Raw genomic sequence first — 101,105 nt, 5'->3', positions numbered from 1 at the left:
TTTTGTTTGCACTGGAACAAAATAAAGAAGCTGAGAAAAAAAGTCAAACTTGATAAAAATTCACACAGAACTCAAAAATGAACTTGACAAAATTATTGGCATCTTGTCGATTGTAGAATTACAATGAAGGATTATTTGAATGGTGGCTAAAGAACCCTGATTAACTGCCAAACAAATTCGAGCTGATCTGCAGACACAGGGTACAAAAGCATCAGCTGGCGCTATCCGTCACCATCTGAATGAAAAGGATGAAAGACCCAGGAGGACACCACTGCTGACACAAAGGCATAAAAAGCAAGACTGGAGTTTGCCAAAGCTTATGTGACAAAAGCACAAACCTTCTGGGAGAACGTACTGTGGACAGATGAGACAAAAGTAGAGCTTTTCGGTAAAGGACATCATGGTACTGTTTACAGAAAAAGAAATGAGGCCTTCAAAGAAAAGAACACAGTCCCTCCAGTCAGCTTTGCTGCTTCTGGCACTGGATTCCATGACTGTGTGAACGGTATCATGAAATCATATAATTACCAAAGAATTTTGGGACACAACATAGTGGCCAGCATCAGAAAGCTGCGTCTCCACCAGAGGCCATGGGTCTTCCAGCAGGACAAAGACCCAAAACGCACTTCAAAAAGCACTAAGAAATTATTCCAAACAAAGCGCTGGACAGTTCTGAAATGGCCAGCAATGAGTCCAGATCTGAATCCCATAGAACCCCTGTGGAGAGATCTCAAAACAGCAGTTGGGAGATAGCATTTGGCTTGCCATGTACCTCACTTATAAGTCGCTTTGGATAACACTTCTGCTAAATGACTAAATGTAAAATTAAATCCTTCAAACCTGAATGACCTGGAGCAGTTTGCAAAAGAAGAGTGGTCCACAATTCCAGTAGAAAGGTGGAAGAAACTCATTCATGGTTAAAGGAGACGATCGATTTCAGTTATTTATGCCAAAGGGGTGCCACCAAGTATTAAGTCAAGGGTGCCAATAATTTTGTCTAATCCATTTTTTGGGTTCTGTGTGGAATTGTATCAGATTTGACTTTTCTTCTCTGTTTTTATTGTGTTGTTCCAATGCAAATAAAAATAAACTAATAAACGTGAATACCAATACATTTGTAACTGCAACAATTTCCCTGAAAGCCAGAAACAAAGTTTAACTTTACCTGCCTTCAGTTCAATGTTCAGGCACATTAAGTTTTTAGTCAAAGTCAGAAATATCCAGAGGAAGTTTCTGTATGTTTTCATGAGACATCATATAACTGAGGTTCAGTTTGGAAATGCTTGTTATCTAAGGAAACAATATAATATGCCTTTGTTAGTCATTAATTACAAATCACATGATAACGACTTGCAAGAAAAGTACAATACAAAAGAACAGAATTAACAATCACTTACATGAACTGGGTGCTGATGGTACACTTTGGGATGAAGGTCCAGGTTGTTCTTCTTCAGATGTTCTTCCCATAGAAGCTGATGGGGTAGGCACAGGGCTCCTCATTCCGGCAGCACGTTCTGCTTTCAGATATTTTACTGCGTTGTTTGGCTGTAAATGAACATAAAAAGCAAAGATTTTTGTATCTTGGGTCCAGCAGTGTTGCTAAGGTGCCAAAGAACAGTGCTTCAAGTTTTGGAGGTTTATACAAGTCATGTTTTAGACTAAAACAAATCCTTTACAGTGAAGGTTGTTTCCACAGTCATGGTCTGACTGAGTTTCTCCCTCCAGGATGGAACACTGTGCACAACAGAGACTAAGTATGCATTTAGTTTGATTCTGTCGCTTCCAGTTGCAAAAGAAAATTTGAAAATGCATGTTTGAATTGTTCCACTTCATAAAAATATCTGTATATCAGTAAGCAAAGAAAAAACATCACATGTCCAATGATAACCTGTGTTTTTCTCTCCATCAGATGTCTGTGAGCTGGAGCTGGATCCAAACAGAATAAACACAGAACTAAAACTGTCTAAGGACAACAGGAAGATGACCCGGGTGGAGGAGGATCAGCCATATCCTGATCATCCAGACAGATTTGACTGGCATCAGCTTCTGTGTAGTAATGGTCTGACTGGTAACTGTTACAGAAAGGGTTTTGTAGAAGTGAATTACAGAGGAATCAACAGGAAAGGAGATGGTGCTGACTGCAGGTTTGGAGGGAATGGTTGCTCCTGGAGTCTGAGATGCTCTGATGATGATTTTTGTGTCTTTCACAATAACAGTGGGACAGTCATTGATTTCAACTCCTCTTCTTTCTGGGAGAGTAGCAGTGTATGTGGACTGTCCTGAAGGAACTCTGTCCTTCTACAGAGTCTCCCCTGAGAAACTGATCCACCTCCACACCTTCAAAACCACATTCCCCAAACCTCTGTTTGCTGGCTTCGGGTTAAGGGAGTATGACTCCTCTGTGACCCTGTGTTCTCTGTACGAGAGAGAATCTCCTCCTGTGCATACAAACACTGACACTGCATTCTCTGTATATTTAGTCTTTTTATATTAAACAATATATCGTCTGCTGATGTCAGAACAATTGCACTGACTTTGCATCTGTAGAAAGAAGTTTTCCAAGTTTTCATTGAGACTTTAACTACAGCAGCTCTGTGTAATAAAGTCATCTGAAGAGGCTGCTGATTAGTGTGAAGGAAGACTCATCTCAATGTAGCAAACAGTAACATAATGCACATGTTCAATAATTAAATTAATTAAATTCATATTTCATTTTGTCTGGATATTCAATAAATATAAACTTTGACAAACAACAAAAATACTCTTATTGCATTTGTTTTGCATTTGAACTATCGATTCATTAACAGAGACAAGCTGAAATAAAAACTGTTGATATGTGATGAAAATATGAACCCTTTGAAAAACTGGGGGAATTTAAAAACACATCTGACTAGTTTGCAGCTAACCATAACTTTTGATATCAATAGTTTTCAGTCAACTGATTTTGTATTATATTCAATTAATGATCTTCCTTTCCTTCCTGCCATTTTCACATATTTCAAACAATTCTGTCTCTTATAAACATGACATGAAATCATCAGCTGTCAGAAAGCAGCTTTTAGAAAGACCTGTGTTCATGACTCAAAATATATTGGAAATACTGTATAGTAATGTAATTTGACTGTGTAGGTCATTTTATGAAAACTATCAATATTCAAAAACTACACGGTAGAATGAAAATTTTCATGTGGTTACGCCTATTACAATTTTTATTAAAGAGGGAACCATTGTAACTCTCAGCTAGTATCTTAGAATGAGACTTTGCTACCATTACCAACTGCCACAAGCAGTAATGACAGTTTAATTTGATTCTGTTCATATTTACATGTTGAAAGTGCTGCACTATTCTAAAAGGACATAAATATAATTCAAAGGGGAACAAAGGTAAAAATAAAAGCTTATAAAAGCACGGGGTGCACAGAGGTGAAGTACTACGCACCCAGGTCTAATCATCAGCTGGCTGCAAGCCTTTCTGTGTGGAGTTTGCATGTTTCCTCATGCATGTTGGGTTGACTCTAAATTGCTCGTGGGTGTGAATGTGAATGGTTGTGTTGTGTGTGTCTCAGTATGTGAAGACTGGCAACATGTCCAGAGCGTATCCCAGCTCTTGCACAGTGTCAGCTTGGTTCGGCCTCACATCCAACATCAAGCATGTTGCTATAGTGCAATTAAGAAGATTGTGTAGTGTAACACATGGAAACAACTTATTTACAATTGCGAAAGTAACAGGTGTACTGATGAGTGTTCTAATGAAAGGAAGGTGCTAAAAGTTCAAAGTCCAATGTTTTAAGTGCAGCAGGAGGTGGAGGATAAAAAAGAGAGTTCAGCTTTCTGACAGCCTGGTCAATGGCAGGCACACAGAACTAGGCACCTTCTCCTGGCTATGTGAGGGGTGGCTGGAGTTGCCCACAAGGCTAAAAGCTTGTTGGTTGAAGTGGGTGTTGTATATGTCCAGGAGTGAAGGTAGTAATACACCAATGAGGTTTCCAGCTGTGAACTGCAGGGTCTGTTGGCGGTAACACAGAGTGCTGCAGCTGGTCTGAATGCTGTCAATGGTGCCACAGTAGAAAAAGCACATGGTGGATGGCTGGGTGGATTAACCATTCCTTACTCACCTGAAGGAGGACATTGATGTATCTGCACCACCTGGTCAGGTGGCTCCTGTGGTTTGTCTCATCTCCACTACAGTTGCGTTGTCCACATAGTCAGTACGTGATTGGAGCTGAAGGTTGGTGTGCATTCATGGGTCAACAAGGTGAAAAACGGGACTGATCACACATCCGTAGAGGACTCCTGTGGTCGGTGTGATGGTGATGGAAATGTTGTTTCCAACTTGAACTCGTTGTTGCCTCTCACTGAGAAAATCCAGCAACTGCTTATACATTGACATATTTAGCCCCAGCTGGTCCAGTCCACTTATATCTAAAGTTAACCTGACGTGTGTCCTGAACAAAGTCTGATAATAATATGTATAATAATATATTATAATCTACAATATATCATATCACAAACAATGTCAAGTCTGCAGTTTGTACTACACATTTGTACATGTGAGTCTTAATTAAATCCATTACTAAAATCTAATTGTGGCTTGACAGACACGATCCTAACACAGTGTCGTCACAAACAATGTGCTTCCAAACATTTCTTAGTAAAAAATTGTCAAAATGGTAGTTTGATATTGTTCCAGAGTTTGTCCTCATAAACACTGCCCACACACATGCTAAGCTGTAACTCTATACTGAAGTTTAACTAGAGAAATTAATAAAAAGATGTTTAAAGAAAATTGTGACAATTTAAAATCAGGCACCATTCTGGTCTAAGTTTGGTTAGGAAGCACAGATGAGGAACAGAAAAAAAGGGTCTTACCTTATCTCAGGCCCCTCCCTTACTCAAATCAACCCACATGTGCAGATGTATTACTGTACACACGATCCAAACATGGCCAGGCGGCACCATCTAGTGGACAGAGTGTGGACCTGACTGGGTTTTTGCGATAAATGTTTTTTGAGGAAATGTGAGACAGTGTCAAGGTTCTGTAACATAGTGATTAAAATCCTCAAATACTCAGGAGGGCAAAGGACATGGAGATAGAATTTGTTGGACCAGCCGAAAATCGCTCCATCACTTATCTTAATGTGGAGAGGTGTCTCCTGTGACACAGGACTGCTGACCCCCCCAAAATCTAATCAGATCATCTTTAAGTCCTAACCCTAACCCAGAGAAACGTCCTTGAATATTATCGCAACAATGTCTGCAAAGGTTTTTCTGTAATTCACAACAATGAAAGGGAAAAAAATGTCATCTAAGTATTTTATTCTTGACGCTTGTTACATATTTGAAGAAATTCCCCCAAGAAGTACCTTTTATATAGCCTCAAGAATAAAATGGACATGGGGCCAAAGTGACCCAGTCCAAGTCCAAGTGGTCATTTGTTGCAAATTTTCAAAAAAATCCAATCCGAGTTTTTCCTGAGATATCATGTGTACAAAAATAGTTACGTCAGGTAACAGTGACCTTCACTATTGACTACCAAAATCTAATTAGTTTATCAGTGTATTTACATTTCTACCATATTGTACATAAATATATGTCTAGGTATTACTGTGATATTGTGTTCACAAATATGGGATGGATAAAAAGGACATATGCAAAGTCACAGTAATAATACCCTTTTCACAGCTGACCCCCCCCAAGATCTAATCAGATCATGTTTAAGTCATGTTGGATGTTTGTGCTAGATTAGAAGAAGTTTCTTCAAGCCATTCCTGATATATCACATTCACTGGGATGGACGAACAAATTGACAAACTGAAAGCAAAATGCCTTCAGCTACAGCTGTTGCACAGCGCAGAGCCATAGAAACACTGTTCTTGAGTACCACAAACAATACACCACCAGACACATTGGCATTGTGTGACTAGTGAGCACACAGTGTCCTTTTCATTTTCACACACTGTGTTTTAATTTAAAAATATCCCCCTAAAAGCACATAGCTACTGTAGCAGAGAGTAGAAGGAGATCAGGTGTAATGAGAGAGGAACAAGGAAGTTAAAATCAGAAACCTATTACTTGTTGGACAGGTTGTGAAGTTGTTCTGTTTTTTTTTGGATTTTTTTGGACTGTGAAGTTGTAAAGCTGTAACTTTGTCGCCACATCAAAAGCTCACAGACTTCAGGACTGATGAGGGACAATGAGCAGCTTCTTTTCTTCAAATGACCCCAAAGTGTCTGTGAGTCGACCTGAAGTGAGTTTAGCAGGTGAGAAAACTAGCAGAGAAATGTGAACATGATTGTGATGGACTGGGATTCCACTGTGTTGTACCATTGTTTGACTGGACTAGAGAAATTGTTCTTGATGGTGATTAACTGTCTGGGATAGAGTGCAGGGGTTTTGGAATGATTACATACATGCAGTATTATTGTTAGTAATTACCAGGAAAAGCTGAGCTCTCATCATTACAGAATCTTGTCGTTTCACAACTTGTTGGACAGCTTTAATCACTTTGAGTTATGTACTTTTTTTAAACTGTAAATGCTCTGAGTCTTCACCATTGTCCTATTATGTGGAAGACATTTGGTTTTATCAACGTCCCTTTTGCACAGTCCATATCTCAACTGTGCAACACCTTTTTTAGAAGGATCAGAATCAATGGGATCAAAGGGAACTTTGTGACTTTTGGAACCCCTCAGCTACTGTGTCAGGGCTCAAACAGAAGAGAAATTTATCCTGCGACTCTATGTTCACAATCTTTTATATTTCAGACATTTTAAAATACTCATAAGGGTGCAAATATACCGACCGTGTGCAATGCAGTTTGTTGTTTAGAATGGAATTTTAAACAAACGTCTGATTTGGTGTAGTTGTGCCACATGTAGAAAAGTAAAAAAACTACAGATACTAGATCACAATTATTGATTCTGACAATTGTTTTTTAACAAATGGGACAAAAATCATTTTGAGATGTGGCATGTTATGAATCTTTGTGTACAACTTGGATGTTGGAGACTTTTTTTATTAAGAGGAATGACTCTACTGACTGAGTTCAGCTCTCCCAGCAGATGTGGACCCTACTATGTATCAGTGTGAGGACAGACGAGAGGGAGTCCCTCCCACTAAAACCACTCTGTGTTGGGATCCTAGAAGCCGGATCAAAGCTCAGAGGTGAGATGAGGATCTCTAGCTGTCCATCACTCTTCTCCATGCCTCATACCATTAAACTATCATTTTCCTGAGTCCTGATACTAAACATAAATATGGACCTGAGCCCAAAATGTTCTCACAGTATATTTATTTATTTATCAATATAAAAACAACTTTCAGCAGCAATTTACTGCAAGAAGTTTAGTGTACCTGTGCATTTACCTGTGCAATTTTCTCAGTGATGGCTGTGGGAAACCAGACTCTCCTGGACCTGAACCCAGCTGTGTTTCCCTTAGCAGTGATTGGTCCACGCGTAAACCTATTGCGTTTAATGAAAATCAAAGGTAAGAATTTAACTGGGAGTTATTAACGTTACCTTTTCTTATCTTAATAATTTTCTCTGTCTCCCTGTGTCTGCTTCAGTTTTTCCTCTGCCTCCTTTAGCGTTAATGGGATCTATAACAAGTTTAAAGTTTTTGCTGCTTTGGAGGCTTCGCACCATGGAAAGTGGTCCAGCTAGTCAGGCCCTGGTAGCTGGTGCGGGCCGACCTAGCTTAGCGGGAAGCCAGTCCGGCTGGGTGATGGTTCGTAAGAGATCTAATGCTAAAAAGACGCCCAAGGTTCACCACCAGTCGGTTCACATTTCTAATCAATTTCACTCAGTAACACACCCGCTGAGAAACCAGTTCTAGTCATTGGCAGCTCTATAGTCAGAAACGTGAAGTTAGAGACTCCGGCGGCCACAGTCAAATGTCTTGCTGACACCCTCTCTACTTTTAAGGCTAGGCTTAAAACCTTTGTCTTTGATAAAGCAGTTAGCAGAGGTCACAGATAATATAAATAAAGCTGGTTTCAATTGAAAAACGTTGACTGTACCTGTGCATTTACCAGTGTGATTTTTCTCAGTTACCATTCTGGGAAACCACACTCTCCTGGACCTGAACCCAACTGTGTTTCCCTCAGCAGTGATTGGTCCATGCGTAAATCCATTGGGTTTAATGATAGTCAAAGGTAAAACTTTAAACTGTGAGTTACTAATATCACATTTGGTTACTATCAGTATTAAAACATTTTAAAGTAAATGTAGTTTTTTTTAAGCAGCACGTTACCAAAAGAAGTTTAGTGTACTTTTGCATTTACCAAATTTGCGGATTTTCTCAGCCACCAAAGTGGGAGATCAGACTCTCCTGGACCTGAACCCAGTTGCGTTTCCCTCAGCAGTGATTGGTCCATGCGTAAACCCATTGGGTTTAATGATAGTCAAAGGTAAACATTAAACTGGGAGTTATTAATGTTACATTTTGTTCCTATCCGTATTAAAACATTTACTTAAAATATAAAATCATCATCAACAGTGTTTATATCTGCACCTGAGCATTTATCTCTGTTCTGTTTCTATTAGGATCCAACAGCAGGAACCAGGCTACTGGGCACCCAGCTGTGTGTCCATGACAAGTCAACACTTCAAAACATTTTATATGAAGATTCAGAGAAAACATTTTGCTAAGTAAATTATTTTAAATTGTTAATATTCCTGGGTCAGTGCTTTTTAAACACTATATCCAGGAATTACCATACAGGTCAATGTAAAGATATGTTTCTACCAGAGTCCACTGACACTGAGGGACCACATAATACTACTCATCATCTACCAATCTGACAGGCTAATGCCACTTCTAAGGCTAATGTTAAAGCTACGTACCTGCTGTGTAAATCTTAATTCATACTTTCTGCATCATTGCATTTGTATCCATGGTGAAAAGGCCATCATCTCCCCAGTCTGCTAGGGTCCAGATGGACTCTATGGTTTACCCTGTCTCATTTTGATTGAATATACAGAAATATACAGAAATTAAGATGATGTCGAGGATAAAATGTCGGGATAAAGAAATGTTGGGGATTGTTTGGTTATATCGCTAGCGAGGATGTTTTCTATCTTGGAGGAGAAAGGGTGATGAGAAAGAAGTTAAAGCTGGGTAAGAAGAAGAATGGAGTGGATACTGGCCTGATACAGTGTCATTTCATTGTCATTGGTAGGCGAATCCATGGTACATATCTCAAACCGCCAAAGTTTTGCAAACTGCTAAAAAGGCTCATAAATCTGGAAAAAAGTTTAATTTGACACCATCGTGACAGGAACCTGTTTTCTTGCAGCTTGCAAGTTTCTGTGAAAAGACTATTGAAAAGTCAGTCAGACGACCTCACCTATTATATACTAACACTTTCTACCAAAATGACATCATTAACACATAACATAATAAACAATCCACAACAACAACTTAACTGTATACCTGTTACTGGTTAGCAAATTGCCACTCGTGTTTTTACAACAATCACATCAATAAAAAATTTACACTAAGTCATATGTTGATCATTGTATTTTCTCTACAGATTTTATCGGCAGAACTCAGAGGTTGTTGGTGGTCAGTCTGTCCAAAGGCATCAAACAGACCTGGATTCCATATTCACGGTGTGTACAAGTATGGCTATGATTGCTGACTACAACACTGTAGACCAGCAGACTTTGAGTCTATCAGATGATCTGGTTATAGGTCCATGAATTAGAGTTTACTCATTGTTTTAGTTTTTTTCAGCTGGTTGAGGAGAACATCATCTGTCTTGTTAAGAAGGAGCTGAAAATGTTCCAGAAAGTTCTGAGTTCAGGTTACCCAGAATGCTTGGAGAATCAAAGGGAGGATGAGGAGATGATGGACAAAGAGGTTGAAGAGCAGAGTAGAAGAAGCAGAGAGGCACTTCTAAAGATCACACTGAACGTCCTGAGGAGAATGAAGCAGGAGGACCTGGCTGACTGTCTGCAGAGCAGTAAGAGGATTATATGCATTATGTTACCCCCCATGATTCCGAGCTTGCATCCACCTTTAGCAGAAGTAGCTTAAAGTAATAGTTTCCTGTATGACTTTATCACTCTCTCACGTCGTTGTGGAGGAATTCTAGCCCATTTGTCTTTATAACACTGCTTCAGTTCATTGGGGTTTTTGAGCGTGCACTTATGCACAGATCAGTCATTTCAATTGGGTTGAGTTCTTGAGTTTGACTAGGCCATTCTGAAATCTTTTTATTTTTCAGTCATTCTTATGTAAATTGGCTGGTCTGCTTCAGATCATTGTCCTGTTGCATGATATAGTTTGGACTAAGCCTCAAGAATATGGTTGACTCAATAAAAGCAAGGTGTCTAGGTCCTGTGGCTCAAATCATCACCCCTCCATGGTTGTGCTTGACAGTGGGTCAGAGGTGTTTCTGCTTAAATGCTTTGTTTGTTTTTCACCAAACATGCCTCTGGACATTAAGTCCAAACAAGTCCACTTTGGTCTCATCTGTCCATAGAATATTGTTCCACGAGTCTTGTGGTTATTCAGATGCAGTTTTGTGAACATCTGTTGTGCTTTCTTGTTCTTTTTAGACAGAAGAAAATGTCCTCGTAGAAACTTTCTCCCATATGTCTTTCAATTTTGGCTGGACAACCACAGAGGCCCTCTTTAAGGAAGGACATCTTGATGTGATGCATGAGCCATCATAAGTGGCTATATTCAATGCACATTAAACTCCTTTCAGATCCAAAGCTCCAGAGCATACTGTACATAAGGGTTGAAAAACTAAGAGCTTTGGCTTGCAGCTCAGCTCCCTTTTCATGATATTGGTTTGGAACATCAGGATTACTGCTGATGCTACACCAATGCTACACCAATGCACTTTTTGATCTCCCACATTATTTTAAAATCACTGTGAACAAGACCCTAAGATACTTGAACTTTACTTGGGGGAATAACTGCTATAAGTTATAGTATAACCATCAGAGTCCCAGTTAAATCTAAAATTCTTTAGACTTACTGCAACATCTGCACACTTGCATTTGTATTTTTTTCATCCAGGGACTCATGCTGCAGTGTGTCAACATAAACTCAAATCTAACCTGAAGAAGAAGGTCCAGTGTGTTTTTGAAGGGTTTTCTAAAGCTGGAACCCCAACCCCTCTGAATCAGATATACACAGAGCTCTACATCACAGAAATGTTGACTGGAGAGGTCAATAAAGAACATGAGGTGAGACAGATCGAAACCACGTGCAGGAAACCAGAGAAACAAGAATCAATCAGATGTGAAGACATTTTTAAAACCTCACCTGAAATATACGAACCAATCCGTACAGTGATGACAAAGGGAGTGGCTGGTATTGGGAAAACAGTCTTAACACAGAAATTCACTCTGGACTGGGCTGAAGACAAAGCCAACCAGGACATAGAGTTCACATTTCCATTGACTTTCAAAGAACTGAATGTGCTGAAAGAGAAAAAGTTCAGCTTGGTGGAACTTGTTCATTGCTTCTTTCCTGAAACCAAAGAAGCAGGAATCTGCAGGTTTGAAGAGTTCCAGGTTGTGTTCATCTTTGATGGTCTGGATGAGTGTCGACTTCCTCTGGACTTTAAGAACAACATGATCCTGACTGATGTTACAGAGTCCACCTCAGTGGATGTGCTGCTGACAAACCTCATCAGGGGGAACCTGCTTCCCTCTGCTCGCCTCTGGATAACCACACGACCTGCAGCATCCAATCAGATCCCTCCTGAGTGTGTTGACATGGTGACAGAGGTCAGAGGGTTCACTGACCCACAGAAGGAGGTGTACTTCAGGAAGAGATTCAGAGATGAGGAGCAGGCCAGCAGAATCATCTCGCACATCAAGACATCACGAAGCCTCCACATCATGTGCCACATTCCAGTCTTCTGCTGGATCACTGCTACAGTTCTGGAGGATGTTTTGAAAACCAAAGAGGGAGAAGAGCTGCCCACGACCTTGACTGAGATGTACATTCACTTCCTGGTGGTTCAGTCCAAACTGAAGACCATCAAGTATGATGGGGGAGCTGAGACAGATCCACACTGGAGTCCAGAGAGCAGGGAAATGATTGAGTCTCTGGGAAAACTGGCTTTTGAGCAGCTGCAGAAAGGAAACCTGATCTTCTATGAATCAGACCTGACGGATTGTGGCATTGATATCAGAGCAGCCTCAGTGTACTCAGGAGTGTTCACACAGATCTTTAAAGAGGAGAGAGGACTGTACCAGGAGAAGGTGTTCTGCTTCGTCCATCTGAGTGTTCAGGAGTTCCTGGCTGCTCTTCATGTCCATCTGACATTCATCAACTCTGGAGTCAATTTAATGGCAGAAGAACAATCAATGTCCCCATTGTCTAAAGTTCTCAAGCACAAACCAAAGCTCAAACATCTGTACCAGATTGCCGTTGACAAAGCCTTGCAGAGTCCAAATGGACATCTAGATCTGTTTCTTCGTTTCCTCCTGGGACTTTCAATACAGTCCAATCAGGGTCTCCTTCAAGGCCTATTGACAGGAACAGGAAGCAATCAAATGACTGTTGAGTACATCAAGGACAAGATCAGTGAAAATCTGCCTATAGAGAAAAGAATAAACTTGTTCCACTGTCTGAATGAACTAAATGATCATTATTTAGTGGAGGATATTCAATGGTACCTAAGATCAGAAGGTTTATTCACAGATAAACTGTCTCCTGCTCAGTGGTCAGCTCTGGTCTTCATCTTACTGTCATCAGAAAAAGATCTGGATGTGTTTGACCTGAAGAAATATTCTGCTTCAGATGAGGCTCTTCTGCAGCTGCTGCCAGTAGTCAAAGCCAGCAACAAAGCTCTGTAGGTGGACTAATTTATCATCAAATTATTTATGACCATTTTATTGTACTTTATAGAAAAAAAAGAGAAAAAACATCAACATATCAATAATTCCTATCTAGGCTGAGTCACTGTAACCTCTCAAAGAGAAGCTGTGAAGCTCTGTCTTCAGTACTCAACTCGCAGTCCTGTAGTCTGAGAGAGCTGGACCTGAGCAATAACAATCTGCAAGATTCAGGAGTAAAGTTGCTCTCTACTGGACTGGAAAGTCCACACTGTACTGTAGAGTTCCTCAGGTCAGTAATCATTGGATTTTAAAGTGCTAGTGCTGCTCCCTAACCCTATTTTATTGAAAAGGAAGTATTAGCTCTAGTCTAACTTAACCTAGGTATTAGAGGTGGGGCATTTAACATGACACTGAACATGATGTTTAACACACATCAGATATACCTCACTTTCAAAACAATAATGGCACGTGATAAGTAATTTTGCACAATAATGACATGATTCATACTCACAGTTGCTCTGTGTTAAGTATACTTTAATATGACCATAAATGATAAAGGCCACAGATTCTGTTTTTGTAGCACACTGTGTGTGTTGAGAAGCAGAAAGAAGAAGGAGACTAGTTCTAAGGACTAGTAAGACCTGCAGGAAGGGGAGCTAACTGATTAGTGTTGCAGTAAGACTTGGGTTAGGTTTTGCATTTTACTTTATAGCAGCAGTTTGGGAGTCTCTCCCTGTTTCTCCTCCAGCGTAAAATTATGTCTGATTCAGATCTGAAACAAATGACCTAATTTATGTTTCTTTTTAGTTTGACTGACTGTAATCTGTCAGAGAGAAGTTGTGAAGCTCTGTCCTCAGTTCTCACCTCCAAGTCCTCTAGTATCAAAGAGCTTGACATAAGTAACAACGATCTGCAGGATGCAGGAGTAAAGCTGCTGTCTGCTGGTCTGGAGAATTCACACTGTAAACTGGAAACTCTAAGGTCAGAAATCAGATATTTCAGTTGTGTTTTTTTTTCCAGTTGCATCTCATGCCACAGATACACTCCTATTTATATCAGTCCAGCTGTCTACAGCATGTCGCCTCACATGTGACTCATGCTGCAACCATGTTAATACAACATGCAGCACCTTTTTATGGCTCAAGTCTAGTTTCTTGTGTATCAACAAATTCTGAAATTTGAGTGACCTAAACCTGTGCTTCCTGTGTAGACACACAGCACCAAAGCTGCTGCCATTGCTCTACTAACATGCTGCTCCTAAAATTATCCATAAACTTGGTTTCAATTTCAATTCAAATCTGTAGCATTTTTCTTTTCTTATGTTTGTATAAGACTATATTTGCAGTGTTTCCAGACTCTCAGGCTGTCAAGTAACGGAGGAAGGCTGTGCTTCTCTGGCCTCAGCTCTGAGCTCCACCAACTCCCACCTGAAAGAGCTGGACCTGAGCTACAACAATCCAGGAGAATCTGGAATAAAGCTGCTGTCTGTTGGACTGGAGGGTCTTCACCGGAAACTGGACACTCTCAGGTAGGAACAGGCTATGCACTATAGGTGAATGTTGTTTCTCTTTTTCATCTCTCTTTTTGTCACCATGAAGCACTTCTTCATGTGTGAGGATACTGGATGGAATTACCAAGAGAGAGATCTCTTTCTCAGAGATTAGGTCTTAGCAAGAAATCATATTTCTTCATACCTTCTGCTCAAGCTTCATCTTTTCTTAAAAACATCATAGTGGCATATTATCCCAATAAATCAATTTGCTGTCAGAGTGCAGGCTTACCTGTGGCTGTAGAAATAGAGAACAAATCTAAAGGCTTTGTAAACTTAATGGCAAACATTAATACACAGTGGTATTAATGTTTACAATGTACCCGAAAAATATAACTCAGTGTCAGGGAATCGATGGGGGTGAATTGTGGGAGAAATTAAAAATTTTCATTTTACTTTGGATAAATTGATAAAAGCAGAAATTAAAACTATGTAGAATAAGGTCTCTGGATAGGATACACTGGTGCTGCCACAGAGATGCAGTGTTCCAGTGGTAAACAAAATGGGAAATACTAATTCCAGAAGCAAAGTCCAACATTATCAGGCAGAAAGTTCCACATGGGTAGGTAAAAGAGGCAATCATCAGTAAAGAAGTTTGGGTTGAAGGCCATGTGTGCAGAAGACAGTGCAAGAGAAAAAGAGTAAGATACTGAAAACATTTAGTGGCTGAGAGGGTAAATGATAGGAAACAGAGATTATAAGTAATGCAGGAAGATGGAAAATAGACAATGCTATTATGCTGTTGTAAGAAATAGCATAATCCTCTCACTGGTGTCACCTCTGATGTTCATCAAGGACAGACGTACACTTCCCCCCACTGATGCTGAACCAAGCTAATGTGTACTCAGCCTGTCTGTCCGATGAACTCATACCAAAGTGATATTAAGAATACATCTCCATTTTGACTGTTTGTTCCTTCAGGTTGGATCATGGTGGAGAGCAGAAGTTAAAACCTGGTCTGAAGAAGTGTAAGTGGAGATCTAATCTGACTGATGATCAACACACTGATTTACAATGACAAGCAAAATGTGTCATTAATTACACAGAAATAAAAAATACTGGTACCAAAAAATATGAGATGTGTTTAATAATATGAAACTGTATTTTCTGTCTTTGTATCAGATTTCTGTGAACTGGAACTGGACAATAGCTCAGCACACAGAAAGCTCAAACTGTGTGATGACAACAGGACCGTGACACGGCTAGAGGAGCATCACCCATACCCTGATCATCCAGACAGATTCGAGCGCTGGGTTCAGCTACTCTGTAGAAATGGTCTGACTGGTCGCTGTTACTGGGAGGTCAAGTGGAGTGGAAAAGTTCGTATAGCACTGAGTTACAGAGGAATCAGCAGGAAAGGAGGAGGTGATGAATGCAGGTTTGGAAGGAACGATCAGTCCTGGAGTCTGAGCTGCTCTGAACGTGGTTATGATGTCTGGCACAATAACAGTAAAATATCCATCCACTCGTCCTCATCCTCACCCTTGTCCTCTGTCTCTAACAGAGTAGCAGTGTATGTGGACTGTCCTGCTGGTACTTTGTCCTTCTACAACATCTCTTCTGACACAATGATCCACCTCCACACCTTCAACAGCACATTCACTGAACCTCTGTATCCTGGCTTTAGGTTCTGTGTTGGTTCTTCAGTGTCTCTGTGTTCTCTGTAGGAGGGAGAGTTCCCTGTACTTCACCCTGTGCACCAGAGGACGATAAAATCTTGAAGGGACTACAGCTTTAAATGCTGATCTCATTTTCATTTAATGTCAGAATTTGAGTTTTGCCAACAACAGTGAAACAATCTCAAGATTAAAATGTCTCAAAATTGTTTCTTCTACTCTGGTCAATAACAGTTTATTCCCCTGTACATTAAGTGGTGGCAGTTTCTGAACCCTGTTCAATTTTCAATGTATCTGTGACTATAAACTGAGTTCTTAAGGTAGCTTCAATCCAACCTCTTCTTAAAAAACCTTGTTTTGACCCAAGTAATTTTGCCAATTACAACCTGATATCCAATCTCCCCTTTAATTCTGAGATCCACAAAAAAGTAGTTATAAAGCAATTATGAGAACATCTGTGCAGGAAAACTTGTTTCAATCAATCAGCCACAACTCTTTATTACAGAGACTGAAACATGTCATTGAAGTTAAGAAGAACAACAACCTTTACTAGGGACACTCCTTCCCTCCTTCGGGGGAAGTGGATATGAGGCACATCAAACCTGTTGAAAAAGGTGTTAAAATCATTAGCTCTACCCACACTCCCCTTGGTCCTCTGGCTGCTGGTTTTATATCCAGTGATGCTTTTCATGTCACTCCAGACTGCTCTGATGTCCTTCTGTTGAAGCCTCTGTTCAAGTTCCTCCTGTAAGCCTCCTTCCCCTCTTTGATATTTACCACCAACCATATCTGGACCTCCCTCACTGCTTTCCTGTCACCTAACCTGAACGCATCCTTCTATACTATGTGAAGGTGGGAAGGATCTTGGAGGGAGTTGCATGATTAAAGTCGAGTGTATGATGCCAGTTGAAAACGTACAGGGAAGAAGATAGACAACGATCCATATGGCATTTGAGAACTCTCTGGGCATATAGTAAGGACGAAGGCCCACCGCCAACAGTTCGATGTCCGGGCAACAGACTCTTTCTTTCACAGTAACGTGACCAGTAAGACCCCACCTCTTGTTGATGTACATAACCAGGCCTCCTTTCATGTATGCATGTGTCGGACATACTGTCCTGCAGCCATTTCTCCGTGAAACACATTAGTTTACACTCTGCCCTTTTTTTCTTTTCCACCCCTCCGCTTTTTTCCAGCTCTGCGACCTCTCGCTGTTTTACTCATTATTTCGTCCGGGATGTTTAAAGTCCGAACAAAACTTAAATCCACGGTACTAGTCTGCTGCGGCCGATCAGCTGTTCCCAACTGTAAACAAATGAGTCCAGCTTCATACAGCTGTTGCGCGCCGGTTACAGCTTGAAGCAGAAAAAGTTCCACAATGATAAAAACAAAGATAAAAACTCCTCCAACCACATGATTGGAGAGGGTTTTACCCAAGAGCAAAACAAAGACTCATCAATGAGGTAAAGAAACAAACCTGAGTGACAGCAAGATTTGAAGACATCATTACAAGTGGCTAACATTTGCGTTTATGAATCTACAGTACGTAAAACAATGCAACAACAAGGAGCCACAGGCCGGTGTCTTTTTACGCCAGTCCCAAGTCTCAAGGATAAATGCAGAGGGTTGTGTCAGGAAGGGCATACAATGTAACACACATGCCGAATCAAATATGTGAATCATGACTTCCACACCGAATCTGACTTCCATACCAGATCAGTCGGCGCCCGAGTTAACAACAACCGCCGCTGGTGGAAGTTGGGCTACTGTTGGTTGAAGGAGAGGAGGATGGTGTGTTCATAGGCACAGAGAGGGAAACCAAGAGTATAGGACTGACAGTAGGGACACTGAATGTTGGGACTATGACAGGGAAGGCTAGAGAGTTGGTTGGCATGATGCAGAGAAGAAAAGGTAATATATTGTGTGTCCAGGAGACCAGGTGGAAAGGTATCAAGGCTCGAAGCTTAAGTTGTTTTACCATGGGTCAGATAGGAAGACAAATGGAGTAGGAGTTATCCTGAAAGAGGAGTTTGTGAGGCATGAAAAAGGCAGGAACATTGGATGACTTATAAGAGGTGGACTACATCTCAGGTGGACTACATCTTGTTTCGACGTTGTAATCTGAAAGAGATCAGTAACTGGTGGTGAGAAAGATGAAGAGGACTAAGGCAGAGGACCAAGTGGTGGAAGTTGAAAAAGGAAGAATGTTGTGTAGTTTTTAGGGAGGAGCTAAGACAGGCTCTGGGTAGTCAGGAGGGGCTTCCAGATGACTTGACCACTACAGCTAATGTGATCAGGGAGACAGATAGGAGGGTACTTGGTGTGTCATCGTAAGAAAGAGGAAAATGGACAGAAGAAGTTGAACACTGAGAAGACCAAAGAGAGTAGACAGGAGTACAGGGAGATGCAGCATAAGATGAAGGTAGAGGTGTTTTGAAGTTTTTGAAGTAAAACAGAATTGAAGAGGAACTTTTTTAACAACAAAAATCCATTTTATCCTACATGTTTTCAGAAATGATTTACTTCTTATACTGGATCTTTGTATTTGTAGTATAAACCCAATCCACCTGCAGACGGCTGCTTTATCTTGGACCTTTGTTTGTTTTTGTACATTTTGTGCGTATTTGCTACAAGAAACTAATGAAATATACCAGAGATGACCTGCTTAATTTCAGACTATCCACTCCACAGTCTTTTACTAGTCTTAATACATCCAAATATATTTTGAAATCTTAGTTGAGGGAGTAGCAGTCGTCAATGAATCTTGGAGGTGACACAGCCAAGGGAAGTGTGCTGGTAAGTTTGTGAAAATACATCAGTGCAGATTTTGCACAGGGTTCCTATCAGTTCCCTTGCCCAATCTCTGGTCCTTGCCCGAAAATGGATGAGCTGCTACTTCTGAACAGAACAAATATGGACTTTGCACTTTCTCCTGTCCCTTGCTTCAGTGAAACATAGCTCAGCGGATCCATCCTGGATAATGCACTGCAGCTGCCAGGTTGCCTGGATATTAGTTCATCAGCCCATGCTGACTGGCCTCAGTCCTCACCTGAATTTTCAACAGATCACTGGAGCCGTCTAAAATCCCCTCTACCTTTAACATTCAATAATTCCAGCCCCTAAGAAAGCTTGTATTGAATGACTTCAGCCCAGTTGCTCTGACCACCTGGGGTTATAAAATCTATTGAACAACTAGTGTTAAAAAGGACACAGGGGATAACCAAGGGTTAAAGTTTACATCCTGCACACACAAAACCAGTACGGGTTCAGGGATGTGTCCTCTACCCTCTGGTCTTCTCTCTCTGCACAAACAACTGCATCTTATGTGACAAAATGGTCAAGCTCCTAAAGTTTGAGGACAACAAAGCTATTATTGGCCTCATCTGAGATGACAATGAGACTGCATACTCGATGCAGTCTCTAGGTTGATCAGATAGTGCTGTGGTGTAGTCAAAACAACCTGGATTTGAACATATTTAAGACTGTGGAGATGATAGTGGATTTGGGGCAGCTGTAGTTCAGTTGGTATGGCAGGCATCCATGGACCACAGGTTCAGTGGTTCAACTCCCAGTCCCTCCTAGCTACATGTACGAAGGCCACATAGCCAAGAGACTCATTATATCCACCAGCTCTGTGTCAACTTTGGAATCCTTTAAATTCTTGGATTCCACCATCTCCCAAGACTTGAGGTGGGATAATAACATCGAAACTATCCTCAGAAAGGCTCAGCAACGAATGTATTTCCTACTGAGGAAGTTCAACCTGCCACAGGAGCTCTGCTGTCATTGCATCTGTCCTGTGCTCTTCCATCACAGTCTGATTCGGAGCAGCCACCAAACAAGACAAGAACAGACTGCAGCAGACAGAATCATTGGTCCCCTGCAGGTGCTACAGAGCTCTTCCTATCAAAACCACCAGACACCTGAACAGTTTCTTTCCTCAGGCCATCACACTCATGTCACTCAGTCACTAACTGACTGATACATTGCTGCTATCCCAGCTACTGTATACACTGGACACAAAAACACTGAACCACTGCATGCCCACACAATGAGTGAATACACACTCTCACTCATGTGTGGGTACCATGTTGGTGACCCCTGATTTAGAGTCACCAATTAACCTAACATGCATGTCTTTGGATTGTGGGAGGAAGCCCGAACATGCAAATTCCACATTTTTATTATGAATTAGAAAACTGGCAAAAATCTTATATTCCCTTTTTGCTAAACTCACCAGTTGCAATGATAAAATATTTTTAATTCATTTTCTTGTTTTGTCACTTTGAGCAGAGCGGACCTGACCTCTGGTGATCTCTGACCCCGCCTCCGACGAGTCTGAGCACTGTGACTCAGTCGAGCTCAAACACTTACCGCACCTTTCCCTGGCGTTCCCGCAAACAACCGCCGCTGCTGCGGGACTTTGAGTCCTTCAAGTTTCCACCGACGACACGGAGTTCGTCCTGCCGCCCCAAGGTGCTCACAGCAGAGACAAATCTCAGCCGATTTTTCGCTGAGACCCGACGCTTTCTTCTCGTTGTGTGACAGTGAAAACAAACATGTGAGTGAATTAATCCTTTTTATTATTGAAAGTTATTGTTTTGCTCAAATCTGAAAGTCTGTGATGGGGAAACATCGTCTATTACGCTGCCGAACGATTTTTGTTTGCCTCCGTCTGAAACACTGGAGCTGTAAGAAATGTTATTGAAAGTTCTGTCACTCGGGATGTGTTTAGTCTGCCAGGCATTTTTCATTTAAAAGTAAAAACACTTTTAAAATTTGCTTTGCCTGCTGCGTTGATCCGAATCCATCAAAATACACGGCGGGCATTGACGGACACCCGCGTCAGAAAGTTCACATAAACCCCTGAAACACGTCCTGTACTTCCACTGTGCTTTAAACTACGTTCTACTTTGTGTGTGCGGTTATTAACATGCAAAAAAAATAATAATAATAAAAAATAAATAAATAAAAAAATTATATTCTGAGAGTTTTAAATAGAGTCTGGTGTGAGTCAACGAGGGGTGGTGTGGGGATGGGTGTTGTCAGCTGATGCAGTGAACCGCCGCCCAGGGCTGAGACACATCCGTGAGACAAATCAGTGCGTCGTACTCACAGGCAAACATTGAGAAACAGTCAGTCAGATAAAACTCATTGATTGTGTGTTTACACTGAGAGCAGACGTGTAACATTCAACACTTTCATACGTTCAACCTCACAATACTTTACGTATTCACGGATATAACACGGACTTATTGAGAAACATAAATTGATCCTGGTTCTCAGCAGATGATGAGGTTGATCTGTTTTCCCTAGAGGTCAGTACTTACAGAAACATAAAAATACTTAAGGTTATTATTTTAACTCTCTGCATTAGTTGGTGTTATATGTTTAATTTTATATTATAAAGAAAGCTCCATCTCACCTGGGGTAAAGGAATTTCTCTACCCAGCACATCCGTCATCATACCTGCATAAAATCACCTGTCCACACTCACACACCTGAGAGATACTAACAAACCACAGAAACATGCAGACTGACAAACTGAAGCAGAGATTAGCTTCATAAAGTCACAGAGCACATACCAAACATTCATTCAGTCACAGGACAGAGCCTGGAAAGATCTGCTGAGATCAGCTCGGGTTAAATCCAGCACTAAGCAGCTTGACTCGAACAAAAACAAATTTCAGTTGAGCAGCTCAATAAAAGAGGAAGAACAGTTCCTGAGTCATAGGGAAAAGTGTTGAAATAAACTGCTGAATGAAATAAAACAAGCTGAAATAACCTGAGAGCAGACTTTCACAGGTTTATAACACAGTTCATAAGATCATTTACTTCATGTACTAGGGAACAGTTAGTGACCACACAGATCCGTGTGGTTGTTCTTTTACATACACATACACAATCTTTGAGTTTTGAACAAACTGTTTGCAGACTGAGAAACTAATTGACTTTGGTTTCTGATTTTCTGACACCTAATAGAGAAATGATAATTATTTCTGAACTACTGACGAGCTGTTTGTGTGTTTTGAACCCTTTTATTTACTGCCTCTCTTCAGCTTCCTGTCAACATGGCAGCCAAAATCAAATGGGGGGCGGTGAAGGACCGAGTGACCGGAGCCCCTGCCCATGACCCAGATGCCACGCTGGAGGCAAATCTGGAGAATGCTGACCCCGAGCTGTGCATCCGCCTCCTGCAGGTACCACACCTGATTCCACCTTCTGCAGAACTACAGACTCATGTTTTTAACCTGCATCAATGTGTTCATATTCATTAACATCTGATGTCAAACACTTTTACTTCTTCAGGTATGGAAGCCTGTGGCTGACAAGATTGGAACCTACTAATTTTTATTAACAATATACTTTATATTACTTTTTTGTACACATTATGAACATATCCACTTTTTTGGGAATGTATAATTCCTGCTAAAAGGAAAATAAATAGATTCTGAAATGTATACAATTTGAAATTAAATATAAAATTGAAAAAATACATTTGAAAAATTATTCAATAAATATCATTATGAAAAACCATCAAATTAAAGAAAAAACATTTTTAATACTAAAGTTTCTATCATTGAAAGCACATTGATGGAGGAAAAATAATTTTCTTTATAATTTTGTTAACATCAAAATTCTAATTTACATATAAAATTGCAGTTTTCAATTGTATTGTATTGTACTTCAGAGTATCTTTGTCTGTAAAGAGATGTGATTTCAGTGTCTCTAAAAACACAATAATTCTTTCAATAATTATTTCCACAGTTTTGAGTAAGCGGGATGTTAGTCATCAAATGTTTTGGTCCACAGTTGATTTTTTTTAATTTAAAATGGTTAATTCCTCCACCAGCCTTCACTACTCATTTGGGTCCAAGTTTAATCATTGTTTAACAATGTTGTTGGAAATTTAAGTCACAGTAAATTCCTGTACTTGGTAAAAAATTTCAGACCATTGTGAGGTTTGTATGAAACTATTGAGTCACATTAAAAAGGCTTAATCTGACTTTTACTGATGGATGGATATAAATGTGAATAGCTCTCTTTAGGTAATTCCACAGCTTCTCTATTGAGTTTAGGTCTGGACTCTGACTGGGCCACACCAAAGGGTGGATTTTGTGTTTCTGCAACATAGTAGATTTACTTCATTGTCCTGCTGCATAACCAAGCTTCTTCTCCACACCTTCATTCTTGATTCAGTGATTGGACTCCTGATTTCCTAAAACCTGACTCCACTTAATGTTTAGTGACATGTTGCTGTTAATTTTCCTAATCGGTGTGTTTAGTAAAGACGTGAATGATTATGACTTTGTGTTTTATCAGTTAGAAAATTGGGTATGTTGATTTGTTGACTTTGATATTTGTGACTTTGGTAAAGAGTATAGTTCAAGATAGTTACTATATTATTAATGCTGCTGTCCTGAAATTGAGATTTGAAATCTCATTGGGTTTTTTGACCTGGTTAAATAAAGTTTCTATAAGATCACATTTATTGGACAATTTAAGCAGAAATCAGTAAATTGCAGTAAACTGTGCCATTACTTTTATTGAGTTTGATCTGTCCCAGTTAAACTATTCAAAGCTGAGCTAAGAATAAAATGAACTGCAGCTTCTCTCTGCCCCATCCAGGTTCCCACCGTGGTGAACTACTCAGGCCTACGGCGGCGGTTGGAGGCCAGCGATCAAATGTGGATGGTGCAGTTTTTGGAGCTGCGGGGTCTCGACCTACTGATGGAGGCATTGGAGCGTCTCTCCGGTCGCGGCTGTGCTCGCATCGCAGATGCTCTGTTGCAGCTGACCTGTGTTGCCTGCATCCGAGCCGTCATGAACTCATCTGCAGGACTGCACTTCATCCTGGAAAATGAGGGCTACATCAGGACCCTGACCCAGGGTGGGTGCTCTCTGGTCTGCTGTCCCCTGTGTCCTTTGTCCCCCTGTATTCATGTTCAGGTATTTTTATCAGTGTGAATCTTCTTCTCTTTTCCTTTTCCTTTGGTTTCATAGGTGAGATAACACATCTGACTCCCATTTGAATTTGTTTGTTCTCACTGGTTGAGGAGGAGTCACATAACTTATCCTTGTCCTAACCTGTGTCCCCTCAGCTCTGGACACCTCTAACGTCATGGTGAAGATGCAGGTGTTTGAGCTGCTGGCTGCTCTCACCCTGTTTGACCCTCAGGGACACCACTTGGCTTTGGATGCCCTTGACCACTACAAGGTACAGGACCACCTTTGTACTGGTTCTACTGGTTAGGCCAGATAAATTGGTGGGGTAATATCAAGACGGCGGCTGTGGTGCTTCTCTTGGTTGCTAGGTTTTTAACATGAGGTTATTATCCTCCTTCTTCAATCTCCTAGTCCTCTGCTAGATTTAGTTAAAAGTTCAATCCAACCTATTATAAAAATAAAAATGCTGTTTGATTACTATAATATTGTACTATATTGTTACAATATTAGTACATTCATTCAGTTATCAGACTTATGTTCTGCCATAAAATGCAAATGCTTGTAATTAATGGTATACTAGATATAGTAAAAATATAGAAATTAAGCTCCTTTTTTATTTAGCACCAAATTTTAGAGGGAGATGTACATTTTACTGCTCTACATTTATCTGACAGCTGGGGCTCTGTTAGTTTGATCATCAGATGATCAGGATACATATTATTTCTGTACAGTAATGGGCCTGCAGATGCACATTCATATGAAGTCTGGAAGCTCCCAAAGACGTGAAAAAGTTTGTTTCTGTGTATTATAAGAAAGTAGGACAAAACAAACAAAATTGTTCCTCAAAAGGAGCAGTCTACATAATGAGAACTTTTACTTTGGAGACTTAGGTACATCTTGCTTTTGATGCTCAAGTATAACTAAATTCTCTCTACACTGTGGTGACGCTGATTTTACTCAGGCATGTGACTCTTTCTTCTGGAAGAGAAAAAAGCTCAGGACTGTGAGGAGAAAATGTCATTTATCAGCTCTTTTGTTGCAGTTATCAGTGAGTATGGACTGCCCAGGTGTAACTGCAGATAAGAGAACAAAACAGATCAGTTTCACATTTTAGGAGTGTTCTTCAGAGAAACTTTGCTCAGACTTGCTCTGATGCCAGAATTGAAGCATGATGGGGAACCATGCCTCACTATCATTATGTCGACAAGATCCTGCCCGTCCGTCCATTCCTTTGTCTCATAAAGTAAAATATGTGACCAGCTCCAGCAAATCCTCTCAGAAAAACATTCCTGAGTTTTTTAAGAACTACAGTTCCTCTGAAAAACTCTGTATCAATATTAACCTGCTGAAGCATCTTAATGCAGTTTTACGCTTTCTATACCTGTGTATATATCATTTTTAATACAAAATGTCCTCTTCAGACTGTAAAGTGTGAAATATAAAATCAGTTGACATCTTTGATTTTACCTTTTCTTGTATTTAATGTTGAGAACTTTCTTAAAAGTGATTGTAGTGAACATGACAAGAACATTTAAGCTGCTCAATGTCGTGTGTTTGTTTCCAGAGTCTGAAGAAGCAGAAATATCGTTTCAGCATCATCATGAACGAGCTTCATGACACCGACAATGTCCCGTACATGGTGACACTCATGAGCATGGTCAACATGCTTGTGTTGGGACAAGAGGACCTGAGAAAGAGGGTCCGGCTGAGACAGGAGTTCATTGGTACAACCTCACAACAATACTTTTGGAGATATGTTTGACTGACCAATCACATGTTTGTTAGTTTTTTGTTGACTGAGTGGCAGAAACAATACAGTGTTACAGTGAAGCCGAAGTAACAAACATCAGAATGACATTTTGTTGTTTCAGGGCTGCAGCTGCTGGATCTCCTGCCCCGACTCAGGTACTGGTTGGGTTTTAATAATCGTTAATCAACATATGTCCTTCTGTTAATAGTGGCTGTTTCTTTCTGCAGGGACACAAGGGATGAAGACCTAAACATCCAGTGTGACGTGTTTGAGGACTCCTTCGCGGAGGATGAGGAGGAGATGGAGAGACTGTACGGCGGGATCGACATGAACAGCCACCAACAGGTCTTCACCTTGCTCTTCACCAAGGTGATGGTCGACTAAACCTACATCTGCACCTTCAAAAAGCTAAATGACAGCTTCCGAATTTAACTCAAAGATCTCTGACCTCTGATATGAAGTGACCTCTCAGACCACTCAAAGACCATCCTAAAAACGTCCACCTACACACATTTCCCCCTCACCTTTCCACCTGTTTCAGGCAATAATAACCTAATAAATTAATTGTCCACCAATGTCTCTCTGTCCAGGTATCCAGCAGCCCGTCCTCTGTCCAGCTACTGTCCATCCTTCAGGCCTTGTTGTTGGTGGATCCTGACAGAACTGAGGTATGGTTGGCTCTGGAGATGCTGGCTGACCGAGCCACATTGCTGGCAGAGGACTGTAAGTCTGATCCACAAATTTAGAAAATCTAACCACTTTAATTTCTAATAAACTTTCCAGCTGAGACCAGTGACCTAAATCTGTTTTTTAACAAGTCCCTTTCTTCATTTAGCAGCTGATTCTCCTGAAGGTCTGCTGGAGAGGCTTCTCCCCCAGAAGTCCCTCACAGCCAATCAAAGGATCCAAACTATCGACAGGGCAGTACAGACCTGGTACAGTATCCCTGCTCAATCGGAGACGCTTCTCAAAAACACCAAACCAACTACTGGTTCAGCAGAATCTTTTCCACCCTCAATTCCCTCACCTGCTGTGACAGCTCCACTCCCACCTCCTCCCTTACCTGGGATGGGAGCTCCACCTCCGCCTCCCCCTTTACCTGGAATGATGGGACCACCACCTCCACCTCCTCCCTTACATGGAAGGATGGAAGCTCCTCCTCCACCTCCCCCATTACCTGGAATGATGGGAGCTCCGCCTCCCCCTCCCCCGGTACCTGGAATGATGGAAGATCCGCCTCCACCTCCCCCATTACCTGGAATGATGGGAGCTCCGCCTCCACCTCCCCTGTTACCTGGAATGATGGGAGCTCCTCCTCCTCCTCCAGGTGACATCATTGTAGCCAAGGTGGTTCAAGGTGTGGGCAGCTCCTTCTACAGCACCACCTCCCCAATCAGCCCCACTCCATGCCCAACCCTTCGTATGAAGAAACTGAACTGGCAGAAACTCCCGAGCAAAGCAGTGACAGGTCAGCGAGCAGAGGTTCATCCTAGGGTGGACTCTGGTCTTTGAGTTTATCTGTGCCACAGACAAACTCAAATGTGTTTCATGTTCATCTCTCTGTAGCTCATCAGTCCTTGTGGACGTCTGAGTCTTCTGGGTCAGTTGAACCTGATTATTGCAGCATCGAGCAGCTCTTTAGTCTTCCTCCAACTAAAACCAAAACCAGAACCCAAACCAAGACAGAAGCCAAAGAGGTACAGCAGAACCATTAACCCCCCACCCTCCCCTCCAACTTTCATTTAGGTTAGACAATGTGGTACCAGATTCTAACTCTGTGTCTTCTATCTTACCTTTTTTTAACAGATTTCCTTTATTGATGCCAAGAAAAGTCTCAATCTCAATATTTTTCTCAAGCAGTTCAAATGGTGACTACTGTTTTTCTCAATCAGCCATTAGAAATCAAGCGCAATCACACTCTCTCACCTGTCCTCAGCTCCTCCTCCAGTTTTCTTTACTATTCAATTTTGTTTTAGTTGTTCTTTCTCTGTTGCACCTATCCCATCATTCTTTTATAATTTACCTCTCCTTTATCTTCCCTATTTATCTGTCTTACACCTAACCTGTCCACTTTTCCTATCTGTTTGCACCTCTGATGCATAAGTCCTTTCGCTACCACATCTGTATGAAGCTGTTCTTACCTCCCTTGTCTCATGTGCTGTGTCTCATCTATGTCTTCTGCAGTTGTCATGAGGACTTTGTGTCTCTGATCCAGAGAGGAGACAGGTCGAAGTTTGATGTTGAGGTCCTGAAACAGCTGATCAAGCTGCTGCCAGAGAAACATGAGGTCAGAGTCCACCTGTCCTACACCTGTTCTTTATCCATTCTGTGGATTTCATTTATCTTCATTACACTTGCATTTTACTTTTATGTCTTACCTGTCCTACCTGTCACTGCTTTTTTATTATCTCCACTCTTCTACCTATCCATCACATATCACCTTAAAGTGTACTCCTACTGCACCTCAGTTTCATTTTCATCTCTTGTTCTGCTTTCTCAGCATTTTCCTGCTGACCTTTCTTTCACTGTCCTACCTGTCCCACTGATCGCTCACCTGTCCAGTAAGTCAACTATGTATCATCAGCATTTGTCCTGTTCTGGACCAAACTTACCTGTTATTTACCTGTCTGTCTGTCATCTTTCATGGGCCTAGCTGTTCTTGTCCTGCTTGTCTTTTTTGCCATTTTTTGTCGGAATTAATCTCACCTTTGACTTACAATGTATTTTTCTGTTCTACCTGTACATCTTTTATCTTTCTTGTCATTTTATCTTCCCAACTTTTAACTTACCTGTTCTTTATTTCTCTCACATGTCACTCACCTATCTCACTGGGCCTACATATTACCTAGTTGTTCATCTGTTAGTTCGGTGTCCTATACTTGTGTTTGATGTGTTTTATGTGTCTCCTGTCCATCACATTTGCCTTACCTGTCCCTACATAGATAGAGAACTTGAAGTCTCACAAGGCAGTTAGGGACAAGTTGGCATCAGTGGATCAGTTTTATTTGCAGCTGCTGGACGTCCCCAGGTAAGGGGGTTGGACACACCTGTCTGCCTCTGGATTTATTCACACCTGATCAGAGATCAGTGCTAACCTGTTTGTGTATGTGTGTGTAGCTATTCTCTGAGGATCGAGTGTATGCTGCTGTGTGAGGAGAGCAGCTGTGTGTTGGAGACATTGAAGCCGAAAGCTGAGCTGCTATACCGAGCCTGCCAGAGTCTGTACACACATCAAATCCACAGTTAAATACACACTAAATAGTAGCGCTGTCGCTTTTTATTCACAGTTTGAATGTGGGATAAGAAAATATAAATTCTGTACAGTTTCTGACCAGACTGTTTAAAAGAGACAGTGATTTGTAAACTACTACAAATTTCAGTAGTTTATTCTGTCAGCGTACAGCAGATAATCTGATCATCTCAAGACACATAGCTCATGTGTTTGACACCACAAGAGGAAAAATTATCACTTATTGTAGCGAAGGTTTGAGTAATGAATATAAAGTGACAGCTATAGAAAACAAGTAAAACTGACATTGACGTTTTTTGTGTTCCTGTTTCCCTTTTTGTTGGGTGTCTCTGTTGTTTTGTGTGTCCAGGTGTGAGGGAGAGCACTCTGCTGCCCAGCTTCTGCAAACTCATCCTGAGTGTTGGAAACTTTCTCAACTACGTGAGAATCTTACTTTCTCTTTTAGAACACAGAATTGTGTCTGCGTTCTAAAGTCAGGTTGACGTTAAAGGCTCCTTCAGCTGTTTTTACTTTATACATGTGTTAATACTCAGAACTGCTTCTGTTAATTTTGCTGCTGTACTGAGCGGAATGACAAGCTAACAAGTTTGATCAAAACTAGTTACAGTATTTAACTGAGCTGATCTCAGTGCAGCAGAACATGCAGAAATAACAAATTCAATTCAATTCAATTCAACTTTATTTATATAGCGCCAATTCACAACAAAGTCATCTCAGGGCACTTTACAGAATAAAGTCAAGATTATAAAGATATATAAAGAAAACCCAACAATTCCCCCTGGAGCAAGCCATAGGCAACAGTGGAGAGGAAAAACTCCCTTTAATGGAAGAAACCTCCAGCAGAACCAGGCTCAGGGTGGACGGCCATCTGCCTCGACCGGTTGGGGTGAGTGGAAAGGGGAGAGAGAAAAGAACAGAGCAACAAAAGCAACAACAAAACATCTGGCAGATTGGTAGGATCAGTAGCTTCACGCTGGAAGACACACAGCTTCAAAGCCGGGGGACACCTGCAGAAAGGGACAGAGAGGGGGGGACAGAGGAGGACAAAGACAACTACGGGAGAGAACACACAGAGTTAATGACATGCAGTGGTGACAATTGCTGGATGAAAGGAGAGGAGAGATGGTCAAGAGGAGGAAAGGAGCTCAGTGCATTGGGGGGTGGGTCCCCCAGCAGTCTAAGCCTATGGCAGCATAACTATAACTAACTATATGCTTTATTAAAAAGGAAGGTTTTAAGCCTAGACTTAAAAGTAGAGAGAGTGTCTGCTTCCCGAATCTGAACTGGGAGCTGGTTCCACAGGAGAGGAGCTTGATAGCTAAATTATGTACTCATGTCAGGGGAAGGTTTTATTTTATATTAGACAGTGTCACATTGTTTACATCTGGTGAGATGTCATCATTGGTCATGTGACACATTGTTGCGTCTCAGGGGACCCACACGGGAAACGCTGAAGGTTTCAAGATCAGTACTCTGCTCAAACTGACTGAGACCAAAGCCAACAAGTCCAGAATCACTCTGCTTCACCACATCCTGGAGGTAACACACAGTACTGGTCTCACTGGTCCTACTGGGACTGAGCCACTAATTGTAAGTCGTTGATGTTTTTGTGACCAACAGGAAGTGCAAGAGAACCACCCTGAGCTGCTGAAGTTGCCCAGTGATCTGGAGATCTGTGAAAAGGCTGCTGGGTAAACTGGTTTAGACTCTGTAGCTGTGACATTTGAATTTCAACTTTATTCGTGTTTAATAAGCAGAATGGTTTTAGTTTAATCATTTATTCATAAAAAACTTCAGGGAAGTGAGTTGAGCAGAGGAAAAACATCCGAACATACAGCTGAGCTTTTTGATCCTCTGCTTCTCTGATGTGTTTTTGTGTCTCTGTGTCTGACGTGGTTCTGCAGGGTGAACATGGAGTCAGTTCAATCTGAAACAAACTCTCTGATCCAACAGCTGAAAAACTCTGAGAACAAAGTTTTGTCTTCGTCTGAGGACGTGAAGGAGCAGTACATGTCCTGTATCCAGGTGAGACAGATTTACTCACTTGCTGAATAAAGGTTAAGATAGAGATATTTAAGCGTGTTCTTCTTCTTCTGTGGTGCATTCAGGGAAGTCTGCAGGCATGTGAGCAGGTACAGCAGCTGTTGTCCTCAGTGGAGAACAGGAGGATGGATCTGTCTGTCTATCTGTGTGAGGACAGCAGTAGCTTCTCCCTTGATGAGCTTTTCAGCACTATAAAGACCTTCAGTGGACTCTTCCTCAGAGCACTTAAGGTGAGCAGCCATTTACAGGGGAACAAAGAGTTTTTACACATCATAATCTGTGGAAGTAATATAGAAATAAATAGAATGAAACAAATACTTTGTGTCCTGCAGGAGAATGAGGTTCGTAGGGAGCAGGAGAAGAGGAAGAAGCAGCAGGAGGATGAAAACAAACAGAAAGGAGAAACTAAGATTAGTGAGTCAAACATACGATTTTACTCTATCCTTCATGGTGGGAAGTTGTGATGATGTTTTATTGTTAGAGCAGCTACTGGGGTTTTTTTTTCTCCCTCCTACACTTGAGGAGAAACAGTCAGTACAGGATTCAGACTCAAGCAAAGTTATCGAGGGTTGTGTCAAACATATTAATGATCTGGATTAGGAAACTTACAATGGAGAGCTGTGATGTACAAATGGGTGGATGTGTTACTACGTTTCACCAGACCCCAGTCTTACCTATTCCTGAGCTGCACATCAAAGCGGTCCAAGAGTGTCTCCTTGTCTCTCCTCCCCCTTTTTATCACATACATGATGCTGCAGGAAACTCAATCTGTGACTATAAACATTTAAGATCATGTTTTACTCGATGCACAACTTTCTTGGGGTTTCAAAACTATAAAATATTAGTACATAACACTTTAACCACTGTTATTGTTTTGACAGGGATGTTTACCTGACGTGCATGTCACACCTCACACTAAAAGTCACGCCGCTGACAGTTACCGTTGAGTCCCCGTAACATACTAAACATTTTCAGAAATGAAACATTTGAGCAACAGATTTCAGTACTGTCTTCACTGTCTGTCTTCAGTCAGGAAATATGTGTCCGACGAGGAAGGAGGCTGCATCATCGACAACCTGCTGACTGAGATCAGGAAGGGCTACAACCTGAAGAAGACCCGACAACGAGTTGAGAGGGGCAGCAGGGTCCAGGGTAAGGACTGTGAATGTCCAGTTTCTTGGTTAAGGTCCATGACCTGTGTCTGGTTTTGACTGTGTTGTTGTTGTCAGATCTTGAGGCCACACAGATACCTCCTCCTTTGGACAAACTAAATTCTGCAGAGATATTCCAGGTTCCCACACCTGAACCAGCTGAAACCAGACCAACTTCAGGGCCAGCTCAGTCTGACAGTGGCCTCACACAAATCCAGAATCTTACTGAACCTTCCAACTCTGCTCCTGCTTATACTGAGAGGGAAGAGAGCCAGACAACCAGAGTCCAGGACCCTGAGCTGGATTCTGGTCATGACCATGAGACTGGAGACAAAAGTCCTGCAGGAGAGGACGGGGGAGAGCTTCAGCGCAGACAACAGTATCCAGAAAACAAAGATTTGAACAAAGTAAGCGGGAATGAGGAGATGAGAACCCCCCACACCAGTGTTCCAAATCCTGTTTCAAGCAGGTCATCAAACAAGTCCAGGAGCAGTTCAGCAGGTACGGTATGGAGGACTGTGGTGGTTTTAGTTTCAGTTGTTTTTCTCCTAATTATTGTAAACATATTTCTGTTTTACTCCTGTGTTCAGTGTTGTTACAAAAAGTTTTGTGTTTCCGCATGGTCACAAGTTTCAGATTTGTATCCAACTCGGGAAGACGGTCATTGTACTAATTAAGCAGAAATCCCTGTCAAGGTCGAGTAGTGTCTGGTTTCTCCTTAGTTTCTCCTGTTTTTTTCTTCACTGTTTCCTATTGTTTTTCCTCCACCTTTTGGTAACAGCAGAAAAGACTCCACAGGAACCTGACGTTAATGAATATGCTTACTGTAGGACCCCCACCCCCGCCCTTCTCTAAACATGTGAAGCTCAGAATATGTAATCAGAGGAATAGTTTGTCACTGTAACAACTAAACTGACCAATCGGAGTTCTTCTTCCTCTTCCAGGTGCAGATGATGGTGTTCAGCACAAACAGACTAAATCTAAGAGAAACTGTGTTTCACACTAAGGTAAGACCTGGTCCTAACCCAGACCTTAATCCTGATCCTGATTCTGATGTTGATCCTAAACCCGATCCTGATCCTGACCCAGACCCTAAACCTGATCCTGACCCTGAACCAATCTCACAGTGTTCGCTCACTTTTATTCAAATGTTTTGCCCTGAGTCAAGTCTCTCAGGCATGTGAAGAAGTTCTTCATCATTAGGAATGGTAGTAATGCAGCGACTCCACTTCTTTCAGACCATGTAAAAGTACTTTCATCTGAGTTTATTACCATAAAAGTGAAGATGTTTTTATTCAGTATGTTAGGATAGAATCCTTTCATCATTACTAGTACACAGATTATTTGTAAATATAGGCACCTGAGTGCTGGAGGTTTTCTGAGAGGCAGAATCCAGAGCAGAAAAAAAAATTATAGTGAAGTTTAGATGTGTGTTTATGAAGATTTGTTATTTCCTGATAATATGCAGTATATTTTGCTGATGTTTTTCTAGGCAAGCTGAGATCTCGTCTCCAAGGTGACAGGATGGAGTAAAAACTGATCTTACAGATTTAGTGTTTGTTGTTGACCTCTGACTCCTGATTTGTCAGAGATGACGTCAGTTTACCTGAGCAGGTAACATAAAAACAGAGCTCCTGTCTCAGTTTAGAAAGTTTGTGATTAATCTCTCTCAACATTTGAACATTTTAGTTCTAAATCTGAAGCTTTCAATTTTATTTCTGACTTGTGTTAAAAAGTTTTATGTTTTTATCTTTGATACAAATTTTTACTAATCAAGCAGTAATTTATATCTAAAAATCTAAAACCCAAAGCTCCCAGTTCAGCTGATTTTGTAACTCACTACTAAACCAGTTCCTTTTCTGCAAATAAACATTTTTACTGAGTGAATGTGTCAGTTTTATTACAATCCCACTCAGCAGGTTTACATTCGGCAGTCTCACTGGACATGTTGGACATTTATAAGTTCTTATCAAATGTTCAACATTAGTGTAAAGTCAGGATGATGTGAGAGGAAATGTACGTTTAAAATGTGAAAACTATGTTTAGTGAGAAGCTGAAGAAATGCTAAATGTCTCGCTGTGTGCAGTAATTGTCCTAACAAGCAGTTCTTCCTGTGTAATTGCGGAGAATCGGTTAATGTCAGTGATTCTGCAGCAGTGGTTGTACCAACAGCCTCAACAGTCCTGGTGTGTAGCTCCGCCCACAGGACACAGATGAGTGGGGCTGCTGCACAGATAACTTCCTTTTATGTCTAAAGGTCAGAGGTCAAACATCAAATCCTCCAACCTGACTGTTTTTTTTTTTGTTAAATTCACTTGTCTCTGTAACATGTGAACTGTGTGTTGATAAAAGTTACACACACACACACACACACACACACACACACACACACACACACACACACACACACACACACACACACACACACACACACACACAATTACAAATAATTAATAGTTATCATGATGAATATGATCAGGTGCATTTACCTGGTTCTATGATCCTAAGCTCGGGCACGGGTGTGACCGGCAACGTGCAGCAGGTTGATCAGCTGAGGCCTGGAAATTTTCCGGCCTTCACAATAAAAGCACAAATAAGCCCTCTCGGTGAGGATGGGCACAGTTACTCGCTACTTTGCAGGTTACACTCTGTCATACCACCCTGTTTACTAAAAAAGACGTCTTGTTAACTTAAAGATGTAGCATTTTAAATATTTTTTTGCCTTGAAAATGTTATCTATCTCCAGGTTAGATGATGTTCAGAAGTGCACAGGTTTGAACCTGTTTGAACCAGGTTTGAAAACTTATGCTTATACTTATGCTTGAACCTTTGCACTTAAGTTAAACAGAATTTTAATGATAAACAGTTTCACCACGTGGCAATAACACTTCATTTTGTGCAGCTTTAATTATTTTTGAGTAAGAATAAACTGAGTTAGAACTAAAAAACATAAGAAGCAGCTCGAAATCTTCGTAGCTCTTCGGGACAAATATTGTCTCCATAGGCTTATAGCCTGAGACTTTTATTGTGAATTCACCGCCGTTGCTCTTCCTGCTGTTAACGCGCTGCGTCTTGACGCAGCGGGTGGCCGCTGGTGAGTTAGGAGGAGACGGAGAGATGCCATGACAGCAGCATCAGCGAGCAGCGCGACCACCGGCAGCATTTTGTTCGGTCTATGATCCGCTTCCTTTGGGTCTGAACCCTCCGGTACCGGGAAGCCTCTCATGTTTTGTCCGCCCTGCAGTGCGTCAGTGCGGGTTTTAATCGGAGAAGAGCAGCGGGAGGAGCGGCGGCAGCATCAGGAGCATAGGTAGGAGCTGCAGGGGGGTGAGGAGGAGGAAAGGGCGTGGAGGAGGGAAGCGGGTACGGGAGTGTTTGTCTGCCTGTGAACCCGTCTGTCTGTCTGTCCGTCCGTCACTGCCTTGTGTTCCCCGTTACCGTCTCCTCTCTGCGGCTCCAGGCGGAAGAGGCTGCATCTGCTCGGCTGGCGAGAATGAGGCGCTGAGGCCCGCAGGGTTGTTCCTGACGAGTCTCTTCGGTTCATCAAGCATCCACCCTGTGTGAGTGTGTGAGTAATTCCGGGTGTGGCTCGGTTCAGGTAAACTGGGCTGAACCGGGACAGGGATGAAGATGATGAGGAGGAATAGGTTGATACGCTCCAAGGACACTTCCTGTCAGGCTGCAGGGCCCCATCACCTGACTGTCATCATTCATTCCTTTTAATTGCCTTCCTGCTCCATTAATGTTATTATTATTATTATTATTATGAATATTATTATTATTAATATTATTATTAATAGTAGTATTTAGTCTCTGTCCTGGCCAACTATTAAGGTGTCTCAGGGAAAAACACTGAACCCTCAAACCTCAGTCACAGAGGTATGACAAACCAGGATATCTGAATTTGAAAATCTAAAAGCTGTGGTTTCCAATCCTGTCCTCAATTCCACAATTGAGCTGAGTATTTCTTCAGAAACATTGAGATGATAACCAAGAAATTCCACAGAACTCTGTAAGAAACAGTGTACCTCCACAGCTACATACTAAAATTTCCAATGCTACCTTGTTGCTGTACGCAAACAAAACATTATTCCCTTGACAACTGTGTGGCAAATAAGGGCAGTAATGTGATGTCGCTGTTGTCATCGCTACGCTTATTAATTTACCTAACCATTAAAGAAACACTGACTAGAGTAAAAACAAAAGTAGAACAAACAGAGAAATCTCCTGTTGGCTCATACAACCCCGGACCTCATTTTACAGGGTTCCACACTACCCACTACTGACTATCTGGTCCAGGTGTGTTCAGTCAATCAAGATGGTGCCGTCCAGACTCTGATTAACTGAACACACCTGGTCTAGGTAACCAGCAGTGGGTAATATGGGAATTATTATTCACTGTCAACAAGATGCAGAGGTCGAGAGAGGTGGAAGAATGGGTGCTTGCAGGTGAAACATGGTGGAGGGTCTGTTGTGGCTTTTGCTTGGTTTCTGACAGTCTAAAGTGATGGGCTCATCAATACTTAAAAGTACAGACAGGAAAGGGTCTGAAAGAATCCTGTTTTATTTTTCACTCTGACATTGACTTCAACCACATTGTTAATGCAGTAAAATTATAATTTAAAAAAGATCAACAGCCAATCAAACACTGTTTATGACTGGTCTGCACAGAGTCCAGCCCTGAATATCATAGAGACAGAATCTCAGAGGTGCTGTTCAGTGGAAATTGGACTTCTTGTAGTTCCTCATCATTCTCTGACCAACTGGGTTTGAGACACAGGCCTGTAGAGGCACCATGAGGTCACCTGGACTTTGGAAAGTGCTTAAGTAACCTGGTTTACACTGAACACTGTTTCCTGTAGAAGCAATTTTGTTTTAAAAATACCAGTTTTTAATATTGTGTACATATTTATCATATAGATAAACAAATCAATTTTCTTATTATATCTTAATGAAAGGAGCTAGAAATAAATGTGGATTGTCATTAAAAACAGCAAAACTGAGACTTTGTCCAGCAATTTATTTTCTCTGGGAAATGTTTGTTTTCAATGTGATGTCCTCAGTCAGCTGTCACCCAAAATATGATAATAAACGCTGTCAGATACAGAGCCTCACAAATACGAAGAACAAAAGTCCTGCTGCTGCTTCTCTTAGAGCAGTAAAACAAACTGACCAAATAAACAAAACAGAGAAAACTAAACAGATTGCAATTAGTTAGATGCTCATCTTATAAACAGGACAAATTAAATGATTATTAAACTTTTAATTAGCTCCTCCATCAGTCCAAGTCTTCAGATGATATTTGAGGAATCGGTAACAACAGATCCTGATAACTGTAGAGTTAGGCTTACTCATGTCTGGAGGTCCAACAGTTATCTACTCCAGAGCTCATTGTATGTATGAAAAACACTGAACAACATGAAGCAAAACATTCTTTTTCTTGACAACTGGTTAGGCCAACTTCAAAGGCAGTTATATGATTTGATTCATTCATCATCGGAACACCTATAGATACACTCCTTAATTTACATAACCTTTCAAGACACAGTGACTACAGAAAAAACAAAAGCAGAACAAACAGAGAAAACTCCAGTTTGCTCATACAATAACTAAGAATCCAGGAAAGTGCTTCGTGGGATTTAACTTAATTGAAGGGTGCACACAAAAAGTAACTAATGAAGTACTGATTAATGAATGCTTACTAGTTTGAGATTCGGAGCTAACGAGGAACGAAGGATGTGCTCACTACAGATTCATTCATTACATCATTCATTGTAGTAACTTTCTGTTCTGTCTGTTTCTAGTTACAGTGATTTTGTTGTTCCAAGCCTGCACACAACACAAGGTGAATAAATCAGGTCTAGCAGAATGTGGATCAGGTTCTTTCCTCTCTCTCTGTCTGGACTCCTTTTCCCAGGATGCTCTGGGGTTTCCCTGCAGGCCTGTGAAGATGAGTGTGACATCATGGTTCCTGGTGAGCAGCTCGGGCACTCGACACCGCCTCCCCAAGGAGATGATCTTCGTGGGCCGAGAGGACTGTGAGCTGATGCTGCAGGTGAGACCCAGAGACCTGCTTGTGGTCCAAATCAGTTTCGTCCAAGTTACAGAGAACCTGCAGTTTTTCTGTTGCATTCCAGTCAACATCACTCAGAGCAATGTTATGATTATTATCCTGATTGGTCTTTATCTATATAGGATGGTTTGCAAATTAATCACAGTTCTGCTGACTGCTGGTCTGGTGGTAAAGGTGTGAATGTGTCTCCTGTCTTCAGTCTCGCAGCGTGGACAAACAACATGCCGTCATCAACTACAATGCAGCTACAGATGAACACCTGGTGAAAGACCTGGGAAGCCTAAATGGGGTGAGAAGCAAAAATACAACACCAAAAACAACATGACAAATAATAATTATTTATTTGTATTTGTTAGTAGTAGCTCTTCTTCTCGAAGTCCCCACATGACCAACAGGATTATTTGTATCTGCATATAAAACAGAAATATGACATAGTTCATTTTGTGTGAATTGTTCTTGTTGTCCATAGACGTTTGTGAATGACCTGAGGATTCCTGATCAGACGTACATCACCCTCAAACTGTCTGACATCATTCGATTTGGATATGATATCCTTCAAACCCAGCAGAAATGATTATTCTGTGTGCTCCTTAGTCAATAACTTCTGTGTTTTTCTTAACATACTCTCCACATACTCATGTCTATGTTCTGGAAAAGAGTCAACACAAAGTCCCAGAGGAGGCTCTGAAGGTCCGTTTGTGTCATTGTATGAATGCTGCAGGGTTCTCTTGCTACACCCACAAACCTCTGCTGTGTGCCTGTGGTAACTGTTTATGTCCAAGGAACAGCTTTTGTTCAGAAGTTGACCGGGAAATGTTTAAGCTCACAAGTTGTGCTGACAGCTGGTCTGGTATTAAAGACGTGAAAGTTTCTTCTCTTTGTTGATGACTGTACTATTGGTCTGTGGTCGTACTGATATTCCCTACCTCCTTTTAAAACACACAGCAACCAGAAAACCAGCCCATATTATTCAATTTAGATGAACTAGTACAACAGTACATTTTCCAGTATTCTCTGCTTTCAGTGTATATTTGTTGTTTTAGCATGAGAAATACAGCAGTCAGCTGCAAATGAGCCTGAAGGCTTCAGAGAGTAAGAAGATGGACCTGGAAGACCGAGTGAGACCGGAAAAAATACAGATTTCCAAGACTTTGACCCAAGGTATTATCCAGTCTTTTTCTCAAATAATTCACATTCACTTTCATCTTACAGTACGACAGTATTACTGCAGTGCTGCAGTTATTACAGTATGGAGTTAAGGGTTTATTCTTTGTCCCGTGTTGTCTTCAGTGTCTCAGCATTACCATGGGATGTTTATATTTTGTGACAAATTGCTGTGTTGGTGCTAAACCTGAGGGTTTCATTTCTGATGATTTTCAGCTGTTTTTACCATGTGACATGATTAGTACAGACAGCAAAATAAACACAAAAGTTTCTGACCAAATATGTCAACATCATGTTTGATGGAAAATGTGCCATGAGGTGTTAAAACATTGTTTTAAAATTTAAAGGAGCCTCAATGAAAATCAAAATCACATTTAATACGTTACTGTTTGTTGCAGAGGCTCCGATGAGTCGACCCACTCCTCTGTATGGTCAGCCATCCTGGTGGGGGGAGGAGGACTATGGCAATAAAGTTCAGACCAGCGATGAGCCTCATCCAGGTAAAAATAGATTTTATATTTTATTTCTGTAAGGCCTGTCACATCAGAGCGTATTACAATATACGGAGGAATATGTTTGCAAAAATTAAAATTTAAAGGAAAATAGAAAATGTACACTAAATAATTTTTATTTAATAATTATTAGTTTATATTTGTATTTCTCAGGTAAATCAACCATAAAAAAATGCCAAAAAGAAAAAATAAATTTTACATTTTACAAATTATAAAACAATTTTATTTTCTTATAGTTGTAACTTTTCCACCATTTTATTGTGAATAACAATAACATCAATATAAATATTACAGTGAATCTCTTTAGTATTTATTATATATAAATATTATGCATCAAATATATTATACATTATAGTAAAACAAATATTAATAACAGTCAAATAATAAATAAAATAATTAAAAATGATATAAATGATTTTGTTCATTGATCAGCCACATTACACCACGTGGTGGTTTTAATATAAATATATGTACATTACAATACAGTATTTTCTTAGTGGAGTACTTTTAATTTAGCGCTTTCAATTGAACGTAGATAATCTGCTTAGTACCTTTACTATTTAATTCAACTTTATTTATATAGTGCCAATTCACAGCAAAGTCATCTCAAGGCACTTTACAGAATAAATTCAAGACTATAAAGATGTATAGAGAGAACCCAACAATTCCCCCTTGAGCAAGCCATAGGCAACAGTGGAGAGGAAAAACTCTCTTTAATGGAAGAAACCTCCAGCTAAACCAGGCTCAGGGTGGGTGACCATCTGCCCTGACCGGTTGGGGTGAATGGAAAGTGAAAAGAGAAAAGAAAAGAGCAACAAAATCAATAACAATACACTGGGCAGGTTGGTAGGACCAGTAGCTGCACACTGGAAAACACACAGCTTCAAAGCCGGGGACACCTGCAGAAAGGGACAGAGAGGGAGACAAAGACAACTACAGGAGAAAACACAGAGTTAATGTCATACAGTGGTGACAATTGTTGGGTGAGGGGAGAGGAGAGAGGGACAAGAGGAGCAAAGGAGCTCAGTGCATTGAGGGTTGGGTCCCCCAGCAGTCTAAGTCTATAGCAACATAACTATAACTAACTATAAACTTTATCAAAGAGGAATGTTTTAAGCCTACACTTAAAAGTAGAGAGGGTGTCTGCCTTTTGAATCTGAACTGGGAGGTGATTCCACAGGAGAGGAGCTTGATAGCTAAAGGCTTTTCCTCCCATTCTACTTTTGGAAATTCTGGGAGCCACAAGTAGGCCTGCATTCTGAGATCGAACTGGTCTATTGGGATGATATGGAACTATGAGGTCTTCTATATATGATGGAGCCTGACCATTCAGAGCTTTATATGTAAGAAGCAGGGTTTTAAATTCTATCCTAGATTTTATAGGAAGCCAATAGAGAAGCTAGTGAAGGTGAAATAAGATCTCTCTTGTTAATTCCAGTCAGCACTCTTGCTGCAGCATTTTGGATTAATTGCAGGCCCAGGAATAACTGGGGCATCCTGAAAGTAGAGAATTACAGTAGTCCAACCTATAGGTAACAAATGCATGGACTAGTTTTTCAGCATTACTTTGAGAAAGGATGCTCCTGATTTTTGCAATGTTCCGTAAGTGGAAGAAGGCTGTTCTAGAGATTTGTTTTATGTGAAGTAAAGGACAAATCCTGGTCAAAATAACTCCAAGGTTCCTTGCAGTAGAACTGGAGGCCAGACTTATGCCAACTAGAGTAACGATATGGTTGGACATCATATCTCTGAAATTTGTGAGCCCAAATACTATGATTTCAGTTTTATCTGAGTTTAGAAGTAAAATTTGTGGGACATCCAGGCCTTTATAACTTGTAGGCATGCTTGAAGCTTGATTAACTATTTTTTTTTTTTTTTTTTTAAATCTGGTTCCATAGATAGATATAGCTGGGTATCATCAGCATAGCAATGGAAATTTATTGAGTCTTTTTCTAATAATGTTGCCTAAAGGAGACATATAAATTAAAAAGTATTGGTCCTGACACAGAGCCTTGTTGAACTCTATAGCTAACCTTTGTGTGCATGGAGGATTCATCATTAACGTAAACAGATTGAAGTCTATCAGATAGATAAGATTTAAACAGCAGTTCCTTTAATCCCAATTTCATGTTCCAGTCTCTGTAATTAAAATGTTGTGATCAATCGTATCGAATGCAGCACTATGATCTAGCAGAATAGGTATGGCGACTACACCAGTGCTATTTCTGTACTATGATGAATTCTGAATTCTGACTGAAGTCTTCATACAAATTATTCCTATACAGGTGGTCACATAATTGTTTTGCTACTCCTTTTTCAAGGATTTTAGAAATAAAGGGGGGATTAGATATTGGTCTGTAATTGGCTAAAACACCTAGGTGAAGACAGGGTTTTTTAAATAGTGTTTTAATTACTGCTACCTTATAGGCCTGTGGTACATAGCCTGAAGCAAATGATGAAAGAATAATTTCTTTGTTTACAGCTTTTTAACTTAATGCTGTATAGTCTTGATTATTAAGTTTGTGTACACAGTGTACCACATATTGTTGTGCATGCAGCTGTGTATGTCCAGACTCAAAGTGGCCATGCTGACCCTGTTTTGTCCATCACAGTATTAAGACCACCAGTACTAATGTTGTTTATTTCTGAATAGTACCAGGATGTGCTGATTTTTTATTTATTTTTTTCGGTTTCCATCAAAAGTGCACAAAGACACTGCATCTGTTGATCCAGATTTTTGTGGATCTCTGTCAGACTCCCAACCAAAGACTGTCTTCCCTTCATACCACCGTGAACCAAGCTACTTTGAGATCCCTACCAAGGACTTCCAGAAACTCAAAACGACAGGGACAGAGCTCCATGAGATCCCAACCAAGGACACAGAGACACCCCCAGCCCCATCCTCTCCTCCCACCCCGACCCCACCCGTTGTTCAGAGCCATGCTTCCTTCACCATCGAGTTTGATGACTGCATGCCCGGCAAGATCAAGATCAAAGACCATGTCACTAAGTTCTCCACCCGCCAGAGGAAGCAGCAGGCTCCACCTGCCAAGACAATCATCTCCGTTGCACCTGCTGAGGTGATGTCAGCAGAGAGCAAGGTGGCTGATTGGCTGGTGCACAGTGATGTCAGCATGATGAGGAGACGCCCAACTTGTGAAGATGTTTACAGCACCAAGAGTGACCTCGCTGTGAACATCAAGACGCTTAAAGGTCAGTGTGTGTTTTTTGAATGTTGATTATTTAAGTCATTCATCAGTTTCCTTCTTCAAACAGGTGTTTGTTTTTTTCTTTTCATTGCTATAGAAATTAGATTAACGACCGATTTTATTACTGCTTTCAACTAGTTTCCTTTGTAAATCTTAGAGATACCAAAAAACAGCTTAAACTGTTTATGTGATTTTCAGTGAGATCGGAAGGACTGTCTTCAGGAACTCATTGATAAATGGAGTTTTGATGATTTTGTTGCTGTTATCAGGTCATCATCATGAAGATGGAACCCAGAGTGACTCAGAGGACCCGGTTCTCAAAGGAAGGAGGAGTAAATCCCATCACTCTGTCCAATCCAAACAATCAGAGCTTTCACAGCAGTCCATCCAATCAGGTCAGTCCACCCACAGTCAGCCGCCTTCTCCAACACAGAAGCCCCACCAGCCGCTGCAGTATTCTCCACCTAGACCAGACCCAGTCTTACCTGAGGCCCCAGAGCGGCCCCTGTCCCAGAGCCCTCCTCAAGCTCCATCCCCCTCTATAGAGGTGTCCAAGCAGGGGGGCTCAGAGCACCTCACCCAGCAGGCTTTCATTATTGAGTTCTTTGATGACAATCCGCGCAAAAAGCGTTCACAGTCTTTCACACACAACCCGGCCCACACTGACTCGTACTCTACCCTGAAAGCCAAGCTGGAGCGAAGGAAAGGTGGTGAGAGGCCAGCCTCTGTCCACGGCCACATCCCTCCGACCCAGCAGGTGACTGTTCCTCTAAAGGGTCACGGCCAGAGTGGCCCCCAGAGGTCGAGCTCTCTGAAAAGGGAAAAGACAGAGGGGGAAGTGGGCTCGTCAAGTTCCTCCTCACGCTCATCCTTGGGCATCATCATCAGACCTTTCGGCAGCGTCGGGAAAAAGTCCAAGCTCGCCCAAGAGTTTCCTGCTGAATTCCTTAAGGATTCAAAACAGGATGTCTTACCAACGAGGGATAAGACATCACCTCCACCAATGTCTGCACCACCAGTCATGGTGTCACCTCCTCATGCAACAATTCCCTCCCCACAAGAATCTCCAGGACCTTCTTCAGTCTCTTACCCCTCCTCTCCCTTACAGCCTCCAGCAATCTCAAAGTCCTCCATCCTTCCCAGCACTACTGGCCAGATCGCCTCTCCAGTCCACTCCACTGGGCCCCCAGACTCTCAGATGCTGCCCCTCAGCATTTGTGGGGGAGACCCCAAAGGTTCCCAGCGGATGGTGAAGAATGAGGAGGATGATAGTTTGAGTGATGCCGGGACCTACACTATTGAGACAGAGTCACAGGATAAAGAGGTGGAGGAGGCTCGCAACATGATTGATCAGGTGAATTCATAGTGACTATAAAGTAAGACTCTAAGGTTTGTTAGGAGCATGGGTTCTTCAAAACCAACAGTTGGTGGAAAAATAGTGGAGCTGTTGAGAAAATGACTCAGGTCAATGTAACAGCTAACAAAATAGAAGCCACTCAGCACTCAGTCAATAATTTGTTGTTGACATAATGCGTATCCACATGAACTGTTAATGAGGTAACAGAAGTAAAAGATAAACAAGCTTTCATTTATTTTTATTTGTAAGGCTTATAAGAGATAAAAAACCTACCCATCCAAACATTTAATTTTGTGCCAAACTCCTAAATTGTCCAGTCTGCTCTGAAATGAAAACTACTGAAAATAAACTGCAGAAGGTGAAAAGAATCTTTTTTTTAAGGTGAAACATGCTCATGTATGCTGAATGTGTTGCCACTTTAGGGATGCATGCAACCTCTTGTCCTTTTTGCTCCTTCCTGTTCCTGTTGCTGTTGTCTTGCCCCCACTTCATGCATGCCCTGTGCTCCGACAGGTGTTTGGTGTCCTTGACTCTCCAGAGTACAGTGGTGTGAGCACAGCAGTGTATAGACCTGTAATAAATGATGGAAAGGACGAGCAAACTAACGTGCCTTGTGATGGTGGCAGTGTGGACCCATTGCATGGCTTTATCCCAGCTGCTGTCAGCAGCCATCCAGCAGGCCCCATTCAGGTAAAAAACCTTTGGGAAACCGAATCAGAACCTGGAAACGTGTAGCATGTTTTGATCCGAGTGCATGAAGACTGGAGTTATTATTCCCCCAGTTTCCATCTTTGAAACATTTTAAACTTTTTAATAATCGAACAAATCAGTTCTGTTCAATTTAGATGATTTTGCACAAAAAAGCAGAAAAAAGAGACAACAACATAGCGGACTTTCCCAAACATGCAAACAAATTTAAGATTCAAAACAGAAACAACAAAATAAAAAAGAAAAACATCAATATATTATATTATATATATTATATATAATATTAATCAGGATGCAAATCCTCCTCCTCCTATTTGGTCCCACATTTCAATGTTTTCATGTTCATCGTGTTCTGTGTTCTAGGTTCCCTCCAGTCATGCAGCAGGCCTGGAGGGACCAAAGTGGATTTCCCACTGGGCCAGTCTGGCAGACAGCTATGCGGAACCCAGTTCCACTCCACTTCAAGGGGAATGTCTGGAAGGTGCTTTTGAACTTCTCTTTTTTGTTACAAGAGAACACAATTTTCAACACAAGTTTCAAAGCTTCTTTTTGAAAGATAATCGTTAAACCTATTGATACTATCAGAACAGAAGCATTAGTGGACCCGCATTTACTTTTTGGTAATAACAAAAACATTTATCCTCTCTGTTTTGCTTGTATTGATTTAATCATTTGATTTAGAGAAGTTGTAGAAGTTACATTATTCACAATGGGGAAAAGAAATTTGAGAAATATCCAGCTTTAACTGAAAACAGCACAGTGTCCTCTTCCACAATGTGTGATCTGCAAGAGAAAACAGATTATGCAGATTCAAGTTTCAGGGTGAAAGATAGATAGCATTGTTGGACTGAAAATGTTTATTATTTAACATACAAATTAAGTTCCAATGATATGAAAATCTGATTGTTTTGGTAGATTTGCACTTGATGATCCGGTCGATGGGAAGTTACAGCTATGACAACTCGGAGTCAGAATCCAGCCACAGCTCCAGGACAAGAAGACTCCTCCCCCAGGTGCCTCAAGAGAAGCTGGAGAGTGTTACCCCGAGTATCCTGATCCGCCATGAATACCAAGGCCAGGAACCCTTGGACAGAGTCACAGGTTCAACCCGGCCTCATGATTCCGCCCAGCGCCTGTCCGTTCAGGACGATGTGGATCCAGACAGCTTAAGTGATGCCAGTCGCTCAGATGACACACCCCTTGTGGAGAAAACAAAGACAATGCAGGCCAGGGTTGAAGCTACATCTCTAGGGGTGGTTGGTCCTCAGTTTAAAGGTCAGGAGAAAGTTTCTCCATCCACCAAATCCACTTCCTTCTACATTGGATCTGAAGACTACCCAGCCATAGCAGACCAGGACCGGAGCCCGGTACAGTCTGAGAAGACCCGAGACCTGCCAGCAAAAACTCCCCCGACCACTGTCCTGATCCGACACTTGAGTGGACACGAACCCAGAAGGACAGGAGTCAAACCCAACAGCTCTGCTCCAAACCTCCAAACACAGGACAAGGATTCCATCCCCTCTAAAGACATTTGCATGTCATCCTTTGTTCGGCAGGAGAGCTTCACCAAAGATCGGCCTAGCGACACCATCAAGATGAAGAAGCTTCCCCATATCTCCAGCCACCCATCCCTCAGAGACATGGAACAGAGAAGGCAGAATATCCATGACACGCAGTTATTTATTCAGGAGGCAGAAGCAACTATGTCCTCCCTGGACACCAAGCTTTCCTCATCTGGCTCTGGTCGCAGCTCTAAGAAAGGGGGCTCCTCTAGTCACATGGACGACTCCCTTTCTGGTGAGTCAGATGTGGACACAGCAAGCACTGTGAGTCAGGTGAGCAGCAAAAATGCTCCGGTCAGCTCTGCTTCTAAAAAGCGCCCCAACATAAACAGCCTTCAGAAGGAGAGGTCCTCTTCTAGTCCATTAATTCAAGAAAAGGGACGACAGCTTTCTGCCCGTGAGCGTCTTTCTGAGAAACGCAGAATCCAGGCGACTAACGAAGCCTCAAGTAAAGCAGAGGCAGCAAAGCGGTTCCAGATGCGCCGCAGTGCAGGCAACCGTGGTTCCCTGGATCTGTCTGAGGGTCAGCAGCTTTCTGGTCCACACTGGTCTGAAACAACATCCTCTGACCATGAAATTTCTCGTCCATCCACCCGCAGCAAGAAAGTCATCACTCCTATTCTGAAAGAAGACAATGGAAAGACTCAGAAGACAGTTTCTCAGCAGGTTTTGACACGTTCCAATAGTCTGTCAGCACCACGGCCAACTCGGGCATCTATGCTTCGTCGAGCACGACTTGGTGAGGCCTCAGACAACGAAGGTGCTGAGACTGACAGAGGCTCCCAGAATTCTGATCATATCACTGCACCTGCAAAAGTGCCCACTGATGGGAAAAAACTCTCCAGGCTGGATATTTTGGCGATGCCAAGGAAGAGGACCGGCTCGTTCACAGCTCCCAGTGACAATGAGACCTCCTCCACAGGCCGGTCCAGTTTATCCAATCGTAACTCAGAATCTGTTGTCACCACCAGGAAGACATCGGTGGGTGACTCCCGGCAGGCAGCCAGCAGAGGGAACAGAGCTCCAGTAAAGCAGTCCCTGAGCCGTACCCGGTCCAGTGGAGCCAAGTACCCCAGCAATGGTGAGTCCTGACCATGTGTTTTGAAAAATGCATAATGTTTTTGGTCATGGGTTGTCATCTTCAGTATGTTGTGGCCAGATTGTCTAATTGTCTTAGTAGTGAGGCTTTTATTTTCACAATCACATCTGCTGCTTAGAATTTTTGTTGATCCAGGACACTTTGTTTATTCTGCTGTTGCCTTGATTCATATGGTCAGTTTTAATTTTAATCGAAGCACAGCAAACACTCAAACTAATTTCAAACAAACCCAAATGCCTGGTGGTGGTTAACAAAATCCTGCACAGTGGTGACATCAATTTGAATGTATAAATGATGTTATTTTTCATACAGGATGTCCAGCAGTCAGTGCTGTAAGATGACCCTTTAAAGTAAAGAAAGATGTAAATAGAAATGTTGCCACATTACTGAAACATAAAGGAAGATGTTCAGACTTCCTACTGGGATGTGAAGGAAGGTTTCAAAACCAGGCTTTGTTTTAGTATTCTCTCAGGAATGTCTGCCCTTTCACCATCTTTGTGGATCATGTCAGATTAACTGCTGTCCAGACCCTAGAGTCTGCTGCTGTTACCATGGCAACACAGCTCCACAGCATCAGTCTCTGGCATCCTGTTTGGAGGACACATTCATATATATCCTGGCTGCCACTAAACAGTATTAGGGCAAATTCTCTGTTAGTGCTCAGAACAATTATGTCTTTGTGGTCCTTGAAATCCACCCAATCCAAACTGATAACATCAGAGATGAATTTAACACTTATCCTGTTCAGGGTCACAGGGCGCTGCAGTCTATCCTGGCTGTCACTGGCTGAGAGATAGGGACCACCATGGACAGGTCTCCAATCTGTCTCAGGGCCACAAAGAGAGATACACAGACAGACAACCATTCAAACACACATTCACACCTATAGGAAATTTTGAGAATGAACATGCATGTGTTCAGACTGTGGGAGGAAACTGGAGGAAACCCACTCAAGCACGTAGAAAGCATGCAAACTCCACACAGAATGGTCTGTGATTTGAACCAGGGACCTGGAAACACCCGTTTCATTTTCACGTTTCAATTGGTTTCAAGCATCTAATTTATTAGTAGTACAAACTTTACCACTACCTGCAGGGCAAAAACCTCTAAAGATCTTTGTTTATATGTTTGTCACACCAGTGCTCCCTGGTAATTGTAGTTTGTGTCAGTCCTAAGGTTGTTATGGATCCAGCAAGTAGTTTTTTTAAATCTCCGTATGTCATTGATTGTATGAATAATTCAACCTGACAGTCAGTGATGCTGTGAGAACTTGACTGATATTAAAATCTGTGGTAAAATGTCTGCAGGTTCCCGTCTCAGGCAGACTGGCTCAGACTTATCCTCATCCTCTGAGGAAGAGTACGACACCTATCCAGGAACTGCTAAAGGTAATCGCTCCTCCCATCCTTCCACCTCTGCCCAGACGCCCCGTGGACAACGAACTGCTGCCACTAGATCCAAGTCTGTCTCCGTGGAGACAGAGGAGGATGAGGAAAATGAGGTGGACCCCTACCAGAACTGGTCCACACACAGCGCTGAGATCGCCAAGTAAAAAAAAACATTTACAATTGACTTCTTGTTTTCCTGCTATTGGCTGGTCGTTAGTAACAGGTGTTGTTCTCAATACTCCATGTTGACCTTTTGTTTTTCCCCTGCAGGCTCAGTCAGGACTTGGCTAAAGATCTGGCCATCCTGGCAAAGGAAATCCACGATGTTGCTGGTGATGGGGACTCACCCAGCTCTGTCATGGGCACGACCATCTCTCCCAGCTCACTGCCCAACACTCCAGCCTCCACCATCTCTGCCAGGGAGGAGGTGGGACATGATAACAACAGGATGCAACAAACATCCTCCTCACTGCCTCATCCACCAAACATAGCACAGCTTCCCAAACTGTGAACACACCACATGACATACAGACCTGATTAGAGCAACATGTTTATAATCAATGAGTCTGCTCTGTGACATAGATTTTTCTGTTGCCTTGTTTTGTGTAACTCTTACTTTAAAGTTACATTACAAGTTTACATTATAAAACTGTTCTCCTTTATGATACAGGTCTTCTTCCTGAATTTAATATCTAGAGTTTTAAAACCTCAAAATTGAGCTGTTTGATGAGCTCCTGGTTTCCGATTGATTGGCAGGAGCTTCTTCATGCTTTGGATTCTCATGATTCATTTCTCTGTTCTGCTGCTCAGACGCCATCTTTTTCATATTTCCGTGGGGTTCGACCATCTCAGGTGTCTAGCTCTGACTCATCACTCCTCCTACTCTTTGATTGGTTCTCCTCCATTATCATCTCACCCCATCATCACTGATCCTAACACTCCCCTGTCACCAGTGTTGGATTGTTCTGTAGCACATTTGATTTTTGAGAGTTGTACCAGGCGGTTTGGTGTGGAAGATTTTTATAAACAAAACTACTGTTAGCCTACTGAAACCAATCTGCAGGTTGGAGGTGACAAACAGGTGCACTGTGATGAGAAGCCAGTCTAAGCCAACGGCGTTAGTCTGCCTAACCTATACCTGGTATACCCTCCTGGACTTTTCCCTACCCTTAAGATTTTTGCATTTGTGGGTCGGTTGAGTCCCAACTAGGCCCTGTTATCACCCAAGCCACCAAACAGCCAAATTATTTCTACCCCACACTACTCTGCATCAAATTACACCTCTATTTGAGCCATGCCTGCCCCTCTACTTGACCCTAACCCAACATCTGGTGGAACCATTCTTTACAGTACCCAAAACTTAACCTACTGTACCCAATCCAAGACTACTGTACATGAATTAACTCAACCCATGACCAACTCTACTACACCCAATCCACCTATGCTCTGCTAACCCAACTATACTCTACTCTACTGAACTCTCTGTTCCCTTCTACCTTTAAATTATTTACCTACTCACTCCCAGACTCACATGCATTTTTTTCTCACTCAGTAGTTTTGCTCTTATAAATCTTCATATACCCTGCACATTTAATGAACTGGTTTCACTGGCTTTGGGTCAGTTCATGGAGCTTTAGCTGGTGACCAATAAGATCCTCCTGCACTCCCACGTCTCGCTGTTGTTAATGCACTGTATCCCAGCAGTACTAAAATTCACTGCATACACTGTTGCCCTCCACCATTGCAGCTGCATGTTGACTTGGTGCATGTGTTCACAGAGCACCGCCATCACTGAATGGTTGCTCGCTGGTTTAATAAAGAATATTCAGAGGTTGGATTACCAGAGCCAGACTCCTTCTACTCTCTTTCCAGCTGGTCCAACATATCCCTGAGGCCAGTTTAAACTACCAGAAGGTTCCTCCAGGTTCTGCTGTCATCTCGGACCTGGACGCAAACATGAATGAGCCAGAGAGCGGTTCTAGGCAACGCCGTCCGTGGAACCGCGAAGAGGTCACTGTCTAGTCCCATTGAGGCCACATTCATACTGCAGCTCAGTGTAAAACCATTCTGGATTAAAGCTTTAAATGTTATTCAGGATCATTTTAGTCAGTGTGAAAAATTCATCACTAAAACTCAGACATGGTTGATTTTATGGTTTTAATTTTAGTTTATAGATAGTAAGTTACACCGTACATCTCCTAAAGAACATTTAAGTTTCTATGAAAGTCTCTATGCTGAGTCTCTATGCTAACAAAGCACCACAAAACTTATGGTAGTTTATTTGTCATGATATGGAAATGAACAATTTTAATATGTGCTGGACTAAAAAATTCATACTTAAAAAAACTACTAAAATATAATCAAGACTTAAAAAACAAACAATAAGTATTGTAAAAACTAAAGGTAATGAGACCATATGTAACTGGGTTTCTGATGATTTGTTCTTGTCAGAAATTGAGTTAAAATTTTAAGATCTATCTTCAGGTTGGTGCTAGAAACAAGAAATCAATGAACGTTAAGTGAATCAATAAACGTTAGATGTTCCTTCTTTAAAGGTCAGGGGCAAAACCAAGAGGAAATGTCTTGTATGTGGACTGGAGTGGTTGACTTAACGATTCCTTGGCTCTTCCGAAGATAAACTGCAACATCAAAAGACAAGTTATGTAGAGAAATTTAGAGTTGTGCCTGAATAACTGCAGTGTGAACAAATTCAAAGTCAAAGTCACGACTGCAACTGCTGCAGTTAGTTTTGGTGTGCTGGGAAAATTCAGTGTAAACTGCTGTTGATGTCAGTGTTGGTGCCATGTCACATGCTTCTGTTCATCATCAATCATGTGAAATCTTTCAGGTGATTCTGGACAACCTGATGCTGAATCCAGTCTCACAGCTATCTCAGGCAATCCGGGAGAACACGGAGCAGCTGGCTGAGAAAATGAAGTAAGAAGCATTTTTATTGTATTTTTATTTATTTTTTTCTGGTTTTAAGATCGTCAGACAAACCTGAGCAATGTTTGGGCTTTTTAGGAAGATGTAGAAATCTAATTGGAGGCTGCACAACTGCAGACTTCTTTGAAGTCTTGTTAAACCAAATGGTCTTTGGTTTTTAGTCCAGTCTGTGGACATGTTGACACGCAGTAATTACTATGCTTCTATTTTGTAATCATAATAAACCTGCATTATGTTGATTCAGGGTTTTGTTCCAGAACAAAGCAGAGGTATGGGAGGAGATTGAGGCAAAGATCAATGCTGAGAATGAAGTTCCCATCCTGAAAACGTCCAACAAGGTTCTTCTCAAAATTCATTAGTTGTTCTTAATAATGTACATGGTTTAGTGTGAACACAGCACCAACAATCTGCTCTGGTTTCTTTGAACTCACAGGAAATTACCTCCATTTTGAAAGAGCTGAGGAGAGTCCAGAGGCAGCTGGAAGGTACATGCAGACTTGTGTTTAATGTTTATTTTAAATTGTATTCACCTTTATATCCAACTTTGTTTATCAGGACTTTTTTTTCAGTAATACATACAATATCAGTTTCATGAATAAAGACAAACAATTAACAAGTAAAAATGCTAGATATTTATACACAGAGGGTGACTTCTGAAAGGTAACACTTGGAGGAAGGTCTGCTTACTTTCAATACATTGTTTCAACAAATCTGAGCTATAAAATCAGCCACTAAATGACATAAACATCGTTACATCATCGTAAACATCATCGTAAACATCATTTACATCGTTCAGAACAGTAAATTACAGTATCATTTGCATAGACTTTATTGTTTATATGTAAAAGATCCAAACTAAAGTAAAAATAAAATATTTAAATTAAATTTCCCCAGATTTGGCCTGACACCTTTGGTCACTTGTAGACCACATCTGTCTGACGAGGACTTTTTTTTTTTTTTTTTTTTTTTTTTTTTTGCACAAAAACTTTAGTTAGACAAATACATGCAGCCGCAGAGTGATGCTTTTTACGCAAAGTTTACTAATTTCCAGCCTCTATGCTAACCTAGGGTATGTTGGGGATTTTGTGTAATACTTTGTTTTGGTCTTGTTTTCCTATTTACGTTACTTTGATCTAGCGTGTATCTGAATGCATTTATCTCTGTGAAAGTCTTTGTTGAAAGTTATTAAATTTGACACAGATTGTTTAAAATCCTCTGGTTATTGCTGTAGTTATAAACACCATTGTGGAGCCCGGAGGGAGTCCTCAGACTGCAGCTGTTGAGACATCATCTCTTGTTCAGTCTCGTCCATCTTCGAGGGAGAAGAAATCAACCTCAAAACCCCGTGGTACCCCCTCAAGCTCCAATGCCAATGAAAGCACCAAACGACCACCTCGTGGACCTGATGGGGCCCACTATATGGCCTGAGCAGGCCACCGTAGCACCTCTGGATAGTAACTGTGCATCCACACCACTGAAACGAAAACTTGCCTCTGTCCACTGCTTAGTTTGACCCTGATGATTAGTGGCTGTAAATATAGATCAACACTTAATAAGTTAAGAACATAATTAGCTTCAACACGTTCACCAGCAGGCCTTTGTAAAGCCGAACTCCTGGTCTATCATGGCTGTGGTTTGTAAATGCTTCTGCTTCTTTAGGTGGCCATATTATACAACATTCACATTTAGATTGTGAGATCATCTCCATTGTTTGAATCAAAACATTTAGCATATTTAAATTTTTTGGTGTCCCCTTTCCTTTCAACACTGATCTGGATTGTGTCCACAAAGCTTCTAAAGGGTTTCAGTTGTGGATCTATAGATAATAGGGCTGAACTTCACTGTGTTGCACCTCATTCAATAGATTGGGGATGCAGGGAAGAGGCACAGGTTCAGTTTACTGTCTTGAAAGACCAGCCTACATCTTTGCGTGTCTGCTAGAGGAGATCATCCCTGAAATGGGGCACAGAGACCAGTTGCAGACACCAAGACTAATGCTGCATTCATGTGATATGTGGCTGTAAAAATTACTTTCAAACTTCTGAAGGTACTTTCTAAAGAAAACTCTGATGATGACATCATCTGAAAACCAAACAGAAGTTAGAATCCTCCACATTCATTCCAAAATAAATGTCCAAGCCTTTATAGCACAATTTTTAACCCAAACACAACCAACTGTGCAGGCACACTTTTGTCTGTTGTAACCATGAGAATCCATTCCATTGAAACAGGAAGAATCAGCAGGTGAAGTGTCTCTCATCGTAGAAAGTGTCTGGTGGTGTGGATGCACTGAATCTGTCCAAAGCAAACTCCTCCTTTATTTCTTGTCAGCAACAGATGCATTTTGAGTGTCAGTAGAACTGCTTCCACACTGCACAAGCGCAACAAAATTTAATCCTATATACAAAAAGAAGCAGCTTTTACCGCAGTAGTATGTGGATGATGTACAAAAATATATTGATAAATTCTGTAATTTGATAATCTGTTGTGTCACATTTGAACAGGCGATAGATTGTGTCTTTCTGTCTGTATTCATGAAAAGAAAGTTGTAGCTTTCTGCCGTCAGAAGGTCGTGTGCTGCTTTGATGCTTCAGCTTTACAGACAGGAAACGGCCGTCTGTAAAACTATAAAAGATGTAATGTTATATTTTACTTAATGTTTGAGCTCTGCTGCCTGTCCTGTAACTGTCAGGCTCTATTTTTTTTGCCATCTCGCTGTGATTGTGCGATAACTGTGAAACTGCTTCAGGTTCCCTGCAGATGAATGTTGTGAGCTGAATGTCGGAATGAATTAACACGATTCAGGTGTTCTTCAGTTGGTAGAGTATCACAGGGTCAATTATTCGATCCCTGGCTCCTCCTGGTCGTACGTTTGAGTTGGTCTGGAGAAGACACTGAAGCCCAAGCTGTAGCATAATGAATGGCAGGTGTTCTAAGTAATTTTCCATTTCCTCTGACACGTTGTGTTGCCCTCTGCTCCAGCTTCTCCCTGATCTGATCACGACTTTGATAACGCCACTAAGGTGACGTTCAGAGGATTGGTTACATTCACTGAAGAGAAAGAAAATGGTGAATGTTCCTTTGTAATTATGACCTAACACCTCAAATGTGCACAGTGATTTTAATAATTATGAGCTAAAGATCTTGTGGTGAGAATTCTGTACTTATGAGATGCAAAGTCATACATACAAAGCAGAAGAGTTGCAGTCTCTACAGATTCAGTGTCATTAAAAGTAAAAGAAGCAGGAGGTGAACGACTAAGGAAGAAACTGTAACATCCCTATGTTAGCGTGTCTTAGCTCCAGATTCCAAAAATTCTATTAATGTTTTAGATGTTCACATGACGTTTCCAAGCTGCAGATCTGTGTCGTGTCAAAGCTGATTCGAGTCAGAGTGAAGAATGTTGTACCGTGAGAGTGACTAAAGCATTGGAGCACACTGTATTTATAATTCCCTAAAGCCTCATCAGCCATATTTAAACCTCCTCTAGCAGATTCAGCCATTGGCTATATGAACAAAGTCTTTACTGTTCAACCTTGTAGGACAACAAAGTTTAAAACTGTAGAGTATTTGTGCGTGTGTGTTTAGTTTGATACAGCAGCTCGAGCTTCAGTGTGAAGAGATCAGATATATGATCACTGATCAGAGATCAGATGATGTTTGGCAGGTCCAGGATCTGTTTAGCCTGATTCTGATGAAGAAACTGAAGTAGGATCTTCCCAGATCTGCTTTCAGTCTTTGTGCTGATCCGGACTAACAACAACCTGGACTCTGATCTAGAATGAGAGGGTTGAGCTGAAGTGTTTAGCTAGAGAAACAGGATAATTTAGAGTTTTAGTTTGAAAAGTTTTGTGTAGCGTAAGGCAGGTGACACTTAGAGGCTACTTCACCAAATGTGCACTTTTTTTATTTGTCACACACCTGGTGGAAATAGGTTGAGCTGAGATTGTTGTGGCTTTTTTTATTTCACACTCCTTGGTTTCTTTGCAGCCTTTGAGAATGTATCAGTTATTAATCACCTGCCCACAACAAACCTGATTGGCTGTTGCATTGATGATGTAACTGCTGCTCTTACAGGTGATTGGTGGGTTGGGGCTTCCTGCAGTATGTCTTTTACTTTTTGTTCCAGTGCATGAGAAGCTGTAGAAACAGGCTAAAGCAAACCAAACTTTGTTTCCTGTTATCCAAAACTTTTTTATGCATCTGATCATGTGACTGTGTTTCTACTGGATTCAGACCCTGCTAAGTTACTTATTCAGTTCCAAAGATTCGCACATCTCTCATGTGTTAGTCATCAACAGGATTTCTTTATATCATCACCTCATTTGTAATAAACAGATGTCATGCACACTGACATGTTATGGGTTTTTTTTTTTTTTAAGCAGAGCAGAGTTTTACACCAACAACAAGTTACAGCTCAGCATAATTGTGAATGTGATTGACACAAACATTTGATTATTTTAACAAAACTGTACCAAAGAAACACTTAGGATGCAGATTTTCCCTGGACATTATCCCACAGTGAGGACAGGTTGAAGGGTCCAGTAGCTGACCCTTACTGGTGCTCAGTGAAAAGAATGAAAGACAGAAACTGGACCAGACTGCAGCAGAGAGTTTATAGCTGGCAGAGAAATCTTCAGACAAATGTCCACAAGGGGACATTGAGACAGGACTCCAAAGACCAGGCAAGGATCCAAAAGACACAGAGATTACAGGTGAGTGGGGACAGGTATGTTTATAAAACAAAGACAGTATCTGATCGTTGGCAAACTGACACAAATACATGAAGGTGATAACGTGTAGTGTTGATGTTACCTGTGGATCAGAGACAACACTGGTCAGAGCAGACGAACAATAAACCAATGGAGACAACCAAAACAGTCGCTTTCTGATCTCTGACAAACAAAGAGTCACGTTTTATAACGAAGAGACCAGCTGCTCATTTTACACCTGACCACTGTCACATGTCTGACCGCACTCCTCTGACCTGCAGGTGGGGCTACAGTTGAGGAGGCCCCGCCCTCAGCACCTTCACACCGAATGATTGAGAATAAAAGAGCCATATCTGTCAGGAAGTTTTAAATCCACCCATCATCTGCTGCTCTGGCTTCACCTCCTCTGCAGGTACACCTGCACCTGGCGAAAAAAAAAACACCTGGTGACATCACTGGCTCAGGTATAATAGAAACACAAGGTAAAGCCATTCTTTCAATGTGTTTCTATTTAAGGTGATTACCCCCACCTGTCACATGGGTGTGTCCCTCTGTGACACTACTGCTGACATCATCAGGAGGCCAGCGCAGCTCTCCACTCTCCACATTTCCTCCATCTATCGGCTCCACCACAATGGATGGGAGATGCCTGGAAAGTTTGGGAAAATTCTCCACACAGTCTGGCAGCCCCTGGAGAGGAAGAGTGGAGCAATCAAACGATTGTTGCTGACTGCAGGGGAACACACCAGATTCTAGGACAGCTGGTTTTGTGTGGAGTCTTACCTGGAAGTGATCTATGTCTTCGCCAGAGGCTCCAGAGATTTCACAGGTGTTCATCACCTCAGTCATCTGGGCCAATTACAGAACAGAGAAATAGGAAGCTGTCAAGAGACAAAAAGGTCTGAAACATGGTGCGTTTTTTTTTTTTTTTTTTTTTCTTGGCAGCTGGGACTTGTTTTTTATTCTGCTGTCACTGTCAGAGGTGGAAGGTTCATCCAGTGTGACATTCAGGAGAATATTTATATTTTATTTTAAAATATAATTTTGTTGTCACATGTATGAAGTAAGACGTCACCTTCAGTCTTACGTGAAGCATTTATGTCTACATCAACATGAAAAACCCACAGTGCAGATTTTACATCACTGATGCTGCAGACCTGCACCTGTGAAGGCAAATCCATGGAAATCAGCACAGCCTGCCACAGTGCATTATGGGATACATGACATCACACAAACAGCCTGCTGCCAAGAACATTGCAACCTCAGAAAGTCAGGTTTCATCCCCCAGCAGTGACTTTCAGGTATTTTCCCCTGACTTCTTCATAGGGGTCATTTCAAAATCAAGAACAGTTCTTGATAAAACTCCAGAGTTTGCTAAGAAGGTTTTAGGAGTTCTTGAAACATGTTGTCCATGGGGTTACTTAAAATTTTTTATAGGTTTAGTTTCTGAGAGGTTTAACATTCTTATTGAGAACAGGATCCATGGTTCTTTATAGTTCCGGGGTGCTCTATTGGTGTTTACCCTGAACAATTTATTTATTATATTTTACTTATTGTCTGTGTGATCTAAAAAAGTTGCAAATCAGATCCAGGTCCGGAGAGGTTCTTCTTCAAATTAAAGGGTCTGAGATTTTTCACAGACTTTTATGGTTCTAAAAAGCAAGAATGTTCAGGTTTGGATATAGAGTTCTTCAGAGAGCTCGGGTGTTTATGAAGGACTTTGCTGTACCCAGGTTCTTAACAGGGGTCCAGAGTTCAAAAAGAAACAACCAGGGCTTATTTAAAAGGTTCAAGGGTTTCTGGCAGACTAATGAGAGTTACTGAGCATGTTACAGAGTTCTTCACAGCGAAATAAATCCTCAGAGCTTTAAGTATAAGAAGAAATACTATAGTGTAGAAATATATGTTCCCGTCTCTCTGCACTGTGTCCAGCAGAGGGAGCTGATGTTCAAACAGACAGACGGAGTTTTCTCTGAAGGTTAATTGTTCATCTTTGGAAAATATAATGATATTATTTAACTTACATGTTCAAAATGGTACATAAGCAAAGGTACAAAAACATTAAAGTATAAAGTAACAAAAGAACATTTACCTTTATTCATTTAGCAGACGCTTTTATCCAAAGCGACTGACAAGTGAGGTACAAAGCAGCAGAAATCTAAGTCAAAGAAAAAACATCAAGCAAAGTCCTATCAGAAGGTGTTTCCATTTCATGAGATGCAAGTGCAAGAAAGAGCAGAAAGGAAGTTTTTTTTTTTTTTTTTTTTTTGTAGATTTAGGTGTATAAAACTAGAAAGAAACTACAGTACTAAAACTACTCTGCAGAATTTCCCATTAGAATTACTGATGCATTCATGTGTTCACCCCTTTCATGTCCTTATATTATCCTGAAATTATATGTAATACATTTTATTTATCAGACTATGAAAGTAATTTTTAGGTAACTGTAGTACAAAGTATTTTTGTTAGAGTAAAAAGAGTAAAAATAATATAAAATGGAAATACTCTTGTAAAGTCCAAGTACAGCAAAGTTGTACTGAAATGCTGTTTCCAGCCCTGCTGTATAATGCAGTGCAGGTGAGACAGGTGAGATCAGATGAGACAGGTAAGACAAACCCTGTGGAAACTCCTGGATAATTTAACACCATCGCTAAACTTTTTTTATTTCCCAAAGAACAAACAGACCCTGAACACATCACGGCTCTGTCACCATGACAACGGACGCGTTATTAGATTAATTTTGGAACTTCTTTTACTTCCTGTTCCAATCACAAATGTCTGAACCTGAACCTGGATCAGATTTACTTTCAGACTCAGTTTTTTTAGATCAGTATTAATGTCTTTACAGCCACAATCACACATTTTAATAAAGACGTTACTACACTGAGCTGTGTGCCACTGGTCCAACATGTCCAAATATCATCCACAGCCAAACAATCAACCCCTTAAAGTAAAGTGATGAAGAAAAAGATGACGCACCTGTTGATTTAGATGAAGAAGAGTTTTAGAGTTTGATTCTCAGAGTTTCATGTGTGAAGCTCGATGACCAAACACTCGAGTGCTGCTGCTGCTGCTGTTGTAGCTGCTCTTAGGTCAGATTCAAGTGTGTGTGTGTGTGTGTGTGTGTGTGTGTGTGTGTGTGTGTGTGTGTGTGTGTGTGTTTTGCATGTCGTCCTGATTTGACTCTGCTCAGATTTTTTTGTGTCGTCTCATGAAGGAAAAACACAGTAAACAGTTAAAACCAGAGAAGAAGGAAGTAGACCAGATGTAAAATTTAATCAGTCTGATTAAAAAAGTAAAGGGGTCTATGAAGAATTTTATTGTTTTTAATTGTTAAGGTAATTCCGCTTAACTTTAAGCTCTTTATGTTTTCACTTCTACCACTCTGCTTTCCAGTGCCACCAGTCCTTCCAGTCCAGGACGGCCCTGAGCTGGTGCTGCTGACCACAGGATGTCCACCATCAGTCCCTGATTTTTTTATGTACATTCTGTGTTTTTGCCTTTTCCTGTCGGTGATCTAAATAGGACTTTTGCTTTTCCTCATTTGAAGTAGTTTAATTCAGTGAAGATAAAACTAATGAAGGAGGATGAGGGGAGTAAAAACGAGGCAGGGAAAAACTGCAGAGCTTTGCTTTGATGACTGTGCTCTAGGAAAATCTGGTGCAGTGCAGTGACGGTTCAAATCGAACCTGAAAGTAAAAAAGGAAGAAATGAGAACAGGGATGCTGTGAATCTTACAGTCTTCGGGAGCGTTTCAGACGTTTGCATCGTCTGGTTCTGGCTTTTCACTAAATCCTCTGCAGATTCTGATTTATTTGAATCCTGGTTCTGAAGATGTTCAGTTTCCTTGTGTCGCGCGAGTGTCAACAGACCGGTGAGAACAGCATTTATTCCACATTAAGGCTCCACCTCGTCATTAGTGATGAGATTTCTGAGCCACATCATTCAGTTTGCCTCTTTCTCCTCCAAATGTCTCTTAATTTTTTACCTCTTCTGGTTTTTATAGTTCGGACAAATTTATGATTTAAATTAAGGCTGGTATGTGTGCATTTTTTATCATTTTAATTATTCTATATACTTTTGTATTAAACCATATCATTTTCAGAATACCGTGATTTCTGGTATAAATAAGATGGTTCCTGTTACATATGATGGAGCTTGACCGTTTAGAGCTTTATACATAATAAACAGGGTGTTAAATCCTATTCTAGATTTTATAGGAAGCCAATGGAGAGAAGCTAGTGAAGGCGAATTATGATCTCTCTTGCTGCAGAACTGTAAATTAATTGCAGGATTTGCAGGGAGTCACTGAGACGTCCTGTAGTCCAAATTAGAAGCAACAAATGCATGGACTAGTTAAAAACTAAACAAACATTTTATAAACAGACTATTATCCTAATAAAATAGTGTAAGTGTATTGTTTCAAAATGCGCCACACTATTTAGTTTGTGGGCCCCAGTCCGATCTATTCTAGATCCTGAACACGAACCAGCTGTCTCCCCCCATCCCCTTGTGAACCAGATGGTATGGTCCTGTCTGTCCTAACAGCTGATTGGTCAAAGGCAGGCAGTGACAGAGACAGTGACAGAGGTTTAATGTTATCTGGGATTCATTCTAAAAATAAATGTGAGGGCACTTAGAGCGGAACCGGGCTCATCGTTCCCCTGAAGCGTCGGCTAACAGAACCGACTCCTTCACGCCGACATATCATTAGTTATGTCTGCTCCGTCACTGAATCTAAGACATGAAAGGTAGGCAGCCGCTGCTGGACCTGGTTTTACCTGAAAACCCGTGTATTCTCCGCTCAGATCCCAGTAGAGAAATAGAGTCAGGGCAAGTTTTTGTAAAGACTGAGGTTTGGTATTAACCGGATCTTTTCTGTGTTGGTTAAGTTACAAGGGGTTTTAAGCTCAAATGTTTTTTACTGAGTCTTGCTCTAAAATGTAACTGTATTTGAACCCGGTTCAGCAGGGTCACAGAAACAAGGCTGAGGATTAGTAGTTTTTTTTTAGGTCTTTTTTTAAACCAGATTTCCGTTTAAAAACATTTTCTAATTTAAAAACTAATTATTTAAGGACAAGCGTAAGATTTATCATTAAATTATTACAAATTTGACCTATGACCATTTGTCAGAATAAAATTCCGTGCATTCCAGAACCTTCTCAGCTCAACGTGAAACCCTCAGTATTTCTGTTATTTAAACCGGTTCAGCAGAGAAGAACACAATGTGTAACTAGAAAAGGCAATTTCCAAGGAAATTACGTGGGAGAGCTGTTAAGTCGCCCGGTAGAGGCCGACCGCTCAGAAGCTGGTGAGAGCAGAGGCGTTTGTACGTTCAAAGCCGCAAACGCTGAAGAGAGATAAAAACAAACAAAAAAAGAAAGAAGAAGATGACAAGAAAAAGAAAAAATCCAAAATCCCAGGAAAAGTTGAATTCAGAAAAGAAAAAAAGTAGAAGGTAACAATGGAGGAAGTAAATAAGTAAAAAGTTGATATTTAAAGTGTAAAGAAACAGAAAAAGAAGCAAAGTAAAAAGTTCCTATTGAAAGTGTAAAGAAAAAAGTAAGAAGTGAAAAAGCAACAACTTGATTAACAAAAGTGGAAAGAAGTAGTAAGAAACAAAGGAAAAGGTAAATATTCCCAAAGTTAAAAGAAACAAAAAAAGAAGCAAAGTAAAAAAGTTGCTATTAAAGTGTAAAGAAAAAAGCTAGAAGTAACTACTTAGAAATGAAGGAACCATTTTAATGCTGAAAAACTGTTAAAAAGTTGAAAAGAGCTTTTAATTTGAAAGTGTGTTTCCTGTCTGTGTCTGTGTGGTAGTTTGTGTGTCCACTGTAGGGAGACTTCAAAACAAACTTATTTTAGCATTTAAATGCTAAATAATTAAAATAAGAATGATAAAAGGCTTTTATTTTGAAAGTGTTTCCTGTCTGTGAGGGTGTGTGTAGGGAAACTTCACCACAAAGTCATTTTAGCATTTAAATGCTAAAAAGTGGATAAAATATTATGAAAGGCTTTTATTTTGAAAGGGTATTTCCTGTCTGTGAGGGTGTGTGTCTGTGTGTGTCTCCACTGTGTATGTTGAGGGAGAAAAACTCAGGTAAAGTGTGTGGACACAGCTCTGAGGCTGATTACATGACGTCATGCAGCTGTGTCCGTTACCATGACAATGACTGCTGCCCACTGCCTGCCTGCTGAGTCATGTGAGCCAAATGCAAAGGCAGGCTGGAAAAGTGCTGAGACTATGCCTCGCAAAATGCTCAAAATATGAAAAAGTATTAGTCCTATCGAAACAATTCAAAAACTGTGAGTGACAAAAGGCTTCAATGAACACACTGATGTACTTTATTTGAAGATACTCCATAAAATGAAGGCGTGGTGGCGATTTTAAAACAGCCCCCCGTTTGTGATTTGATTAGAATTTAAGAACCTCTGTTATAATGGGCTCCAATGGGAGTTTCAGCCGGCACTCTCTCTGCTTCTGGACACTTGGAGAAAGAACCGTCAGTCCTGTGACTATGAGAGTTACATTTACTGAAAGAACACAAAAATACCTACATTCTGATGTATAGTTTGTTTATGTAAGATTAAAGTTGACTGAAGGAAAGAAGGAAAAGAAGGAAAAAAGTTGCTAAAAGTGGAAGCTGAAAAGTTAGAGTGCGTGTGATGTCACCCACTCTAGCTGCTCCAACATTCCGCAATACACACTAATGGAAAAGTTGAAAAAGCTCCAAAAGTTGCCTAAAACTAAAACTGCGATTATTCAAAAAGTATAAAAGATAGAAAGAAGCTGATCCACCCAGAACAAGTTGAAAGGGACTAGACCCGTATAAACTTTAAATGAAGTTTCTACTCCAAAGTATGACGACACAAGAGGCAGATGAAAAGTGGCAAGTTGAAGGGAAATTTTAAGTGCCTTCCATTCATTTTCTATGGGAAAAAAAGTTCATAAAAAGTGAAATATAATAAAAAGTATAAAAGTTATTAATGAGAAAAGTAATACCACCCCTGTCCTAAAAGGGACCTACGTTTAGGAAGTGGAACGAAGTTTCTACGACAAACCGTCTAGGACTAGATAGCGACCGAAAAACGAGCTATAATAATAATAATAATAATAATAAAGAAAAGGATCTCAATAGTGTGAGAGCTGTGCTTACAGCTCTCCCACTAATGAGAGCTGTGCTTAAAGCTCTCCCACTAATGAGAGCTGTGCTTACAGCTCTCCTACTAATAAGGTGGTATTGAATGTTCAGGAGTCCAGGAGGACTCCGAAGGAGGAGAGAGGAGGAAACTGCCGAAACTGAAGATCCCTGCACAGTTCAGAAGAAACCGCAAGGAGAAGAAGCCAGACCAAACTGCCGGTAAGAACCACACAGACATCATTTATTAGATTCAACATGAACAGAGCATTTTGGAACAGAACAGAACCAGGTCTCAGGTTAAGCTGAAAAGAACCTCAGCTACAACAGGCAGAATCAAAGGTAGAAACACAAAAACTACAGCAAGAACCATCAGAACGTCACGTTAGATCATGAACTGGAACCATCTGAGCATCAGTTACAATTATAAGAACCCCAAAACAGCTGTACGACTTCAGGCAAAAGCTTCCAAACATGTCCAAGACCTGTAGAACCTCATGTCAACATCATCATCAGGATAGAAGCACGAAAACATCAGCTAGAACCAACATCATGAGTTAGAAACACTTTTCACCACCAAAAACAGCAATGTGAATTAGACCCAGCAAATCCAAAGCTAGAACCAGCAAAACCTTAGGAAGAAATATCAAAACCTCAACAAATCAAAGTGAAGCTGAACCCAGACCCAAAGAAAACACTCCAGGTCAGAACCTACACAACCTCAGACAGAACAAGCACAATCAGAAAACAAGCAAAGCTACAGTTAGGATCAGCAGAACATGACGCTACAGCAAGATATAGAACAACACAGAACCTCCCTTTGACCTGAACCACCAGAACCCTGCTTACAACCAGAACAACCCAGAAATAACCAACAAAACCTCAGGCATTATACACAAAACCTTAGTATTTCTATCTAATTGCAGATATTTCTAAAACTCTGTTCTACTCCATATCTAGTGTTGTTTCTGTTTTCTGGATCTCATACACTCCCAATAAACCTGCCCTGTCAGTGTGTTACAGATTAACAGTGTTCTGGTTCTTGCAGAGGATGCATTGGACTGTGTGGAGGAGCATAAGGAGGAGCAGTTAGAGCAGATCAGCAGGAGGCTGATCATCAGGGAGGAACAGCTTTTCACTCAGGACTGTCCCTGTGAGCAGGACGAGGACCAGCTGCACAAGGACCTCGAGGCTCTATTACTGCAGATATGGATGGCCGTCCACAACTCCTTCACCTCCCCGTCCTCTCCAGGAGAGCTGGAGGTCTTGAGGAGTGCCGTGGCCTCCATTCAGCAACAGGAGGTGCAGGACCGGCGCTGGATGGGCTGTGTGAATGTCCGAGTTCCATGTTGGCGTCCTCAGAAGTGTCTCAGCAATCACAACGTTCTGCTGCAGAACATGGTGCAGTCCAGGATGAAGATCGCAGCAGAGGACGACTGGAGTGGAACCGATGGCCCGTCCTCCCCAGTGAAGAATGAGGTTAGATACCTACGAGACCAACACATGGAAACAATAAGACACAAACTCTCTGTGAAAGAATCATGTGTCTCATTCGTTTTGTCCTCTACCACACTTTTTCTTTGTAGGTAAACCAAAATTGCTCCTTGTCTCATCTAAAAAGCTCTGCTTCCACTTATTTTTAGTTCTGGAGTAGAAACCTGGTTATTCTATTCCATTTGTCTCTGAAAGCATTACTTACACCGCTCATTGTTTTACTTTGAAAACAGAATCACTCCATTTTCTTTAAAATACTGATTTGTCTCTTTTATGTGGACACTCCATCCTGTTTCCTATGTGTTCAGGTGCTTCGCATGGGGAAGTGTCTAAAGAAGGATCTGCTGACGGTGGTTAGAGCAGTGATGGACTGTTACCCTCCACACATGGACATCCTGAATGTCTACGCTGGACTCTATCATCAGAGTTTCTCTGCTCGGCTGACTGAACTTGCTGCTCCGGGACTGGATGTGGACGACTGTAGCTACGTGCTGCTCTGGGTCAACCACCGCTATCCATAGTGAGTCTGTCTTTGCAAAGATACCTGGTTGGTGGTTCTGCAGATTTATGTCTTCACTTATGGAGTTAAGATCTATTTAAACCAGAACACTTTGTGTTCTGATCCAGGGCTACAGACCCTCCATCTATCCATTATCTGTAACCACTTATTGTGTTCAGGGTCATGGGGGAGCTGGAGCCTATCCCAGCTGTCACTGGATGAGAGGTCTCCAGTTTACCTCAGGGCCAACATAGAGAGAAAAACATAGACAGACAAACATTTACACTCATATTCACACCTAAAGATAATTTAGAGTCACCAACTAACCGAACATGCATGTCTTTGGACTGTGGGAGGAAACTGGAGTTTGAACTGAGTTGAACGCAGGATTTACAAGAGTTGAAGTGTGAACTGAGGGTGTTAAATTATGAATACAGCCCAGGAAGCTTTCCCTGGACCAACAGAGCATCACTCTGAGAATTTATGTCCAGTTCAGTGATTTCAGACCCTAAGACAGTACAGACAGATTTCTACCATCTGCTGGCCTCCTTAGGGTTCCAACTATAGGATTAAAGAAAGAAAGAAATTTAGCTGAAGTTTTGTGCAGTGGACTGTAAAACAATTACAGGTGGTGGATGTTACAGAATTTCATTTTATCTGATTATCTGGTTTAGAAATGACACTGATTCACGGTAAACAAGAGAAACGTAAAGACTAAAAACCACAGAGAGTCACTGCAGCCAACCATAAAAACACAGCATTAAATGTGACAGAGGAAGACAAGAGGTCTACAGAAGGTTGAGTAAGTCAGCTTATTCAAAAACTGCCACTGCCACTGTTCAAATGTGAACTGTGACTTGGAGGGCTGGAACCAACCAGAGTCCACTAAGGTTCAGTTCTTTACAGTTTCAGTGTAAAATCTTAGCTGACAATGGGTTCTCTGTTCTTTCTCAGTGAAATATTGAAACATGAAGAACTAGATGGAAAGGTGAAGGTGGCCTGTCTAGGTTCTCTGCTGCTGACAGAGGATCTGAACCGGTTGGAGGAGCAGTACCTCACCTACAAAGAGGTAAAGACCAGTAGAACCGTTTTTGTTTTCTCAAAATATTCTGTTGAGTAAATTACCGTTAAATCCTGTTAATCCTTGTTTTCTGGGTAATCAAAGGACCTGACGTTTTCACCACAGTATTTTTTGACTCCACTACTCTACCACAGTGAAGTACTGTATAATACTGTATGTTTATGTGTTTTGTACATTTCTTTTCTTGAGGACAAAGTGAAGCTGTGGCTCAGCACAGTGTTGGAGAAAGAAGAGCAGAGCTGGATGAAAGGCAACAAACCAGAAATTCTTAGTGATTACTTCTTCAGCCCATTAGCTGTAGACGTCATACAGGTGAGACACAGTCAGTACAGGTGAGACATGTATGGGTAAAGCAAGATAACTAGGTTGGGAAAATAAACATTTTGCTTGACAGTACAGCCGATCTGTGTAAAACACCTGTAATCCAGGTTGTGATTTTCACAGGTGTGTTGCAGTTTTACGTGACTCTTTTTTGACCCTTTATATTGAGGGTGGTAGGTATGTGGTGGTGTTTCTGTTTCCAGATCATACAAGGATCCCTGACTGAGTTCAGCTGTGTAATAAGAGACCAGAGCAAAGCTGAGAGGATCACAGTTCACCTAGAGAACTTCCTCAGCAGGTGGGCAGCAACCACAGGTAACAAGAGCATTATTAACATGTAAAGACATGTTTGATGGATCCTGTATGTGTGTGTTAGCTACAAGATGCGTTTGGAGGAGTTTGTTAAGGGAAACCACAGGAACGTCCTCCCTGTGATCAAAGCTCACCTGGTCTGTGAGGAGCAGCTCAGGTGAGTTTACCTACAGTTACCTGCATCACAGATCAGTGCTTCAGATCATGTTTAGTGTTTCATTTCATTGAAAGGAATCTACAGCACTAACGTTGTGACACATTTGACTTTTGATGCCGCCTCATGGTTCTTTCCTGTAAACTGTGTTGATGATGTCTTAACATGTGGCCGACCTGCTTCTCTGATTAGTTGTTTGTGACTCTCCTCAGCGAATACATCTCAGGTCAAACAGGACGTTTGTCGGAGCAGCAGAGACAGCGCTGTCTGGACACTTTGTCTGCCCTGAGGGATTGTGGGCACAAGTGTTTCACCTGTCCTATTCAAGCCCAAGTAAAGGTATAAGTACTGTCTATACCGACAGCACTGCAGTAGTCACTCCTCACACACTGGTTATATTTTGTTAATATACATAAACAGATACAAGACCGACTAACATTGAAGGACGTGAATTTAGCTATCTCCACACACACACAAACACAGCTGCTCATCTTCATTAAAGCACTGCTGAATCTCAGCCTAATCAGTCACAGCTTGTAAATGGAAAATGGTCTGCACTTATATAGCGCTTTTCTACCTATTGGCACTCAAAGCTTTACACTGCTTCTCATTCACACATTCGCATTCACACTCACACGCACACTCATACGCCGATGGTGGAGCTGCTATGCAGCTGGCCAACACTCACCGGGAGCAACTAAGTTACTAAGTTAGTAACACACTTCGACAAGTGATCAGAGGAGCCGGGGATTGAACCAACAACTGTGAAATTGGTGGAAAACCGCTCTACCCTCCTTTGCCACAGTCGCCCTTGTCTCTAACCTGTGATCAACATTATTCCTCTGAATATCCACTAACATCATTCTGTCCTTTGATTTAAGCACCCACTTCGTGTTGAGCTTTTGTTAAGTATCTGTCCTGAAACGTTGGGAATGTTCAGATAATTAGATTGACTCAACCTTCATTATTATGTCCTTATTATAGCAGAGCAGGTTTTCACCAGTAAAACATGGAGTCATCTGTGAAGCTGCAGCTCATCTTCAGCAAAAAAAACCTTCAGGGAAGCCTCCATCAGGAGTCAGAACGTTGCATCCGGCCTAAAATTCAGAGTAACTCCCCATCCTGACAAACTGAGAACCCATTTTCTGTTGATAAAATAGTTCTGTACAATCCTGAGAGTGACAGTAGATCCTCGATGATGCACACGCTCTGTCTTTCTTCTCACTCAAATGTCAATGTTACCTATGTGTGTGTTCAGGTGGGTTTCTCTGAGCTGTGGACGCCCATCTGGTTGGATCGGTCACTTCCTGTTGTTGACTCTGTGCTGGAGTACCTGAACCAGCAATTGACCGACCTGACTGACCTGAAATCAGTCTGCAGAAAGGTGAGGCTGCCTGTTCACCTGTTCACTTGTCTCTGCCTGTGCACTTGAGTGCCTGAACACCTATCTCCTTCCCTGCAGTCTCTGCTGCATGTCATCCATCAGGACGTGGCCCTAAAGTACGTGAATCGGATGATGAAAGCCAGGATGAAGAATAGAGAGCAGGAGGTGGCCGGAGCTCAACGAATGATCGAAGATGCTCAAAATATCAGTGACTTCTTCACCGAGAGGGTGAGACACGTCCACGCACATCTGAAAACAATGCACACGTGCAGATGTTTTCAGATGCCTGCTGCATCATCCTGTCTCTTGGTGTAAAAAGGTTTAATAGCCAAGTTTTCCAAAAGGCAATTTTAAGCACAGGGAGATCATGCAAACGCTACACTGAAAGGCCTCAGGCGGCCGGGCTGAGATCCCACAACCTAGTTGTGAGGCAGCAGTGCTAACAACTCCACTACTGACTGCACTACTATAAACAGACTCTACTACTGTCCATGTTTACTGAAGTACAAGATGTGAATAGTGCGGATGTGTTTCCTCAGGGCTGCACTGAGGCTTCGTGGCTCCGTGAGATGCTCTTCAGCATTGCTGAAATGCTCCGTCTGCAGGATCCAGGAAGTGTTCAGCTGGAGATGGTCAGTCTGGTCCGGACGTTCCCCGACCTCAGGTAAAGACCCACAACATTTTTTTAATGAAATGTAATAACTGCAATATTGTTCAGAGTTTTCCGGGGGTGGAGAAACTATAACAACTGATAGCACTGTGTAGAAATACTCCAAGTATTCAACTCTTCAAAGTAAAATTACATGTGCCCTGTGACAGATAAATTGTAATACACCAGCAGATTAATTTAAATGTTGGAGTAGGTTTTTAACCAATCATCTTGTCTTTTAATAGATTGTTTAACTTAAAAAAACTGTTTTGTGTGAAACTGTCAACAACAGGAACTAGTAGCTCCAAGTCGACCGGAGAGTTTTTATTTATCAACAACTATAGCTGTCACAGTGTTTGTATGTACAGTAAGTAAATGTTTTCTAAATGGTGACATCCCACACAATTCAGTTGTTATTAACCTGCTCGGTGCCCATTTGTCCGTTGTTATCAGGGCCACAGGTGGAGGTTAAACAGACCCTGTGGTACCTCCTCTTCAGCTCAGCATCTTGTCTTCATACCCTGGACCATCATTGGCATGGTTACAGTAATAAACACACAAAAACTCGACAGTTGGGTTTAGGGACAGGTTCCGGTTTGGGTTAAAGCAGCTACTTGCTACAGTTTTAGACCAGCTTTAGAGAACAGCTTTGACAGTCTCTGCATCCATGCCCACATGGTCAGTATCCATCCAGCATCACCTTGGACATCTGTCATTGTGCCTACAGAAATATTTTCTGGGGGAGGAAAATTATCTTCATTTAGTTGGTGATTTTGGTATCTAATAAAACACACAGTGACTACAGAAAAGCCCATAATTTAACAGGATTTGTTCTAAACTTTATTCTCTTAGCTCTGGCTATCAGCACAGCAGGAATATAGACCTCTAGCAGAGTTGGAGGGGGCATTTGTGGTCATGTCTTAGTTGTGTTGAGTTCCTGTAGTTTGTGCTACACACAGTGACACTGGCTTTATTGATCACTTCTGTGTGTCGCTCTCCACAGTAACGCTCATGTGTTGGCACTGCTGTCTCTAAAACCTGGCCTCTCAGCTGCTCATGTTCGCGCCATCAGGCGCAGCGTGGAGGACAACCGGCGCAGCGATGGTTCAGCCAATCACAGCCCTCCCTTCTTTTCCAAGGTTAAAGTCAAATGGATCAGTAATAAGATGAATCAGATGGGGCTCAAGTCCTGAAGTGTGTCAGCTTGGCAGCCAGTGAACAGTATTTATTGCTTGTCCCATCATGCTCCAGTGTAGCTGCTTCTTCATATTACAAACATAGACTTTTATTCTGAAAGCCAAGTACCCAGTCTCATACTTGGATCATGTCCGTGTCCCCACTGTGCTAAGTGGTAGCTCCACTAGTGCAAAAAACCATGAACAAGTATGAATCCTGTCCTCACCAAAGCACAGAGCGGGTATTCATAGGAATGACCATTCTTATACTGCCTAAGATTAACCTACCATAGCTGGTCCATGGGAGCTCTGATTAGCTTCAACAGAGAGCCAGGACCAATTAGCCCCACCAGTAACTACTGTGACAACTTGTCTGAATGAAATACCGACAAAATCAATTGTGTTAGAGACCTGGTAAGTGTACAGGGTCATCGGGTGAACACCCTCTCCATAGGTGGTGTTTCACTGTGTTGGGTCTGTTGGCACTGTGGTAACTAACAACAAGCAGTATCCTCCCTATTAAGGTAAACTGCTACGATCAGATGTTTAACTGGTTAACCCTACCCTCAGCTGTCTCACCTGGGCAGGTAACAGCCTCTGTTCTACCTAAGTGGATCACTCAATTAATTAATATTCAATTCAATTCAATTCAACTTTATTTATATAGCGCCAATTTACAACAAAGTCATCTCAAGGCACTTTACAGAATAAAGTCCAGACTACACAAGTATGTAGAAGCAACCCAACAAATCCCCCTTGAGCAAGCCCTAGGCAACAGTGGAGAGGAAAAACTCCCTTTAATGGGAGAAACCTCCAGCAGAACCAGGCTCAGGGTGGGTGGCCATCTGCCTTGACCGGTTGGGGTGAGTGGAAAGTGGAGAAAGAAAAGAAAAGAGCCACGAAAAGCAACAACAAAAAGCAACAACAAAACAACAAGAAAAGCAACAACAAAACAACAAAAAAGCAACAACAAAACAACAAAAAAGCAACAACAAAACAACAAAAAAGCAACAACAAAGCATCGTACAGGTTGTAGGATATAGAATTAATGGTATACAGTGGTGACAAGTAAATGTATAGAGAAAAGCTAGTTCAGGTTGAGTGAGCAGTTTAACTATAAGCTTTATCAAAAAGGAAAGTTTTAAGCCTAGTCTTAAAAGTAGAGAGGGTGTCTGCTCCCCGAATTTGGATTGGAAGCTGGTTCCACGGGAGAGGAGCTTGATAGCTAAAGGCTCTGCCTCCCATTCTACTTTTGCAAACTCTGGGAACCACAAGTAGGCCTGTATTTTGGGATCGAAGTGGTCTAATCGGGCGATACAGAACTATGAGATCTTTTAAATATGATGGAGCTTGACCATTAAGAGCTTTGTATGTAAGGAGGAGGGTTTTGAACTCTATTCTAGATTTTATGGGAAGCCAATGAAGAGAAGCTAGTGAAGGTGAAATATGATCTCTCTTTCCTAATCCAGTCAGCACTCTTGCTGCAGCATTTTGGATTAATTGAAGGCTTTTTAGGGAGTTATTAGGACACCCCAGAAGTAGGGAATTACAGTAGTCCAACCTAGAAGTAACAAATGCATGGACCAGTTTTTCAGCATCACTTTGAGACAGGATGCTTCTAATTTTAGCAATGTTCCGTAGGTGGAAGAAGGCTGTTCTAGAGATTTGTCTTATATGTGACGTAAATGCCAAATCCTGGTCAAAAATAACTCCAAGGTTCCTCACCGCAGTACTGGAGGCCAAAGTTATGTCATCTAAAGTAACTATATTGTTAGACAGCATATTTCTCATGTTTTTAGGCCCAAAGAGGATGATTTCAGTTTTGTCTGAATTTAGAAGTAGGAAATTGTAGGACATCCAGGTCTTTATGTCTTTTAGACATGCTTCAAGTTTGACTAATTGGTTAGTATCTTCTGGTTTCACAGATAAATAGAGCTGGGTATCATCTGCATAGCAGTGGAAGTTTATGGAATGTTTCCTAATAATTTTGCCTAAAGGTGACATGTACAGATTAAAAAGTATTGGTCCTAACACAGAGCCCTGTGGAACTCCATAGCTAACTTTGGTGCATAAAGAAGAGTCATCATTAACATGAACAAGTTGGAATCTGTCTGACAGATAAGATTTAAACCAATGTAATGTGGTTCCTTTAATCCCAAATCCATGTTCTAGTCTCTGTAATAAAATGTTGTGGTCAATGGTGTCAAATGCGGCACTAAGGTCTAGTAAGACGAGTACGGACACAAGTCCATTATCTGAAGCGAGGAGAAGATCATTGGAGACTTTTACCAGTGCTGTTTCTGTACTGTGATGAGCTCTGAATCCTGACTGAAAGTCTTCATACAAATTATTCCTGTAAAGGTGATCACATAATTGTTTTGCAACTACTTTTTCCAGGATTTTAGAGATAAACGGGAGATTTGATATTGGTCTGTAGTTGGCTAAATCACCTGGATCAAGACAGGGTTTTTTAAGTAATGGTTTGATTACAGCAACTTTATAAGCCTTTGGTACATAGCCAGTTTCTAAAGATAGGTTAATCAAATCTAATATGAAAGTGTCTATTAAAGGTAGAACATCTTTAAGCAATTTGGTTGGAACAGGGTCTAAAAGACATGTTGTTAGTTTTGAGGAGGCGATAGTTGAACTTAGCTCAGTGAGATCTATGGGTGAAAAACAGTCTAAGATGGATTGGGGCCTTATTGAGGATTCTAGAGCTGTTGTACATGAAGATCTATCTGTAATATTTGAAGGGAGGATCTGGTGAATCTTTTCCCTAATGGCTGCAATTTTATCAGTAAAGAAAGTCATAAAGTCATTGCTGCTCAAAGTTAAGGGTATACTAGGCTCAACAGAACTATGGCTCTTAGTCAGCCTGGCTACAGTGCTGAACAGAAACCGGGGGTTGTTCTTGTTTTCCTCTATTAGTGCGGAATAATATGCTGTTCTGGCATCACGGAGAGCTTTTTTGTACATTTTTAAACTGTTTTTCCAGGCTAACCGGGATTCTTCTAAATTAGTGGAACGCCACTTCCTCTCTAATTTTCGTGACGCCTGCTTTAAGCTGTGCATTTGTGAATTGTACCATGGAGGTCGGCTCCTCTGATTCACTGCCTTTTTTTTCAGAGGGGCAACTGTATCTAGTATCATACGCAATGAGGCTGCAGAATCGTCAACTAAGTAATCAATTTGTACAGGAGTAAGATGGCTACTCACCATAGTATTGACACATGGTGGTGAAAAAGATGAAGAGATAATTTCTTTAAAAATATTCACAGCATTTTCAGATAAACATCTGCTGTAGTGGAATTTTTTCCTAACTGCTGTATAGTCCATTATTGTAAATTCAAATGTTATTAGAAAATGGTCAGACAGAAGAGAATTATGAGGAAATACTATTAAATTATCAGTTTCAATGCCATATGTAAGTACAAGGTCCAATGTGTGACTAAAACAGTGAGTGGGTTTATTTACATTTTGGGAAAAACCAATTGAATCTAGTAATGAATTAAACGCAGTGCTCAGACAGTTAATATGCCACCCTTGTTTAAAATCAGGACATGTTTTCAGTCCAAAACCATAAATATTAAAACAGACTTGTTGTGTTGCTTCAGTGTTACAGGAAGCTGCTGTATTTAAAACCTAACCGTCCAATCGTAAAATATCTGTGAACAGCCTGAGGTACTGTTGTCTTTCTAATTATTATTATGTGGTTTACAGTTGTGTTTTTACAAGTGTTTCAGTCTTTACAGACCAAGTGTTAAAGATCAATAATAAACTTCACTGACATAAAAAATAAAAGTCTGTAATCAAGTGACTGTGATGATCATTATTTTTATTAGTGATGTTAAAACTGGGCAGCACAGTGTTTGAGTGGTTAGTGCTGCTGGTCCACACCTATAAGGTCCCTGGTTTAAATCCCAGTTCTATGTGGAGTTCACATGTTCTCAATGTGCTTGTGTGGGTTTCCTCCCACAGTCCAAACACATGAATGTTAGGTTAAATGGTGACTCTAAATTGGCCGTAGGTGTAAATGGTTGCTTGTCGATGTATGTCTTTCTGTGTTGGGCCTAAGACAGACTGGAGACCTGTCCAGGGTGGACTCTGCCTCTCACCCAGTGACAGCTGGGATAGATTCCAGCCCCCCATTAACCTGAACAGGATAAGTAGTTAAAGATAATGGCTGTTGATCAGAGAATGATGCTGCAAATGTACGTGACACATGTCCATATTTGGTCCCTCGCAGATTCCTAAACTAACACAGACCCTCAGTAACATTTTCCATCTGCTATTCAAACTCTCCAGATTCCTGATGGAAAATTTTTTCACTGCAGTAGGAATCAGTTCCAGACCAATGTGTCTGATCACACTGTAAAATTGATTATATCAGACTTGAAATACCAAGAACTTGTCCTCTGAACGAGTACTGGAACACTATTAAAGAGCCTTTTAACTGTTTGATGCCTGATGCGGCTCCTAGATGTAATAAAGGTGTGCTGGTGTTGTATTGAGTTAACATTTGTGTAAGGGAATTAAAACAGGTTAGAGCCCCAACACATATATTGTTATTTAACCCCGTTGTATCTTAGTTCATATTCTACACTGTTCTTTTGGCACATTTGATTTGCTAGTTTACCTTATTTTGAGACATCTGCACTTCAGTCTTCTGCACACAGACAACATAGTGAGCTTTTATAAGTGTTGTTACCGATGTTCGCCACAAGAGGGAGATACCCTTTAGCGAGCGTTTCTGTCGGGAGTTTACAGGCAGCGCCGACACACTGTCATATAGCGCTGAGACGAGACACCAGACAGAACGATGTTAACAACAGTGTACTGTTTGTCTGTAATTTTGCAGGTAAGCTGACGAGATATGGAATAGAGGATTAAAGTTTCATATAAAGCAGAGGGTTATGATTAAAGTGGGAAAGTTGGCCGTTTGCTCCCATTCAGAGTGTGTTGGCACGAGTTAGATGTTAGCAATGAGAAGGTAGCAGTTAAGCTAACTCGGCCATTAGGATTAGGACCCTGTACGATACATTTGATTGAGAAACATCTAAACTGCATCACATGTAACTGTAAAGATGTCAGGTGTAAGGACTGAAGTTGTAGTAGTGCTGTTTCATTATTGGTGCCAAACATTTACAAACAAACAAACAATTGTTACGAGTATGTGTTAAATATGCTCAGGTCGGGAGTTTACAGGCAGCGCCGACACACTGATATATAGCGCTGAGACGAGACACCAGACAGAACGATGTTAACAACAGTGTACTGTTTGTCTGTAATTTTGCAGTAAAGAGAGAGAAACCACCAGATCCTGTCTGCGTGTTTTGTCAAGTGTGCTACATTTGCTTCCCTCTGCTAGTCCTGCTATTAATGATGCTGGAAACAATGCAAGAACCCTGGAACTTTGTTTTTGATGCCAAACCTTCTCAGTGATCAGCTGAAGAATAGATCATGTTCTAAAAATCAGTTAACAAAAGGACTCACAAACAGAAACATTTATCTGGTTTATTTCTGGTTATTGAAGTAATAAAATTTTTATTTTTAAAATAACTGTTTTCAAAACAATTTCCAGCAAACTGAGACGCCCTCATGAATGGTAAATGGTTTTTATTCAATCAACAAAATTAAATTATCTGTAGTTCAGTCACTGTGGAAATAAAAGATTTGATTCTGTTGGTTTTCAAGTCATGGAAAGTAACTAAATATAACTGCTCGAGTACTGCACCTAAATACAGCATTTGTAGTTTTTACTCAAATACATTTTTAGCAGCATTGTCAGTTTGGCCTGAGAGAATTTGATGACAGTCAATGAGCAAATTAGGTTTAGGTATGGTTTGTGTAATGCCCACTGAAGAAATGGAAATGGGACTGTGTGTGTTACAGTGCTGCTCCTTGCTGGTTCTACTCTGGACTCTGATCAAAAAACTGTGTGCTAAGATGTCCCAGGAGGATCAGTGGATCCAGAAATACCAGGTCCATTGTTTCTTTACTCTTTTTGCAAACAAGTAATGCAGGGATTCCTCATCAAATGTTTAAGGCAAGCGTTGGATCAGTTAAGATGGACTGAATGTGAAATAGCTATGATATAGACACAAAGATAACAGATGATTTGAAACATCTACAGTCCAGTTCCGGTGAAAATAAAAGATATAAATGTCCATGAAAGCTGCTGAAGATTCAAAAACAGCTAACAAAGGCCCAGAGAACAGCAAAGAAAAAACAGTCTTCAAGAAGAATGGCCATAGGGTCGGAGGTTCGCACCCCGTTCTACCCGACCACATGTCGAAGTGTCCCTGGGCCAGTCACTGAACCCCCAGCAGCCCATCCGCATCCCCAGCCGCACAGTTCTACTCCCAAACCAGGTATAAATGGGGAGGGTTGCATCAGAAAGGGCATCCAGCATAAAAACTATGCCACATCAACCTGCAGATTAATGATTCTGTGTGGCGATCCTGAACTTTTGCGGGACAAGCGGAAACGGATCATGAACACCTCTAAAAACCTCTGTGGGTGAAAAAAAGAACCTGATATAAATAGAATCCAGAAAAAGCAGCACCTTCTCTGAGCCGGGTTTAAAATGGACTGGGGATCAATGGGTTTTAGAGTCAAAATCTGAAATTCATGGACGCTGTGAACTCAATACTAGAGGAACAAGCCTATTCTCGAACATGGTGTCCAACGCACGACTAGCACCGAAGTCCAACAGGTCCAACAACCAACACTCATGTTATTATTTTTTAAGTTATCTTATTATTTAACCACTATTATAAAATATTAACATAATCATGCAAAAAATCTGCCTACATTTACTGTTGAACCAATGCAGAATCTTATTTTTAATGCACAAACTTTGAAGAAAAAGGCGTTAGTTGAGATCTACAGAAGCTGAGACAGCAATTTGGATTTTGACAAAATATCTCGTTATCACGAGGAAACAAGTTTTTTAAAAAAATGAAATAAATTTCCCGTTATCCCGAGATCAAAGATCAGCGGATTTTGGCTAGTCCCTTCAGGGGTGGCCACAGAGGAGCGTGTTCCGCACCTTGATTTGCCGTTACTTTTTAGCATCCATGGTCTTTCTGGGCTTCCGTACTGAAACACAGAGAGAGTTAATTTCTAAAACTATTCCAGCCTCCACCGCGAGAATTTTACAAAGAAAATACTGTCTTATTATGGACCCTTTGGGTGTTTGAGAAAAACATTTTAATACAAGAAATTTTTAATACAAACATTACAATAAAAAGACTACAAAAAACAGGAAAAGCGTATGTTTTATAGTTATTGGTTTTAAATCAAAGTTCTGTTTTATTATTCGAAGTTTCAAAAAGGCTTGTTGACTCAGTCTCTCCAGTCACCCTAGCAACAACAAACGCCACCGCTCGCCCTTATAAGCCAATCACGTCTCACGCCCCTAATAACGTCACTTCCTGTGAGCGCGCTGGGCTTGGTTAATCCTCCATCTTGACTATGGCTAGTGGAGGGGCTAGCTGAGTTTCTCCAGGAGAGGATGAGGAAAAGCTGAACAGACCGGAACCCGCGGCTTAATTGGCCGAACCGGGCCTGTCTCACAGAAAAGACTCGTTCCTGAGACGATCGGGCAGACCTAGATTTGCTGTGGTACAAGAAACACGTACACCCGGTCCTACCGGGCTGCTAGCGAGCTAAGTTAGCTTGGTAACTTAGCCAGCAAAGAGGAACTGTTGCTCCGGTTTAGTTTGGATTGATGTCGGTTTACAATTTCCCGCAAAATAGGCCGAACTGAGCAGAGCCTGGCCAGATAACGCTCTGGTCCTGTAGTCAGGACTGGTGCCAGGGATGCCAGGTGAAAACCTGTGGCGATAAACTCGACTTGAAGTCAACGTAGTTTCCTGACAGCCCGCTAACTTTAGACAGGTGTTCCGGGGCGGACAAGCGGCTTCATGACCGAGCCTCCGTCGCACTGACCCGGGTAACATGTCCACTAGGACCCCCCTGCCCACTGTTAATGAGCGGGACGCTGAAAATGTGAGTATCACTTAAAAGTTTGCAGTTTAGTTGGATTGTTTATCACGGTTCTAATGAAGTTCGATCACCTACTTTGGTAATTACAAAAGAAAGTTCCCTACAATCAGGTAAATAACTCTAAAGAAAGGTTGATACCAGTTTTTTCATTAACTAACCAATGGGGGTTCCAGTTGTATTCCAAGTATTTTAAATGCTTACAGATCACTGCAAGACAGTTTTATCCTTGGTGGTGTCTTATTTTGGCTTGTCCCTTCAGGGGTCACCACAGGGCAACGTGTTCCGCTCGTTGATTTGGCATTAGTTTTTAAGTCTGATGCAGGTTTCACTGTTTTTGTCTGATTTTGTTAAGAAGATCTTTATCCAGGTCCAGGTGGATCTTTGAAAGTTTAAGTATCTCTTTCAACGGTTGTGGTTGATTTAGGAATAAGGGGACTGAGGAGTTTTTTGTTTGCTTGTTGTTATAACTGTAAATCTGTCCAGAGAGAAAATTTTAGGTAATTTTAGTGTTTCTGTTAATATCAGTGCTGCTGGTAAGCTGTCAGAGAGTGTTCAGGAGTTTTCAGGTGGTTTTGGCCCAGCTTTAGGAGCCTTCAGGTGTATCTACCTGTCTGACACCACCTCCTACTCAATAATTGGCAGCTGCACAGCCCCAATCACATTGCAGCATATCAGAGGCTGGGATGCAGTGGCTGTTATGTGTCACGTTCCACTCCGGGCAGTGGATCAATACAGATAAGTGGTAAAGAGTGAACGTCTGTGTCTGCAGACCGAGCTGTGCTCTGGTCTCTGTAACATCAAGATGAAAAGTTTCAGCATCATCAGACATCGACTCTCTGCAGTGAGTATCTGATCTGACCCACTTCATCTCAGCTGCATTGGAGTTATTTCAAGCTTCAGTACAGGCTCAGCTCATCTACCTGTGTGTCTTTAGGGGTCGTGTTGTTGTACACAGCTGTGTGCAGCTTAGGGTAACCACAATATGATGCATGAAGCATTGCATTAAGCTCCTTTGTCTTATAATGACAAGTTAGGACCCTTAATGGTTTTTTTTTATTTCAAGGTGAACTTTGACTTTTAATAGAGGAAGTGTTTACACAAACAGAAATTACTGCTCTGTCATGTTTTCTGAGAATTCTGATGGGTTTGTCTCAAAAGCCTGGAAATATGCAACATGGGCTAGTTTTAGATTGCACAGATGGGTTGATAAACCAGGCTTTGCTCCCTTATAGTTTGAAAATAGCATTTTTGCAGTTTTCATTTTTGGACCATCTTTTTGGTTTTGGAATATTCATGGTAATGGAGGAAAAATACTTGTTGTCTCCAAAAAGTTAAGACACTGTTTAAGGTTTAACTTAAAGAGAATGTAGTGATGTAGAAATAATTTAAAACCTGTATTTATTGTATATAGAACAAAGACACATTTACTGTAAAAATTAATATGATTATTACTTATTTAATTTAATATACTTATTTATTTTCTGCACATTTTGAATTTGATGCCAAGTTAGGACATCAGCATGTGTACTATTGTGTTAACATCACCTCTACTATTGTTTTCAAATGTGGAATTGATTTAATTTTGAAACATTTGTTTCCCTGTTGTTACTGGATACAGGACTTAACATTTACACCTTATAATGCTCAAAATGTTGTTAGTTCAGACACTATTGTGTATGTTAAGACACTTCTTTTCAGGAGAACATGGTCTGAAATACACCATGATTATGTTGTTAATAGTGTTCTGGAAAGTGTATTTTTACACAGTGAGATCTTGTTGAAACTGCAGCATGGATTAGAAACGAATTAATAGTTTAGTCCTAATAATATTAAAAGTCATAATATAATGCATCAGTAAAGATAATCACTATGGTAACAACTATATTGGTAAATGAGCGGCAGAAGGTTTGATGGATCCACACATCAAAGTGAATTAAATAGAATTAGACCTGACCTGTTTGTCTGTAATGTTTTTCACAGCATACCTCAGCGGATGAAGGGCGCAGTGAGGTGGCATCCCGCTCTGTCCGCTCTGCTCGCTGTAAAGCCTCCTCAACCTCCGGTGGAGAGGAGTCTCCGCACGTGGGGAACTACCGAATGCTTAAAACCATCGGAAAGGGGAACTTCGCTAAAGTTAAACTGGCTCGACACATTCTGACAGGAAGAGAGGTGAGACGCTCAAACAGGCTGTGCTACTCTCGTGCTTCACCTGTGTTTACCAGTCTATCTTCTTTGTGTCTTCTGACAGGTGGCTATCAAAATCATTGACAAGACCCAATTGAACCCCACCAGTCTGCAGAAGGTGAGCCAAGTCTTGATCAAATCAAATTAAGACAGTTCTGAGGATCTGGTGAACTGCTGCAGTAAAACTGAGTCGGAACAGTCAGATCCAATGATCTGTGATATTGTCCTGTAAATAATACTACAGTTTAGGTTTTATAAACAATAAGTTAATTTATAAACTAAAGCAGTATCACTGACATCTTTGTAGAATGCTCAGATTTGCTAGAGTTTTCTCTACTTAAACTCACATTTAGGTGACTGTCAACTCATCAAAGCTTGTTACTGTAAATCCACCTGCAGCCATTGTTTAGATGTTGGAAATATGTTTCCAGCATAATATTGTGATAGTGGGAGACAGGAAGTTGAGTCTGAAAATTAAATGCATTTGTCTCATGCCTGATGTATTTTTTGTCAGATTGTGTGATCAGTGAGACATAGCTGAGTGTGTTTGCAGCAGTAAACATGGATCAATCCGTCCTGCCACAGACTGATCAGCTGCTTATTGATCAGGTTTGTTTTCCACTGGCTGACGCGTCAGGATTCAGACCTCTTTAACCTCTGTTAGAAAGACTGTGTAGGGTGATATCTTACAGAATCATCTGATAAGAAGTATGAGCCAAGATCTCGTTTTAGGATTGATCAGGAATATTACATGAGACCTTTAAAAGGCCACATCTGCAGTTTGTTACAGTTCAGGGTGTAAAGTTTCAGCATTTGTGCTGATATCGTCTAATCACACATAAAGATAATGAGATCATTCAGAAGCTGCACTAACAAATGTCCTTATCAATTAGTGATAACACAATTTACAGTTCTGATCATAGTGTTTTCTGTATGTAAAAAAACAAACACAAGCTTATTGGTTTGTATCAGTTTTCGACCCTGATATCAGAACCCGTCACACAAACAAACCAGACTGAAGTCTGATTAATGCTTGAGACTTTGAAAGGTCAGAAAGCAACAGTGATTTGTCTGTATCATACAACAGTTTTTTACTTGAGTATCTGCCTGTTCTGATACTTTTACTCTACTACATTTATCAAACGACTGCAGTTATGATGCAGATTCATCAAACAAAACATAGTACTTAAACTGGTGACCTTGACCACCTTCAACATTAGGGTGATTAACACATAAATTTAACAATAATTATAGTTACTAGTAAATATTACTGAGAGTACTGTAGTAAGGTGGAACTGATGTCTGAGGTGCAATTAGTCCAGCTGGACTTAGAGTCATGTTGTAACATGTTGACGTACAGTATGAGTAGAAGAATTGGCTTAATTGACTGATAACACATGCAGGGAGTAAGCTAGTGATTACTGGTAACTCTCATGCAGCATTTATAGGAGTTTGAGTGCTGATGAGTGTGATGGCCTAAGGAAAGAAACAGTTGTGGTCTGGCAGACTATGTAGTTCCTGTCAGAGGGGAGAAGCTGCAAGAGGTTGTGTCCAGTATGAGATGGGTTAGTGGTGGTTGTCTTTGCCCATTTCCTGGCTGTGGTTGTGTACAGGTCCTGTAGAGTGGAAGGGGGAGCACCAGTGATGTTCACTGCAGTTCTTACTATTTGCTGAAATCTGTTATTATCCTGTTTGTATCCAGACTATGATACAGAAATAAGACAGACTCAGTGAGAACTAAATTAGCTGCTCTTGTGGAAGGTTACACTTCTGCTGCCGGAAAGAGTTGAAATGTTCATGTCTGATCCTGGAGCAGATGGAGGTTTGGTTCCGACTGACTGTGAAGTTGATTTGACCTCAGACAAACATCTGGTTCTTCTGTTGTAGAAATAATGTGTCTGTGATCAAATGAAGCAAGAGTCCTAATTTATCTGTTTGTTTCTCAGCTTTTCAGAGAGGTCAGAATCATGAAGATCTTAAATCACCCAAATATTGGTGAGTAACTCCTCATCCTCCCCTCACCTGTTTTGTCTCAGCATCCTGCCTTTTTATCTCCGAATCTTTGTCTCGATGTATTGTGTATTTGTTGACTCTTGTTTCTCTTTATATGTGCAGTAAAGCTGTTTGAGGTGATAGAGACAGAGAAGACCCTGTACCTGGTGATGGAGTACGCCAGTGGAGGTCAGTCACACTTTGGAATATAAAAATTTTCGACTAGACTGGAACCAGTTCCAAATCCGAACAGGACAGTCTGAAGTTAGACTGTGTGTGTGGGTGTGGTTATACGATGGGGCCCAAGAATTATTTACACACTCACAGGATAATAAAAACAAACGTGTGTGTGTTCTGCAGGTGAAGTGTTTGACTACCTCGTAGCTCATGGGAGGATGAAAGAAAAGGAGGCCAGAGCTAAATTTAGACAGGTAATACACTCGACACACACACACACACACACACAAACACACACACACCTCACTGTTACTATGGTAATGGCAGCATCCCATAATACAGTAGTGACGCAGATGGATTTTGGTCTTCTCTCTCTGTATCAGGTAATTTACCTGAGTGCCTCTGAGCCAGGCATAGAAGAACTGTGTATCTGTGTTACCTGTCTGTTTTCTGTATCTCTGTCCGTCTCTACAGATAGTGTCTGCAGTTCAGTACTGCCATCAGAAGCACATTGTTCACCGTGACCTGAAGGTAAAACAGTAAATGCTATACTGAGATTTCCCAGCTGACATTAAACACTTAATGAATAAACCTGATAAGCTGCTGGTGACCCTGTCCCTGCAGGCGGAGAACCTCCTCCTCGATGCTGACATGAACATTAAAATCGCAGATTTCGGCTTCAGTAACGAGTTCACAGTCGGCGGGAAACTGGACACCTTCTGTGGTTCTCCTCCATATGCTGCTCCTGAGCTCTTCCAGGTACTCATACGTTCACACATTCGTGTTTTCATCCATCCAGTCCTGGTTATAGTACCCATGTTTGATACTGTATGTTTCAGGGTAAGAAGTACGATGGTCCAGAAGTGGACGTGTGGAGTCTGGGGGTCATCCTCTACACTTTGGTCAGTGGCTCTCTGCCGTTTGATGGACAGAACCTCAAGGTCAGTTACTCACAGAGAAAGGATCATTATATAAGGCCCCTCAGGGAGCATTCCTAAAGCCTCTGATCTCCTGTTAATCCGTACAGAGATTTAAAGAAACAATCCAACTATCCAGTTAGTTATTTTTGTGTGTGTGTGTGTGTGTGTAGGAGCTCAGGGAGCGGGTTCTGCGCGGGAAATACCGTATCCCATTCTACATGTCAACTGACTGCGAGAACCTCCTGAAACGATTCCTGGTGCTGAATCCAGGAAAACGAGGAACTCTGGAGGTCAGGGCACATTGTCAACATATGATCAATTCTTCATCTGTCAGTTCCATATAGACACATAAGTGAGGGTAGAGTATGCATGTCACATGTTATGGTGTCTGTATCTCTGGGTAATGGTCATAAAGGTCATAGCAGCAGTTTACGGACTCTATTATCAAGATCAAACATCGTGGAGCAGCAGGTGAAGTGTCTGTTTTTAGTTTGAATTGAGAGTAGCTCATAGAGTAGAGTAGTTTTTTTTGTTGTTTTTATTTTCAGGTCCTGGTCTTTCTGTTTTGGACGTCATGATTCACTCTGAACACTCTCCCGGTTTTGTATTTGAATGGTTGGTTCCATGGAATCATCTAGTCCCCCTAAATTCTGACTAAATAGATCTAATTATGGGGACAACTTTGGAGGGTTAGGGTTGCTGTTTAGTGAAGCTGATATTAATGTTTCAGTATAATATGTCTACATCTTTAAATGTTTGGTATGACTGTACCTACCTGCCTTAGGACTATGCATGAAATTCAGCTATTGTGCTAATTCTGGCATATTTACATTGATTCTCACTGCTGATATGTTGCTCAATATGCACCGTCCTAATTCAATAAAGGAGAAATAAATAAATCATAATTGTCAGGGAAGTTAAAGCTTATATTTGGTGTTGAGTAGATTTTGAAATTATCAATAGTGGACAATTTCTTTAACTCTAATTGGTAAATTATCAACCGTAGCTTTCTACCATGACCTGACCCATCCCATCCTGTATGTATATCTGTGTCTGGGCTGTCGGTGTCTGTCTCTTAAGCCCCATCCCTCACTCCCCAATTCACGACTGCAGATTGCACAGCTCCACCCATTAAGATTTTAGATTTAAAGGTATGTTAGAATCTTAGTGTTCAGTGCCTCTTTAAGCTCACTCGCTAATAACCTCAATGTTTCCTCTTCAGCAAGTCATGAAGGATCGCTGGATCAATGCTGGATTTGACAACGATGAGCTGAAACCCTTTGTGGAGCCAGAGCTGGACATTGGAGACCAGAAGAGGATTGGTACAGACTCATAACAGTTTACATATATTATGTGAATAATAGGAAGCACTTTAGGGCCTAAACACGCTTTAAGTTTAGAAAACATGAGGCACGTTGCTCTGTTTTTTTTGTTTATGTTGAAAGGTCCTCATCAGACAGAACACACTTCTTGCTGCTTTTCCTTTTTTTTTATTTTTTTTTCACAGTTACTAAGGAACCATTGAATTGTTGTCCTTAGACTAACCACTAGAATGCTAGCCAAAGGTTGCTATTTAGCTAAAAATGTATATAAACATTAGTGGATAGGTGAAGGGAACCTGCTCTAGCTGTGGAAATTGAGAGGCTGCTTTCAATTATGCTGAAAACACCAATGTATAACTATGTAGGTGCATTAGACAGAAGAGACAGAAAGGGGAGAGACTACAGGGCACAGGCTAGGTCATTTAAGAGATTTGCTTGACAATTTGTTAATCTGAGATCTAACTGAAAACTCTCTTAACATGTGAAACAGCCTAACTAACCTGTTTCTCACTATCATCAGACTCTGTGCAGTAAGATCTACTTTAGTAAAAAGGATGTTTTTGTCGTTTCTTACATTGTAGTTGTGTTTTGCTGGAAACATTTGAAGACACTAAGAAGAAGGAAAACTATTTCTTTAACTGCCATTGCCACTACTGTCTCCAGTCATCTGTCTCACTGTCCCTGTGGCTTTGTTTTCTGCAGATGTGATGGTGGGGATGGGTTACTCCAGAGAGGAGATCAACAGTTCGCTCGGCAAGATGAAGTATGATGACATCACTGCCACCTACCTGCTGCTTGGACGAAAGGCCACTGAGGTAAGAGGTTACTGTGATAACGTGTAAACATCACGTTAGCTGAGTGGCCGGGGTAAATGATGTGTTTTTGCTTCAGGTGGATGTGATGGACACATCATCATCTGGTGGCATCTCCTTGCTCAAACCTCTGCCGTCCAGCAGCAGCAGCCAGTCTCCTGCTCACCTCATCCCCCAGCGCTCCTCCTCTTCTTCCTCTTCTTCAAAACAGAGGAGGTACAGCGACCAAGGTATCAGACCAAGGCCAGGATTGTAATCAAGAATCCCCCACAGTTGAATTTTCTTATATAACACATCCTCTGAATTTTCCTCAGTGTCTCCCACATCCTCGGCTGCTCCTCAGCCCAGGAGGAGTCACACTGCAACTTCTCCAGAGGGGGAGCTCCAGCAGGAAGCAGGGGGTCCCAACAAGAAGTGCAGTCCTGTAGAGGGGGGGAGTCCACTGCTAGGTAACGCCAACAATCCTAACGTGGCCAACATCCCTGACCGCAGGAAGGCATCGGCCCCTCCTACTGTGAGTTCAGACAGATGTAAAACAGGAAGCTGGAGTTGTATACCATGTCTTAGACCAAAACAAGAATGTTTACATTAACAACATCATATGAGATGAATGTCCAATACTTTATCTGTGGAGTCACTTTAGCTCCACCATAGTAAAATGTTTGTTTACTCTTCAATTTAAATAATTTGAAATATTCATTATTATTTTTTTTTTATTTTTTTTTTTAAGATTATATGACATTGACAATTGAATCAGAAACTTTAAAGAATGATTCACTAAACCCATCAGAAACTTTGAAGAATGATTCAAACAAAAGTAGACATAAACCTTGAATAGTTGGTTAAAACTGGCAGTATATGCCAGCATTAAACGACAACAGTTCAGATGTAACCTGACATGGGCATCTGGGCCAACATTTGTGTATAACACTTGGGTACAAAAATACATAATATAAAAGCTTCTGCTACACTCGTCACAGATTTAAACATAACTTTTCACACAGTGTTGTGTTTGTTACCTGATAACACAAGTCATCAGATTCAAGTGTAAACTCAGATGAGATCTGTAGAGATTGGAGCTGTTTCTGATTCTTGCTGTGTTGAACTGTCTCAGGGAGGATTGTCCAACATGACACGGCGAAACACGTATGTTTGCAGTGAGAGGAGCTCTGTGGATCGACAGCCTGTGGTGCAGAATGGGAAAGAGAACAGGTACAAGTCTGCAGGGCTGCACTCCCGGATGGTGTCAGGACATCCCAGAACAACCATCAGGAGAGTCAGGGTTCTGTATTGGACAGGGTTCTGTATTCTGCCAAGATCAGCCGCTTAAAAAGCAATCAGTTAAAAGGTGACTCAGCACTTTGTGTTGATGTGACAGGAACAGATGAGTTTCCTGTTCTATTTCCAAAGCTTGAGTGCTATTCACAAATCTTCATGGATGTAAACTGGGAGGGCAGTCTGAGGAGAACCTGTTTGTCCTTCATCACTTCAGTTCCTAAAATGACTGTAGACTTCACTCATATTTTGTCCACAGACAGGAAAGACAAACTTCTCATTTCATCATGTCTATATTTAAATCATGGTTATATTTAACTAGGTTGTTGTAACACGGTGAAGATAGTGACATTACATGAAACATGATGATTGTTACTGTCAGTCTGTCTGTTTTTTCATCGCACACTTGAACATATAGTCGACGCTTGTAGCTGATTCATCCTTCAATAGAAACTTTTAGTCCATTTTCTTTGTTTTAACTATTTACTAAAATATATTTTCCTGCTGTACAAAAAAGAAACATTTTAAGGCACAGTCCTACTTTTCAGAGACCAGAGCTGGTTACAGATATTATTGGCACCAGTTAGATCATTAGCATCTACCATGATGTTGAAGACCCTATTCTTAGCAAGTAAAACACAACTCTGCAACGCACGATAATAAATTATCTTTACTATAAAACTGGCTCCGACAATAATGATGAAAACAGAAACCAAAAAAAAAAACAAAATATGGAAGCCACATATAATTTCTGTAAATATTTGCTGTCATATGTAATTCATGTTGACACATCAGTCCAGGACCAAAAACACTTCAAGCACAGAAGTAATTGTGAAGGAATTAGACTCCATGGCTAATGTATTAATGTTATTCATTAATTCATTGATTACCCCTCAGCTTAACAACCACCCCTACTCAGAGATCAGGGGGTGGAACATCCACCCACAGCGTCAGCAGTGGAGCAACTCCCCCTGACCGAATGCGTTTCCCCCGGGGTACGGCAAGTCGCAGCACCTTCCACGGGGGACAGCTCAGAGAGAGACGCACCGCCACCTACAACGGGCCGCCAGCTTCCCCCAGCCTCTCGCATGACACCTCACCACTTGCCCAGTCACGAGCCAGAGGGTCCACCAATCTGTTCTCAAAGCTCACCTCCAAACTCACACGCAGGTATGCTAATGCAAGGCATCAGCGGAGATTTCTTATCAGTGAGTCAGACTGAGAGCAGTCAGAAAGGTGAATGGATTTAGTCAAACAGTTTTATGTCCCCCCTGAGCTTTACTGATTCTCAAACCATCATCTTGCTTTGGTCTCTTCTTCTGTTTGTCTCATGTATTTCTTTAATTCTCAATATTCCACCTGCTCATTAACACCTAAACTTAAATTCTCCTTCCTTCCTCCCTCTCTTCCCTATTTATTTCCTTGTGGCTTTGCTGTCAGAGGTGGTTCAGAAGTTGACAGGAATGGGAGATCTGAAGGGTCCAGGTGAGTCAACAAGGGGACAGACAGATCATTTTCCAGATTAAATCATGTTTGTGACTTGTTTAAAGATTGATCCAGTTTTGTAGCTGATGGATCACAGACAGGTCAGAATAAAATGTTTTTAATCTGAACATGGGACAAAGCTTACATAGCATAATTTTCAGCAGAATATCTGGTTTCCAGAGATATCCTAAATCTGCTCAGCCAACAGCAGATTGACACCAAGACCCAGTGGTGAAATAGTGAATCACTAATCGAATTTAGTCGCTGTAGGAGATTCAGACTCATCAGATTGGCACCACTTTTTATATGTCATTTTGTTCTGGAACTGTTGGAAGTCCAACGTGTCAAGTCAGTCAGGTTCAAGATTTCTTCCGACAAATGAACAAAAACATCAATCAGTACAGGTTTAATACAAGTAAAGGTGAACTTGGAAGAAACATATATTTACTTTGTAACTGTAACCCATCATGCTGACCCATATTTCCCACACTCTGACCTCCTCCTCCCCGTTCCCCCCCTGCCAGTCGCAATGTGTCATCTGACCAAAAGGAAGAACCCGGTTCTCCTGCTACTCCTCAGCTAAAGGACTCGAAGCCCCGTTCTCTAAGGTTCACCTGGAGCATGAAGACCACATCATCCATGGAGCCCCTAGACATGATGAGGGAGATCAGGAAGGTTCTCGATGCCAACAACTGCGACTATGAGCAGCGAGAGCGTTTTCTGCTGCTCTGCGTTCACGGAGATGGACACGCTGACAGTCTTGTCCAGTGGGAGATGGAGGTGTGCAAACTGCCCCGGCTGTCACTCAATGGAGTCCGGTTCAAACGGATCTCCGGAACTTCAATCGCCTTCAAGAACATTGCCTCCAAAATTGCTAATGAGCTCAAATTGTAGATCCAGAAAAAGACAGGTAAGGTGAGCACAGACAGATGGGTGGTTTTCATGTCCACACTCTGCAGATTCTAACATGCACTTTTTCTTGTTTTGTTTTTTTGTTTTGTTTTTTTTAAAGGACCAAAGTTCAGTTACTGCGATAGAAAACAGAATCACAAATTTTCAAATTTGTTTGTGGGAAGGGATCAGCTGCTTTTCAAATTAGTTGCAGTTACTTTTTTCAATTCCGATCAATTTATAAATAAATCAACTGAGAGAAGTCCCTTCACTCTTTTCTTGTTTTCAGCTTCTCCTTTTTGTTATCCTGATATCCAAATCTATGTGTAGAGGTGATCTTACTCGAATCTAACGCTCCTGACTCTTCAGATTATACTTCACTCCAGAGATTGTTGTTAGACAAACATTGAACATTTATTGTACTTGCTTCTCAACTTAGCCAATGACAGATCAATTGTACATACAACTTTAAGCACGGTGATCTCACAAGCACGCTCACTAGCTGTTACATCAAACAAGTTTCCCAAAGTATGTCTGAACTCACGGGACTTGCAGGACTCGTAAAACTCGGTAAGAAACCGTGTGCCTCTACAGCTACACACAGAACCCTTTTCTTCCACCTTGTTGCAGTCCACACCTTTCTTGTAGTCAGAGTTCCTATGCTCCAGTTACTGTGTCACGTTTACACCCTTCAGTAGCTGAGCTAAAACTGAATCTCTCCTTAACAAACCCTTAGCATTGCATTGTTTCCTTGACCACTGGTCAACAAACTTAAAGGTAATCCACAAAGGCAATCATCAAAGGCAAACTATCAAAGCCATATGATGTCACTAAAGACATCATCAGTACATAGACACATTATATAAACAATTACATCACACACACAGCAAACATTACATAAAACAAGTAACTAAACTAACCCCCTTGGTTGGCTCATACACTATGTTTTATGAACATAACTTGATCATGATGTTGGTTGGTTTTAAAGCTAAATGGATCAAAATTTGCTTCTCTAACCCACCTTTTGTTGTGTAATACCTGTTGACACTGATGAAACATGGCCCATTTGGTGTTAATTCATTTACTGATTGTTGGTTATTGATCCATTTGGACACCGAAATATATATATATATATATATATATATATATATATATATATATATATATATATATCTCTATCTCTATCTCTATCTCTATCTCTATCTCTATCTCTATCTCTATCTCTCTCTCTCTCTCTCTCTCTCTCTCTCTCCCCCTCCCTCCCTCCCTCCCTCCCCAGGCTGGCTGGCTGTGTGTCTGTCTGTATGGGATTTCCTTTCCCGGTCCCGAAATAGCGGGGGCTCGTCCTCCACGTTGCACTTCTGATGAACAAACATGGCTGACTGATGCAAAGGATCATGGGACTTGCTAAGAGAATACACAGGAAATGTTCTGCTCTGATGTACATTTACATTTTACTTTTAAAAAACCTTTACCGAGACAGACCTACAGGTATTTTGGCTCTACCCTTGTGAAGACCGTTGGGTGGGTGGAGGGGGGGCAGAAGTGGCAGGCAGGGTCAGTCAGGTCTGAGTCAGTGTTTGTGAATGTAAATAGTTTGTCTGAACGAGACTCTGCTTGTTTTTGTTCGTTTCCTCTTTTGTACATGTGAGCAGTCAGCTGATTATCAGCTGATCATTTCTTGACAGAACCTCAGGTTCACCTCTTTTCCTTTCTGTGTCTCATTAAACACCTTGAACACAGCGCAGCCGCATGTCTGGAGTCTTTAAGTGTGGAGTTACTATGACTAAACCACTCAGGTCTGAACCTTTATTTTCTGCATATTTAAATTGTGTAAATGGTCAAACTGACATGTCCCGTAACAGCTTGTTATCCTAAGATCAGGGCCCTGTTGTTCATACTCGGATTAACAGGTCAGTTCATAACATAACACAATCTATCTCAGATTTGTTCTGTACACTGTTTAAAGGTAGTGGACCAAGTCGACCATGCAACTGAGATTGGTACAATTTCTGTTTCTACCTACCAGTTCTCCACAGAGTAAATTAAAACTTAATCAGTACATGTTGGCCATTCATGGAATAACAATTGATGTAAAGGAATTTGTCATTTTAATTTACCTGCAGTAGAGTCTCCATTGGAGTCTTACAGTGAAGTTTTTTGATTGGAGACACAGTCACATCAAAAGACCAGAAGGTAATGAGTAATTCTGATTAATCCATTTTAACACTCAATTTATCCACATCACTGAATTTTATTGCAGTGTAGATGTGAGTAGGCAGGAACATCCACCTTCTTCACTGTATATCGCCACCAGGAGGAGTCTTTGCACTGAAACATCAGATCATGTTGCACCACCTGCAGCCCGTAGGACTCAGTTTCTTTAGATTCAGGTTTAGTCAGACCTGGCTTTGTGATGCATTAGTCCAGTTCTGAGATTATCTAGCTTCACTGGTCCCAAGACAAATGAATCTGGACTAACTGTACATTTCTGTTAACTGCACAGTTCACTCCTCATCTGACTCTCCAGACATTTAACTATTAATTGACACGTGAGCTTGTTCATGTGACAGACGAACAGATAATTACAGTGAACCTGAATAAAGTAAGCCTATCATTGTCTGTTACCATGGGGTTGGACCTGCTTAAGAGTTTACAGCACCAGAAAACATGAGGCCCTGTATTTGTATGAGAGCTATGTACTGAATAAAGACAAGAGATAAGCAGCACACTTCAGTTTGGGGCCACAGAGACTTTATTGATTATATCAGGTGTTAGAAGGGTCCAACAGGTGGAGACAGGAAATTAAAAAAAAATAAAATCCTTCACATGTTGGAAGACTGAAGTCTAACTGAGTGGCTCTAAACATCCTGCAGCTTCAGGATGGTTTCTGAATACAGTGAGGGTGGGGGAAGGTAGTGAAGAGAGGACAGTAAGGGGAATGGGAGGGGTCTTTTAGAGGTTACAGCAAAACAGTTTACTTCTGCTCTGGTATCAGGTCGTCGATGCTCTCTCCGGCCTCCAGACGTTTCTCCATCTCCACCAGCAGGTTGACTCCATCCACCACCATCTGGACCAGCTCTACTTCAGAGAACCCCAATCGGTCTGCGTTTGAAATGTCAAACACTCCACCTACCGCTGCTGTGTCCACACCACCTGTGACAGACAGAAAACTTTTAAATTGATACTTCAGGTTTCTGTTCTGAGCTGAATGAACCACAACCCCTCAGTTGGTGCCAGACCCAAAGTCAATGTTAAGAATTTCTGTTGTAAAAAAACCCCAGCCTACCTCTCCCCGTGCTGCAGTCCTGCCAGTTTCGACCCCCCTTCCCCTTCAGAATTCAGATTAAACTCTGGCTCTCCAGTGTTTGAGAGTGGGCGTGGGATTGACCTACCTCTCAGGATGTTTTAAGTGTTCTTGATTGTGAACAGACAGAACTGCAGCCTCAGTACCTTCAGAGTCTATACTTTAATGATCTGGACATAAAGACTGCAAGTGTTCACAGAACTTATCCTTACTCAATTAATCACTCGATTATTAATAAAAAGATTTGAAGGCTCCAGGCTGGATTATCCTTCAAAGTAACACTAACAGGCCATATTTAATGATGTTTAACCTGAACCCACGAAGTTTTTTTCTACTTTGCTTAACACCGCCTTTCACTCATTGGGTTCTAAATGAACCAACACTGGATGTTTATTCCAAAAAAGAAAAACTTTACTCAGATTACCCAGAGTTCCTGTAGTAAAGTCTACACACTAAAAGGGCTGTGGATATCTGCACAATGTCCTGTTCAGCGTCCCTGTGAACTGGATGAGCTGTGCATTTGGTTCTGACAGTACCATAGCATTTATCTTCAGCAGGAGTGTCAGAGTTTCCTGCTGTAACAAATGTTAACGCCCGTTTCTGAGGGCTGAAGTTTGTACCTGTGCCTCTCTTCTGCAGCCTCAGCCTCTTCAGGACCTCTCCAAACTTTTCATGCTTGCTGAGGTTTGGCAGTTTGACATGGACTCCAGCTCTCAGTCCCGTCCCCAGGTTAGATGGGCAGGTGAGGATGTATCCCAGGTGTTCGTTCCACATAAACTCATGATCTCTCTCCTTAAACAAGGCCTCAATCTGGCAGACACAGGGGAGGACAGGTAAGACAGTTTCAGGTGTGACCTACTGCAGAAATCCTGAACAGGAAGTGGCAGGTGTTCACCTTGGTGAGTCCAGTGCAGAAGCGGGTGAAGACCTCCTTCATGTCGCCTCCTTTCTGCATGCTGATGACACGCAGGTGATCCTCCTCATTCACCCACACCAGGAAGGTCTTATTGTCATTGTGCCTGCGAGTCAAGTGGACAGAAGCATTAATCAGAGATTCCATTCCCATCAGGTCCGGACCAAGTGTTAAGACTTGGAATAAAAACTTTTACAGCAAGTGATCCAAAGTTTTGCCTATTATCCTGAGTCAGGAGTTTATATGTACAGTTTTATTTATTTTTTTGCTATGTATTCATTCTATTAGTTATGACATCTTCCTTTTTTCTATGTCTTTACAATTTTTTTTTTACCTAATATTTCAGTTTTTCTTTGTGTAAATGAATTTCTTTATGCCACAAATTTTAAATGTAACCTTTAAATGCTTTAGACCTAAGGTGACAAACAGCTGACATTAGAGACGTATCAGAGGTCGTAAGGTGTAACTGACCAGATACCGCGGCCGTCGGGCCAGTCGCGGGCCATGCCAGACGCTAGTAGCAACGGGGAGACTGGCTTGTCGAAAAGGAAGTGGTCGTCAATCAGCTGCTGCTGCTCTTCCTCAGTCATGTTCTTCAGTGCGTAGTACTTTCCCTTCAAGTCTCCATCTAGGGAGTCCAGACCTAGAGCACACAGGAGGTCATAGGTCAACTGCCCAGAGGTTAAAGGTCAGACAGACGGAAAAATTTCAGGACTGTCAAGTCAGAGGGATAAATTTCCTGCTTGGAGGGTGAACTGACAAAATGTTGATATTACAGATTCAGTTAGAACTTCACCAGTTTTAAAGGTGAAAAGACAAAATTGGATTTTAAATTTTTATGTTACTGCTCCTCCAAAAAAGTACATACTTAAATATGCATCTAGTATTTTCACATTAAAAGCAGATATACAGCCACATCTTTGTATCTTAATTTCAGCAACACTTCCTTTTGTAATGTGGCCCTGGAAGTGGCGCAGTCATCCACGAATACCGGGGTTATTGGTTCAATCCCTGGTTCCTTCAACTTATTGACTCTCAGTGAGCTTCTTGCCCATCACTGTGTGAGTGTAAACCATTGAATGAGAACCATTGTAAAGGATTTTGTGTACCAATAAGTTACAAAAGTGCTGTACAGAATATAGCCAATTGATTTACATCTGCTTCGTTTTACAGCATTGTTTCTTTTCCTCACATTAACACAGAATCTCATTTCTAAATAATAATAATGGTTATTTTAGTTCTCACTACTTCAGGGATTATGGGAATTCATGTACTCCGACAAGTCAAGTTCTATAGTAGGGGACTATGTATATCTGCTCTGAATTCAGCGAAATTCCTCTACAAACCAAAATTTCCTAATTTTAATGCCCCCCAAATTTTTTTTTTAAAGTTTTCTTGAAAAGTTTAAATTTGTCTCAGTGAATACTGAAGTAGTTTTTAAAAAAAAAATGTTTTATTTGATGAATGATTAATAGACGTTTTCCGCCAATAGGGGGCAGCAGTGACCCTGGTCTGCTGGTCTCGACCGGTCTAGTTCAGTCCAGTTCAGGCCGGTTCAGTTGAGTCTCATTTAAATATTAAAGAGGTAGTTTTAGATGGACTGAGTTTTCAGCCTTATTAGTCTCAGCAGGACAACACAGCTCTGTTATGTAACAGTTTTATCTGCTGCTGCGTTCACTGACATGCTCACTGAGGCAAGATGGGAAAACGTCTAAATAAAGACTGCTCGTTTTCAGCTGCAGTCAGTAAAAAGATTACAAAAAAGGCTGATGAAGAGTTTGTTCCTCCTCTGCCCCAGTGATTCAGCAGGAAGAGGAGCAAGTGATGTCGTACTTTCAATGGCAAGATTTTCGATGGCACGGCGTTCTCCACGGCTACAGTGTGGCGGCAGGCAGAAGCCACGGATGCTGCGTCCTGTCCGAACCCTAGAGCTCAGGACGTAATTTGGATCCAGATCATCTCCACCCTGAAACACATAAGATAAGGAGACAGGTGGAAAATTCAGAACCAGGGACAGCCTCCTCATCAGAACAAAACCAAAGCCAAAACTGTTAAGTGGATGTAAGCAAATGTAAGAAAAACCAGGAGGGAACTGCTTTTCGCTGACTGATTTGAAACAGGAAGTGTGTCGAGAGCCTCCTCTCACCACAAAAACTGATCGCACTAATCTACATGTATGTGACCCAGATACATCTGATAAAGGGTTAACAAAATCCTGGTTGCCACCAAGTCTGATTTATGATTTTATTTATTTATTCCTGAATGTGTCCCAGGGCAAGACACTGAAACCGCCGTGCAGTGCCAGTCCCAAACTTGGTAGAAATTAGGGAGGGTTGCATCAAGAATGGCATCCATTGTAAAAACTGCCGTATGAACATGCGAACAAATGATCTTCTAATGCAACCCTGAACTGAGGGGGATAATCTGAAAAGACTAAAAAATAAATAAATAGCTGTAACACTGAACCTAACAAGGAAGAATCTGGGTTTACCTGCAGGTTTTCAGGATTCAGGTCCGTCTTATGCTTGTCTGTTGGTTTGTATCCTCCGTGGCGGTCTTCGATCACTGGGTCCATCAGGTCTTTAAACACGTCATACGTCTCCTCATCTCCGGCAACACAACCCACTGTCATGATGAAGGGGTGACCTGCAGAGACAGTGTCCCGTCATTTCCAGCAGGGCCCAGTGGTCAGACTGCGTTTTTACCTGCTGAGGTGTTTGCACTGACAAATGCTACAGAAGAACGGCATCAAATGCTCCCTTCCTCTCTTCCTGTGGGGATTTAAGGAGCAGAAATTGATTTTGTCTGATTAAAGAATATCTCTGTGTAAAGAGGAAAACCCCATGTAAGGAGGAGATGCCTGGTCAGAGTTGCCTGGTATTGTAGAGGGTGTTACCTGGTTTGGGAAAAGAGATTCACTTCAGCTATAGTTACAGGTTACCTGGTGGGGCAGAGTCACCTGTTTTATGAGAAATGCTATCATATCTGGGTACATTGTTTCCAGTCTGGGAAGACGATACCTGATCTGGATAGAGTTACAGGTTCTGGGTGTTGGACAGTGGTGTATAGTGGACTCACCTGTAACCTGGTCTCAGAATTGTGACCTTGAGTGCATTTATGAATTCAGGACTTTTCATGCAACAGCTGCAACCCAACTCTAGCAGAGACAATAAAGGACGTCATGGTCTAGTTCTGTAGTACAGTCATTTTGACTCAGTTCAAGTCCATTTTCTGCAGCTTGTGTTATAAATTAGAAAAGAGCTTTTACACCTGGTCTCAGGGCTGTATCCTCCTCTTGGATCACTCACCTGGGTTGTCGACCCCAGTCTGGATGATGTCATCCAGGGTAAAGCCGCTGGGTGTCTCCTTGTCCCGCAGGCTGGCGTACATTTCCAGTGTGAGCACCTTTGCCATGTGGTTGTTGTGCTGGCTGAGGTCGGGGAACTCTTGCTCCGCAGAGTAGTTCATCTTCATCTTGTTGTGGGTGTTTCCGAAGGGCATGGTGGAGGCCGAATGGTGACCTGGGAACAGCTTAGTGATCAGGAAAGAACAGAGACAAGCAGCAGGTGGATATAGCTTTGAATTCTTGTCAGTGTCTGATGGTGACTCAGGAAAAACCTGAAGGGTCCACTTAATCTGTTGTTCTCAGCATAAACTTCACTTGTAGTACATTTTACTTTCCTCTATCAGGAAACCTCAAAACCAGGAGTTTGTTCCCTGGAATTGGCAGGGGATGTCACATGGTTTTAATAATCGGCTGCTGTTACATTTCACTTTGAATCTTCAAATATCAATAATAGTCATCATCATAATCAGTAGTAAAGTTAAAATACTCTATTGTAGACAAAGGTCCTGAAAATGTACCTCAGGTATTTAAAATACTTTTACTGTACTATTTTAGCGTTATTCCTGATGTTTCATGTTTGTGAGGTTAAATTGACATAATTCTCTGAAGATGATCACTGGATAAATCTGTGCACTAGGAAAAAGCGGGAAATACTGTAATGCAGTAAAACTACTCGGTTACTGTAACTTTCATCTTCTATGGCACAAAGAAAAACGGCACTTAACGGCACAACAGGCCCGGTTCGGATCGGGACACGCCTGAGGGACACAGGCCGGCGCAGTGACGCAACCACAGAACGGATTAACCCTTCAGACGCCCGGGTCACCTTCAGCACCTGAACCTGCCACACAGGACGCGTTCTGACGAACAGAACCGGGTTCTGCTCCTTCGTTTGGACCCTTTAACCGGGTCCGAATAAATTTTAATTTTCTTTAGATCAAACCCGAGCTCGATTCCTATCAAACTGTTCAAACGGGCAAAAACCCGACAGACGGTCCCACGGTGACATGAAGGGGTTTAATCTGAGGCAGCAGAGCGAGGAAAACCCGCAGTGCCCCTCAGATTAAGGGCTTTTCACGCATGGCTTGAATTAAGGTGGAATTATTTATGGGGCCCTTTGTTGGAACCTGCGCACTAAAGCACCGAACGGGCCCAGAAGGTTCGGCTGACAAGAAACCGTTCGTGCATCATCAGACTAATGATGATTGAGTAGAGAAGCGCTGGTTTCTGTCGGTGACTGCGCAACACCTCCAGACAGGACGGACTGCAAGTTCGCCGGGTGCAGATAGACCGACACGGACCCACCGCTGGTAGACAACCAGTAACACCCCCCAACCTCAGTCTGCATCTCTGCCCTCAGCCCGCTCCTTTGTTCCTTAACCCCCCCTCGAGCTCCCGACTGCCGCAGCGCGCGGGTCTCCCTCTGATCACAAACTGATAACTGATGTAGCCACCATCACAGCATCTGCTGTGATTGGTCAATTTAAGGGTTGGTTAAGGGTGTCCTACCTGTCGGTTCACTGTGCAGTGATATGGTCTGAAGCAGATCGGACTATTCTTTGGCCGCTACTGCAGCGGATTAAAGCGGCTCTCAGCCTTTATAACCGCCCCCTGCTCCCCATTGGCTCCTATTTACGGTCCATTCATTCTATTGGTCAGGGAGCCCCGGGGGAACCATGTGACGACTCTCGTTCTCCCCGCAGAGCCGCTGAGCAAAACCCTGAGGAGGATGAGGACGATGAAGGTCTCAGGTTGGTACCTCCTACAGAGACGAAAATCTCTGTCAGGGCCGGATTCACCTCCTGGGGACCCGAAGGGTAAAACTGTTCCCCTTGAACCAACCAGGTTGATTGATTAATCAATTTGTTGATTGACAATTTTAAATTACAACTATATCCAGAACAGTTTGGGACACTGTGTAAAAGTGAAGAACGACAAAATTAAATTGATTATCAACTGTAAATAGTTTACAACATATCAAATGTTAAAAAACATGTTTATTTTGAATTTCATGGAGTCAACATATAGGAGAAGGTGAAGTAGAAATGTTAAGGTTATTTATTTATTAAGGGCTCAATGTTATGACTGTGAATCAAAAGGGCGATGGAGCAGGTCCATCACTGTGTGTTAAAGTTTGTCAAGAATTAGTGGGTTTCTTCAACTACAGTTTATAAAATCACTAATCACATTCAGAGAATCCACAGCAAAAACCAGCTGCGACTGTGATCTCCAGGCCCTCAGGGACCACCATGTAGAAATCAGTGTGTTGGCTCAGGACCAGCTGAAAACCTCTGTCTCGGCAGCCACAAATACTAAAACTCCATCACACAGAAAGAACCAGATAGAAACAGCAGCACCTGATCTGAAATGGACTAAGGAGATGTGGACACTGATGAACGTCTAGAATAAAGCTCAGAATAAAGAATCAGAATAAAGCCCCCCCCCCCCCCCCCCCCCCCCCCCCCCCCACACACACACACACACACCATCAGTGGCCTTTTCTTATGTTAATGACACAGAAAGCTTCTGAATCTAAACTCAAACACAGCTGATGAGCCTTATTATTCATCACCTACATCCACAGCGCTGCCTACTGTCGCTTTACTTCTGTCCAGTTTTTGTTTATACAGAAAGCAAAGATCCATTGTGTAACTTTAGTTCTAAAGAGATCCAAAGATCTGCTGGATACAGACACATAGGGGTCTAATGGGATCCACTAGGTTCATTAAATAGTAACATAAGAGAGCAACTACAGTCTGCAAAAATGGGACAGATCTACTCCAGTCTTTAGAGTCCAAGATGATCTACTACAGTCCAACTAGATAAAAAAAAATATTTATCAGATTCTACTCAGATTTTAAATGATCTACCTTTAAATTAATCTGAAATTTATCGCCGATCAATTGGCCTCTGGTCTTTCTGAATATGTATAGATCAAATGAACTCTACAGACTCTTTTTAGGACATTGACAATCTACTGAATTTTATTGAGTTTTTTGATGTTTAATAAATCCACTGATCAGATGTTTCAGAAAAAAATGTGATGTGTGGTCACTAGTGAATGAAATGTCCCTCTAACTCTGTCCTCAGGACAAACACCATGCCATGAACACAGGATTAGAAACAATCTGCCAGTCTTTGCCCCCTCGTCCTGCTCATTAGCATGTGAAATTAATTCATAACTGAAACACAGAGGTCTTTGTTGGGAGATGGATCCAGACTCCAAATCTCTGCAGTTCGTTGTAGTTTTTGTTTCCCCATGTTGCAGGACGAGGGGCACAGTGATCCACATCTCCATGGTAACAGTTGCCCACTGTGCCTGTCAGTTGCTGCAGGAGGGTCATGGGGAGGAGGGCGGGGTCTCACAGAGGTCTGTCAGAGCACATTTATTATAACCTTTACAGTTCAAACAGGAGGTC

The 101,105-nt window shown here is 41.4% G+C and overlaps 7 protein-coding genes across 28 annotated transcripts; 5 read left to right on the top strand and 2 right to left on the bottom strand.

Moving 5' to 3' along the window:
• The first annotated feature begins 6,086 nt into the window (after nucleotides 1-6,086).
• On the top strand, nucleotides 6,087-20,120 carry LOC137102079 (NLR family CARD domain-containing protein 3-like). 3 transcript variants are annotated; one of them, XM_067481206.1, is made up of 14 exons: nucleotides 6,087-6,260; nucleotides 7,050-7,164; nucleotides 7,383-7,487; nucleotides 8,050-8,154; nucleotides 8,305-8,409; nucleotides 8,546-8,650; nucleotides 9,535-9,613; nucleotides 9,738-9,966; nucleotides 11,034-12,822; nucleotides 12,924-13,097; nucleotides 13,616-13,789; nucleotides 14,163-14,336; nucleotides 15,279-15,325; nucleotides 15,480-20,120. In XM_067481206.1, exons 1-14 carry the CDS (start codon nucleotides 6,194-6,196, stop codon nucleotides 16,022-16,024), a joined length of 3,813 nt encoding a protein of 1,270 aa, XP_067337307.1. In that variant the 5' UTR covers nucleotides 6,087-6,193; the 3' UTR covers nucleotides 16,025-20,120. The 3 variants fall into 3 exon arrangements, with proteins under 3 accessions (XP_067337307.1, XP_067337306.1, XP_067337308.1); XM_067481205.1 differs by having other exon boundaries at nucleotides 14,154-14,336; XM_067481207.1 differs by having other exon boundaries at nucleotides 14,141-14,336; nucleotides 15,480-15,617.
• A 245-nt stretch (nucleotides 20,121-20,365) lies between these two features.
• On the top strand, nucleotides 20,366-33,997 carry LOC137102082 (inverted formin-2-like). 7 transcript variants are annotated; one of them, XM_067481212.1, is made up of 24 exons: nucleotides 20,366-20,534; nucleotides 22,033-22,173; nucleotides 23,603-23,864; nucleotides 24,076-24,191; nucleotides 25,485-25,644; nucleotides 25,792-25,825; nucleotides 25,898-26,039; nucleotides 26,261-26,393; nucleotides 26,509-27,138; nucleotides 27,237-27,367; nucleotides 27,477-27,538; nucleotides 27,855-27,957; nucleotides 28,613-28,698; nucleotides 28,788-28,912; nucleotides 29,270-29,340; nucleotides 30,352-30,459; nucleotides 30,541-30,611; nucleotides 30,825-30,945; nucleotides 31,029-31,193; nucleotides 31,296-31,377; nucleotides 31,993-32,115; nucleotides 32,193-32,615; nucleotides 33,059-33,121; nucleotides 33,607-33,997. In XM_067481212.1, the coding sequence occupies exons 2-23, from the start codon at nucleotides 22,045-22,047 to the stop codon at nucleotides 33,118-33,120; spliced, it is 3,339 nt and encodes a 1,112-aa protein (XP_067337313.1). In that variant the 5' UTR covers nucleotides 20,366-20,534; nucleotides 22,033-22,044; the 3' UTR covers nucleotide 33,121; nucleotides 33,607-33,997. The 7 variants fall into 7 exon arrangements, with proteins under 7 accessions (XP_067337313.1, XP_067337317.1, XP_067337311.1 ...); XM_067481216.1 differs by having other exon boundaries at nucleotides 20,367-20,534; nucleotides 28,788-28,888; XM_067481210.1 differs by having other exon boundaries at nucleotides 20,367-20,534; nucleotides 26,506-27,138.
• A 1,176-nt stretch (nucleotides 33,998-35,173) lies between these two features.
• On the top strand, nucleotides 35,174-56,486 carry cep170bb (centrosomal protein 170Bb). 8 transcript variants are annotated; one of them, XM_067481182.1, is made up of 21 exons: nucleotides 35,174-35,424; nucleotides 35,575-35,674; nucleotides 38,032-38,169; nucleotides 38,387-38,476; nucleotides 38,657-38,738; nucleotides 38,822-38,877; nucleotides 39,231-39,348; nucleotides 39,750-39,851; nucleotides 42,567-43,076; nucleotides 43,342-44,426; nucleotides 44,943-45,119; nucleotides 45,501-45,618; nucleotides 46,053-47,780; nucleotides 49,106-49,346; nucleotides 49,457-49,613; nucleotides 49,997-50,038; nucleotides 51,059-51,196; nucleotides 52,035-52,123; nucleotides 52,377-52,470; nucleotides 52,566-52,617; nucleotides 53,364-56,486. In XM_067481182.1, the coding sequence occupies exons 3-21, from the start codon at nucleotides 38,065-38,067 to the stop codon at nucleotides 53,558-53,560; spliced, it is 5,181 nt and encodes a 1,726-aa protein (XP_067337283.1). In that variant the 5' UTR covers nucleotides 35,174-35,424; nucleotides 35,575-35,674; nucleotides 38,032-38,064; the 3' UTR covers nucleotides 53,561-56,486. The 8 variants fall into 8 exon arrangements, 6 of the variants coding, with proteins under 6 accessions (XP_067337283.1, XP_067337285.1, XP_067337282.1 ...); XR_010911173.1 differs by lacking the exon at nucleotides 35,575-35,674 and having other exon boundaries at nucleotides 52,390-52,470; nucleotides 53,364-53,450; XM_067481184.1 differs by lacking the exon at nucleotides 35,575-35,674 and having other exon boundaries at nucleotides 42,618-43,076.
• A 243-nt stretch (nucleotides 56,487-56,729) lies between these two features.
• On the bottom strand, nucleotides 56,730-59,999 carry LOC137102113 (protein LBH-like). 4 transcript variants are annotated; one of them, XM_067481285.1, is made up of 6 exons: nucleotides 59,824-59,999; nucleotides 58,937-59,002; nucleotides 57,628-57,693; nucleotides 57,375-57,534; nucleotides 57,120-57,262; nucleotides 56,730-56,947 (listed from the first exon to the last, which is right to left on the bottom strand). In XM_067481285.1, exons 3-5 carry the CDS (start codon nucleotides 57,691-57,693, stop codon nucleotides 57,201-57,203), a joined length of 288 nt encoding a protein of 95 aa, XP_067337386.1. In that variant the 5' UTR covers nucleotides 58,937-59,002; nucleotides 59,824-59,999; the 3' UTR covers nucleotides 56,730-56,947; nucleotides 57,120-57,200. The 4 variants fall into 4 exon arrangements, with proteins under 4 accessions (XP_067337386.1, XP_067337383.1, XP_067337385.1 ...); XM_067481282.1 differs by having other exon boundaries at nucleotides 57,120-57,268; nucleotides 59,824-59,986; XM_067481284.1 differs by lacking the exon at nucleotides 58,937-59,002 and having other exon boundaries at nucleotides 57,120-57,268; nucleotides 57,628-57,725; nucleotides 59,824-59,987.
• Nucleotides 60,000-60,240: 241 nt separating this feature from the next.
• On the top strand, nucleotides 60,241-74,866 carry tnfaip2a (tumor necrosis factor, alpha-induced protein 2a). 2 transcript variants are annotated; one of them, XM_067481222.1, is made up of 13 exons: nucleotides 60,241-60,718; nucleotides 64,098-64,205; nucleotides 65,032-65,462; nucleotides 65,786-65,997; nucleotides 66,931-67,045; nucleotides 67,247-67,369; nucleotides 67,582-67,676; nucleotides 67,755-67,847; nucleotides 68,057-68,183; nucleotides 69,103-69,228; nucleotides 69,307-69,456; nucleotides 69,768-69,892; nucleotides 70,881-74,866. In XM_067481222.1, exons 1-13 carry the CDS (start codon nucleotides 60,679-60,681, stop codon nucleotides 71,068-71,070), a joined length of 1,935 nt encoding a protein of 644 aa, XP_067337323.1. In that variant the 5' UTR covers nucleotides 60,241-60,678; the 3' UTR covers nucleotides 71,071-74,866. The 2 variants fall into 2 exon arrangements, with proteins under 2 accessions (XP_067337323.1, XP_067337324.1); XM_067481223.1 differs by lacking the exon at nucleotides 60,241-60,718 and adding an exon at nucleotides 60,946-61,595.
• A 3,640-nt stretch (nucleotides 74,867-78,506) lies between these two features.
• LOC137102085 (MAP/microtubule affinity-regulating kinase 3-like) lies at nucleotides 78,507-91,862 on the top strand. 2 transcript variants are annotated; one of them, XM_067481218.1, is made up of 19 exons: nucleotides 78,507-79,065; nucleotides 81,043-81,231; nucleotides 81,311-81,364; nucleotides 83,193-83,241; nucleotides 83,362-83,427; nucleotides 83,599-83,669; nucleotides 83,890-83,946; nucleotides 84,040-84,174; nucleotides 84,255-84,356; nucleotides 84,506-84,625; nucleotides 85,558-85,657; nucleotides 86,360-86,472; nucleotides 86,549-86,699; nucleotides 86,784-86,983; nucleotides 87,584-87,681; nucleotides 88,642-88,914; nucleotides 89,185-89,229; nucleotides 89,754-90,139; nucleotides 91,400-91,862. In XM_067481218.1, exons 1-18 carry the CDS (start codon nucleotides 79,015-79,017, stop codon nucleotides 90,121-90,123), a joined length of 2,244 nt encoding a protein of 747 aa, XP_067337319.1. In that variant the 5' UTR covers nucleotides 78,507-79,014; the 3' UTR covers nucleotides 90,124-90,139; nucleotides 91,400-91,862. The 2 variants fall into 2 exon arrangements, with proteins under 2 accessions (XP_067337319.1, XP_067337320.1); XM_067481219.1 differs by lacking the exon at nucleotides 89,185-89,229.
• A 990-nt stretch (nucleotides 91,863-92,852) lies between these two features.
• On the bottom strand, nucleotides 92,853-99,353 carry LOC137102104 (creatine kinase B-type). 2 transcript variants are annotated; one of them, XM_067481265.1, is made up of 8 exons: nucleotides 99,196-99,353; nucleotides 97,649-97,861; nucleotides 96,832-96,986; nucleotides 96,174-96,306; nucleotides 94,812-94,983; nucleotides 94,323-94,446; nucleotides 94,048-94,237; nucleotides 92,853-93,276 (listed from the first exon to the last, which is right to left on the bottom strand). In XM_067481265.1, exons 2-8 carry the CDS (start codon nucleotides 97,839-97,841, stop codon nucleotides 93,098-93,100), a joined length of 1,146 nt encoding a protein of 381 aa, XP_067337366.1. In that variant the 5' UTR covers nucleotides 97,842-97,861; nucleotides 99,196-99,353; the 3' UTR covers nucleotides 92,853-93,097. The 2 variants fall into 2 exon arrangements, with proteins under 2 accessions (XP_067337366.1, XP_067337367.1); XM_067481266.1 differs by having other exon boundaries at nucleotides 97,649-97,871; nucleotides 99,196-99,327.
• Between the last annotated feature and the right edge of the window lie 1,752 nt (nucleotides 99,354-101,105).

Source organism: Channa argus, chromosome 17 (assembly GCF_033026475.1).
Source record: "Channa argus isolate prfri chromosome 17, Channa argus male v1.0, whole genome shotgun sequence".
NCBI classification, from domain to species: domain Eukaryota; kingdom Metazoa; phylum Chordata; class Actinopteri; order Anabantiformes; family Channidae; genus Channa; species Channa argus.
The sequence above is the reverse complement of the archived record's forward strand: the minus strand, read 5'-3'. Positions and strand labels throughout refer to the sequence as shown.

Coding starts and splice junctions, on each gene's coding strand:
- LOC137102079 (XM_067481205.1), top strand. CDS start 6,194: ATGAGCAGCTTCTTTTCTTCAAATGACCCCAAAGTGTCTGTGAGTCGA. Junction 6,261..7,049: donor ACCTGAAGTGAGTTTAGCAG/GTGAGAAAACTA, acceptor GACTGAGTTCAG/CTCTCCCAGCAGATGTGGAC. Junction 9,967..11,033: donor GGCTGACTGTCTGCAGAGCA/GTAAGAGGATTA, acceptor TTTTTCATCCAG/GGACTCATGCTGCAGTGTGT.
- LOC137102082 (XM_067481210.1), top strand. CDS start 22,045: ATGGCAGCCAAAATCAAATGGGGGGCGGTGAAGGACCGAGTGACCGGA. Junction 27,958..28,612: donor TGCTGCCAGAGAAACATGAG/GTCAGAGTCCAC, acceptor GTCCCTACATAG/ATAGAGAACTTGAAGTCTCA. Junction 31,194..31,295: donor TCTTCCTCAGAGCACTTAAG/GTGAGCAGCCAT, acceptor TGTGTCCTGCAG/GAGAATGAGGTTCGTAGGGA.
- cep170bb (XM_067481181.1), top strand. CDS start 38,065: ATGAGTGTGACATCATGGTTCCTGGTGAGCAGCTCGGGCACTCGACAC. Junction 38,170..38,386: donor ACTGTGAGCTGATGCTGCAG/GTGAGACCCAGA, acceptor TCCTGTCTTCAG/TCTCGCAGCGTGGACAAACA. Junction 45,120..45,500: donor ATCCAGCAGGCCCCATTCAG/GTAAAAAACCTT, acceptor TCTGTGTTCTAG/GTTCCCTCCAGTCATGCAGC.
- LOC137102113 (XM_067481284.1), bottom strand. CDS start 57,693: ATGACTGAGGTGATGAACACCTGTGAAATCTCTGGAGCCTCTGGCGAA. Junction 57,535..57,627: donor AAGACATAGATCACTTCCAG/GTAAGACTCCAC, acceptor CTTCCTCTCCAG/GGGCTGCCAGACTGTGTGGA. Junction 57,269..57,374: donor GGGACACACCCATGTGACAG/GTGGGGGTAATC, acceptor TTTTTTCGCCAG/GTGCAGGTGTACCTGCAGAG.
- tnfaip2a (XM_067481222.1), top strand. CDS start 60,679: ATGTTCAGTTTCCTTGTGTCGCGCGAGTGTCAACAGACCG. Junction 67,046..67,246: donor AGTACCTCACCTACAAAGAG/GTAAAGACCAGT, acceptor TCTTTTCTTGAG/GACAAAGTGAAGCTGTGGCT. Junction 69,457..69,767: donor GTGACTTCTTCACCGAGAGG/GTGAGACACGTC, acceptor GTGTTTCCTCAG/GGCTGCACTGAGGCTTCGTG.
- LOC137102085 (XM_067481218.1), top strand. CDS start 79,015: ATGTCCACTAGGACCCCCCTGCCCACTGTTAATGAGCGGGACGCTGAA. Junction 84,357..84,505: donor TTGATGGACAGAACCTCAAG/GTCAGTTACTCA, acceptor GTGTGTGTGTAG/GAGCTCAGGGAGCGGGTTCT. Junction 86,700..86,783: donor GAGGAGGTACAGCGACCAAG/GTATCAGACCAA, acceptor AATTTTCCTCAG/TGTCTCCCACATCCTCGGCT.
- LOC137102104 (XM_067481265.1), bottom strand. CDS start 97,841: ATGCCCTTCGGAAACACCCACAACAAGATGAAGATGAACTACTCTGCG. Junction 94,238..94,322: donor TCTGCACTGGACTCACCAAG/GTGAACACCTGC, acceptor TGTGTCTGCCAG/ATTGAGGCCTTGTTTAAGGA. Junction 93,277..94,047: donor GCTGCAGAAGAGAGGCACAG/GTACAAACTTCA, acceptor TGTCTGTCACAG/GTGGTGTGGACACAGCAGCG.